Source organism: Dama dama, chromosome 10, assembly GCF_033118175.1.
Source record: "Dama dama isolate Ldn47 chromosome 10, ASM3311817v1, whole genome shotgun sequence".
Classification (NCBI taxonomy): domain Eukaryota; kingdom Metazoa; phylum Chordata; class Mammalia; order Artiodactyla; family Cervidae; genus Dama; species Dama dama.
This window is the reverse complement of record NC_083690.1, coordinates 21,761,393-21,886,473: the sequence shown is the minus strand read 5'-3', so window position 1 is coordinate 21,886,473 and position 125,081 is coordinate 21,761,393. Positions and strand designations below refer to the sequence as shown.

General features: G+C 43.2%; 2 protein-coding genes, 1 non-coding gene and 1 pseudogene across 4 annotated transcripts; 1 reads left to right on the top strand and 3 right to left on the bottom strand.

Moving 5' to 3' along the window:
• Window positions 1–26,415: 26,415 nt before the first annotated feature.
• USP31 (ubiquitin specific peptidase 31) lies at window positions 26,416–106,170 on the top strand. Of its 2 annotated transcripts, XM_061153003.1 has the most exons (17): window positions 26,416–27,039; window positions 63,893–64,030; window positions 65,298–65,386; window positions 65,482–65,574; window positions 66,246–66,381; window positions 68,630–68,774; window positions 74,193–74,373; window positions 77,459–77,570; window positions 78,175–78,269; window positions 79,651–79,728; window positions 80,311–80,440; window positions 86,315–86,434; window positions 88,878–89,103; window positions 90,297–90,359; window positions 93,967–94,125; window positions 95,652–95,804; window positions 97,895–106,170. In XM_061153003.1, the coding sequence occupies exons 1-17, from the start codon at window positions 26,416–26,418 to the stop codon at window positions 99,460–99,462; spliced, it is 4,110 nt and encodes a 1,369-aa protein (XP_061008986.1). In that variant the 3' UTR covers window positions 99,463–106,170. The 2 variants fall into 2 exon arrangements, with proteins under 2 accessions (XP_061008986.1, XP_061008987.1); XM_061153004.1 differs by lacking the exon at window positions 90,297–90,359.
• Window positions 74,383–86,299, bottom strand: LOC133063927 (T-complex protein 1 subunit zeta-like; annotated as a pseudogene).
• LOC133064077 (small nucleolar RNA SNORA22) lies at window positions 82,736–82,867 on the bottom strand. Its single transcript, XR_009694556.1, has one exon. It is a non-coding gene; the product is annotated as a small nucleolar RNA SNORA22 (small nucleolar RNA).
• An 11,520-nt stretch (window positions 106,171–117,690) lies between the features above and the next one.
• LOC133064042 (cytochrome c oxidase assembly protein COX14) lies at window positions 117,691–118,092 on the bottom strand. The gene has a single exon (XM_061153984.1). It carries the CDS (start codon window positions 118,082–118,084, stop codon window positions 117,911–117,913), a length of 174 nt encoding a protein of 57 aa, XP_061009967.1. The 5' UTR covers window positions 118,085–118,092; the 3' UTR covers window positions 117,691–117,910.
• Window positions 118,093–125,081: the final 6,989 nt, after the last annotated feature.

Below are 125,081 nucleotides of genomic sequence, written 5' to 3'. Positions count from 1 at the left end.
AGGCCACTTAGGAAAAGATGCATTTAGATAAGACTCCCCTGCTTCCTTGATGCCTGCTTCCCTGGTGGTTCAGATGGCAAAGGATCTGCCTACAATGCAGGAGACCCAGGTCCAGTCCCTGGGTTGGGAAGATCCCCTGGGGAAGGGAATGGCAACACACTCCAGTGTTTTTGCCTGGAGAATTCCATGGACAAATGATCCTGGTTGGACCACAGTCCATGGAGTCTCAAAGAGTCGGACACGACTGAACGACGAACAGTACTGCTACACTGTCCCCTGGGCTTCTCCACTGGCTCAGTGGGTAAAAGAATCTGCCTGCAATGCAGGAGATGCAGGAGACACTGGTTCAGCCCTGGGTCGGGAAGATCCCCTGGAGGAGGGCATGGCAACCCACCCCAGTATTCTTGCCTGGAGAATCCCAAGGAAAGAGGAGCCTGGTGGGTTCCAGTCCATAGGGTCACATAGAATTGGAATGACTGAGTCAGCTGAGCATGCATGCACACACACTGTCCCCTAAATGCACAGATTTTATAGATTTGCTTGCCCAAAGCACTGGTATAGTGGTCATCTGTTTCTTCTGTTTTTTAATCAACATTTATTTCCTCTTATTCTGGGGACATCCTGAATTTGGAGAATAACTCAGCCTTCTTTCCTAATACTTGAACTGTGGTTCAAGCTGGGTTGATCCCACCTCCGGCTCTGGGCCTGGCCAATCAGCTTATCTTACCATTCAGGTCACGGTGTTCTGTTCAGGAGTGGGCATGGGCCCCAGTTCAATCCAGTGAGAGTCAGGCCCACCCAGGATGTTTTCTGAAAGACTGAAAAGGAGAACCTTCTTTACTGTTGGAGCTAGTAGCAGAAAGGATTGTGTAATCTAAGAAGTGCTGGGAAAATCACAGGAGACCTGGAAGCAATGCCAAAATAAAAGGAGAGCTAAGAGATGGAAAGGGTTCTAGCCCTGATGATAACATATGAGTCTCCGGACCCGGCACTGCCCAAAGCTGGGTCTACCTCCTGAATTTTTCAGTCATGTCAGTTAATACATTGGTTATTTTGCTTAAGATATTTTGAGTTCAGTTTCCATCACCAGAAATCAAAGGAGTTTCGACCAACAATCTACTTGGTTAGGGTGATGCCATCTTCTGCTCCTTAAAGTAAGTGTATTCCATATCCAGTCCCAGATGCAGGATCTACAAACTTTCTGGGGAACATTATTTTTATGTCAAATGACTCCAGTGAGGGCCATCTTCCACAACTTGAGCTTATGAAAAGTGGTAGCATAATAGACAATCAGGGCTTCCCGGTGGCTCAGACAGTAAAGAATCCACATACAGTGTGGAAGACCTGGTCAATCTCTGGGTTGTGAAGATCCCTTGGAGGAGGGCATGGCAACCCACTCCAGTATTCTTGCCTGGAGAATCCCCATGGACAGAGGAGCCTGGTGGGTTACAGTCCATGAGGTTGCAAAGAGTTGGGACACGACTGAGTGACTAAGTTGGGACACGTGCGCGCGCACACACACACACACACACACACACACACACACACTAGACAATCATTCTTATTTCTTAATCCAACCCTAGCTTCCAGTAACCTGAACACTGTTTCTGCACATTGACTTACCTTGGGCCAATAGCATTACTTTTTGTAATAGTAAAGAAATGCAAATCTGGTTACATTAATTTTCTTTTTTTTTTTCATTTATTTTTATCAGTTAGAGGCTAATTACTTTACAATATTGTAGTGGTTTTTGCCATACATTGACATGAATCAACCATGGATTTACATGTGTTCCCCATCCTGATCCCCCCCTCCCACCTCCCTCCCCATCCCATCCCTCTGGGTCTTCCCAGTGCACCAGCCCCGAGCACTTGTCTCATGCATCCAACCTGGACTGGTGATCTGTTTCACACTTGATAATATACATGTTTCAACGCTGTTCTCTCAGATCATCCCACCCTCGCCTTCTCCCATAGAGTCCAAAAGTCTGTTCTATACATCTGTGTCTCTTTTTCTGTCTTGCATATAGGGTTATTGTTACCATCTTTCTAAATTCCATATATATGTGTGAGTATACTGTATTAGTCTTTATCTTTCTGGCTTACTTCACTCTGTATAATGGGCTCCAGTTTCATCCATCTCATTAGAACTGATTCAAATGAATTCTTTTTAATGGCTGAGTAATATTCCATGGTGTATATGTACCACAGCTTTCTTATCCATTCGTCTGCTGATGGGCATCTAGGTTGCTTCCATGTCCTGGCTATTATAAACAGTGCTGCGATGAACATTGGGGTGCACGTGTCTCTTTCAGATCTGGTTTCCTCAGTGTGTATGCCCAGAAGTGGGATTGCTGGGTCATATGGCAGTTCTATTTCCAGTTTTTTCAGGAATCTCCACACTGTTCTCCATAGTGGCTGTACTAGTTTGCATTCCCACCAGCAGTGTAAGAGGGTTCCCTTTTCTCCACACCCTCTCCAGCATTTATTGCTTGTAGACTTTTGGATAGCAGCCATCCTGACTGGCGTGTAATGGTACCTCTGGTTACATTAATTTTCCCCGACATTTTTTTTCTCCAAGGGACATAAATGCTTCTAACAAACGTTAGCATCATTTTCTAGTACAAGAAACATATTTTGTTAATCTGATTCTTTAAGGCTCAAGAGACATGCTTATGAGGGGACTTATTGAAAGCACTTACAAGACAACTATTTCAGGAGAGCTCTTGATGGAATCTATTTCTCCTGCCTGCTTGGAATCCATTCCACTTTCTACTGGCAACAGAGCCTATATTTTACTTTGGGAAATCATCTTCCCCTAGCTTACAGCCATATGATTCTGCTAGGAGCCCCCCACTTCAACACCAACCACAGCAATCTTCTCTTTGGCCAACATTTGTTCAGGAAGGGTATGCTTCCTGAGCCGGCTGGTAAAAACCTTCCCCTAAAAAGAATTTAATCAACATTTTGCTAACAGGTGAAAAGTCTTCCCAACTTCCAAGCTATGTCAGAAGGGTTTTCACTGCCCTGTATCCAACTTACTTGGCCTTCGTGAATTCCACATTTTATCATACACCACCTAAAATATTTTAGTCCACTTCTAGCACTTATTTGTAATCTAAGTAGAACTCTGTATTTTGAAAGTATCTGAAACAAACAACTCTGAACAAGTTTAGTTTTAAGATGGAACAAATCATCCCATATACTGAGGAATTTGGTTTTAGCTTAGCATAAGCCTGGATTCAAAAGATGTCACACACACGAAAAGATGTCACCAGGACCTGTTTTTTCCTACAATTAAGTCTCGGCTCTACTTTCTCAGTGTTCATGCCATTTTCTGTCCAGTTTGATCATAAGAAGATTGCATTAGCTCCAGTCTCTAATGTACATAACTGAGTCCAGCAAGACTTGTGGCTCCAGCATAGTTTGTAGAATTAGTTCTGAATTGTCCTTGTTGTTCCATTGCTCAGTCATGCCTGACTCTTTGTGACCCTATGGACTGCATCATGCCAGACTTCCCTGTCCATCACCATCTCCCAGAGTTTGTTCAAACTTATGGCCATTGAGTCAGTGATGCCATCCAATCATCTTATCCTCTTTCATCCCATTCTCCTCCTGCCTTCAATCTTTCCCATTATCAGGGTCTTTTCCAATCAGTTGGTTCTTCTCATCAGGTGGCCAAAGTATTGGAGTTTCAGCTTCAGTATCAGTCCTTCCAATGAATATTCAGGGTTGATTTCCTTTAGGATTGACTAAGAAACTCTTTTCAGTCCAAGGGACTCTCAAGAGTCTTCTCCAACACCACAGTTCAAAAGCATCAATTCTTTGGTGCTCAGCCTTTTTATGGTTCAACTCTCACAGCCAAACATGACTACTGAATTGTCCTTGTTATGCTTTATTACCTTGCTTGAAGCATGTCCCAACCTCTACCTGAAAGCTGAGATTAGAATAGAGAATGCGTTGATAGGCTTAGGCTTGGATCACATGCTTAGGTTTGGAATCATCTTTACCCAAAACACATGGTTTGAGAGTGAGACAGTGGTTGTTTTCCCAAAAGCAACATTCAGGTAAATTCTGGGTTTCAAAACAGCTAATCTTCCATAATTTCCCCAATTTTCCCTTTTTTTGGCACTTGCTCTTGATTATTGTCTCAGGGAAACACTGTCTTCTCTGTTGTATCAGTTGATCTAAAATTTACTTCTGCTTTCTGAAAGTTTTTGTAATGCAGAGTCTGCAAAGATTCTTGTATTTAGAGGATCAAGGTTTGGAGACTCAAGAAGCCAGTCATGAGAAATACCAGGAGATCTTAAATCTTCTGGAGAGTTAGAGGAGAATCTAAAGTGATTTAGAAGGATTGGTTAAACTGGTACTAGGGCTTAGTCCTCAGTAGCACAGGATTGGCAAAGTGTGGGAACTCAGTGGTAATCAGTAAGTGTGCTCCCAACTTTGGCTCTTTCCAGGTTTCCTGTGGCTCTAGAATAGTGTTCCTTGGTACTTGTGGATGTTACGTTTATGTTACAAGGGTGGGATCAAGACTCTTTAATAATGCATGCTCATTAACCCAGTTTGGGAAACCTATTCTCTTTGATCATGGAGGAGTAGAGGACAGGATCCTTAAGTCTACTCATGCAAGTTTCATAATGATTTTTCAGATGCTTTTTCTCTTGCAGCAAGCTGGCTTTAGATGATCAGCACCATGGACAGCACCTATGGGTGCAGTTATGGGTTCTCCCTGGATGCAGGAGGTCTCTTATGATATGTTCCTCTCCCCCAAAATGCCACTTGCAGCTTTGAGATGGATACTGCAAGAAGGAAGAAATAGTGAAAGTGACCTCTTCCAGCCAACACATGACTGATAAGAGATGTCGCAGTCAGATTACCTTTAGAACTAAAAACGTAAAGTTTTTCTTGATATTTGCAGTTGAAGTTACGAAGTCATCACAAACACTGAATTAGCAAATACTGAACCATTACTCTTAGGAGAAACTGAGAGCTAAGTTCCTGTGAGCCTCTGGTCACAATGTATTCATCAACTGATCAATACATAAATTTAAAAAATGTGTGTTTCTGTTTTAAAATATCTTATTTAACATATATTGTTGGGCCTTCTCTGGTGGTCCAGTGGTTGAGAATCTGCTTTCCAAGGCAGTGTACATGGATTCTATCCCTGGTTGGGGAACTAAGATCCAACATTCAGTGGGGCAAGTAAGCCTGCACGCTACAGCTAGAGAGTCTGCAGGCCAAAACTACTGAGCCTGTGTACGCTGGAGCCCACACATCGCGATGAAGAGCCCATGTGCAGCAACTAAGATCTGACACAGCCCAAGTAAATAAATAAATATATAAAATGTTATATATATATGTATATATATATATAGTTGGTTCATCAGCATTGATGAACACTGTTCATCTATGGCATATGCTTCATGCATGAACAAAGCTTATCTAACACACATATTTTCTTTGAAAGCACATCACAACCTTCTTGTGCATAGGAGCACAGGACAGCACATCAGCAGTACACTTGAAGGCCAATTTAAACTGCAAAATCACTAACAAAATGCACAAAAGTGTGAAAAAAAATGGCACTAAATAGGCTCCTGAAACAGTAGTTGTTTATATCATGGGTGCTCAAAGGCAGAGAAGATGGACATCCCAGCTCAAGAAAAGAGACAATCCCCCCTCCTCTTTCTTGTCCTTCTGTTTGGGTCCTCAGCAGATTAAATGATGCCTGCCTACCCTGCTGAGGATGGTCTTTACTCAGGCTACTGCTTCAAATGCTAATATCTCAGAAAGCTTCACAGAAGCCCTCAGAAATCATGTTTTAGCAGGTGTGTGGGTGTCCCTTAGCCCAGTCAAGTTGATACATAAAATTAACCATCTCAGGATACAAAAGGTACTCAAAAGTTATAGAAACCAGATCCCATATGGCTGTCTGTGATTTAGTTTGCTCTTCCTTTTCTGTCTTAGGGTGGAAAGTTAGATTACTGATTTGATGTTTGTGTGTGTGTGCACTCAATCATGTCTGACTCTATGTGACCCCATGGGCTGTTAGTCACCAGGTTCTTCTGTCCATGGAATTTTCCAGGCAAGAATACTGGGGTTGGTTGACATTTCCTCCTCCAGGGGATCTTCCCGACCCAGGGATTGAGCCCACCTCTCTTGCATCTCCTGCATTGGCAGGAGGATTCTTCACCACTGCACCATCTGGGAAGCCCTTAAATTGATCTCTTTTTTTTTTTTAAATATAGGTGTTTAAGGCTATAAATTTTCCTCTAAGAACTACTTCATCTACATCCCGTAATTTTTGATATGTTGTGTCTTCATTTTCACTCATCAAAGTACTTTCTAATTTTCCTTGTGGTTTCTTCTTGATCATTAGTTATTTAGAAGTGTCTTGTTGGGACTTCCTAATGGTGCAGTGGCTAAGACTCTGTGCTTCCAGTGCAGGGAGCCTGGTTTCAATTTCTAGTCAGGGAACTAGATACCACAGGCTGCAACTAAGAGTTCCCATGCCACAACTAAAGATTCCACATATTGCAACTAAGACCCGGCACAGCCAAATAGAAGAAAAAAAATTTTTAAGTGTCTTGTTTAATTTCCACATTTCATTTTCCACAATTCATGTGTGAATTTCCAACATTTCTTTCTGTTACTGATTTCTAATTTCACTCAATTGTGGTCGGAGAACATACAATATATGATTTCAATCCTTTTAAATACATTGAGGTCAGCTTTACAGCCTCCCATGTAGTCTAACCTGGATCCCTATATGATTTTGTGCCCCTAAACCCGTTACCATACTAACCTCATATCCTGCTACTTTCCAGTCATTCACTCACTTCCAAACTGCCCTCATTGTCACTATTTCTCAAACAACCCAGACACACACACACACACACACACACACACACACACACACACACACATATATATCTCAAAGCCTTTGCATTTGAGCTCCCCTCTGCCTAAAATGTCTGTCTTCCTAATTTTTCCTAGCTCACTGTTTCACCACTTCCAGAGCTTTTCTCAAAATTCACCTTTCCAGAAAATCTTTCATGACTAGTCTATTTAAATCAGGTTTGTTTCTCCTAATTGAATTCTAGATACCTAATAGAAGCTTTCAGATTTTGTTTTACGAAACTCTAGACCATGAGGTTAATAATGGCCCCTTGGAGTTGCACAGGGCACAACTGATTAAGATTTCATTCAGCTCTGAGTTTTAGAAGAACTGATTAACAGTGACTTAAAAAACTGAGTCTAGAAAATCCAACCAAAGCAGTGCTCAGATGGAAATGTATAGCTCTAAGCAAGTATTTTAAAAGAATACTTCTTGGCAAGGGTGCAGACAAACTGTATCTCTCATCATTGCTGGTGGCAATGTAAACTGGTACTCTGGAAAACAGTTTGGCAGTTCCTTATAAAACCAAATGTGCATTTACCATAAAGCTTAGCAATCACATTCTTGGGCATTTTCCACAGAGAAATGAAAGCTTATGTCCCAGACAAATATCTTAATGGGAATATTCATTACAGCTCTATTTGTAAGAGTCAAAAACTGGGACTAGCTCAAAAGTTCTTCAATAAGTAAATGGTTAAACGAAGTGATACATCCATACAGTGGAATACCACTCAGTAATTAAAGAGTGAATGTTGGCAAATGTAACAACATGGGTGGATGTCAAGGGCATGATGTTTAATGCACAAATATAATTTCAAAAGATCATACATTAGAGGATCCCATTTATATAGCGTTCTCAATTGACAAAACTATGGAAATGGAGGACAGACTGATGGTGGCTAAGAAGCAGGGACGGGGGTAAGAGAGGGTGAGTGGGGATATAGATGGGCAGCAGGAGCAAATTTCTCTGTGGTGCTAGACCAGTTCTGTATCTTTATTGTAGCGTGGTCACTTAAGTCTGTCCATGGGACTGAACTGCACAGAATTCCCTCCTCTCACATATACAAATGAGCACATTTGAAGCTCATTGAAAACCAAATGAGGTTTGTGGTTATTCAACGATGTTGTACTAATGTCAGTTTGCCGGTTTTGATATTGCACTTTAGTTTTATAAGACATCATCATAGGTAGAAGCTGACCGAAGGGTTCAAGGAACTCTATGTACTAGTTTTACAACTCCATGTGAGTCTTGTACTATTATTTCTTTTAGAAAATATAAATATATTTATTTATTTGGCTGTGTTGGGTCTTAGTTGCGGCTCATGGAATTGTCAATCTTCGTGTCAGCACATGAGATCTTTAGTTGCAACATGGGGATCTAGTTCCCTGACCAGGGATCAAACCTCACTGCCTTCACTGGGGGTACGGAGTCTTAGCCACCGGATCACCAGGGAAGTCCCTTGTATTATTATTTCAAAGTAAAAAGTTCAAAAAAATTTGAAAATCAACACTCTAAGCTACCATCTCAAGAAGTTAGAATAAGAACTGCAAAGTAAAACCCAAAGAAAGTAGAAGGAAAGAATGATAAAGAGCAGGTAACAATAAGTAATATGAATAAGCTAATTATAGAAAGTTGTATCATTACTCTGTTAGTATAAAGCCTCATTCTTCAAAGTGATTTTGGTAATTCTAGGTTTTTGCATGTTCTTATAAAATTCAGAATTAGCTTGTCAAATTCTATGAAGAAATCTTGTTGTGATTTTCATAGGGAAAGTGTTGAATCTATAGACCAATTTTATGAGAATTGACAATACAATATTGAGTCTTCTAACTGTGAATTTGGTATATCCTTTTGTTTATTTGGATTTTCTTAATTTCTTTCAACTGTATTTTGTAGTTTTTAGTGTAGAGGTCTTATGTTTCTTGTCTGATTTATTCCCAGATATTTGGTGAGTTTTGTCATAAGTGATTTCATTTTAAATTTCATTTTCTGCTTGTGTTACCAGTACCCAGGAGTTCATACAACTTCTCAAGGGTGTCAAGGTCCAGTCTTCTGTTTTCTTTGACTCCATCATCTTTAGGATCTCAGGGTTGAAAGATGACCTCTTCATCTCTTGGTCTGGAATATACTTTCCTGGGCAGAAGAAGTAAGTGACAATGTGGCAGGGAGAGCACCTAGACTGGGAGAGAAAATTTTTCCAAGAAATCTCTACAGAGATGTTAGGCATTAGAACTCTGTCTGGCTACTTTCTGGAGGTGAAAATGGAAATTTTAAACTAGGTTCATAGCTACCCCCAACAAAAATCAGAGTTTTATTGTTATATCATAAAGGGAGGGCTTCCCTGGTTACTTAGTGGTTAAAAAAAAAAAATCTGCCTGCTGATGTGGATTCAATCCCTGATCCAGGAAGATCCCACTTGCCATGGAGCAACTAAGCCGTTGCACCATAACTAGTAAGCCTGTGCTCTAGAGCCCATGAGTTGCAACTACCGAAGGCCCACACCCTAGAGCCCGTGTTCTGCAACAAGAGAAGACACCACAGTGAGAAGCCTGTGCACCACAGCTAGAGGGTAGCCGCTGCTCAAGGCAACCAGAGAAAGCCCACACACAGCAATGGAGATCCAGGATAGCCAAAATAAATAAATAAATAAAAAATTTAAAGGAGAAAAACTCATAAGGGGAGAATAGATATTAGGTAGTCAACTAGCGCTGACAACCATATATTTAACATCTTCATGCTAAATCACTGTGTATTCTTACCAGCCTCTCAATATGGCTTAAGGGACAGTCCTTTTTTTAAAAAAAATTTTTATTGGTGTATAGTTGCTTTACAGTGTTTGTGAGTTTCTGCCGAACAGTGAAGTATGTCAGTTATCCGTATACATATATTCACACTTTTTAGGATTTCCTTCTAAGGGACAGTTTAACTCAGTGTTTTGTGTTATTTGACTTATGTAAATATTACTCCATACTGACCTGTAATTTTATCCCTTCTGAACTAGCCCCTCAAACCCCAAACTCCTTAAAGGATATCAGCAAAGCATTTTTAAAGACCAGGTGAGGGAGGGATGTCCCAGAATCTGTGATCAGCTCATGCACAATTCTCTGATTGGTTAATGGTGGGATGATGTCACTGGGTGATGTCACAGGGGTGAATATTATCAGTCCTTAGGCTTCAGGAGGCTACGTGCTCATGGTTATCAAGAAATTAACATCTTCTATTTGGTGGGGGTTTCCACCTCTGTAAAACAATTCAGGAAATTGGCATCTGATATTAATACTATTATCTAGCTACTTCAGAAAGGAGCTAAAGCAGAGAATATGGGGGAAGGGTTTGTCTCAAGAAGGCCCCACAGAGTCTTGCTTGGTAACAATTCAACTTCCCAGGAGATTTCTGTAACTTTATCTTCCAACACTTATGTTCAGTTTTAAAATTATTCCATCAAAACTTTAACTCCCCAAAGTAATTTATACTCTAATTTTTAAAAAAAAATCATGTTATTGTTTCATAGATGCAATATATTTGCTTATCTCTTTGAGTATGTTAAGTACAATTTAAACATTTTTTCTTTAGCTCTCTGCTCTGTCTCAATTTCCTCCAAAGGAAGGAAAATATCCTACTTATGTGTCTGATGATCGTGAATTATTTATCTTTTTAAAAAATGTTGTGGTGGCATGTGGAATCCTCCTGGACCAAGGATCAAACCTGCATCCCCTGCATTGGCAGACAGATTCTTATTCACTGTACCACTAGGGAAGTCCCTGAGCTATTTACCTTTAACAGTGAGGTATTAAAAAGTTGTGGATGTGAGGTGTGACTTTTCAACTCAGAGGGCTTCCATGTTCAGTAGGAATCTACTAGCCCTTTGTGTTGGACTCCCAAATTTCACTGCGTGCAGAGCTTTTTCAGAGCCCTTCTTCTCTAGAAAAGAATGCCAATTTCCTGCTGATGGTCCTCTGTACCAGTCTGGGACCAAGGGTGGGTTGGGTTAGGGATGGTTTCACAGTTTTTAGGTGGCCGTCTCTTACGTGGTTCCCTCCTTCTCAGAAGAGTTCCTCTTTCCCGCCCTGTACTGGGCCTTGTTTCTCTGAATTTGGAATCTCTCTTGTTTAATGTCTTTGTCAAATATACTTCATGCTGAAAGCTGGAGCTAGAAGTGTCTTTGCTTTGACTGTGTGTGATAAGTGAGGGTTCCTAAGGATCTAAATACACAGACTCTCAAACAGGCTCTCTGGTTTTAAGCCCCATGTGAAAGTCACTCAGTCGTGTCCAACTCTTTGTGATCCCATGGAACAGACCATGGCATTCTCCAGACCAGAATACTGGAGTGGGTTGACGTTCCCTTCTCCAGAGGATCTTCCCAACCCAGGGACTGAACCCAGGTCTTCCACATTGCAGGCGGATTTTTTTACCAGCTGAGCTACCAGGGACGTCCTTAAGCCCCATGCTTTATCCCATCTTTTGCTATGTCTGATGCCTCTCATTCTAACTCTATTAGTTTGCTAGGGCTTGTATAATAAATTATCCCAGGCTGGAGGGCTTCAACAACAGATGTTTATTTTCTCACATTTCTGGAGGCTGGAAGTCCAGGATCAAGGTGTTGGCAGGGTTGGTTTCCTCTGAGGTCTCTCTCCTTGGCTTGTAGGTGGCTGTCTCCTCCCTGTGTCTTCACGTGGTCTTCCCTTTGTGTGTCTGTGTCCTAATCTCTTCTTACAAAGATATCAGGTGTATTGGACTAGGGCTCACCCTAAAGACCTCGTTCTCACTTAATTACCTCTTTAAAGATCCTATCTCTAAGTACAGTCACATTCTGAAGTCCTGGGGTTAGGACTTAGGAAGTGAGGGGAGGGGCAGGACGCAATTCAACCCATAACACTGAGCTTGTAGAATTGTAGAATCTCTAAGATTCTACAGTTTCATTTGCTTATTGTTTTCTTCCTCTCTTTAATGTATATGTGTTCAGTTGTGTCTGACTCTTAGTGACCCCATGGACTGTCATCCGCCAGGCTCTTCTGTTCATGGGATTTTCCAGGCAAGAATACTGGAGTGGGTTGCTATTTCCTCCTCCAGGGGATCTTCCTGACCCAGGGATTAAAGCCAGGTCTCCTATATTGCAGGCGGATTCTTTACCACCCGAGATACCAGGGAAGCCCAGAAGTGTGTGTGCGTGAAGTCACTTCAGTTGTGTCTGACTCTTTGTGACCCTATGGACTATAGTCTGCTAGGCTCCTCTGTTCATGGGATTCTCCAGGCAAGAATACTGGAGTAGGTTGCCAAGCCCTTCTTCAGGGGATCTTCCGGACCCAGGGATTGAACCTGCATCTCTCCTGTCTCTCCCATTTCCTGCATTGGCAGGTGAGTTCTTTACCACTTGAAAAAGGAGATGGCAACCCACTCCAGTATTCTTGCCTGGAAAATCCCATTGATGGAGAAACCTGGTAGGCTACAATCTATGGGGTTGCAAAGAGTCGGACACGACTGAGTGACTTCACTTCCACTTCTTTACCACTAGCTCCACAGTATTTCTCAGTTCTGCTAATAGCTTTACCTGATTTACAGCTTTTGAAACAGCCTGACATCTCTCTGCTGGGTTATCTGTTAGTAATTTGACAGCACCACCTCTCTTTTATGGTTTCCTTTGCACCACAGGGAAGAAACCTAGAATGACATTTCCAAGAATCTCTTTCTTACTATTTGCTCACGAGAGGTACCAACAAAGAATTCAGAAGATAAAAGAGAAATTGCTATCCTCTGTCAACAATTATGGGCAGATGGGTGAGCAGACAGTAAACATGAGGTTCTCAGTATCTTCCTGGTGGAGACAATAAATCATTCCTCTTAATATTATGGGTAGCTGAGTAGACCGCAGGTCCTCCCAGAGCTACTGAGCAGGGCTGGGAAGAGGGTGAAGTGGGCAAGGCAGGATTGTGTAAATGCAGGACCAGATGTTTTCTGCTAAAATTTTTTTAATGAAAAAAAAGTAAATAAAAAAAAATTCTGTTGTGAAATTTTGACATTTTATTCATGATGGATTTTTTTTCTTGCATTGTTTGGCTTTTTAAAAAATATGGTAATAAAATATTCTTCATTTTGATAAATGAATTGTGATGGTTAATTTTAAGTGTCAAGTTGACTGGGCTAAGAGCTGCCCAGGTAGCTGGTAAAACATGATTTCTGGGTGTGCCTGTAAGGATTAGCATTTGAATCAGTAGACTGAGTAAAGATCCACCTTATCAGGGCAGTTGGGCATCACCTGCTCCATCAAGAACCTGACTGGAACAAAAAGGCAGAGGAAGGGTAACCTGGATCTTTTTTAGGTTGAGCCAGGCTCTTCACTGTTTCCTGCCCTTGGACATCAGCATCCTGTTTCTCAGGCCTTCAGATTTAGACTGGGAGCTAAACCATTGGCCCCTGAGATTCTCCAGCCTCTGGACTCAGACTGAATCATGCCACCAACTTTCCTGGTTCTCTGGCTCACAGACAGCAGATTGCAGGACTTTTCAGCCTCCGCAAACATGTCAGGCAAATGCTACAATAAATCTCCTTATATACATATATCTCTTCTGTTGGTTCTGTTTCTCTGGAGATCCCCCCATACATGAGAGTTTTGGTACCCTCTTAAATTTGGTGCCCAAGGTGACTGTCTCACTAGTTTCACCCTATGCCCAGCCCTGCCCTCGGGATGCACAGAGCTGTCAGATTGCCCCAGAGATTCACTCACTCTTGTGCCAAGGGGTGAGACTGATGGCAATGGCTTGCGTGTCCTGTGTTCCCCAGCCTTGCATTGGTGGGGTAAGCGCTACATTTCCACTTCCCAATCAAAACACTCAGAGTGGCTTCTGTCCTTCTGATGGGACTTTGATTTACAGTCTATCACTGACTGTATGCTCTTGTTTTTTTTTTCTAGTTAGAGTATAATTGCATTACAATATTATGTTAGTTTCTGCTGTACAGCAAAGTGAATAAGCTATATGTTTACATATCTTAACATATCTTAACCTCTCTTTTGTAGGTTTATATCTTTTTTATTTTTTTATTCCCTCTCTCTCCCCTCACCTCCCTCCACACACACACACACAGACGCACACGCACATATCCTACTTATTGGTTATGATTCTCTAGTATCCTGACTAATACAAAGAAAGCATTGCTTGATAGCAACATGACTTATCTCTGAGTGGTGTTAACCTTCATCACTTGGTTTAGGAAGTGTCTGCCTGGTCTCTCCATCACAAATTTACTATTTCCCCCTTCCCACATTTTGTTCTTTGGAAGCAAGTCATTAAGTCTAGCCCACACTCAAGAAGTAAACGTGCTTAAAAAGAAAACCTCATATCATTGCAGCAAGTAGAAAATTAGTGTTGCCACAAACAGAAAGTGAATGTAAAAACGAACAGAGGAAAACAAAACAATGTAATTGACATCTATCTAGACAAGTGTTCAGTTATCCAATCATAACAAATCACCCCACAACTTAAGGATTAAAACCACACTATTTTGCTTGTGAATCTGTAGTCTGGGCAGGGCTTGGCAGGTAAGACTTGTCTTTGTTCCATGTGCATCACTGGGGTGGATGGACAGAAGGGTGGGGGACCCTTTTCTGAGGGTTCACTTACGTGGCTGGCAAATTGGTGCTGGTTGCCAGCTGGAGTTCAGCCAAGGCCCAGGGCTCAGGGTCTCAGGCGTGATCACTTTCCCTGTGACCTTGCCAGTATGGCTTGGGCTTCCTCACAGCATGGTAGCTGGGTTCCCAGGGTGAGCATTCTGAGAGAGAGAGAGACAAGTGGAAGGTATACAGCTTTTATGATATGGCCTCAGAGTCACATAGTTTCACTGCTGAATTCTGTTAGTCAAGGCAGTCACAAAAGTCACCAAGTTCCAAAAGAGGGGGGAGGACGTAGATTCTACCCTTGATGGGGAATAGCAAGGTTCTGAAAGAGCATTTGGAACAAGAATCACAACTACCCGAATTGTGCTGCCTGCTGAAGGCTCTGAACCTGTTTTAAAAGGGAGAGAAAGAAAGAGATTAGAAAATGGTGGAGGGGTTTACAAAATGTACTAATACCACATGGAGACTTTTCCTTTCAAAAGGAAATGAATGACAGGAACATACTTTGCTTATCATGTATTTCTGAGTCAGTAGAGCTACCTTGAACTTGCATTTCCTTGACACATGAAGACTTTTCATGTCTTTATGTCATTACACATGTGACCATGACCTTTTTTAATTAATAAAGATGTGTTTGAGTCTAGTTACAATGATTTAAAATTCACTGTCGAAAACCATAATTGTGTTTGTTGTTGTTGTTCAGTCGCTGAGTCGTGTCAGACTCTTCGCAACCCCATGGACTGCAGCACGCCAGGCTCCCCTGCCTCTCACTATCTCCTGGAGTTTGCTCAAACTCATGTCCATTGAGTCGATGATGCCATGCAACCATCTCATCCTCTTTCACCCCCTTCTCCTCCTGCCCTCAATCTTTCCCAGCATCACAGTCTTTTCTAATGAATTGACTCTTCACCTGGGTGACCAAAGCTAGAGCTTCAGCTTCAGCATCAGTCCTTCCAATGAAGATTCAGGGTTGATTTCCTTTAGGATGGACTGGTTTGATCTCCTTGCAGTCCAAGGGACTCTCTAGCGTCTTCTGCAGCATGACAATTCAAAAGCATCAGTTCTTTGGGGCTCAGCCTTCTTCATGGTCCAGTTCTCACATCCATACATGATTATTGGAAAAACCATCACTTTGACTCTACAGACCTTTGCTGACAAAATGATGTCTCTGCTTTTTCATACACTTTCTAGGCTTGTCACAGTTTTCCTTTCAAGGAGCAAGCATCTTTTGATTTCATGGCTGCAGTCACCGCCTGCAGTGATTTTGGAGCCCAAGAAAATAAAATCTGCCACTGTTTCCATTTTTTCCCCCATTTATTTGCCATGAAGTGATGGGACTGGATGCTGTGATCTTAGTTTTTTGAATGTTGACTTTTAAGTCAGCTTTTTAACTCTCCTCTTTCACCTTCATCAAGAGGCTTTTCATTCCTCCTTACTTTCTGCCATTAGGGTGGTATCATCTGTATATCTGAGGTTATTGATATTTCTCCTGTCAATCTTGATTCCAGCTTGTGCTTCAACCAGCCTGGCATTTCCCATGGTGTACTCTGCATATAAGTTAAATAAGCAGAGTGACGATATACAATCTTGACGTACTCCTTTCCCAATTTTGAAGCAGTCCATTGTTCCATGTCTGGTTCTAACTGTTGCTTCTGACCTGCATGCACGTTTCTCAGGACGCAGGTAAGGTGGCCTGGTATTCCCATCTCTTTAAGATTTTTCCACAGTTTGTTGTGATCCACACAGTCAAAGGCTTTAACATAGTCAATGAAGCAGAAGTAGATGTTGTTCTAGAATTCCCTGGCTTTTTCTATGACCCAGCAGATGTTGGCAATTTGACCCCAGGTTCCTCTGTCTTTTCTAAATCCAACTTGTACATTTGGAAGTTCTCAGTTCATGTACTATTTATTGCATTCTATCTTGAAGGATTTCTGAGCATTACCTAGCTAGCGCATCAAATGAACACAATTGCATGGTAGTCTGAATATTCTTTGGCATTGCCCTTCTTTGGGATTGAAATGAGAACTGAACTTTTCCAGTCTTGTGGACATTGCTGAATTTTCCAGATTTGCTAACATATTGAGTGCAGCACTTTAAGAGCATCGTCTTTTAGGATTTTAAATAGCTCAGCAGGAATTCCATCACTTCCACTAGCTTTGTTCATAGCAAGGCACCAATCTAATACTTCACTCTGTATGACAATTTCTATATCTATCTGTGTCTCTGCAAATGGCATTAGTTCATTCCTTTTTATGGCTAAGTAATATTCCACTATATATTTATATATACACACACACATATATATATACACATCACATATCACATATATACCACAGTTTCTTTATCCATTTCTCTGTCAATAGACATTTAGGTTACTTCCATGTCCTGGCTATTGTAAATACTGCTGCAATGAACAATCAGGATGAATGCAACCTTCAAATTATGATTTTTCTCCAGATACATGTTTAGGAATGGGATTGCCGGGTCATATGGTAGCTCTATTTTTAGTTTTTTAAGGAACCTGCATACTGTTCTCCATAGTGAGTGTACCAATTTACATTCTCACCAACAGTAGGAATCCTTTTCACCACACCCTCCTCAGCATTTTTTCTGTGACCTGTTTGGCTTCCCAATTTCATTCACTACAGTTTGAATTCCTAAAGCATAGGAGCCATGTGTTGCTTGTAATTGTAGGTTTTTGGCCATTTTTATCTCTGCTTGTAACACCCCATTTTCACCCTATATTTCCTATCTGTCCAATTCCTATTCATCCTTAAAAGCCCAGGTTGTGGGACTTCCCTGTCAGTCCAGTGGTTATGGCTCCATGCTACCAATGCAGGGGTTGCAGGTTGAATCCCTCATTGGATAACTAAGACCCCACAGGCTGTGGGCGTAACAACAACAACAAAAACAACAACAAACAACCCAGATTGACTAACACTTTCTATTGCAGTGTTTACTTTCTCCTCCCGATTGAATTATTAACTTCCTCTCTGACCTTTCACAGGATTTCATTGGTACGTCCATGACAATGTCCAGGTGTTATAGTATAATTTATTGGATGGTATGTCAGTCTTTAAAGGCAGGGAATAAGTAAAATTATCTTTGCTTTAAGCCAGTTCCCCAGAACCAGACCAGGGATGAGAACTCACTTGTAAGGTTTTTGAGGAAGGGCTCTTACAAGAAACTCATAAGGTATGAGGGGATCAGGTCATGGAAAAGGAAGACATTGAGCAAAGATGGGATTTGGAGCATGGTCTTGGAAAGGGTGGGCTTCCGTGGTGGCTCAGTGGTAAAGAGTCCACCTACCAATGCAGGAGATGCAGGTTGGATCCCTGAGTTGGGAAGATCTCCCGGAGGAGGAAATGACAACCCACTCCAGTATTGTGGCCTGGGTCAGCCAAATGGACAGAGGAGCCTTGTGTTCTACAGACAATGGAGTTGCAAAAGTGTCAGAATTAGTGACCAAAAAAACAATCCTGCAGGGAACTGTGGATGTAAGTTATGTCTCGGGAGTTGTGATGATGAAGGCAGAAAAGCTGGCTTCCATTCTCCTGCACTCAACAGTCACTGGCTAAGGGCCATCCCAGCTCTAGGCACTTCCTCTCTCTATACATGCAGATGGGGCAGTGACAGTAACCGAAGGCAGAGGTCAGAAGTGTCCCAGGTGCAGCCATTCGGACCAGAGCCCACAGCTGGGGGACTGGCACACAGAAAGGGCCAAAGGACCCCATGCATCTTGCTGGGGCACTAATAGTGCCTGCCACAATCCTGGAGCTTAGTAAAAGTCCGGACAAAGAAGGACTGTGGGCAGTGGAGGCCGTTGCCACACACCAGTGATAAGAGTCACAAATGGAGGTTCCATTGTTCTGAGTCAAGAAAAAAAAAAAAGACTCTTAAGATAATCCTTGTAAGACTATGCTAGGAAATTGGAAAACATGTGTGATTTTCTAGCAAAATAAAATGACTAAAATTAATTATTCAAGAGAAGAAAATTTAGACAGACCAATATTTTTGTTGAAGTATAGTTGATTTACAATGCTATGTTAATTACCACTGTACAGCCAGTCATTCGGTTATATGGATATATACATTCTTTTCAAAATATTCATTTTCAAATGGTTTATTATAGATATTGAATATAGTTCTGTGTGCTTTACAGTATGATCTTGTTGTTTATCCATTCTATATATAAAAGCTTACATCTGCTAATTTCAATATCTCACTTCATCCTTCCCCAACCCCCTCACACTTAGCAACCATCAGTCTGTTCTCAATGTCTGCGATTCTGTTTCTGTTTAATAGATAGGTTTATTTGTATCATATTTTAGATTCCACTTATAAGTGATATCATACGGTATTTGTCTTTCTCTTTCTGCTTACTTCCCTTCATATGATAATATCTGGCTGCCTCCATGTTCCTGCAAATGGCATTGTTTTGTTCTTTTTTATGGGTGAGTCTATATGCATCACATCTTCTTTATCCATTCATCTACACAGGCCAATATTAATGGATGGAAACTATGAACTATTTCAAAGAACTCTCCGCCCTACTAGATCCAGAGAGTCAATAGGAGAATTCTTAAGACCTTTGAAAACAAACACATCATTTAAATTGTTTCAGAGCCTAAGGAAAGTAAAGATGCTTCACGGTTTTTTTTCGTTTTTCTTTTTTTAAGCCGGTAAAGATGAAACCTGACCAGGATGGTCCGCACACACACATATACAGACTGCAGGCTGGCTTTCTTACAAAAATAGATGTAAAATTCTACGTAAAATAGTAGCAAATAGATAAAGCAAGATATTTAATGCTGTCGGCAAGACACACCGTGAGTAGGTTACAGTGGACATCTGTCACTTTTGCTGCCTAGCTTTGAGTAGTCCTCCTTTTGGAGGAAATCTCTAGATGAACAAGAGGCAGCTCTTTATCCCACTATGGAAGTTGTGGAAAGATATGGTCCTCTTCCTAATTCACAGCAGCTAGTAATCAGACCTAGGATTTAACTCAATCAAATGATGCTTTCACTTCAGGCTTGGAATTTTCAAGATATGATAGCAAAAGTTCAAGACAGTCAGAAATTATTCAGGATTATTTGTATCTGGTATAGCAGAACCAGGGTTTCCCAGGTGGCTCAGAGGGTAAAGAATCCACCTGTCAATTCAGGAGATGCGAGAGACGCAGTTTCAATCCCTGGGTCGGGAAGATCCCCCGGAGGAGGGCATGGAAACCCACTCCAATATTCTTGCCTGGGAATTCCCATGGACAGGGGAGACTAGCGGGCTACAGCCCATGGAGTCGCAGTGTCTGACCCAACTGAGCCCACATGCCCACAGCAGAACCAAGGGTCCAGAAATGTAGCTGCCACTGTCCAACGGTGGTGCAAGCTTTGGCGGCAGCAGTGTGTTCAGCCTCACCAGTGGTGCCAACAATGATGTGTAAGATGTTTAAGGCAGCATTTTCTGCTGCAGGGTCCTACGTACTGTTTTCCTTGGTTTCCCAGGTTTGATTCTGAAGCTCTTCCGATAGTTCTGTGAGCAGCTTGATATCCATCCTTCCAATAAACTCCCTTTCTTTTTGAGTGAGTGAGTGAAAGTAGTTCAGTTGTGTCCAACTCTTTGTGACCCCATGGATCATACAGTTCTCCAGGCCAGAATACTGGAGTAGTTAGCCTTTCCCTTCTCCAGGGGATCTTCCCAACCCAGGGATTGAACCCAGGTCTCCTGCATTGCAGGCTGATTCTTTACCAGCTGAGCCACCAGGAAGGCCCAAGAATACTGGAGTGGGTAGCCTATCCCTTCTCCAGTGGATCTTCCTGACCCAGGAATTGAACTGGGGTCTCCTGCATTGCAGGCAGATTCTTTACCAGCTGAGCTACCAGGGAAGCCCCTTTTTTTTTAAGTTAGCTGAAAGTAGTTTGTGCTGTTTGCTACCAAGAACTTTTGATGGGTATACCGGTCAAAGGAAAAAACAGCACATGCTCATTTCTGTTGATGCCCAGAGACATTTGATAAGCTTCAAGACCCATTTCTGATAATAACTTTTTCTGAAGTAGAAATAAATGGATACCACTTTAATGCAATAAATAATATATATCTCAAACCAAAAGCAAGCATCATAAGTAATGGTGAAGCATAATGTCAGGAACAATGCAGGCTTTCCCACTCTCATTGCTATTACTTAACAGAGTTCTAATAGGGCAATTAGACAAGAGAAAGGAAAAGATGAGGTACAAGTATTTTAAAGGAAGAGGCCAGGTTATTATTTCATGCACTGATATGAATTCCTGAAAAGCCCAAGAGTTGAAAATTATCAGAGACAACTAAAGTACATCCAGGTGGATGGTTACAAAAATAATTTTTCCCTACAGATAAAAAGCAGAAAATTTAATGGCACAAAAATATCCTATTCATAATAGCAACAAACAGGAACAAACTTTTTAATGTTATGTAAACCTATGGAAGGAAACTAGTACTCTTGAGAGCCTTTGTCTAACTTTTAAAAGATATATTTTATTCTCAGGAAAGATGATAAATATTATGATGATGTCAATTTCCCTCTAAATTAATCTATATAAATTAACCTCCCAAACAATTAAATTCACCTGAGAGAATAAGTGAACAAACAATAAAATACTAGAAGATATTACTCTACCAAATATTTCAATACATTCTGTATCTATATTATCATGGAATATAAAGACACCTCAACAAGAAGAGAATTTTAAAAATTTAAATGCACTGGGTCTCTGTTGTGGTATGTGAGAATTTTTTTTTTAGTTGCAGCATGCAAATTCTTAGTGTGGCATGTGAGAGCTAGTTCCCTGACTGGGAATTGAACCTGCATTGGGAGCATGGAGGCCTAGCCACTGGACCACTAAGGATGTCCTGAGAAGAGAATTTTTTTTAAAACTCTACATGTATGTGGAGTTTGACATGTGATAAAAAGTGAAATTTTAAAGCAGTGGGAAAAGGTTAGATCATAAAAAAAAAAGTGGTGCTGGGACGACTGGCTAGCCATGTGGGTGGGAGAAAAGGCAAGATCCTTACCTCATTTCTTATACAAAAATAAATTCCAGATGGAGCCAACATTAAAAGTAAGAAAAAGGAAAAAAATAGAAACCATAACAGTATTAAATGAAAACACAGATGAGTAATCTTTTGATCTTAGTGTTCCTAAGCATGTAAAAAAATTAGAAATCTTTATAGAAAAAACTGATCAATCTGACTTAGATAAAGTAATTTAAATTCACTATTTGATATAAAAACACTGCAAAGATGGTGAAAGATAAATAACCAAATGAAACTGCATAGACTAAGGAATAACTCATATACAAAGGGCTTTCATTAATGACTATTTATAAAAGGAAAACACCAAAGGAAAAGTAGGCAAAAAATGCATCCAGGTAAATCACAGCAGCAAAAATACAAATTGCTGATAAAAAGGCACAACTACTCATTTTGGGGCTGCAAACAACGGAAGCTGACAATGGTTAGTTTCAGCAAGGAAGAAATTTATACGAAGCCTATCAGCTTAGCTTACACAATCAACAGAACTGGAGAAACAGGCTTGGGCAGAAATGCAGGGAGGCAGATACCAGTAAGAACTTGCCACTAGAGCAGTCAGTTGGACACTCACCACCACCATTCCAGGCACTGCCGTCACCAGATCTTTTGTAGACTATAGAGCCGCTGCTGCTGCTGCTAAGTCACTTCAGTCGTGTCCGACTCTGTGCAACCCCATAGACGGCAGCCCACCAGGCTCCGCCATCCCTGGGATTCTCCAGGCAAGAACACTCGAGTGGGTTGCCATTTCCATCTCCAATGCATGAAAGTGAAAAGTGAAAGTGAAGTCACTCAGTCGTGTCCGTCTCTTCGAGACACCATGGACTGCAGCCTACCAGGCTCCTCCGTCCATGGGATTTTCCAGGCAAGAGTACTGGAGTGGGTTGCCACTGCCTTCTCCAAAGGAGGTTCTCTGGTTCCCTAATTTCTTCAAAGCACATGATAGCCACGGGATTCCAAGTGGTTGGCTCAGACAAGCAAGGAAAACCGAAAGGAGAGCCCAGGCAATGGTGTCACATTTTGCCCAAAAATGCGGCATAAAGAAGAGGGACAGGGTGGTAAACTTCCTCTAGTCTTTGACTACTCTCAGTTTTATACATTGAAAAAAGAACTCTTGTTAGTACTTACTGTCTGCTAGGCATGCATGGCAGTAAAGGAAGGAATGATGCTCTGGAAAGCAACTCTCAGGATAGTCACGTGGACAAATTTCATTGGTGGAGAAGGCCAACGGTTGTTTGCAGCAATCCATTCTGGACCAATTCCAGAGCTGTCTTGGGTATGAATTCTCCAGCTCTGTTTAAAGTAATTCAATGTCTCAGTTCAGGTTCCCCTTAGATCACAGCCTGAGACAAAGACCTGGGTGCAAATAGTCTGTTTGGGAGCTGATCCCGGAAGCAGGACTGTGGGATTAGGAAGAGTGAGACGGGGAAGTAAACAAATTCAGAAAAGGGTGCCTTACTGAACCAGTTAATATGGAGGACAATTGGGCTCAGTCTTGCTGGAGACTCTGAAGAACTCTGTTGGGTGCACCCCACAGCTGCCCATTCAAAGGATGGGAGGCTGGGGAGTTTTCCCACCAGCAGGTAGTTCGCACCGGTTGAAGGTTGCCTCTGCTCAGGGGAAGAAGGCTTATTAATTCAACTCCACCTTGAGAGTTCCCTGGCTTTAGGGAGAACTCTCAAGCAGACAAACAAACAAACAGCAGGTGTCTGAAGTGTGGTGGGGGTGTGTGTGCATGTGCTGTCACATGGCAATGACTTACACAGTTTATAGCTGTGGCTGAAATTAGACCTGGGCTTAGGGCAAAAGATGTGAGGGATGAAAAGCTGTTGCTGTGCTCAATTTCATTCTAAAGCAGTTTATTCATTCAACCAAACATTTATTAGAACCATGGTCAGTGCTGGGTATCTGTGGTCAGTAAAACAGAGCTAGTCTCTGCCTTAAAAGCTGACAGTCGTTTGCAAATTTTGAGCAAGTGTGATTCATGCTATGGACGTGAGTTCAAAATGGCTTTAAAATGAAATAAAGCAGCAGCATAGGGAAGCAAACCTAACTTCCAAGTTAGATTGAAATCTACAGAGGTCACAGCACCAAGACCACTCCCATATACTAGAAACAAGCAAGCAAGCAAACAAACCTTCAACATAATGGCCGAATATTGTGATACAATGTTGTCAAACTGCTTGAAATTCCACCAAAAGCTACTCCCCCTCCTCTTTTTTGGTCCCTCCCTGCTTCTCAATTTCATATTTGAAAAAATTCAAACATGTCTGCAAGGTTTGAGGGCTATAGTGACTGCTTTCTTCCTGATGTCCAGATGAGCTCAAGATGCAGTGGGAATGGAGGTGATCTGGGGACTAGTGCAAAGAACCCACTGAGTGTCACCATAAGAGTCCGGCTTAATACTAGTGGGAGGTCAGAGGCGAAAGCCATTTACTCCAAAACATGGTGTAAGGTGGGATTTAGGTTTTAAGAAGGGGACAGGCTCTCCTTTTCTTGATTTCTCCCTTCTGCAGTAACCAGGACTCAGGCGAAGAGTTAGCAAAGAGGAGAATCTAGAGAGGTCACAAACCAGTGAACTGGGCAGCACAAAGATGTACTTTTTCTTTGGCATTGTTTTTTTCCTTTTTATTTTTAAGTCAAAAAACAATCTACATAGAAAATGGATAAGACACATGGAAACATTTCACCCAGGATGGCAAATAAGCAACTGAAAAGATATTCAGCAGTACCAGCCAGTAGGAAAATGACATAACACTTTACACACCTATTACAACAGTTAAAATGAAAAACAGTGACAGTATCAAATGCTGGCAAGGATGTGGAAAAACTTGTTCTCATATATTGCTGGTGTGCAGGTAAAATGGTATAGTCACTCTGGGAAAAAAGCTAAACATACACTTATTATGTGATCCAGAAAATGCATTCCTGGATATTATCCCAGAGAAATGAAAACAAGTGTTCACACAAAAACCTGTGTATGATTATTCATAGTACGATTATTCAGTTCAGTTCAGTCCCTCAGTCATGTCTGACTCTTTGCAACCCCAAGAACTGCAACATGCCAGGCTTCCCTGTCCATCAGCAACTTCCGGAGCTTGCTGAAACCCATGTCCATCAAGTCAGTGATGCCATCCAACCATCTCATCCTCTGTCATCCCTGTCACCTCCTGCCTTCAATATTTCCCAGCATCAGGGTCTTTTCCAGTGAGTCAGTTCTTCCCATCAGGTGGCCAAAGGATTGGAATTTCAGCTTCAGCATCAGTCCTTTCAATGAATGCTTAGGACAGATTTCCTTTAGGATTGACTGGTTTGAGTTCCTTGCTGTCCAAGGGACTCTCAAGAGTCTTCTCCAACACCACAATTCTAAAGCATCAATTCTTTGGGGCTCTTTCTTTATAGTCCAACTCTCATCCATATATGAGTACTAGAAAAATCATAGCTTTGACTAGATGGTACTTTGTTGACAAAGTAATGGCTCTTTTTTTTTTAAATTTTAAAAACAGACTTTTCACCTTCCTTTAAAGAACCATATGATCTGAGCCCTCATCTCTGCATGGAAACAATTGGTTGGAGCTGATGGGCAGTCACCCCTTTAGAAGGATGTTGACTTGCAATTTGCCAGTGTCCCCACCATTTCTTAAATTCTCTCCAACACTGAGTTAAGTCACTTAAAGTAGTAATGATCAGTATGATGATTGAAACGCCAAAATTCTTTACTCACTGATGTGCCCTTCTGATATTTCTGTGTCTGTGACCTTGTGTTTAGAGGTCAAGTCTAGGGGCTTTGGAACATACTTGGGTTTGAAATGGGTTAAGACTCTACCAAACTCAACGGGGACAACAGAGGATGAGATGGTTGGATGGCAACACCATCCAATCAACGGACATGAATTTGAGCAACTTCGGGAGATAGTGAAGGACAGGGAAGTCTGGCCCCTGTTGCAGCCCATGGGGGTCACATAGACACGATTTACTGACTGAACAACAACAATCTCAAAGCAACTGAATGGAAGGTTGAAGGAGCTACGGCACTGCTTAGCACAATGCTGGTAACAGCAGCTACTCTCAGCATCCTCTAATAAGAGAGCAGGAAGAAACCCTGTTAGCGTCACACTTCGTACTCCCAGTGTCTAGCACGGTGCCTGGCATATAGAGCTCAAAGGGGTCTGAGAAGAAAGGTAAGTGGCGCCTGAAGACACGCCTGCCGAAAGGTGTCAGGCTCTGCGATGGCGTTCGAGGGGCACGCAGACGGTCGGGGTCCCTCGGGAGCCGGGCGGGGCTGGCTTGCCCAGGATCTGTCAGGACCACGTCCATCAGCTCTTCCACGGATCTAATTAAGAAGCGGCATTCTCATTCATGCACTTTCCCAAGGCCTTCACCATCACAGCAGCCAAGACCGAGACCCGCCCCGGGGGTCCACCACCCTGCGCGAGCCGAGCGCTCCCCGGCGGCGCCTGGACCTTGCCCACACTAGACATGGCTTCTCTCGGGCTTCACGCAGCACGACCGCGCCCGGAGCCGCCAGTCATCGCGTTTGACTGAGGAGGCAGCTCCGATCCCGCAGTCAACATGGCGGCCGCGGCGGCTTCAGCGCAGGGCGGGCAGCGCTGGAGGCGGGTCACGTGAGCGACCCAGCTGGGCGGATCTCGCGCGCACTCGCCCGCCCCGCCGGCCGAGGCTGGCTCGCTGGGTAGCTGGCTCGCTCGGCGGCGCTCTGAGGTGTGTGGGGCGTCTAGCCCCCCGGCCCGGTGAGGCGCGGCGCGGCGGGATGCGGCGGCGGCCGTGGCGGGGCCGCGGGCCGGGAGGGCGGGCGCGGTGATGAGCGTCGGCGGCCACCGCCATGTCCCAGGTAACGGCGCCCGGGCCCGGGCCGCCGGCGGCGGCGGCGGGCGGGAAGGAGAAGCGCTCCTTCAGCAAGCGGCTGTTCCGGAGCGGCCGCGCGGGCGGCAGCGGCGGCGCCGGGGGCCCCGGGCCGGCCGCGCCCTCCTCGCCCTCGTCGGCGCGCTCGGTGGGCAGCTTCATGAGCCGCGTCCTCAAGACGCTGTCCACGCTCTCGCACCTTAGCTCCGAGGGCGCCGCCCCAGACCGCGGCGGCCTCCGCAGCTGCTTCCCGCCCGGGCCGGCCGCCGCGCCCACGCCGCCACCGCCGTGCCCGCCGCCGCCCGCCTCGCCCGCTCCGCCCGCCTGCGCCGCGGAGCCGGTGCCCGGGGTGGCGGGGCTCCGGAACCACGGCAACACGTGCTTCATGAACGCCACGCTGCAGTGTCTCAGCAACACGGAGCTCTTCGCCGAGTACCTGGCGCTCGGCCAGTACCGGGCGGGGCGGCCCGAGCCCTCGCCTGACCCCGAGCAGCCCGCGGGCCGCGGCGCGCAGGGCCAGGGCGAGGTCACCGAGCAGCTGGCCCACCTGGTGCGGGCCCTCTGGACCTTGGAGTACACTCCGCAGCACAGCCGCGACTTCAAGGTGAGCCCTTGAGCAGCCGCCTGCCCAGGGCTTCCTTCCCCGCTTCCGTCGCGGCCCGAAGGACTGATGCTCTGGGTGCCTAAAGAGAGGGGAGTGGGCGCCGAGTCCGGGCATATGGTGCAGATTGCAAGGAGAGTCGTTCCCTCATTGATCGCGCGTTAAGGGCTTGCTGCGTGCGGTGGGCACAGGGGAAGGATGGAACAATGGGCAAGACCGTCCGCTTTCCTGGAACTTACATTCTTGGGGATGGGAGTGTTGAGCTTGGGTTCAGATCCTTGTTTTGCCACTTAACAAGCGGTGTGACCTCGGGCAGGTTTCTCAGCCTCTGTGCCAGTTTTCTGCTTTGGTACCTACTTCATAGGTGGTCGTGAGCTGCTTACAAGTTGATATGTTGGGTTGTGAGCTGCTTACAAGTTGATATGTTGGGTTGTGAGCTGCTTACAAGTTGGTATGTTGGGTTGAACCCTATGAAGTTACCCTTTGTTGACCGTTCTGTCTTACAGATTGGCAGTTTTATAGGGTTCAGCCTGGTACCTAAAGTGTTTCCATTGTGTGTAGTACTATGAGTGTTTGCTGCCATTATTATTTGTATTATTAAAAACTTTAATAAGTTAACGAGGTAATGTCAGGTAGTGGTTTGAAGGAGGTACAAGCTGGCGATGTGACTCATGTGCTGGCGGGGTACATTACATGGGAAGGGGAAAGGATTAGGGCGACTTCTAGGAGGAAGTGACTTTCTGAGACTTGAGTAACTACAGGGAGAGCCCTCCTTGAGGAGCTCTGGGGAGAGCGGTTCCCAGGAGTAAGGAAAGTGCGGACGCCCTGAGGTGGAAAGAACTTGGTGCACTTGATCCACAGGGTAGCTCTGGGATGGGCGCATTCTTTCTGTAAAGGGCTGCATAGCAAATGTTTTAGGGTCTGCTGGTCAAAATGCAAACTCGGGGATAGAATGTAGTTACTTATATAACAACAGAAAATACATTTCTACTCCTTTTTTTTTTTTTACTGCCTAAAATAAAAATGTGATAATTGAATACAGTATTTTGTGATACAGCTCTACCAAGGAGAAGAATGGGACTTTTTTTTTTCCCCCCCGGAGAGGACAATGATTAGCTTAATTGGAGTTCAAAATTAATGTTCCCTGCCATCAAATTGATTGCAAGTATTCATCTCTACAAACTATTCTTCGCTGGTGGGCTGTACAGAAACAGGCAGTGGGCTCGATGTGGCCCTTGGATCCTTGTTGTGGGTGTGTGAGAGGCGAGCAGAGTGAGTGGAGGGCTGGGGCCAGATGGTGTAGGATCATTTAGACTGTAATAGGAAATGGGCTCTTATTCTAATCAAAAGGGAAAGATGATTTGGGATTGTTGGGATGATTTGGGATTCAGGTGGGAAGTGGATATAAATAGAAGGAAAGCATACAGTAAGAAAGTTAATTCCTTTTCTGTTGTCTCTCTTTTTTGATTATGCCGAAGAGAAAGTCTCAGCTTTGTTATAGCATGTCTTTAACAGTTCTTGCTCACTCCCCCATCATTTTTTTTTTTTTAATAGCAGAGAGAACAAGCTTCCAGTTTAGAGACTTGAGTAGGCAACAGTAGCTAGAATTTAATATGTTTTCATTGGATTTGTTTCTACATTTGTCTTCTATTTATGGCAGATGGTACTGGCTTTCCGTTGGTGCTATGAAGTGTCTTTCTAAAATACATCTATTTAAGCAAATGGTTTGATTAAAATATAAAGGGTCAGCTATCTAAGGAATCAGTCTTGGTTGAGGACCTACTTTCTTGCTTTGGAACAACACTCTCTTCTTTTAATACATTTTACTTACATTTTATTTATGTTGCTCTACCCTGTTTTTCTTAAAAAGAAAAAAGTGGTCGCTATTTGATCTTGGAAATTTGAATGGAAATAGTTGACAGGGATAGGAACTGGAAAAAAAAAAAAAAAGAGATTCATGTCAGAGATCTCAAAATAAGAGAGTAGGAGAGAATGCCAGCCCACCAGCTACTATCAGTCTTTTTGCATGTGCCTTAAAGTAGCCACAGCAGTTGCCAGCTTTGCAAGGTCACGCCCAGTGTTTTAAATTTGGTTTTCTATTCCAAAATGTGAAAATCAATTTCTACAGCGTTTTTGTATGTGAACATTTTCATTGCTTTTTAAGAGGTTGTGTTCACTTTTTTATCCATTAAAAAGCTGTCACAGAAATGGGTCAATAATTCTAGAAAAGTATGCTTTGGCAAAGTTGAACAGATTCTTAGAGGCCCTGTTTTTAAAAAATGTAATCTTCTGAACCCTTAGTAGATTTCACTTTGCCTTCGTTCATTCCGTCTTTTGCAGGTTTGTTCAGTGAGGAATGCATTTGGCCTGGAAGGAGCGAACCCTGGTGAGGGTTCCTTAAGCATTGTGCTCTGCTTAGTTGCCCAGTCCTGTTTGATTCTTTGCTGCCCCATGGACTGTCACCCTCCAGGCTTCCTTGTCCATCAGCAACTCCTGGAGCTTGCACAAACTCGTGTCCATGGGGATTCTCCAGATAAGAATACCGGAGTGGGTTGCCATGCCCATGTCTAGGGCATCTTCCCAACCCAGGGATCGAACCCAGGTCTCCTGCATTGCAGGCGGATTCTTGACCATCTGAGTCTCCAGGCAAGCCCAAGACTACTAGAGTGGGTATCCTATCCCTTCACAAGGGGATCTTCCCGACCTACAAATCGAACCAGGGTCTCCTGCACTGCCGGTGGATTCTTTACCAGTTGAGCTACCAGGGAAGCCCTTGCCTTATGCAATAAAATTGTTGAATTAGCTCATCTGTGAGAAGTCTAGAAATAGGTGGTTCTCAGGTGGTGCAGTGAGTTTCTGGGCCTACTTAGAACCCAGACCATTTCTGTGTTTCCATTCTGTTATTCTTAGCTATTACTGGCTGTTTTTCCATGTTAGTCACCTCAGGGCATTCTACCCAGGCAAGGCAGGAAGTCATTAGGGAAATGAAAGTTCCTCCAGAAGCCCCCTCCACAGGCCTCTGCTGACATCTCATTAACTAGAATCCTGTTGTTGGACTGCCCCTGGCTGCCATGGAGGCAGGAAGGTGGAATGTGATTTTCTTGCCTTAATAGAAGAGATAGTAAAGGAGGGGGTTGCCTCATAGGAGGCCCACCGAAGTGCCTCGCCTGCCTTGTGCTAGGCACGCTCACTTGGGGAAGACACTGCGCCTGTGAAAACAATGCTGAACGGGAAGCCAGTGGATGGTAACATACTGGTCACCATACCCCCTGCACCTGTTGGTGGCAGACAGTGATATTCTCAAGCTCACATTCAGAATCCTGCTGAATTCTGGGCTCCAGGCAGCCACTGCCAGTTGGCAGAGGAGATAAAAAACAATTTATCACCTTAGAGTAATTTGCCTTGCGATCTCAAAAGAAAAAAAAAAATGCTTAGTATGTCTTTGAATGTATTTTCATTGACTTACGACTTCTAGTTACTAACAATTTTGTTTGTAAGATTTTCAATTAGGAGTCTTAACTACATTGATTTCAGCCTTAGGAGCTTGCCAGGAAAAAGATTTTTGGTTTTGGGTAAGCTGGATGGTTGTTAAGGTTGGATTTTCATTTTCTAGAATGAAAGAAGTTGAGTGGTTCAATCTTGGTAAGCTTTAAGACATTTCTCTAGCAGCCACTTACATCTTTTTCTCTTTTTGCGCAGACAGTTTTCTCCTGCTCTTAGAATAGTGGTTCTCAGCCAGGGCACTTCTGCCTCCCCTGTCCCCCCAGTCCTGGGGACATTTGATGTCTGGAGACCCATACTTGGGTGTCACAGCGGGGGTTGGGCTGCTGCTGGCAGCTAATGGGGTGATTCCAGGTTTGGGGCTGTCATACTACGTGGGTTCCCCAGGTCGCTCAGTGGTAAAGAATCCGCCTGCCAGTGCAGGAGACACGAGAGACACAGGTTCAATCCACGGATCAGAAGGAGCCTCTGGAGTAGGAACCAGCAACCACTCCTGTATTCTTGCTTGAAAAATTCTGTGGATAGAGGAGTCTGGCGGGCTACAGTCCATGGGATGGCAAAAAGTTAGACATGACTGAGCACACACACGCTCATCATTCAACAGGCAGGACAGTATCCCTCAAAAAGGATTATCCAACCCCAAATGTTAATAGTGCTGAGGTTAAGAAACTGTTGGAGGAGTGTTTTGAATTTCCCTAGTGCAAGTTTTCCTTCCTTTCCCAGCCTTTGATGTTGTCTTGACTTTTTCTTCCCTGTTTGCTGCAGCTCTAGAGTAAAAGTTAGACTTTACCGGCAGGATCCTTGGATCACTGTCTTATTAGTAAAACTGTGAGGGTAAGTAAATCATTTTGAAACTTGAGTGCTCAGTGTTCTAAGAGAAAATAAGTGTATTGTCTTGACTTTCATAGGATGCTCACTTGGGTGTTCCAGGTTTGTACACATGCTCTCTGATTTCTAGTACTCACTGCCCTTTTGCAGTAAGTGAAAGGCGGATGGTCATCTTTCAAGTAACAAAGATAGGTTTTATAGCAGCAGTTTTCAAACTGTGCTTCCAGAGAACAACTGGAACAGAGTGATCTACTGATAAAAGAACTATGGGGACTCCTTCCAAATCTGCTGTAAAACAAAAAGTAATTGATGAATTGAATTTTCTCTCCTACATTTTTTCCCTTGAACTTTGGTGCCTGGTGGTGCTTATTTATTAGTGAGAGTTCTTGGGTTACAAAGGGGGTATATGTGTATAAATGGTTACAAAGGGAGTATATGTGTATAAATGAGTGGTGGCAGACAAGCTAGCAGTCAGGCTTCCACTGGCTCAGATTCACAACTTACTTTGTCATGGACTTATACTGGGGAGCTCTGATTTTATGCTACAGTCCCATGGTGAAAGTTTTCCTGGTTTGTATGAAGCCGTTTAGTACCTTGACATCTCACAGTGGTTCCTAAGAAGTAATCTGACTTCAGGGTGTCCCTCAAATTGATTTGAAAAGTAGGAAACAAAATGAAATTGTGTTGATCACCTTCCGATTTATGACAGTATTAAATAGAAGGACTGTCTCTTCCTGGTCTGTTTCCTTGTCTGTCAAACGTGGTCACTTCTGTTTATGAGTTCCAAACCTTTCAAGGAGAAAGGCAGTGAGAATGTCATCAAATTGTAGACTTGGAAGAAGACTGGGGTGAGGTGTGAGTGATCCTCAGCCTTTCTGGGTGAGGAAACTGAGGTTCACCTGCTGGCTAGAGGCTGAGGGAGGGTTCTGACTGCGTGTTTGTCACCAGCCCCCCGATGCCAGTGCACACACGGAGCTCTGGTTCTGTGGTCTCCTTATCAGCATGGCCACTGAAACAACAGGTCTCAACGGAAAATGTATCAACAGGCCGGGTGGACGTGCTGACACATGTAGCATTTTTCCCCTCTCAGTTTGCAGTGCCAAATCACAGTGAAAATGATTTGGTCAGCTGCAGCTAGCTTCATGCACGTGCTGTTGCTCCTGAGGCTTAGGTACTGCTGGAAGTCTTCTTTAAAAAATCGTCCTTTCAGACCTTTTAAATGCGTATAACAGACACGTCTTCTGCATTGATGGGCTCGTACTCCCCATAGAGTCCTGCAGCTTGCTTTCCTCTATGTCCCTATCCTGGACTTGAAATTATATCACAGTTAGCATAGCTTTCATTGTTTTTTGTTAATAACATCCAGGTCCTTGTCATTCTTTTTAACAGTTGTATAGATGCCCTGGTGGCTCAGATGGTAAAAAAATCTGCCTGCAGTGCGGGAGACCCGAGTTCAAGCCCTGGGTCAGGAAGATCCCCTGGAGGGGGGCATGGCAATCCATTCCAGTATTCTTGCCTGGAGAATTCCACGGACAGGAGCCTGGCCTGCTACAGTCCATGGGGTTGAAAAGAGCCGGACATGACTTCGTGGCTGGCACACACAATAGGCACACACCACTCATGGTGTTTTGGTTGTATAGTTTTTAACCAGTCTAGCCAATCCTTCACCATGTATCTAGTCTCCTTTTCTAAGGAGTAGGTCTTGGCTATGGTGTTGCTGAGTCAGAGGGAACGTAAGTTTACACTGTTGATGGGCCTCTCCAGACTGCCCAGCCAGAGCCTGTGTAGGACAAGACTCTGACCCATCCACGCTGCATGCTAGGGCCTCGCCCCTGACGTAGGCTTCCTCTTACAAGTGGCTGCCCTATTCATCAGTTTTCAAACTTGTTTTCTTTCACTGGGTCAGGCTTGTTCCTCTAGGTGTGCCTCTTCTCCACACTTCTGCAGCATGTGGCTCTCTGTCCAGTACATGCCCAGCTGGTGTGTGCAGCTTCATGAGAAAGTGCAAGAAAAGCATAAAGAAGACTAGTTGGGGAACAGAGATACACAGGGCCATTGTGGATTCGTGTGTTTGCTGACTTATACCACTTTTACTGAGCAGTTATTGTGTACAAAGGGACTGGTTTAGGGGAGGGGTTGGAATAGAGGATTAAGTGTGAGGATTCTGGGACAGAGATCTAGCTATCAGAGAACTTACCAGTATTACAGGGAAATTTTTAAAAAACTGTATTGACTGGTAAAGTTCGGGGCCGGGGGGGTGGTGGTTCAGAGAATGGTGAAATTGTGATGAGCACAAGTGTAAGTAGAAGACTCATTCATTCATTGTTGGCCGTTAAGCTTCTACAAAGGTATGAATTTATGGAGCTCCTAACTCCATATCACATGCTGCGCTAGTCATTGGGTACGTGTGTATGTTCAGTTGTGTCTGACTCTTTGCGACTCCATAGCCAGGCTCCTCTGTCCATGGGATTATCCAGGCAAGAATACTGGTGTGGGTTGCCGTTTCTTTCTTCAGGGGATCTTCCTGACCCAGTGATGGAACCCTCGTATCCTGCATTAACAGGCAGATTCTTTACCACTGAGCCACCTGGGAGGCCCCGGTCATTGGGTATATAGGGGTAAACCAGACAGCATGGTGATGTAAAAAATAGTGCCGGATCCCACGGTCCATTCCTTCCTGAAACTTTTATTGTTACAGGGGAGGCAGATGTATTTGTCAACACACACTGGTAAATGTGAAATTTAAAATTTATTAGAGGACTTCCCTGGTGGTTCAGTGGTTAAGAGTCCACCTGTCAATGCAGAGGGTACAGGTTCGATCCCTATTCCAGGAAGATCCCACATGCAGCGGAGCAACTGTGCCTTTGCGGCATGACTGTTGAGTCTTTGCTCTGGAGCCTGGGAGCCGCAGGTCCAGAAGCCTTGTGCTCTAGAGCCTCTGCAATGGGAGAGGCAGCCCAGTCACTCTAGGGAGTGACCCCTGCGCACTGCAGCTAGAGAGAGCTCTCACGCAGCAGCATGGACCAAGCACAACCAAAAATAAATACAAAAATAAGATAATTAGAGTGAAGAAGAAAAAGCTAAGGTGTATGAGAGAGAATAATGACCAGGTAGAGAGATTAAAATGTATTCAAAAAGCTCTGCAGGGGCAGGGCTGGGGTACCTTTGAAAGTCTTGACAGGACTTCTTCATGGCTTAGAGAGCTCAGTGGGGCATCTGATAGATGAAGCTGGAAAAGGGGGCTGGGTGTGCAGAGGTGGGGCCTATAGGACCCCCTTGTAGGGCAAGATGAAGGGATTAGATTTGATCCTAAGAGCAGTGGGGAGCTATTGCAGATTTTAAGCAGAGTTCTGGCATGATCTTGAAGCATGAAGTGATCACGTTCTGAGTCTGAATAGCGAACACAGACTGGGAGCAGGGAGGCCAGTTAGGAGGCTTTGCAAAGGTAAAGCTACCTACAGGTGGTGCACAGGATGGAGAAGCAGATGGATTTGAGGTAGACTTGGCAGGACTTGCTTAAGGATTGATTCCAGGGAAGGCCCTGAGGCAGAGGGGAGCAGTCAGAGTAAGTCCCCGGTGTTTTGAGCAGCGGGGTGATTACTTGTCCTGTGCAGTTGCTTGAGGAGCAGCAGCATTGGAGTCCAGTTTCAGATGTGTTAGATGGAACACTCGAGAGGTGTCTAGTTGGCAGGTAGATAAGGGAGTCTGGCGTTCAGAAGATCGGAACTGGCTAAAGTTAAAGATTTGGGACTCATTGGTCTACAGGTGATATTTAAAACTGTGGGAAGTAGCTTAGAAATGGGATTTGAGGATAAATAAGGCTTGGGCCGTTAAAGGAGAGAGAGATGCCATTTCAGACTGTTGGGGAATAATCTGAGTAAAGGCACAGCGTCTGGGGTCAGGAGGCCCTGGGCTCTCTGCTGGGGCGTCTGGGATTTGGAGCGGTTTTTCCAACCTTGGCCCTGTTGACATACCTGGCATTATTGGCTGGGTGAGTCTTTGTTGTGGGGTCTGTCCTGGTGGTGTAGGACGCTGAGCAGCGCTCCTGTCCTCTCCCTGCTAGGTGCGGGTGGTACTCTCCTGCCCCCACCCCAGTCATGACAATCTAAACTGTCTCCAGACTTTGTCAGATGTCCCCTGGGGGGCAAAATTGCTCCTGGTTGAGAACCACAGATTTGGTGAGAAGGGGAGTTAAATTTAGATGGCTGAGGAGGTGAAAGGGGACAGATTAGGTGTGGCCGTGAAAGCCTGCCACAACTATTTAGCCTTGAGGCAGTAGTCAGCAGTGGTTTAGTGGAGGCTGCTTGAGCTGGGCAGACTCTGGTTTGATGAAAAAAGATGTTTCAGAAAAATGGGTCTGATGGTGAGCAAAAACGAATCCGATGGAGGAGAAAGTAAGGGTTTGGAAAGGGCGGTCACAGGAGCGACATGAGGAGGAGGAGGAAAGGGTGACTCCAGAGACATGTTGGAGGATGTCGTGCCATCATTAAGGAGACTCCACTAGGGCTTCCCTGGTGGCTCAAACAGTAAAGAATCCACCTGCAATGCAGGAGACCCGGGTTTGATCCCTGGGTCCAAAAGATCCCCTGGAGAAGGGACTGGCTGCCCTCTCCAGTATTCTTGCCTAGAGAATTCCATGGACAGAGGAGCCTGGCGGGCTCCAGTTCTTGGGAACGCAGAGTCTGACACGACTGAGCGATTAACAGCAGCTAAGAGATGGAGAGGTAAAGGCAACAGCAGGGTCAGCCATGGGTGATGGAGACAGTAAATAAGGGGAGAGCTGACTGAGATGGAGCAGTCCACAAAGGGGCACTGAGGGCAGAGAAGATCATGGCTGTAATTTGAACATGTGGGATCAGGAGTTATGGGATATCTAAGAAGGAATCTTAATAGCTTGAGTTCAGCTGCATAGAGGTGATAACCAAAGCCAGGAGCATTGAGTGTGTAGTCAGAAGCCCACGGCCAGCCCCTTGGGGGAAACTGAAAATAAAGGGATAGGAGGAGGGGAGGACTTGTTGGACTCGTTCAAGGGGCAGAGAGATAGGCAGAAAACCAAGAAAGCTGAGTCATGAAGCTTGTCTTATTTTGGTTGACTTCCTGCTCTTAGCCCTGAATACAGTGTGGAGCTGCAGAAACATCAGTTTATATCCATTAAGAGTCAAATTCAGGTTGAAGAATTGTGGACATAATTCATTAAGTCTACAGATTTATTGAGCACATTGCTTGTGCTGGTCCCGTGTTGGGAGGCACCAGGCTGTATGAAGATGAGTGAGATGGTCCATGCCCGTAAGGAATTCTGGGTCTAGAAGGGAAGGCAGGGGTAAAGAATCAATTGCAGTAGGGTAGGGTGTAGCTCGGAGAAGGCAATGGCAACCCACTCCAGTACTCTTGCCTGGAAAATCCCATGGACGGAGGAGCCTGGTAGGCTGCAGTCCTTGGGGTCTTGAAGAGTCGGACACGACTGAGCGACTTCACTTTCACTTTTCACTTTCACGCATTGGAGAAGGAAATGGCAACCCACTCGAGTGTTCTTGCCTGGAGAATCCCAGGGACGGCGGAGCCTGGTGGGCTGCCGTCTATGGGGTCGCACAGAGTCAGACACGACTGAAGCGACTTAGCAGCAGCAGCAGGAGGTAGCTCAGACGGTAAAGCGTCTGCCTACAATGCGGGAGACCCAGGTTCGATCCCTGGGTCGGGTAGATCCCCTGGAGAAGGAAATGGCAACCCACTCCAGTATTCTTGCCTGGAAAATCCCATGGACTGAGGTTCCTGGTAGGATACAGTCCATGGAGTCACAAAGAGTCGGACACGACTGAGTGACTTCACTTCACTTTCACTAGGATGAGTGCTGTTAGAGGTGTGTACAGAAGTGCCCTGCAAACCTAAAGGGGGAATGGGAGAGTGGTGGGGGACTGGAGACATGCCCCCCTGGGCTGAGTCTGGAAGGATTTGGCAGGAATCCTCTCGGTGGATAAAGGGAGAGGTGGGAAAGGCCTGTCCATCATGTTCACAGGCTTAGGGCCTCAAACAACTTGGTTTATTCAGAAAATTTCAAGTTCAAGGTCTAGTGTGGTTGGAGCAGAAGGGTAGCTGTGGTGGATGGGGTGGAGAGCAGGTCACTGAGTAATGCTTTGGGCAAGGTTAGATCTCTGACCTTGATCTAGTTTGGTTCTCTACACATTCCTAGGGACAGAGCTTGAACTTCAACTCAGGGCGGTGTGATGGTAACATTCATGTTCTCACTCTGCTGAACACATTGCCTTGAAGTGCCGTCAGTTTACAGTTTTGTATTTGTCCGCATATATGGTACACATTTTACGTAGTTGCTATTATTCTGGCCAAGCTGCTTTGGATTAATGGTTTTTTTTCAGGCAACCTATAAAACTTTTTGCCGTGTTTCTAAATTATAATCATTATACTGTTTAATGTTTAATGGTACATACATTATCATACTGCTAAGTGATAATTCAATCATCCAGTCCTCTTTTATTGGGCAATTTGCCCCGTGAAAGTGAAAGTCGCTCAGCCGTGTCTGACTCTGCGACCCCCTTTTTGAGAAACTGTAAAGCTGTTTCCCACAGTGACCACACCTTTGTACATTCCCACTAGCAAAGCATGAGGGTTCCAATTTCTCCACATCCTTGTGAACACTTGTTGTTTTCCATTCTTTTCAAATAGTAACAATGTTAGCATGTGTGAAGTGTTAACTCATTGTGGTTTTGATTTGCATTTCTCTGATGACTAATGATCATTAGTCATTAATGACTTAACTATTGACTTAGATTATCTTATCAAGTGCTTATTGGCATTTGTAGATCTTCTTTGGAGAAATGTCTATCCAAGGACTTTCCTCACTTTTGAACTGGATTTTGTTGTTGTTGAGTTGTAGGAGTTCTTTATATATTATGCATGTTAATCCCTCATGATATATGACTAGCAAGTATTTTCTCTCCTTCTGTGGGTTGTTTCACTCTCTTAATAACTGTACAAAGTTTTTAATTGTGATGAAGTCCAATTCATCTTTGTTTTTTCTTTTGTTGCCTTTGCTTTTGGCATCATATCTGAGTAATCATTGCCAAATTTAATGTCATGAAGTTTTCCCTCTGTTTTCTACTAAAAATTGGATATTTTAGCTCTTATATTTAGATCTTTGATGCTTTTGAATTAACCTTTGTATATGGTGTAAGTTTCTTTTGTATGTGAGTATTTAGTTTTCCCAGCACCACTGTGGGAAAGACTACTGTTTTTTGTTGAATGGTCTTGGTGCCCTTGTTAAAAATCAGTTTATATATGAGGGTTTATTTCTGGGCTCTATTCTGTCCCATTGGTCTGTATGTCTGTCTTTGTTTCCTGTCAGTGTTTCAGCACACTTGTTTACTGTAGCTGTGTAGTAGGTTTTGAAATCAGAGGTTTGAGTCCTTCAGATTTGTTCTTCTTTTTCGAGATTGTTTTGGCTTTGGAGTCCCTGAAGATTCCATGTGAACTTCAGAATAGGTTTTTATTTTTGCAGAAAATGGCAGTGGGATTGTTATAGGGATTGCACTGAAGTCTGTAGGTTGCTTTGTGTAGAATCAATATTGCAACACTATTCTTTCAATCCATGAACTGGAGTGTCTTTTATAAATGTGTTGTCTTTAATTTTTGTCACTTAAGTTTCATAGGTTTCAATGTATAAGTTTTTCACTTCCTTGGTTAAATTTATTCCTAATTATTTTATCCTTTTTGATGTTGTTATATACTTGAAACTATTTTCATAGTTTCCTTTTTGGATTGTTCATTGCTAGTATATAGAAATGGGACTGATTTTTTTTTGTATGTTGATATTATATCCTGCACTTTGCTGAATTCATCTATTAGCTGTCTCAATTTTCTGTGAATCCTCAGGTTTTCTACATACAAGATCATTTTTTTTTTTCAAACAAAATTTTGTATCATGCTCTCCAGTTAGGATACGTTTTACCTTTTTTTTTTTTTAAATAAAGCTTAGTTGATTTACAATGTTGTGTTAGTTTCTGGTGTACAACAAAGTGGTTGTTACATATGTATATTCTTTTTCATATTCTTTTCCATTATAGTTTACTACAAGATATTGAACATAGTTCTCTGTGCTATACAGTAGGATCTTGTAACTGCTAATCCCAAGCTCTTCATTTATTCCCCCTCCCCCTTCCACTTTCTTGCCTAATTGTTCTGGCTAGAAATTCCTATATTCTGTTTCATAGAGGTGGTGAAAATGGGCATCCTTGTCTTGTTTCTTCATCTTAGGGGAAAGCTTTCAGTATTTCACAATTGAGTGTGATGTTAGCTGTGCACTTTTCAGATACTGCTTTTATCACATTAAGTTTTCTTTGTCATGGTAGAGTGTTGAATTTTGTCATGTGCTTTCTCTGAGTCAATTGAGATGATTGTGTGGTAGTTTTCTTTTATTCTATTGATGTGGCATATTGAAGTGGCATATTGAGGTGAAGTGAAGTTGCTCAGAGTGTCCACCTCTTTGCGATCCCATGGACTATAGTGTCCATGGAATTCTCTAGGCCGAATATTGGAGTGGGTAGCCTTTCCCTTCTCCACGGGATCTTCCCAACCCAGGGGTTGAACCCAGGTCTCCCGCGTTGCAGGCAGATTCTTTACTAGCTGAGACATAATGAAAGCCCAAGAATACTGGAGTGGGTAGCCTATCCCTTCTCCAGAGGATCTTCCTGACCCATAATCGAACCAGGGTCTCCTGCATTGCAGGTGGATTCTTTACCAACTGAGCTATTGATGTGGCATATTACACTGATTTTCGTATGTTGAACTCCCCCTCATTCCAGAAATATATCCTACTTTATGGTCATGGTGTCCCTTGGGATTTTGAAGGTTCTTTTCTTTTTGGAAACTTTATAATAGCTCTTTATAGAATAATGTAGATGTGTGTAAGGCAACACCTTCATAAGCCTTGAGACATTTGATATAGATACTTCTCTCAGTCTACGGCTCTTTTAGTTTTGTTACTTTTGTGTATTACAGAAGGTTTTACTGTTTTTGAACCCATCCCTTTTCCTTATTGTTTTTGTTACCATATAGCTGAAAAGTTACGCTTTCATACAGGATAGTTTTTCTATTTTATTTTTTGTTAGTTTTTCCCGTTATGTTCTAAAATATTTCTCTTTCCAGTAGTTTGGAGTTTGGTTTAGTTTAGTGCATGTGAAATGTGGGGATTTATTTTAAGGTTTGGGATTTCCCATCTGTATAGTGAGTCGCTGAGAACCTGTGTTTCAGCCATGGCTGTACCACTTACTAGCCGAGGGACCTTGAGCACTTAACTCGGCTTAGTTTTCTCATTTGTAAAACGTGGATGAGAATATATCTACCTCATTTTTTCTTTTTCTTTAAACAAGAGAAAAACTTGGCCGAGGGCCTGACATATCATCAGTGCTAGTGAGTGTTAACTGGTATTGTTACCCCAACCTCATTATCACCGTGCTTATTTATGGAAGTCTCCATATTTAGAGTTTTATGGTCTGTTTTTGAATTTTGTATTCTGTTTCATCAGTACTTTTATTGGTTCCACATGGCATTGTTGCCTCGTGTTCTTTTCAATCTATTCTCTTTTTCCTCCCACTGTGAAACATTTATTTTTGTTCTGCAATAATAGACATGATTAAGACCAGTGCAGAGAACTACTGAGTTTATTGGGTAAGAAGTGTTATCTTGCTCTTCTTTACAAGTTCTCTGGAAAGAGTTTTGAATCATTTTTGTCAGGTTTCAGAAACTGATCCTGTGTGAATTTTAAGGCTAAATATCTACATTAATTTGGGAAAAATAACCGTCTTTGCTGAATGTCTGCCTGTCACTGATAAAATCCACAACTTTAAACAAAACAAACTAATAATAATGTTACAGTAAGAAAACCTGGCTGACTGATAACTGAGGGAGAAATTGAAATAGTTATTAAAAGAACTGCCTGTTCCTCCAGAAGATAACAGAATTGGATGAATTTAGTCATACATTCTTCCAAGGATCAGATAATCCTCGTATTACATAACTGTCAAAAGGGTAGAAAAATTTCCTCTCAGAGGCAAGAGGATTCCGTTTCCTAAACCTGTTCACGTCTGTCTCCTCCACGCCACTGCGAGACCCTCTAGGGCAGCGAGTCTGTCTGTTGGAGGTGCTTGGTTAATCTGAACTGAAGGTGCCCCAGCAAGGAAGCACAGCTTGCAGACCCGCCTCCGTTGTAAACATTGATGTGCCGGTGATGGGCCCCTTCTGTTGTACACAGATGGGCCAGACCTCCCTGAGGACTATGAATTGACACTGAGGCTTTAAGCCTTGAGAGAGGAGGGGAGACATTGGAGAAGGGAGTGGTATGCCTCATTATACAGAATTTTTTGAACAAGTTGTCTGAAAATGGAATGAACTGCCTCACCTCAGTGTATTTTTATCATTGGACAAGTTTCATCAGAGTCCTGGGTGGCCTTGTAAGGGAGAGTTCCACACCCCATAATAGACTGGGCTGCATTCAGTTTATTTCTTATTCCTTGTCTCCTGCTCCTTCCCTCTAACTTTTGAACATATTTAAAAAATGCATTTAAAGCAGAGTTGACAGTGTTTGGCAGCTTAACATGAAGGGTAGTGAGATAAAGAGATGAAGATAATTTGGATGTTTTGAAACAGGGTGCCTTAGGATGGCGCTTTTCAAGACTGAAAGCACAGAATGGAAAATAATTCTGCAGCTGGCTGGGTAAGTTCAGTTTTAGACAGCTCACGTAGTATGTGAGCATAGGAGCCCTAGGAAAACTTGTGTGGTGGTGTTTTTATGTTTGTTGAACGTCTCTCATCTATCGGACTCTCTGTGACCCCGTGGACTATATATATAGCCCACCAGGCTCCTCCATCCATGGGATTCTCCAGACAGGAATACTGGAGTGGGGTTGCCATGTCCTTCTCCAGGGGATCTTCCCCACCCAGGGATCAAACCTGGGTCTCCCGCATTGCAGGCAGACGCTTTACCCTCTGAGCCAACAGGGAGGGAAGCGCCATCTATCGGGCAGGGACTATAAAATGAATCACCTTAAGTTTTCAGTGACCCATGTAGAAAGGCGCTGATCTGGTCTGAAGTGGAAACCTCTCTGAAATGGATACAGATGTAATAATGCAGATGCTTGTCCAGAGCTAGTTGTTTTCTATCTTCCTTTGTGGGGTGTGAAGTTTTGAGGTCGACTCTGCCACTTTTGTTTTGTTATTGGTGTGTGGTTTGGTGGATTCTTCCTGTTGCCATCTATACGCTTGTCACAGTGAGGGGCTCTAAATGGGGCAGTGTTCTCTGTTTGTGCAGTTCTGCACAGCTGTTTCCTATAGTGGAGACTGGAAAACAATGACCTCATGATTTCCACAAAAAAACCTTTTATATATAGTCATGGAAAAGAAATCATTCAAAACCGAGTAATTTAAAGTTCTGTCCTCTGTAGCTTTTTCCCTCAAAGTTATTCTTGTTTGTTCTGCTAATTAGTCGTTCATTGGCTGTTCCTCAAATGACCTTTTATGTTTCCCAAACAGAATGTTTGCAGTGGAGCACATCCCGGGGTATCTTGTTTTTTGTTTGATTGTGATCTTTCTTTGTTTGGAAACCATTGTTTTATGCCACGAACTGTGGCAGTTCCTAGAGGAACTGGCCAGTCACCCAACATCTGTTGCTTCTTCCCTCCAGTTGTTGAGCTTGGATGGTAGCAAACACTGTGTCCACAAACAAACAGTTCACGCTTCAGAAGACTGCATAGGACCGGTCAGAAAATGCCTTTGTTGCTTCTACTGTTAGGAACCTTTGTGAGCTCCTTACCAGTTTAGTAAATTCTTTTTTTCTTTCTTTTTTAAATTCTCTCTCTCTCTCTTTTTTTTTTTTTTTTTTGGTTTTGGTTTTGTAAATTCTTCGACTTTAAGAGCAAGGCAGAGCTGTCTGGTTCTCAGGAATTTAAGAAACGATAATAATCATAATCATGGAAATACCATTTGTGTGGAGCCATATTATTTACAAGGTACCTTCATATACAACTTTTTTTTTTTTTTTTTGGCCACACCACCTGGCATATGAAATCTTAGTTTCCCCTGCATTGAGAATGTGATGTGTTAACCACTGGGCCGCCAGGGAAGTCCCTGCTCCTTTCCTTTTGAAAAATCTGTGAACCTATGAATTTTGAATTCAGTCAGAAGCCTGGTATGGCTGAGATCTTGGGGTGGTCACTGAGCCTCAGTTTCCTGATTTTCCTTTTCATTGCCATGTGATAATATCAGCCTCACAGATTGTGTGTTTAACCACTGAACTGGCAGGGAAGTCCCTACAGTTTTTTCATTTAATCTTCGTGACAGCCCTGGGAAAGGAGCATTGCTATTCCATTTAAAAAATGAGGATACAGGGCTTCAGTGCTAGTAAGTAGCAGAGCCATGACTCAGGCCTTGGGTGGTTTTTATGAAGTTAAAGGAGAAGATGTAAAGTAAGTATTGTAAGTATTCCAGAAATAGAAGGTGCTCATTCCAAGTCTATGGACACCCAAATTACCCTTTCCCATTTCTAAATTCTGTCCTATGGACAGTTTTTCTTGCTGCCAGATTAATCTTAAAGGTTATCTTGAATTACATTATTTCTGTTTTCAAAAGTTGCCTTTAGTTTTTCTTTTGTATACAAAATGTGTAGGTTTCTTTTCCAGGAAAAAGGCATACCAGGCCCATAAAAAACTATCACTCAGTAGACATACAGTCATGTTAATTTGCTCTAAATGTTTCTAATGCTTACTTTGAGTTCTGTACTTATCTCATCTTGGGCTGGTGAAACAATTTCACAGTGTGAATTCACAGTGTGGTCTGTGGGCCACACTTTGAAGAGCACTGCTGAGCAGCTTCTCATGGTCTGATTTTGTTTATTCCTTTAGTTCCAGTGAGAATATTTTTCTGTCTGTGCTTTTCCTGTAAAATGGTAGTTAGATCTAGAGGCTTAATGAGATTGAGGGTTGAGTTTTTTTTAAGCCCTCTTGTTTTTTTCTGTAAAGCCAGTTTCTGAAAAGTGCTGTCAGCTTCATCAGGAAGTCCGTCCTGTCTGGTTGTGCCACTCTCCATTTTAGCAGCCGTTGGTGGTTAGTCCTTGATGCATTAGTTCATCAGGGGTTGGAAAGTGGCGGTTGTAATTTTAACACGTCTCCTCACTTACTAGCTGGAATACTTCTGTAGAGACTCTTGCCCTTGTCAGTGGTTTGGTTACCGCAAAGTAAATTTGGAGAAGAAAGACAAGATAAATATTTGGTGGGTCCCCCCCCCCCCCATTTTATAGTTTTCAAAATAATTACTTGATTTCCAAATATAGTTAGTGAGTTTTTTGTTGTAACTATATGAACTTACAGATTTAGATGCATGTTTGAAAGGTGTATATAGTCAAAGCTATGGTTTTTCCAGTAGTCATGTACAGATGTGAGAGTTGGACCATAAAGAAAGCTGAGTGCCAGAAAAATTGATGCTTTTGAACTCTGGCATTGGAGGCTCTTGAGAGTCTCTTGGGCAGCAAGGAGATCAAACCAGTCAGTCCTAAAGGAGATCAGGCCTGAATATTCACTGGAAGGACTGATGCTGAAACTGAAGCTCCAATACTTCGGCCATCTGATGCTAAGGGCTGACTCATTGGAAGAGACTCTGAGGCTGGGAGAGACTGAAGGCAGGAGGAGAAGGGGATGACAGAGGATAAGATGGTTGGGTGTCATCACTGACTCGATGGACATGAGTTTGAGCAAGCTCCAGGAGTTGTGGATGGATAGGGAAGCTGGCATGCTGCAGACCATGGGGTCACAAAGAGTTGGACACAACTGAGCAACTGAACTGGACTGAGTCAGTTATTAGCCTTATTATGCCCAACTTGTCCTATTTTTGACCATTGGGATAAGTTGGCTACCAAGTCCTTTTGGCACTATACTAGTAGTCTGTGATGTCAACACAAAATGCAGGAAGTTAAGATTTTCCAGGCTTATCTTATATGTTTCCTGCTCCAGATGTGGAATCAGTCATTTCTTTAAGGAGACTTAGTTACTTTTGGTAGCAGATGGTTCTGAGAGGCCACAGTCGAGGCCATAGGGGTGTACCTGGTTTCCTGGGTCTCAGTAGACGGAGTGAGGAAACATGTGATTTATAAGTCAAGAATTCATATTGATAATTTCATTTAGGAATTCAGGGTTTTTATTTAACCTCATTGATCTTACATCTATATTTCTCCTATGCTGACAATCCTATTCTTAACACTAGTGTAAATTCTTGTTTACATTATCTCAAAATGCATTTTATAGTCTCATCACAGTAATCTCAATATTAGCACCAACAGGATGAATATTTAAAAGTTTAAGATTAATTTTTGTCTCTAGGATATGTCCTACTAGGACTGTGCAGTCATGTTTTTGTTTTAAAGTCTCTTGGAATAGTTCTCAAGTGTGACTTAGTCACCAGTGTGATATATACATTCATTTGTTCTTTCTGCTTTTGGTTTTGAGGAATTGTTTTTTAGAATTTAGTTTTGTTGTGTAATTATATAAAAAATAAAATTCATTTGCCTGAAGTCAGATATACAAAACAAGATCTGTTCAAAGAACTCTAGTTTCTGATTACTGTATTCTATTCCCTTTCTCTGTAAATTTTATGATTTATTCTTTCATTGTTTTAGTAGAAGCAAATATGTGTGTTCATAATCTCTCTCTGACTTAAATAAATGTTAACACACATACATACATGATTTTCTTTATCTTGTTTTTTTCTTGCAGGTAACATGGGTGCTTAGCAGTTGCCCTGCATAGCGGGTTATTTTGTGTATTCTTTTGTAACAGTGTAAAGTGGATATACATTTTTTATTTTTTCTGTTTTGTGGATGAAGAAACAGGCATTTCTCCAGACCTTCATTCTCGAATTCTTGTTATTCCCATAGTGTCGGGTGCTGTCCTTTATGTGCATATTCATGAGTGAGTGAATGAGCAGGGAACTCACTTTTGTTTTGGTTTTTTTGGGGGGGAACTCACTTTTGTATCTCCTCTGCTTTGAGCAATGATGGGAGCAGAGGACTGTTTTTAAACTGTAGGAAAGGAAATTCAGCCTTTTCTTTGAGGTCGATAGCTCTCTATAGCTGGATAAGAACACATTGTAGAAAGAACCTTTTTCCTGATCAGAGGTGGTCCCAGCAATTATAATGATACATTTACTTGAAATATTCTTTAATGTTACCCTAAAATAAGAGTTCTTTTTTGACAGTGCAGTGACAGCTTGGTAAATCTCCCTCATTTTAGAGTCTTTCATGAAAGTTAAAATAAAATAGGATAGCTAAAGAAAACGCCTTTAAAAGCAACAGCTCATGGGAAATAGCTACTAGTTAATGATTTCAGGATTTTAATAGTGACAGGAAGGAAGGAGGGTAGCCTCATTTCCCTGTTGGCAGGAGAGAACGAGGAGCATTGGCAGCTTTTTATCTCATATCCAGCAGGAGGAAGGGTTAGCTGAGTTAGAGACCTGTTGGTTGCTGCCCTTTGAGCCTTTATTGTGACGTCACGCAGCTGGTTAGGCTGTAGTTACTGCCCCACCCACTTTCTGATGATGCTGAGGTCTCTCTCAGGCCTCCGTGTCCGAGGTCAGTGCTGGGAGGAGGGTGAGGGCAGCCAGGGTACAGGTCTGCTCCTTTCTTTTTTTTCAGTTTTCCAACCAGGGATCAAACCTGTGCTCCCTGCATTGGAAGCATGAAGTCTTAACCACTGGATTGCCAGGGAAGTCCCTACTCCTTTCCTTTTGAAAAATCCATGAACCCATGAATTTTGAGTTTAGTCAGAATCCTGGTATGGTTGAGATGTTGGGGTAAATCACTGAGCCTCAGCTTCCTTATTTTCCTTTTCGTTGCCATGTGATAGTATCAGCCTCACAGACTGTGGTGTTTAACAACCTTTGGTTCCTTTACACCTGAGTGATGGAAACACTTTAGCAGGAAAACCAACCCAGCTTGTGAAAGCAAGCCTGGAACATGGGAAAGGGAGCTTGGTAGGAAGATGTTGATGCTTTCCAACTGTGATCTGGAGGAGACTTTTGAAAGTCCCTTGGACAGTAAGGAGATCAAATCAGTCAATCCTAAAGGAAATCAACTCTGAACCATTCAGCTAGAATACTTTGGCCACCTGATGTGAAGAGCCAACTCATTATAAAAGACCTGTATGCTGGGAAAGATTGATGGCATGAGGAGAAGGGGATGACAGAGGATGAGATGGTTGGATGGCATCTCTGATTCAGTGGACATGAGTTTGAGCAAACTCCAGGAAATAGTGAAAGACAGGGAAGCCTGGCGTCCTGTAGTCCAGGGGGTTGAAAAGAGTCGGATGCAACTGAGTGACTGAACAATAACACGGAAGAAGTGGAGACTTCTACGAAAGGCCACTATAGTTAAGTGCTGAGGAAAAATAAATGTCTTCCACATGAAATTTTCTCTGGTTCTGGCCTTGTGATTCTGATTGTTTTGAGCTCACCTTTGATGAATGTACACTGACCTCTTAAATTGTAGGTTGTTTTTGAAGGCGTGGTATTTAAATTTCCATTGTAACAATGCTAGATGATTCCCTGATGTATCTGCTGCAGAGGGAATCTCTCACTGTGATATATTCTGGGTCATTTTGTTATCACCCTGTGATCTTTTTTGAATAACAGCAATGACCCATTCATCTGGCTTTTTGAGGGACTAAGTCTTTTATATGTTATTTCCTAGATAATTATTTAAATATCAAGTCTTTAAAAATTTGACTTTTTCCCTGTTTGATAGATGGCTTGATAGCATAGTTTACACACTCACTTTTTTCAGGGAGGGAATCCTGGACATAGTTTACTGTCTCTGGTGATTTAGAGTATTATGAGCTTCATCTGTTGCACTCTTCTTCTGTACTATGGAGGTATCTTTGGGGACACTGGGACTGTGCAGGACTTAATAAATGGTCCTGAATTACTTAGATTGTTTGAATTCTTTCTTCCTCTTTTGGTAATACTCCTTCTTGCTCTCGCCCATCCGTCCTCTGTCACGGCCCTTCCTTAGTTTTTTCTTGCTTTATCCGGTTTTGCTTTATCCTGGGCATCTGTACATCCCCCTTCCTCATTCCTGTATCTTGCAGTTTCTAATCTGCTTCTACTTAACTAACCAGATAAATAGAATGGATTCAAGTAACACTAAATATTCTGCATTAGGGCCTGGGATCTGGCTAAATTAAGAAACTTTAGTATTTCCTTTTTGAAGTTATTTAAAAAAACTTTCTAGTGAAGTGTGGCATACATACAGAAAAATGCATAACATCATTAGTGTACAACTCAATGAATACTAAATCCTAAAGTGATATTGAAGGACAGAAATGGTATGGACCTAACAGAAGCAGAAGACATTAAGAGGTGGCAAGAATACATAGAAGAACTATACAAAAAAGATCTTAATGACTCAGATAACCATGGTGGTGTGATCACTCCCCTAGAGCCACACATCCTGAAGTACGAAGTCAAGTGGGCCTTAGGAAGCATCACTATGAAAAAAGCTAGTGGAGGTGATGAAATTCCAGGTGAACTATTTCAAATCCTAAAAGATGATGCTGTGACGGTGCTGCACTCAATATGCCAGCAAATTAGGAAAACTCAGCAGTGCCCACAGAACTGGAAAATGTCAGTTTTCATTCCAATCCCAAAGAAAGGCAATGCCAAACAATGTTCAAACTACCACACAATTGCCCTCATTTCACACGCTAGCAAAGTCATGCTGAAAGTTCTCCAAGCTAGGCTTTAACAGTATGTGAACCAAGAATTTCCAGATGTTCAAGCTGGATTTAGAAAAAGCAGAGGAACCAGAGATCAAATTGCCAGCATCCATTGGATCATCAAAAAAGCAAAAGAGTTCCAGAAAAACATCTGCTTCATTGACTACGCTAAAGCCTTTGACCATGTGGATCACAACAAACTATGGAAAATTCTTCAAGAGATGGGAATACAAGACCACCTTACCTGCCTCCTGAGAAACCTGTGTGCAGGCCAAGAAGCAGCAGTTAGAACAGGACATGGAACAGCGGACTGGTTCCAGATTGGGAAAGGAGGATGTCAAGGTTGTATATTGTTACCTTGCTTATTTAACTTATATGCAGAGTACATCTTTTGAAATGCCAGGCTGGATGAAGCACAAGCTGGAATCAAGATTGCCTGGAGAAATGTCAATAACCTCAGATATGCAGATGATACCACCCTTATGGCAGAAAGCACAGAGGAACTAAAGAGCCTCTTGATGAAAGTGAAAGAGGAGAATGAAAAAGTTGACTTAAAACTCAGCATACAAAAAATGAAGATCATGGCATCCGGTTCCATCACTTCATGGCAAGTAGATGGCGAAACAGTGAGAGACTTTATTTTCTTGGGCTCCAAAATCACTGCAGATAGTGACTGCAGCCATGAAATTAAAAGACGCTTGCTCCTTGAAAGAAAAGCTATGACCAACCTAGACAGCATATTAAAAAGCAGACACATTACCTTACCGACCAAGGTCCATCTAGTCAAAGCTATGGTTTTTCCAGTAGTCATGTACGGATGTGAGAGTTGGACCATAAGGAAGCTGAGCACAGAAGAATTGATGCTTTTGAACTGTGGTGTTGGAGAAGACTCTTTGAGAGTCCCTTGGACTGCAAGGAGATCAAACCAGTCAATCCTAAAGGGAATCAGTCCTGAATATTCATTGGAAGGACTAACGTCGTGGCTGAAACTCCAATACTTTGGCCACCTGTTGCGAAGAACTGACTCATTTGAAAAGATCCTGATGCTGGGAAAGACTGAAGGCGGGAGGAGAAGGGGACGACAGAGGATGAGATGGTTGGATGGTATCACTGACTGGATGGACATGAGTTTGAGCAAGTTCTGGAAGTTGGTGATGGACAGGGAAGCCTCATGTGCTGCAGTCTATGGGGTCATAAAGAGTCAGACACGACTGAGCGACTGAACTGACTGAACTGAAAGTGATATTATCAACCAGATCAAGAAATGGATTGTCACTAGCTCTCCAGAAGCTCCCTTTTTTGGCCCCTCCTAAAACGTATCCCCTCCCTCTTCCCCAAAGGTAACCACTTTCCTGGCTTCTAACATCATTGATTAGTTTTGCCTGATTTTGAATTTTACTGTAAGTGAAATAAAAATGTTATTTTAAAAGACAGCTTTACTGAGATATAATTTATATACTGTGTACTTGACCCATAAAGTGTATGTAGAATTCAGTGATTTTGAATATTTTCACTGAGTTGTGCATCCAACATCTCAATTTTAGGACATTTTTATTATCCCCAAAGAAACCCCATATCAATTAGCAGTCATTGTTCATTGCCCCCAACTTCCCAGTGCTAAATGTTCACTAATCTACTTCTGGTTTCTGTAGATTTTCCTATTCTGAGCATTTCATAGAAATGGAATCATTCAACACATGGCCCTTGCATTTGACTTCTTTCACCTAACCTGATGTTTTTCAAGGTTATGTTGTACCATGAATCATAACTTCATTACCTATGATGGCTGAAAAATACTCTGTTATATGAATACACTATGTTCTGTTTATGACACTTGTTGATTGACATTTGGATTGTCTCTTCTCTGACTGTTAATGAATAATGAGGCTGTGAACATTCGTCCCATGTGGTGCAGTGGTAAAGAATCCACCTGCCAGTGCAGGAGACACAGGAGACTTGAGTTTGACCCCTGGGCCAGAAAGATCCCCTGAAGTAGGAAATGGCAACCTATTTCAGTATTCTTGCCTGGAGAATCCCATGGACAGAGGAGCCTGGTGGGCTACAGTCCACGGGGTCACAGAGAGTTGGACACAACTGAGCGACTGAGCACACACACACACAAATACTCAACTACAAATTTTTGTGTGGAAATAGTTTTCATTTCTCTTGGATGTATACCTGGGAATAAAATCTCAGGGTCATATGGCAACTCCATGTTTAACTTTTTGAGCAACTACCCAACTGTTTCCACAGCATCTGCACCATTTTACATTTCCGCCATCCCTTGTATGAGGGGTCCAACTTCTCTACATCCTTGTCAACATTTGTTATTGTCTGTCTTCTGTTATAGCTATCTTAGTGGGGGTGAAGTGATATCTCATGTGACTTTTATTTGCAGTAGGGAGTCTTTTGTGTCTGGTTTCTTTTGCCAAAATTCATTATGAATCACATCTCTTCTGGTAAGTGTAATATCTAAAATATTGTAGAAAACTTGGAAAATATGTGACAGTTGAAAAAGGAAAATTGAAAATGTATAAAAGTTGTTTAGCATATTACTTTTTCCCCTTTTTTGTGTGTGTTAACATAATTGAGATCAAACTGTTTAATTTTGCATTGTGTGATTGTCTTTATATTGTATTATATGAGTCATTTTTTTAAAACAACTCTGTAGATGAAGGTTCTAGTACCTGTTTTTGGATAGTTTCTGGTTGCAGCAAACATATTTTTAACATAAATTTTCATTTTAACTTTTTTCTTCAGGATGTTTAGAAGTGAAATTCCTGTCAGAGATTATCTATTTTGAAGGTCCTTAAATCATGTTGTTACTTCATTTTTGGAAGGGTTGTGCCATTAGCAGTGTAAGAATGGTTGTCATACCCCACTTGCAGGAAAGAAATCCTGAAGTTGATGAGTGAGAAAAAGCATTTTATTGTTTTAATTTGCATTTCTTCATTGATAGTGAAGGCCACACAGCTTCATCTGTTCTTTAAAGTGGGAGGACGCCTGTATGAGAGTGGCATTGAGATAATTCAGGGAATTACCCGGTTTGGATTTCACAGACTTCTTTTTGTTTGCTCTCTGTGTCTTCACATACTCTCTGAGTTAGCTTTCATGTTCTACAGGCAGATGAAAAAGTCCTGTACCGACTGTGTGTGCGTGCATGTGTGCTAAGTCGCTTCCGTCATGTCTGACTCTCTGCGACCCCATAGACTATAGCCTGCCAGGCTCCTCTGTCCTTGGGATTCTCCAGGAAAGCATACTGGAGTGGGTTGCCATGCCCTCCTCTAGGGGAATCTTCTTGACCCAGGGATCAACCCTTGTCTCTGGCATCTCCTGCATTGGCAGGTGGGGAAGCCTCCCTGTACTGACTAGCAGTGGCTGAAATTGAGGCATGTCAGACCAGGCCTAGACTGGAAAGGTTCTAGCACTTTCCCCGGGGAAGCACAGAGCCCAGATAAGCTGGAGGTTGCCCCTGTGGTGGTTGTGTGCTGCCTGCTCCCCGACGTGAGGGTTGAAGGAACCCGCGGAGACTGGCCAGATTTGGAGACTACAGCCGTGTTTGGCTTACTAGTCAGCCTGGCTTAGCTGTCAGGCATGCCCAGTGCTGGGTGTGGAGAAGAGTGATATGGCAGGTCTGTGACTTGAAAGCTGCTTTAGCCAGTTAAAATTTATTTGGAGTGCTCTGGGTTTATGGCAATATGAATGTGTAATTCATAGTGAAATTTACTGGGTCTCTGCTTATGAATAACATCTCTTGATTACTAGTAATTGATGTTTTAGTTATCAAAATGCAATCACAGAATATTGCTTCAAAGCAAGATTATTTCCAGAATAATTTGAATCCCTTTATAAAATTGTCTGTTTGGTCACAAACATTTTATATCTGATTATCATCAGATACCAACATATTCAAAATCAAGAGGACGTTTACTTTGCCAGTGAACACACACACACTGATTATAGAAGACGTTTATTTGGCCTTGGAGTAGTTCAGGGCCTCATGCCTCCCCCACTCTTATCTTTCCCACACTATTCCACCTCCAATTATGTGTAGGTCCCTCTGTTGTTGTTCAGTCACTAAGTCACATCCGATGCTCGTGACCCCATGAACCATATAGCATACCAGGTTATAAGAGTTCTGGAATGTTCAAGAATACTTCTCTGTTCATGGGGATTTCCAGGCAGGATACTAGAATGGGTCACCAATTCCTTCTCCAGGGGATCTTCCTGGACCAGGGATCGAACCCACGTCTCCTGCATTGACAGGTGGATTCCTTACCGCTGAGCCACTAGGGAAACCCATAGGTCTCTTTACTTCCACCCCAAAGGGGAGTGACCCTCAGCCGAGGACATCACTGGCCTCTCTAGAGGTGAGCAGGGCCATGTGCTGAGTTCATAAGCCACGCCCCTGTTTGCCCCTTGTCTTCCCACCTCTTCATCAGGAAGCTGAGGCTGCTGCTTTTTTTTTTTTCTCTTCCTAGAGCTGAGCTTTCACCTCCCACCTGGCAAGCCGGGAAGGCCTTAAAAGGCCGCTGGTAGGTGGCTGGAGGCATAAACTCGTTTTTCCCTCTCTCTTTCCCTCATTTTTCTTTGATCCTGGTTGCTTTTCCCCCAATGGTAAGGTCCAAAAGGTTGATTTAGGTTTTGAGTTTATGGTTAATAAGGCAGCAGACTTTGATTTAAAACTCCCAAGATCTGTCTAACAGAGCAAAAAATTCTTAGCATAGTACAGCCTGCCTCTCAGGGATTTGGGGCCAAAACCTCAGCTAGAAGTAAGGTCTGTGTTTGTTTCGTTGTTGTTGGTTTTTTTTTTTGCCAGCCCTTTCTGTGAATGAGATTTGGTTCCTTGGCCAAAATACTAGGGTGTACTATCATAAAATCACCCTATGTACCACTTGGTTATCATTATCAACAAATTCATTTAGAAAATGTGGAAAACAGTGAAATATGTAAAGGAAAAATCATTCCAAACTTGCCCCTTTAAGGTAACGATTATTAATGTTTTGGTGTATCTTTACAAGGATAAAAAGCTAAAAGGTCTTTTAAAAATGTTTTTTCAAAGTTTGAAATCAAATTCATATGTAGTTTTGTATCTTCTTTTCACTTAATTTTTTTGTATTTTCTAAAACTTTCAAACGTTTGTAATGTTCTGTGGTAAGACTATATAGTAACTTCTTGGATATTTAGATGGCTTTTCCAGTTTTTGTTTTGAGTGTGTTTGTTTATTTTTGGTTGTCTTTGTCTTTGTTGCTGAGGGCTTTCTCTAGTTCTGAGCGGGCGCGCGTCTCTAGTTGCAGTGAGCAGGCTTCTCATTGCTTCTCTTACTGTGGAACATGGACTCTAGGGCTTGTGAGCTTCCATAGTTGTCGGCACAGGGGCTCAGGAGTTCTGGCTTGCCTGGTGTAGTTGCCCATGGCATACGGAATCTTCCCAGACCAGAGATCAAACCTGTGTCCTCTGCATTGGCAGATGGGCTCGCCTCCACTCTACCACCAGGGAAGAATTTTAACTGTTGAAGATTATTGCACTTCCCATATGATGACCTTTTAGTCACATCAGGGCTTGGGTATTTCCTTTTTTGATTGTGTTGATAGTTAGCTAAAATTCTCCCTCTTCCTTCTTTTTTTTTTGGTTAAGTTTTTTAAAAAGCTCTATTTTACTACAGTTGGGAAGAATCTTAGATTGTGTAGGAAAATGTTGAGGAGACTAGAAAGAAGACACTTGAGTTTCTTGAGTTAGTTGACTGGGTGCATAAACACATTTTGGTGACCCAAGTTGACTTTGGAGTTGGCTTGGCTTGGCCAGTTAGAGGGTCCTAGGAAGGATCGAAAGACGAGATCAGAATCATCTCCACCAGCAGACCAGCCTGAGCATTATAAGGTGAACGCTCCCCTTTGTATTTGCTATTGACAGACAGATGCAGCTCTCCCGGGGCAGATGGTAGACTCTCTGGTTTGCTTTCTGTAGCAACCGGGGACACTCAGGCAGGGCATATTTCTTCACATGCTGCAAGCTGATCTGCTGACATAGTCCGAATTCCTCCTTACTCTTTGAATAATAACATTTCAATTAGAGAGACTGCATTTTTGTTTCTGGGCCATATCTCAGTCATAGGAAAAAAAATGCTAATTAGAACAAAACAGACACTTTATTAACACAGATTTATTTAAAAGCAAAGAAGCTCCCAGAAGCCTCAGGCTTGGTGCAACTGTAGCTCAGTCTCCAGCACATGTTTTGTGTCTGCATTGAGACTGGCGCTCAGAACGAACCACAAGCCCTACATGATCCTGAGTTGTATAAAGGAAAAAACCATTCATTGAAAAAAATAATTATGGGCAAAAATGTTTCAAGGCCATTTTAATCAGATGAGGGCTTCCCTGGTGGCTCAGCTATTAAGAATCCGCCTGCCATGCGGGAGACCTGGGTTTAGTCTCTGGATTGGGAAGATGTGCTGGAGAAGGGAAAAATTACCCACTCCAGTATTCTGGCCTGGAGAATTCCATGGACTGTATAGTCCATGGGCTTGCAAAGAGGCGGACACAACTGAGCGGCTTTCACTTTCACTTGAATCAGATGAGGTTGGAGAATAATGATAACATTGGACAAGTTACTTCACTTTACTGAGCCCAAGGTTTTTTCTCTGTAAATAATGATGTTAATATTGTACTTAACAGCCTAGGGGATTTCTGGGGATTAACTTTTATAGGAAATAACACTTAAAAAACAATTAGTACAAAGCCTGATACATTAAAGGTACTCTAATATTAACTTGTTATTATTATTCTTTGTGTCACATACTGTATTTGCTAGGTTTCTAGGAAATAATATTGAATAAGACATCCCCAATCAGTCTAGTGATAGAGACAGATATGAGATTATGTATCCTGGTGATTGAATAAAATGTGGTAGTTGATGTAATGCAGTTATGACAAAAGAGCCTCCCGTAAATTTTTAATGTTTTTGGAACTGAAAATTTAGTGGTTTTTTTTTAGCATGGCATGCTTTTTGTCAGTCTTGGCTTCACATTAGAAAATAACATTTGAAAAACGAAACTGTTGATGAACTGGCCCCACCATAGACCTAATTAAGTCAGTATCCCATGGCTGCTGCCACTTACGGTTTTCATTTGTAAAATAAAATTTCCCAGGTGATTCTATTGTACCACCATGGGTCGAGAGCCAGTGCCTTAGATATTTTCTTCTCGTTTTCTTTGGCATTTTCCAGGATTATACTATACCATAGGCTAATTCCTTGCTTTTTTCTTGACTTTTGAAACTTACATGATGACAGGTATTTAGAGTTTAAAAATGCTTTTGTGAAAAAAAAAAATGCTTTTGTGATTTCATGAAAGCCTCACAATGATAAATTTTAAAAAGTATTATCATCCCCATTTTGCAGAAAAGATAGCCAAGGCTCAGAAAAACTACACGTTAAGTAACAGTTGGGCTTAAACCCAGGTATTCAGAATCCAGTCTTTCTGTTTCTACTGCATTTCTACCAGAACTATTCAACCAGTGTTTAAATACTTGGAGGTCTTCTCTTGTTGCTGTGTTTTCTGCTGATACAGCTTTATGACCTGTTGAAAAATCTTGCTCATTGTTCATCTAGCTGAACCACTTGTGGTCTATTTCTTTTATTCTGGCTCTAATGCTGTTGACCATACTTCCACCCTTAGCTATAATTTCTTGAAATGCACTAGCCATTTCTTAGTCCTTCTATTACAACTTTTTCTTTTATAAAGAGCCTCTTGATGGAAGTGAAAGAGGAGAGTGAAAAAGTTGGCTTAAAGCTCAACATTCAGAAAACTAAGATCATGGCATCTGGTCCCATCGACTTCATGGCTAAGAGATGGGGAAATAGTGGCTGACTTTATTTTTCTGGGCTCCAAAATCACTGCGGATGGTGATTGCAGCCATGAAATTAAAAGACGCTTACTGCTTGGAAGGAAAGTTATGACCAACCTGGACAGCATATTGAAAAGCAGAGACATTACTTTGTCAACAAAGGTCTGTCTAGTCAAGGCTATGGTTTTTCTAGTGGCCGTGTATGGATGTGAGAGTTGGACTGTAAAGAAAAACTGAGTGCAGAAGAACTGATGCTTTTGAACTGTGGTGTTGGAGAAGACTCTTGAGAGTCCCTTGGACTGCAAGGAGATCCACCCAGTCCATCCTAAAGGAAGTCAGTCCTGAATATTCATTGGAAGGACTGATGTTGAAGCTGAAACTCCAGTACTTTGGCCACCTGATGTGAAGAGTTGACTCATTTGAAAAGACCCTGATGCTGGGAAAGGTTGAGGGCAGGAGGAGAAGGGGACGACAGAGGATGAGATGGTTGGATGGCATCACTGACTCAATGGACATGAGTTTGGGTGGACTGTGGGAGTTGGTGCTGGACAGGGAGGCCTGGCATGACACGGTTCACGGGGTTGCAAAGAGTCAGACACGACTGAGTGACTGAACTGAACTGATGCCCTTTCCTATTTTTATTTCATCAGTGAGACCCTGCCACCAAGTTGTTCTGGTATTATATTAATTTAGTATTGAAAACTAGTAACTATAAATATCCCTTGCTGTCCAAATCTGTTTTAGTTTCTAAATTTGGAACTTGAGAACTTGGACATAGGGGACACCTGTGCTTGAGCTACCCTTTGTTTGGCTCTCAGTCCGGAAGGATCAAGGAGCTCTGTACCAGAACAACTCACTCTTCCTTGTGGCCAAACGTGAACACATGAACAGTGGTGTGTGGCAGTCTCTATAGTTCTCCCTGAATTGTCTTTCCATCCTAGAAGGAAGCACCTTTCCTGTTGCCTTCTTCCTCTTGTCTTGTTCCTCTCCCCCTAGGGTCCCAGCTCCGTCTTTCGGAGGAAGGAGAGGGAGCAGAGAACTTGGGGAATGGGAGTGGAGGGCATTCAGGCGTAGGGACCATGGAAGCCGTAGAGTCTCTTTCCAAGGGCGGTAGTTGCCACGGCTGGCTTAGTCCTGAGGGCCTCTCTGCCTCGTTTGTGCTGTTGTGTGAATAGACTTTCCCACCACAGGTGGGAATACAAGGAGGAAGGGCTGGATGAAGGTCACAGAGAGCCCTGTTGAGGGTGGCTGTGTCCTGTACCTTGGCATGGAATTCTGTTTTACACTTTCTCTGTCACTGTTTTATGGGTCGTATCTGCTTTTAGGGTTTTCATCGATTTGTACCAATTGCATCCCCTATGTTTTTAGTTAATTATTCTTCATCAGCTTAAGTGTTCAGGAGGTCAGATATAAGAGATGAAACTTTTCTCAGGACAAGTGCTTATCATTCTGTTCTTTCCAGCATAGCCCAGAAACCAAGTTTCAGTTTTAGAACTTTCTCTTAAAATGTAAATATATTGTCCTCCCAGGTTCTTCTGTTCTTTTCCAGAATCACTGAAAGTAAATTCTACATTCCTTCTGGCATAGAACCAAGGAAAGTGAGTGGTGATTTGGTTTGATGAGTTTTGGCAAGCTACCTTTTCTCCAAAAGAGTAAGCCAGCTCCTGATCGTTCATGTCAGATATTGCCACATCCATTCCCCATGGAAGGAAATCACCAATAGCCATTGCTTTGTCATCTTTTTGGAGTCAGGTAAAGGATGTCTTGAACCAGTTACTGTCTTTTCTCTGGAGCCCAGGATTCTGCTGCTTTGGGCTCTATGGAATGAAAGAACCTCATGTCTAATTTTTTTTTTTTTAAACTCCAGTTAGATAGACTTCATTCTTCTTCTTTTCTGGGCCATGCTTCCAACTCTTTTTTTTTTTTCTCCCCCTTTAAGGGAGAAAAAACATTCTCTGTAGTTTTTGACCTTAAGGTTTTATTTGAAGGTTGAAGAGAAATTTTAAGAGGCTTGAAGCCCCTAAAAATGTGTTTTGACTTTTACTCAGTGTTTAGTAACTAGATGTTAGGGATCATCTTGAATGAAAAATTGGAGTGATGGTTAGATTTATTTATAGTAGTATTGAAAGTATTTAAAGCAGCAGTTTCCAGTTTAATGTTTTTACAAATCAGCCTCATACCCAGACTCTGCAAGGTAGACACAGATGTGTAAGGTTAATTTTAAGAAGGTTCATGCTCTGTCATAGAAGTGACAAATTTATATGATTTCTCAGATGGTAGAAATATTTACAGATGACATGTTCTAGTGATAATCAGCTTTTAAAAAACCTGCAAAACTAGAGAAGGATTAATTTTACAACATCAAATAAACTAAGATTTAATTAGGAAAAAAAAATGATAAAAGGCAAACCAAAAGAGTGTCCGATGAGGCCCCAAAGAAAAACCAAATCACTTGCTGGTATTCTAGGGGCAGAGTTTGGGTAAAGCTGTGAGATGCCAGGGTCTCTATGATGTTCCAGCTCAACTGCTTCATTGTGTGACCACCAATCAGGTTCAGTGAGTTCCCCGAGATAACCAGCAGTGTGGGGCAGAGCCATGCTGGAGCCCAGGCTTCTTGACTCCTATTATGTTTCTTCTTCTGTAACACACATTAAAGGATGGTTACTAGATTATTCTGTGTTTTGGTTTGTCTGGGGAAGAAGTGAAATGGTCCCAGTAGTCCCTTGGGTCTCTGCAGTGCGAAGAAGTCACCACTGTGAAGGGGGGAGAGGAGCTTTTGTGTTGTGTTTGTTCAGTGAGGTTTCCTGTAACATCTCCTTTAATTTGAGAGGCAGTGGTTTGGGATGGGCTTGGCCCTAGAGCGGTTTTGGCTGTAGTTACAGAGGGCTGTGGAAGTCCTGTTGCTTGTCCAGTCGTGCCCAACAAGAATCTTGCTGAGCAGCTTCAGCATAGCACCTTTTATGTGCGATTGGAGGAGAAATGCTGGATGAGTTGAAGTGATAATGGCAGGAAGCGTAAATCAAGTTTCATGCAACCTTGATAAAGAATTGAATGTTGTCCCCACCCTGAGTTTGATGGACACTGCATAAAATATGTTTTGTCACATAGAGAATCATTTTATTTCAGCTACTTTGTTTCTTAGGACGCATATGCTGAGAACTACCCCTCCTCTACTTTGGAAGTAAATAAAGGAGAGGTTCTTGAGCAGAAGCTGGTTATGCTTCCAGCATTTTGTGTGCCTCATCTGTATGCCAGGAGGCTTGTCTTTATCCCTGCTGAACCTAAAAGTTCCTCTTGGCAGTTGGCCTCTGCTTCCTCTACAGAACAAAAACAACGTTCCCTGCCGTCCTGTCTACAACCTCTCTGAATCCATAACTATCCTTACCTCCTCTGCTTCTTTCCCCGCTCCTGCTTAAGGCGGTCCCTTGCCTCTTTTCTGAATCCTGCCTTCTCCCCTTACTGGAGGACCTTTCTTCTAGCATGTCCTTTCTGTTAGCTTCTTCCCTCACCACTGAAGTCCCTCTGTCCTGTGAGTGCCGCCTCTGCAGGATTAGAGCATCTTGCCTCCTTCCTTTTGTAACGAAGCTTCTGGGCTACGAAGAGTGGTATTCTTGATACCGTTCAGTTGCCTTACCTTTTCTTCTCCTTCACCCCCTCTGGTCTGTGTCACTGAAGTGGAGCAGGAGTCAGTCTCTTAATTTGCTCTTCTGAAGTGTCCACCTCCATGCCTGTCCTACTTGACCTTGCTGTGGCGCTTTGAGCCAGCGTTTCCGTCTCCTTTAAGGTTTCTTCTCCTTCAGCTTGTGTGGTGCCACTCTCTTCGGGCTGCTCCCTCTGATCGTCTTCTTGGGCTTCTTTTCTGGGACTTGTCCATTCTATAAGATTTGGTCCCAGCTGCCCACCTTTTCTCATTAAATGTTCCCTGGGTTATTTCCTCCATGCTCGTAGGATAGGGTGTCTTCCCTGTGGCTCAGATGGTAAAGAACACACCTGCAACATGGGAGACCCAGGTTCGATCCCTGGGTTAGGAAGATCCCCCTGGAGAAGAGAATAGCAGCCCGCTCCAGTACTCTTGCCTGGAGAATCCCATGGATAGAGGAGCCTGGTGGGCTACAGTTCATGGCGTCACAAAGAGTCGGACACAACTGAGTGACTGACACTTTCACAGGATAGGTGTATGTGCTCTGATTGAACTTGCCAGTTCAGATCTTTTCCCTGAGCACCAGGCCTCTCTCACTTGGGATCCTGTGAGTCCCTCATACTTTTACCTGTTCAAAGTTCTGCAGTCCCCCATCTCTTCCTCTGTTCCCAATTCTTTATCCACCGAAGTCAGAAACTAAGAACCTTGGTGTTACCCAGATTTTTTCTGTATATCACTCAGTATAGCGTCATCACTCATCGGTTTCTCTCCCAGCCTGAATCAACTGCAGGTTCACCTGCTAGTGCTGCTGATTTCTTTTCTTTCTTTCTTTTTTTTTTTTACTGATTCATTTTTCTTTGCTAGGAGGTCTTTTTCTTCTGTGGGTCACATTCTTCCACTGTCTATCACAATGGCTCTAGTTTTGATTTTCCTAAATGAGAAAATAATTTTTGGCCACAAACCAGACCATTTCAAAATGGAGTTTAGATGTCAAGTATATGAAATGGGGGGACTGAGGAAAATGAAGACTGAGAAGGAAGGAATTAGATTCGGTGATTGGGTGGTGTCAGACCTCTGGGTGAGTTCTGTAGTGCAGTGGTCTCTTTACCCACACCCACTCCCCCTTTTTTACACCTGCTTCTGAGGCGGTGTCCGCATGGTATCCTTCAGGTCACTCAAATTCTTGTTTGTTACCAGGGTCCTTCCTCTTCCTTGTTCACGTTATTCAGTTAGTGAGTTTTACCAATGCCACTTCCATATTTTCTCTCATTTGTGTCCCTTAACTTTTTTCCTCCTTAAATTTGAATTTTGTAAATCATCTTTTTGTTACTTACATTGAATTTGATCATCAGTTTGTGATGGTTCTTCTCCCATTTAAAGATTTATCCCTTTTCATCTTTGTTACCATTATCTTAATTGGAAAATACAGTGGACAGTTGTTAGTTCTTTGGCTTACTTTGTCATTCAACTTGTAACACTGATGATCACACTCTCCTTAGCTGTTTGCTCTTGACTCTTGGGACTTCATCATCTTGATTTTCTTGCCACATCTTTGATGGCCTTTTCTTGGTCATCTTTAAGGTCCTCCTAAATAGAGCAGTCCTCTGGATTCTGTCCTCTGGTGGATGGATCTCTCATGATCTTGTCTGGACAGTGCTAGTCATACTCATGATTTCAAGGACCACTCATCCCTTCACCCCAAAATCCTTGTCCTGAGCACAGACTCTTTGATTGAGTGCAAGACCTGTTTTTTTCAGTTGCTTACCAGGTATGTCCATTTGGAGGGTCTACAGAACTTCAGATATAGTGGATTCTAATAGGAGCGCATCACTCTCTTTTCCAGACTTCTTCCTTTTTTTTTTTTAATCTTGTCTTGATGAAGGGAACCAGCAGTGGCCCGTCATCCAGATAAAGACACATGAATGACGCTAATGCCTTCTTCCTCACTTTCCACATTCGTTAGATCATGTTCATGTGTGTGCTAAGTCGCTTCAGTCATGTCCAACTCTTTGTGACCCTGTGGACTATAGATCTCCAGGCTTCTCTGTCCATGAGGATTCTCCAGGCAAGAATCCTGGAGTGGGTTGCTATGCTCTCCTCCAGGGGATCTTCCTGACCCAGGGATCAAAGCCCATGACTCGTGTCTCCTGCATTGGCAGGTGGGTTCTTTACCACTTGCACCACCTGGGAAACCCTCATTAGGTCACAAATCTTATCAATTCTGCTGCCCCAGTTTTGAAATCTCTCTCAAATTCGCCCTCACACACTTAGCTTAGACCCTATTCTCATCTCATCGTTTCATTTGTCTCCGAACTGTGCTTCTTTTGTGCAGTTGTCTCCCCTTCTTTCTTCCTGCTTTCAAATCCATTACTGATAGCTCAAATTTGAGTGCTTATTATATGTCACTTATATGTGAAATGTTTTGTATGCATTTACACTTAACCATCACGCTAAACATTTTTTATCCTTTTTACTTTGGAGCAGAGTAGGCCAGGCCTCACCAATAGTAAGCAGCAGGGCAGAGATTTGAATTCAGGCTATATGCTTCAGAGCCTGTGATCTTAATTTTAATTCATCGCTTCACCTGCAGCCTTTCACTGGCTGCTTCTCTTTGCAAAGACTAGAATCTTTGGAAGCAAGTCACTGTCTCAGTCCATATTCAGGGTGGTAGGGTTGGGGTTGTGGGGGTTAAGGTCCAGCTCCTGGAGGAGAGATTCTTGACACATTATTTAGAATTCTTCTTTAGGGAGATTTGTCTCTTCCTACTTATTTACTCACTCAGTCATTTACTTTATGTGGACTTATTTTATACTTTGGCTTATCATCCAACACTGTAATACTTACTTTTACCAATTCTCATTTTTTCTTTTACTTTTTAAAAAATTGAAGTTCTAATTGGCATTTAACATATTAGTTGCAGGTTAACACAATGATTTGGTAATTGTAACAGTTCTTATATTTAAGATGTTCAAGTGATTACCAGGTTTTTTTTTTCTATTAGTGAATTAGAAGTGAATTTTTTTTCTATTAGAAGTCTTGGCATGCTGTTTTGATGGTTTCCTTTAGATCCATATTCCTAAAAGTAGGATTGTCGGGTTGGTGCATTTAAAAGTTTTTGGTGCACGGGTGGGGCTTTCATGAGCATCTGGTTTCACACTTGCTGTCTTCCCAGGAAGTACTCACTAACTCCCTTGAGATCTTGCATTCCTCTTTGGGATTATGGATGGTTTATCTTTAAAGCCAGAAACTGACTATTCATGCTGATTTATCTCCCCGTGTAGAGTATTGTGTCAAAGAATGCACTGCAGTATCGGGGAAATTCCCAGCACGATGCCCAGGAGTTTCTGCTGTGGCTTTTGGACCGGGTTCACGAAGACCTCAATCATGCTGTGAAGCAGGGTGGCCAGCCTCCTCTGAAGGTAAGGGCATGCCCCTAGGGCAGTCAGGGAGTGCTGAGCTGAATGGAGGAAGGAGTGAGAGTAGATTCTTCCAAACCTCCTCTGAGTAGTTGTTGCAGTTTGCAGTTAGTTAATACTCTGAAGTTGACTAAGTGAGTTTCGTGCCTACTTAGAGGCTGTCTCCCCCTGGGCTGCCGCCACCACTGTGCTGGCAGTTGTCAGGAACAAGAGTCGCTGTCTCCAAGGAGGTTACACTCACGAGAGGGGACGCATGTGCCTGTGTACCTTTAGACTGACATTAGACCCAGTAAACTGTCTTTAAAGCAAAAATTTGCCTTCTATTCCAATGAGACATAGTCTGTAGATCACTGGAATGTGATCTACACACAATCAAAGAGGAAATGTATGGATGTCTCTGCTGTTAGGATTAGATTTGAGTGTAGGAACTGAACCCTTAGAATATTCTTACTGAAAATCAGTGATTCATTATCAGTTATTTTTTTATGTAGTCTTAATATGACAGACAAAGTGATTTATGTAATGGAAATAAAGTGTTGTTCTCCTCTCATAGCTTTAAAATATTTTGATAATTCTATTCTGTACCTCAAATTTTAAATTTCTAGTTTTGGTAAGCTGTTAAATTATTCTGATTCAAGGTCCTTTGTCCCTGAACATTCTGTACTGTCATATGACTGTACGCTTGTGGCTGACTCTCCCTCCAGATTGAGACATACTCAAGATCAGGTGCTGTGTCTTACCTCTCTTTGTGTCTTTATGCCTTTTGCAGCGCTCTCTGCACGTGGTACCCGATGCTCAGTAACTAACTGTGGTGGGGGGACAGCGGGGATGAAAAGGTTAGGTAAAATGTGAGTAGAATGATTAGGCCCAAGTAGGCAGCAGAGCTAATAGATGCTAGAGAGTAAATTCCCTTTAGGCAGGAATTGGTACTTTTGGATGGTTGAGATTATTCCCTGGAAGAGGTTGGAGGGAGCCTATTGAGAGCCGGAGAAGGACTGCAGCGCTCGGGAAGGACTGCCCAAGGGCCTGGGCGGTGTGGAGAGACGGACAGGCACTGTGTCTAGGAGAGCCGGTGAGGCCATGAGTCCATGTGACCCACGTCCTGGCAGCTGTGTTCTGGTTCCTTTAGCAGATGCCTTTCCCCGAAACATCTGGGTCTGATGCGGATCTGGTAAAGGAGGTCTGGGACATTTGTGACATCTTTAGGCTCATCGTCAGTCAAGACCTGGCACTTCTAGTTTGTGAAGTTGTACTTTATTTTTTTTTTTAGCCACCATCAGAAACTGATATGATGCCTGAGGGACCATCTTTTCCTGTCTGTAGCACTTTTGTACAAGAACTTTTTCAAGCCCAATACAGGTATGAGCAAATTAAATTTCCGTTATGTTGTCTGCTTATATTTATATAGTTCTAGGTGATCTTAATGTGAGTGTCTTACATTCTTATTTTTGAAGATCTTCTTTGACGTGTCCTCATTGTCAGAAGCAGAGCAACACTTTTGATCCTTTCCTCTGCATTTCTTTGCCAATTCCTCTACCCCACACAAGGTAAGAACAGAGTTAATAAAACTAAAACTGTGTTCCTATATGCTCCTTTTCTTCTGTAGGTTCCTCTACTGGGGCTTCTTACATATTTAGACAAGTAATAGGATTACTGATAAATTGAATACAGGCATAAGGCCTTACAGAAATTTATAAATGCCAGTCTGAGCCTGTAGCGTTGGCAGGTACATGGGGCGGGCAAGTCTTTTTTGGTTGGTCTGGTTGTATTCTGTTCAGCTGGTCGTCCACCTGTAGTATGGGAGCTGGAGAAGGTTGTCGAGTGCCTGCTAGAGCCTCTAGAGACCTTGCATTACACTTTTAAATTAGCTATTTTATTTGAACTATTCCTCAAAATTTCTCAGAGTTACACTGTTTCAAAGAAAACACGAGCACGGGACCAAGTACTGGTGCTCTGTGTGTTTGTTTTATAAATACCGCCCTTTCCAAAGCGTTCTTTGGTGCTCTCACCGGAGTCCGTGAGCACATGTCCATCTCCTCTGCCATCTTGAGCTAGTCCTCTCGAAAGACTTACTGATTATTGCCTGATAGTTCTGCATAGGTCCAAATGAAGGTGTGCGTTTGCTTCCGTGTTGTTGACTTCATGTCAGAGTTGTTTTGCTCATTCATTTTAGTTGAAGTGAGTGACTAATGAGAAGATCTGACTTTGATCTGCACAGGCCCCTCTATGTCACCGTAGTGTATCAGGGGAAGTGCTCTCACTGCATGCGGGTTGGCGTGGCTGTGCCTCTGTCTGGGACTGTCGCCAGACTTCGGGAAGCAGTGTCCGTGGAAACAAAGATCCCCACTGATCAGGTAATAAGCTTGCTAAGACCAATGACACATGAGCCACAAAAATGTTGCTTTCTCTTCTTCTGGATTTTTTTTTTTAACAGTTCTCAGTCAAACATGGTTGGATAGAAATTTAAAATTAGTTGCTTTTACTGTTAAAGGAAAGATAAAAACATCAAGATCCAAAGGAGAAAAATATACATAAAAACTTTTCATGCTTCATTTAATTGTGTGTATATATATTTAAAAGGAAAAGCTGTGACTTTACACCAAGACCTTCTTTCAGCTTTGTTTATAGGTATAATTAATTAAACCACCACCACCTTAAATCATTCTGTGGATGCTCATGTGGGCCACAGGAAGAGCATCCTGTGGTATTTGAAGGTCAGGGAGGCTTAGAAAACCCAACCAGTTGTTCTTGTAAATTCCTTCCCATTATGGTGAAAACAATGAGCATATTGCTAGTACTGTACATACAGGGGCTCAGTGTGGTTTATTTTCTGATTAGAGTGTTTTACCTTGTTTAGATGAGAGAAAGGAAAGTTGTAACCCCCTCGACCCCCCCACCTTTCTTTTTTGGGTAAATATTTGATACACAGTTGTATTGACCCAGAATAATTTTGGCCTGTTTGTGACTTGACATACTTTTACACACCTCTTCTACTCAATTCACTGTTAAATTTACCAAGTAAAGATGATTCAGTGTCTGAATGACTTATCCCTAGATAACTGCTAAATGCTGCTATGTAATCATGTAAATAATGAAGGTGTTTTGTACTTTGACCTCCTGTGACCTCATCTGGGAAGTATTGCAGTAAAACAAATACCACCAGCAGTGTTGCCCTGATGCAGCAAGTATTTCATATTTTCATAGGCCAAGTACTTGCAGATTGATGAAATGTTCATGATTTTCCTTACTTTGCTCATTCATTCTTTGTTTTTTTGTAAATTCAAGATGAGGGGAAAGGTAGAGAGAGGGAGGCTTCGGTGTGTGTCTGAGGCTAATCTGGTTGTGTCTTTAAAGCCTCCAGTGCTGTTTGGCTCTTTTTGCATTAAGTGAGTGATATAATTACGGGTTTGTTTTTTACCTCAGTTTGCTGGAGAAAGTGACGTATACTTACATGTTCACCTGCAGGAAGACAATGTGTTCATTAAATCATTAGAAGAAAAATGTGAGAGGACTGTTATTCTTGGATTGTTTGTGGACTGTGCCACCAAGCCCCTTTCACCTCATTGACTCATAGTATATTTGTGATAGTAGAGGGGACCTTAGGAGCCCAGTCCAACCTCCTCATCTGAAGGAGGCCCAGAGAAACTATGTGACTTGTTCAGGGTCATGGGGCTGGTTGGTGGCAGGCCGGAACTGGAACCTCTTCAGGGTCCAGTACTTTTTCACTGGACGGTGCTGCTGAGCATGTAATGAGGTCTCTACATGTCTCCATTGTCTTTTTCCCCATCTTTTATTTTTCTTTCTTTATAAAGTAGTCAACCATTTCAGAAACTTAATAAAAGTTAGTAAAAGTGAAAGTACCTTGTATCTAAGTATCTTAGAACTAAGGCTTATTAACTTTAATACTATGTTGTATGCTCATTTATATTTTGTCTTGTGCATATACTTTATTTACTATTTTATGAAAATGGAACTGTGTACTCATACTTTTCTTTTCTGACTTTTAATATTTACTTAGGAGATCTTTCCATGTTAGTGCAAATATATGTAGCTTACTCTTCGCAAGACCTTTATAATTCCAGTAGAACTATAGTATAGTTAACTAGTTTCTATTGTTGGGCATTTGAGTCAGTTTACTTTTTTTTCCAGTACAGATCTCCATGGTTATTTGACATTTTTTAATCTGAAAAGAAAATTTAATGGTAGAAAATCTCAGAATCAGATGTAGACTCTTACCATTGCTATGAGGCTGGATAGGTGTATAACCTTAGGCAAGTCGCTCCATCTCTCTTTAGTTTCTTCTCCCTGTGAAACAAGGGCTTTAGACTTTGTAAGTGCTGACTGTCTTCACCAAAGCTTAAAGGAACTCTGGATTTAGTGCCCCAGCACTCTGAAATCAGAGGTTGTTGTTATAAACCAGAAAGGATATTGTGCTTCCAAGACTCTCTTATTAAAGGCAGATTCCCCGGGAGTGATGAGGTGTTTCCAAGCCCTCAACTCCCCTGCAGGCCTGCTGATCTGGAGAAGTTCACAGCTGGATTAGGAGATCAATTCTTACTGACTTTCCAGTTACCCAACTATTTGCATTTTTCCCATTTTTAGATTGTGTTAACAGAAATGTACTATGATGGGTTCCATCGTTCCTTTTGTGACACAGACGACCTGGAAACAGTCCATGAAAGTGACTGCATTTTTGCCTTTGAGACTCCAGAAATATTTAGGCCTGAAGGAATTCTCAGTCAAAGAGGTAAATGAGCATCTGTTTCCGTAATACCACCTGGGTTTGCAGGTTTAACAACTGTCTACTCTTTTAGCTTATTGTATGATGGTATAATTTTTTGAAATTGTGGTGAAATACACTTAACGTATCTTTTTATGATGGTATCCATTTTAGGTAACATATTTCCCTGGAAGAAGGTAATCCTTGAAAAGAACTTTGTTCCTGGCCTTAGGTTCTTCAGCTCCTAGGGCTTCTGTTCTTTTTACTCCACTCCAGTGGTTGTCAAGGCATCAGTGTCCCCTGGGAACTGATGAGAAATATAAATTCTTAGGTGCCCCTCCAGACCTACTGAGTGAGAAATTTGGGGGGCAGAGCCCAACAGTCAATTGACAGGTGATTCTGATGCAGGTGAAAGTTTGAGAACTGCTGCTCTGCCCAGTCTTACTGGTTTTTTGCACTGGTAATTTTTAGAACTAAACTCTCCTCTAGCCCCTACTTTTCTTCTGGTTGTGTACCCTGACTTTCTGCGGCCCACTGGAATCTCTGCTTAGAGCCCCGCAGCCATCTCACACTGAGCATTTCTTTCTTGCTCCTGTGTTTCTTCTGTGGAGCATCACTGTCCTCCTTCTCACCCAGGCTTGGCCCAAGCACTTTTCTCGTGGATTTTGACTGAAATTCACAACTGATCAAACACTCTGTTGTTTCCGTCTTCATTCTACTGCTTCTGACACGGTGCAGATCAGTCTCAACTGGGCTTTTCTAGTAATTTCTTTACCCTTGGGCTTTCTCCTGTTCAGTTATTTCTTCACAGTGCTTACCAGGCTTATTCTTACATAGAGTTCTGAGCATGTTACATGCTTATTGATGTCCCAGTGGTTCCCTTTTGTCTGCAGTTAAATCTAAATACCTTGGAAGAATGCCTGGCCCCTTTTGTCTGCGTTTAAATCTAAATACCTTGGATGAATGCCTTGCTTTTTTTCTAGCCTCTCTACTATTAGGTTGGTGCAACAGTAATCACAGTTTTTGCATTGTTGAAATTGGCCATTTGATAAATTGGAATACATTCTAAATAAATGTGGTGTATACTTGATACATCATTTTAATGTGCGTTTCTTGCTTTGTGGTTTTTTTTTTTGCTGTTTATATTCATTTTAGACTATGGAAATGATGTTAGACAAAAAGCAAATTCAAGTGATTTTCTTATTTGAGTTCAAAATGGGTTGTAAAGCAGCGGAGACAATTTGCAACACCAGCAACACATTTGGCCCAGGAACTGCTAACAAATGTACAGTGCAGTAGTGGTGGTTCAAGATGTTTTGCAAAGAGGATGAGAGCCTAGAAGATGAGCCTACTGGTCAGCCATCGGAAGTTGACAATGACGACTGAGAGCCATCATCAAAGCAGATCTTCTTACGACTACATGAGAAGTTGCTGAAGAACTCAGTGTCGACCATTCTGTGGTCATTCAGCATATGAAGCAAATAGGAAAGGTGAAAAAGTGTGATAAGTGGGTACCTCAGGAGCTGACTAGAAATCAAAAATGTCGTTTTGAAGTGTTGTCTTCTCTTATTCTACACAGCAGCAGAGAGCCACTTCTTGATCAGATTGTGACATACGGCGACAAGTGGATTGTAAACGAAGGCTGGTGACGACCAGCCAGCTTGGTGGTTGGACTGAGCAGACACTCCAAAGCACTTCCCAAGGCCAAACTTGCTCCAAAAAAAGGTCACGGTCACTGTTTGGTGGTCTGCTGCCCATCTGAGCCACTTGAGCTTTCTGAATCCCAGCAAAACCATTACATCTGAGAAGTATGCCCAGCAAGTTGATGAAAACAATGCCCGCAGCCAGTATAGGTCAACAGAAAGGACCCAGTTCTTCTCCACAACAACACCTGACCACACTTGGCACAACCAATGCTTCAAAAGTTGAACGAGTTGGTCTATGAACTTTTGCCTCATCCACCATATTCACCTGACCTCTCGCCAACCAGCTACCACCCGACAAGCATCTTGACAGCTGTTTGCAGGGAAAATGCTTCCACAACCAACAGGATGCAGAAAATGCCTTCCGAGAGTTTGTTGAATCCTGAAGCACTGATTTTTATGCTATAGGAATAAACTTATTTCTTGTTGGCAAAAATGTGTTGATTATAATGGTTCTTATTTTGATTAATAAAGGTGTGTTTGAGCCTAGTTATGATGACTTAAAATTCATGCTCCAAACCCTTAATTATGTTTGCACCAACCTAATGTATTCCATCTTCTTTCCCATGTACCCTATTCAGATTTGCTCTTTATTTCTTGAATATGCCACATGCTTTTATACTTTCCCTCCTGTTTGCTCTGCTGAAAATTCATTTCTCCAGGTCTCATTAACACCTACTCTGTCTCCCCTAAGCACACCTTCCAATCTCCTCATCCCACTCATCCTAAGCAGCCACTATTCTGCTTTCTGTCTCTGTAGATTTTTCTAGTCTAGATGTTCATATGAGTGGAACCATATAATATGTGGCCTTTTGTGACTTGTTTCTTTCACTTAGCATAATGTTTCCAGGTTCATCCATTATAGAATGTATCAGTCCTTCAGTTCTTTTTATGGCTGAGTATTATTCTGTTACATGTATATACCACATTTTCTTTATCCATTTGTCTGTTGATGGGCATTTGAACTTCCACCTTTTGTCTATTATGAAATAGTGCTGCTGTGACCATTCATGTGCAAGTATTTGTTTGAATATCTATTTTCAGCTTTTTTGGAGTATATACCTAGAAGTGTAAATGCTGGGTCATATGATAATTCTATGTTTAACTTTCTGAGAAATTGCCAGACTGTTTTTAATAGAAACTGCGTCATTTTTTCATTCCCACCAGCAATATATGAAGGTTACAGTTTCTCCACATTCTTGCCAATAGTTGTTATTTTAGCCATCCTAGTGAGTGTGAAGTGATATGTCATTGTGATTTTTATTTGCATTTTCCTAATGATAAATGATGTTGGTCATCTTTTCATGCAGTTTTAGGCCATTTCTTCTTTAGAGAAATGTCTATTCAAGACCTTTCCCTCCTTTAAACTTGGATTGCTTATCTTTTTGTTTTTGAGTTATGTGTTCTTTATGTTTGCTGGGTACTAGACCCTTGTCAGATATATGATGCAGTTATTTCCTCCCATTCTGTGGGTTATCTTTTCGCTTCCTTGATACTGTCTTTTGATGCATAAAAGTCCTTAATTTTGATGAAGTCTAGTTTATCTTTTCCTTCTTTTGTTGCTTTTGCTTTTGATGTCGTTTCCAAGAATCTGTCACTAAAGTCAAGACCATGAAGATTTATCTGTTTTCTTCTAAGAAAGCTATAAGTTTTAGCTCTTAGATTTAGGTCTTAGATTCTTTTGAAGTTAATCTTTGTGTGTGGTGTGAAGTACCATTCTTTTGCATGTGAATACTCAGTAGTCCCAGTACTGTTTTGTTGAAGGGATTTTTTCTTTCCTCCTTGAATGGCCTTGGTGCCCCTGTTGACAGTTCTTCTCTTGTTCCTCTTTTCCTTCACCTCTACTTCCACAGGTCTCTGGTGCTTTTAGTCTCTGAACCTGGGGTAATTCTGTACTGTGGGTTGGTCAGCTTTCCCCACTGCTTCCTTAGGATTCAGTTTTCTTTCTTTATTTTCAGGCATTTGCTTTTGTTTTTTTCAAAAGTTGTTTTCTAATTTTAATTGCATTATAATAAAAGGCCAGAAGCCTGTCCTCACTCCCCCAACCCCAGACTGGCTGGCTGACTCCTGCTCTTCCGTGTTCCGGCGTGGCTTCTGCTGATCTCTGACACTGGCATGTTGTGTGGAAATGCTGGTTTCTTCTCTGTCCTTCCTACCACACTGTGAAATTCTTTGTAGCTGGGACTCTATTTTGTTTCATCTTTCTGTACCCAGAAAGATGAGTATAATTCCTAATACACGGTCAGAGCCTTTCCCCAAATCCCCCTTCATATCCCAGTTGCTTAGGGTTAACACTATGTTTCTATTTATAAGTGAATTTGGTGAGGTCCATGGTTATATAAGTGCTTTTGTTGGAAGAATATACCACTTAGCGAATATGTGTAAGCCTCTGCTCTTTACAAAGGCCTCATCAGTATTTCGTTGATGCCTGCGAGGCTATTCTTTTCTCCATTTTACAGGGGAGGGAGCTGAGACTTAGAGAGGTTAGGTCAGGGGCCCAGGTCACACAGCTGGTAATGGTGGGCCGAGACTTTGAATGTGGAGCTTGATTTTTGAGCAACTGAGTGTATCCTCTCATCTCATTAGGAATCCTGATCACTTTTAGCAGAACAAGTCTTTCCAGCCTTACCTCTGCTAAGAACCTAGGAAATGAGCCTATTAATTGTCTCAAATTCAGTATTTTCTCATACCAAAGTTTAAAATGGTTATGAAGTGAAACCTCCTGCTCTTTTGTGATTTCTTTATGGTATTTAAGCTTAAAAAGCTTTCTTTCCTCTACTAGCGTGGTGAAGATTCAATTCTTCCTTATTTCTAGTTTCTGTGTTCTCATTTTTAGACTCTAATTAATGTGGAATTTATTTTGGTATTAACTAGATTCAACAGATGCATGGTTAATACCAAAATAAATTTGTTGAATACCTGTTGCTGGGTATTTCACTTATTGCTGGAGTTTTGCTATGAATACTTTTGTGTAAACCAGCTTTTATTTTCTTCTTCTTCTGGTAATACTGTTGTTATTTCTTTGGTGTGGTGGTGATGGAGGGCTTTTCTCCAGTCGCCGTATCATTTCCTTAGGCTATCCTTCCAAAGGATTAAGGAAATGAGCAGTTATTTGGTCAAGCACTTACTGAGCTAAGTGTAAGACCTTGCGCTAGATGCTGAATTCCTTAGTACCTCTGATTGACAGATAGCTCTGCTTTGGGGCATGTTCAAAGACCTGGATTTTAGCCGCCAGCACTGTGCCTGTCAAACATACATTTTTGTTCACTTTATTGTAGATCAGTCCAGTCTAGTTGATTAAAATTCTGTAATGGCTGTGAGTATCTTAGACGCCTGGGTCTAAATCAAAGAAAAGGAGCTGCCTTCGGAATATTGAAGATTGTTCCACATATACTGGTCTTTATTGTTTATTAAAAAAATTTGGTTGCTGGTTGTATGTACTCGCTTTAAGTCTGTCCTGGAGGGTCATCCTTCAGACTTGCCATTCTAAAACCAATATTCATTGGAGTGAATCGTTTTATTTTTCAGTTTTTAAGGTAGGTAAGGCTAGTTTAAATGATATAACGGATGCCAAGAATTTTTTTAAGGCCTGGATGAGTAATCTCAAAGTCGATCATTTGTACCTCATTCAGTTGCAGTGTAAATAACATAATGACAACTTAACTTCTCTGATGGGTATATTTTTTATAATGAAAGAATAAAGACATTTGAAGAGATAAAGTAAGTTTTCATTTTATTTTAGGAATTCACTTAAACAACAACCTAAACCACTTGAAGTTTGGCTTGGATCATTATAGACTGTCTTCTCCTACACAAGCAGCAGCAAAGCAGGGGAAGGCGGACTTGCCGCCCTCACGAGCAGGAAGCGACAAGATCGTTCTGTTGGTGTGTAACCGAGCCTGCACTGGGCAGCAAGGGAGAAGGTGACAAGCAGCTTACTTTCCAATAAGTATTGAGACTTAACAAGTCTAACACTTCCAAATGGTGTACAAAGTAGGGATTAAAAAATCCTTACTCCTGAGTACTGAATTTTTGATTCTCATATTTAGAAAGAGCATCTGTGTAAGTTGACCTGATTTGAGGGGTTGACGCGGGGAGAATATAAAATTAGGATGATAGGATCTGAGTTAGGATGGCTCTCAAGCTCATGTAGTTTTCAGAGGCACATTTCTTATCTGTATTTTCAGCTCAGGATCCTCCTGGAGCTCTAGACTTCTAGACCTGTATCCAGCTACTTTCTTTACAGCTTTAAAAAAAAAAAAAATCTTAACAAAGCTGCCTGGATGGCATGTGCACCTCAGTCTTGTGTTCCAAACTGAACTCATTGTCTTTCCCTGTAAACCTGACCCTCCCATCATTTCCTGACTCGGCAAAGGGCCCCACTGTTCATTCAGCTGTATTTAGTCAGACATTTGGGACTTAGAAATCTCTCTTAAATCTGTTTCCCTCTCTTAAGAATTTATGGGAGTTTTAGACTGTCTTTTAAAGTAACTTTATTACACTAGTAATGTTACTTGAGTAAAAACAACATACGGATGTATTTCAGGGAGGAAGGATACAGTGTTTCTAATATTACAGTAGCATTTATATTAACCTTTTAAAATGTGGCTTTGAAATAAGTTTTTATTTAAGAGTGGTGAATAACATAAATGCAAAATGTGTTGATTTGTATATTTATGATGTTCATTAGCGAGTGTTTAGATTGTGTTGGGAACTGTTCTAAACACTAGGGGTACAGCAGGATCTGTGTTCTCTTGGTGCTTGCAACCTAGTTAGGACAGAGCCACTGAAGACAAGTAAACATTTAATTTCAGACAGTCATTGTTACTTTGAAGATATTAAAATATGCTGTTATGATAGAATGCACTGGTGGGGGTCTGGCAAAGCTACATTAACGAGGAAGGTGAGGGAGGGCCTCCCTCAGGAGGTGGTAGCCGGGCCAAGCCAAGTGAGAAGTTGTGAGCTGTGTGAACCTCTGGGGAAAGGATCGTATGAGGAGGGGGACATCAAGTACAAAGGTGCTGAGGTTATGGCCGAGTAATATTCCATTGTATGCATACACTACATCTTCATCCAGTCCCCTGTCCATGGACATTTCGGTTGCTTCCATTCTTGGCTGTTGTAAATGTGCTGCAGTGAATATTGGGGTGCATGCATCTTTTTGGATTAGGTTTTCTCCAGGTGTTACTGGCTGAAAGGGAAGGGGAGGGATAAAGTGGGAGATCAGGCTTGACATACACATACCACTACCAGTATGTATGTAAAATAGATAGCTGGTAAGGACCTGCTGTACAACACGCTCTACTCTGTAGCCTACGTGGGAAAAGAATCCAGAAACGAGTGGATATATGTGTATGTAAAACTGATTCACTTTGCTATACACCTGAAACTAACACAACACTGTTAATTAACTATACTAGAATAAAAATTTTTTTTTTTTTTTTTAATATTCTGAACCTGGCTGTTTGGTTGCAGCAGCTGGTGGAACAGGCACCCACCCACTGAGCTGTCAGAGTTCTGGAGACTGGAAGTCCAAGACGGGCAGGGTTGGTTTCTCCGGAAGCCTCTTTCCGTGACTTGCAGATGGCCTTTCCTCTGTAGATGAGCATCTAGAATAAAAATTTTTTTTAAAAAGATGCTGAGATTAGAAGGAGCTTGGCATGTTTAAGGACAGAAGGAAAGGTGGCTCATCAGATTTCTATAAAATAAAGAACTTATGGAATCCCTTTCATGATGCTGGTCTCTTAAAAGTAAAGACATCATCACATGAAAAAATATGGCCACTGATTTACACATTATGCTTGTAACGTATTTCACATCACAGTCGTTTTAGGCAGGCAGGCTCACTGTTGAATACTACTGTGAGTAAACTGGTACTTGTTAGGAGCAGGTTTCTTGGTGACATTAGCACCTCTGCTTTGGCCTGAGTCAGGGTTGGTTTGTGTGTTCATTCATTCATTCATTCATTCAGCATCTGTTTTCTCGGCATCGGCTCTTTGGACTAGTAAGATAGTCAGTCATAGTGCCTGCTGTCAGATAACGCAGTCTGGTGGTGGAGGCAGAATAAGCAGGTGGTATGTGTGGTGCAGTAGTGCTTGGTCCACCACGCTCAGGGAGCGCATCCACTGGGTGCCACTGGGTCCTTCTATGGTCGGGTAGGAAATAGCTTAAGAGTGACAAGGCTTTTCCAGGCTGAGAGAACTGGCTGCCTGTTGAGGGTGTGAATTGGATGCATTCAGGGCAACAGCGAGTAGGTCTGAATGGCTGGGGCTTGGGTGAGCGCTAAGGCTAGACCAGTGCTCCCTACTGTGGCTGCATCTTAGAACCACCTGGAGGGCTCTTAAAACAGTCTCAGTGCTCAAACCACAGACCAGGGTGATTACAGCAGAATCTCATGGGCATCACTGTATTTTAAAGCTCCCTTGCTGATATCAGCCTGTATCCATGGCTGAGAACCACAGCTCTGTCTCTCATTCTCTAACACCTGTGAGCTCAGCATGAGCAAGAAAACCTGGCAGGGGCCACATGGCTTCTCTGCTTGACTAGAGCTGACTTTTAGTGTTACTTGCTTGCCAGTGTCTTGCTTGTCAGACCACCAGGATATGGCCGCCTCCCTGCTAGACCTCCCAGCCCTCTCTGTCTATTCCTCTGGCCCCTAACCCCTTACGTGTTTGATCCATGTTATTTGCTAGACTCATGCCCACTCCCACCTGCTTTCCTCACTGTCTCCACTAATTCTGTGATCTTACACCTAATATCATGGTACCATACTTTATTGGAAGCCATTTTGGTGTATAAGTTTTTAAATTTCATTTATAAATCTCAGTTTCTCTTCTGACTCTTTTCATCCACTTTAAGAGTATTAAATTTCCTATTTGCTTTCTTTTGAAAACTGCCCTAAAACTAATTGTATTGTGATTCTATTTAAAAAGATTGTGAAAAAGGAGTTACAGTATTGAAGAAACTATCATACTTTTTAAGGTGATGACAGTTATTTGTGTATGTTAGATTTGGACTACCTTTTGTGCTGCACTTAGAGAAGACAATAGCATGGGACCTTCTGCAGAAGGAAATCTTGGAGAAGATGAAGTACTTCTTGAGGCCCACAGTTTGCATTCAGGTGTGTAAGCCTTCTGATACTCCAGAATAGCACATGTATACCCCATGCAGAAACAGTCACCACAGTGAGATGGGAAGTTCAGACCTTTGACCTTAGGAAAGACTAGACACTGTGCTGGAGTGTTGGGGAGCCCCAGAGAAAGGCTCCTTAGCAGAATATGCATTCAGGTTTTCCAGACTGAGAACTTATTCCTTATTTTATGAAGGGAGCTGGCTCTTGCAAGGTTTTCTGTGAACTGCCGGGTATTCCTTTATGTTTGTCTAATAAAGTTGGGCACATGATCAGCTTTTGTAGAGAGAGAGATTTTGTGGACAAACTATATATTTTCAAAATTCTGGGTACTTTGTTAAGGTATCCATGGAAAACTTAATGTTAAGCTAAAGCAACATGTTACTTGTCTTGCATAACATATTTGATACGTAAATTGCATTTGGGTCAGTCATATTTAAAGTGTGTTATAGTGGCTTGGCAACCTCACGGAATATTGCAGAGAAGCATTTTGTAAACAGTTTGCTTTCCCACTAACCTGGTTGGGAAGTGCCCCTGTGAGCCACGTGCCCTGGAAGAGAAACCGAACCTGATTTGCCTTTGCCATTTGATGCAGGTGTGTCCATTCAGTTTGCGTGTGGTCAGTGTTGTGGGAATAACGTACTTGCTGCCCCAGGAGGAGCAGCCTCTGTGCCACCCGACAGTAGAAAGGTAAAAAAAAAAAAAAAAAAAAAGAATCACCTTCTAGGATTTCATGTATGCCTATGTGTAATTTCTAGTGATGTCTGATGTAATTTCCATATGAGTGGTAGGTTCTTCAGGCTCATTTAGAAAGTAAACCCTTACTTTACTTTTGATTCATATTGGAGTGGGATATGTTTTATGATCATTTTTGGAATCAGGAAAACCTAGAGTACTTATGTTAGGAAACTAAATTGGTCTATGTCTCAGGATGATAGATGAATTACACTTGCATATTCACCAAGATTGAAGTTTTCCAAAGTAGAATTCTAATCATAACAGTTTACTTCTTGAAATCCTTAAATGATAAGCCCAGTTTCTCTACAGTTTCAATCCCGACTGCTTCTTTTCTGTCAGGCCTCATATCTTCTCCCCACTGTCTCAGACCTTCAGCAGCATCAAAGTTCTGAGGGTTGTTTGAACATAACAGCAGGGGTTTACATGCGCCTTCCCATGTGCAGCTTCCTCTGTTGATAATTCCTCCCCTTTGAGCCTCTCTTCACACTGTCCCCTCCCCCATCTGCCCCCAGAATTAGTCTCTCCCCTATGCTACTTCTGTGCTTTCTACACACTTCTGTTCTCTTACAACACTCTACTGTATTGATAAATAATAGACATGTGTCCATAGACACACTACACATATATGGATACAAAAAAAACACTGTATTGCCTCTATTATAATGCCTTTTCCAATAAATGTTGAAGTGCCTGCATTTCAGGATTCCAAAGAATTATACAACATAGTTCTGTTCGAAAGGAATTCACTGTTTGGCTTTAGAAATTAGAGTTAATAGATTAGATAATGATCTAAAACATCACAAAAAGTAAGAAGTATTTGGTAAGTAATATTGACTATTAATGCTGAGTGTTTCAGAAGGTGCCCGAGAGGCCAAGGAGCTCAGAAGCAATAAATGAGGTAAAGCTTGAGGGTCCCTCGCAGGAAGGCACAGGTTACGTTGGTGTGGGTGCAGTCCATGGACCAGGCGTGGTGTATGGAGGGAGGTGCAGAGAGGCAGACTTTGTTCTCAAAGAGATTGTCGTCTGGTCTCTGGTTTGGTGAGAAATTAGACAAAAATTGGAAAGTGATACCCTCTAAGAGTTACATGGATAGCCTTATAGTGTGGTACTAAATTTCTTACCATATCTTTATTTCCATGTTGAATACTTTAAGGATTTTTCAGTCCAGTTGTAATCAAATCATTAAACATGAGGTTATAATGGTCAGAAACCTTTTCTGATGGGGACCAGTGATGAAGGTTTTCAGCAATCACACTGTGATTTCAGATGGTTTGCATATTTAAGTAAAATCATTTATTTAGAAAGTAATATGTGACTCTTCTCTATCCCATAGGGCACTGAAATCTTGTGGACCAGGCGGTACTGCTCATGTGAAGTTAGTAGTAGAATGGGACAAGGAGACAAAAGATTTGTAAGTATTTTCTTACTTAGTGTTTATATAGTCAATTGTCTTGATTGTTATTTTAATAGCATACGTTTGATGTTTCAACTTAGCTGAAACACAAACCTCTCTTTTTTTTAGCTAACTATCCAAGTGTGTTGCTAATCCTTTATTTAAGCAATGTATTATTTCTCGCCTATACATACTGTTGTCTGGATCCCAAAATCTTAGAACATTTGTTTGCTGCTAATGAGACAGAAGCTATGTATTCAAATTATTTTGATTATTATTACAGGCCCATTAACTCTCCCAAGTTAAGCCAAAAGCATGCCCTTTAATACAAAAGGATAAGAATATATGAATTAATCAGCATAGTGTGTGGCCAGTCCTGGAAAAACCAACTCCAAATTTTTTCTTGAAAGTGACTTTTTAGATTGAGAACTTTTCAAGAACATTTTGGATCCTAGAAAAGTTGGATTGCCCCTTTTGCTCTCTTACATATTGATCTTTTCAGTTATGAATTTATAGTCATGTTGTGAAGCCGTTAATTTTATTCCTGTGTCAGTTTTGCAAGACTGTCTCTGATACATGCTTTTCTGCCCCTCATTGCAGCTTGTTTGTAAATACTGAAGATGAGTATATCCCTGATGCAGAAAGTGTCCGGCTGCAGAGGGAGCGTCACCATCAGCCTCAAACTTGCACTTTATCCCAGTGTTTCCAACTCTACACCAAAGAGGAGCGGGTAAGGCAGTGTTTATTGGCTGGTGAGGGTAGTAGGGAGGCACCAGGGTTGGATGACCATGGAGAAGAGCAGATTATGCCCCAGAAGAACCCAAGGATTGGTTGCATTTATGTAGGTTCTGCACACGTGATGTATGTCTTAGTGTTAATCCTTTTAGGACTTTAACAAAAAGCAGTTTAAATTTCTGGAATTTCTGAAAAAAAAAAATGCTCTAGACACCATCTTTGACTAGTTCTTTTTTTTCCTCCTTTTTAATTGTTAATGATTAAGTTATTTGTTTTAACTTAGAGATTAAATTATTTTCCCTTGTAACTAGGTCATTGGTTCTCAACTTTTTGGTAGTGAGAACATAGATGCCAGGACTTACTAAAATTAACTAAAATTGAAAATTCAGTTCCTTAGTTGCATTAGCCGCATTTCAAGGGCTCAGGAGACACTGTGGCTGGTTGCTCCTGTTTTGGACAGTGTAGATATAGATATAAATCTGTACTGTGTAGAACAACCTGGTTTAGACCACTTAGCATGGTGCTTTGCAGGTTGTAGGGATTCGGTAATTAAGATAGTGATTGGGGCCCTTGCCTGTGTGTGTTTTTTCAACAGGAATATTTAATAGCAAGGTAGATAACATATGCTTATCTAACATATTTTTATATAGCTAAGCTAAAGCAAAACATCCTGTTCATTGGATAAATATAGCCTGCTGTATGTGTGTATAATTCAGAGCAGTTTAAAATACACTGTAATTTCAAAACTTCAGAATTTGAATAGGTGCCAGTGTTGTCTCATTTTTTCATACGAGAAAAGAAAATTCCTTTGAAAATCATCTGAGGCTTGGATCAAAATTCCATACCTGTAGTCTTAGGATCACTCTGTAGAGTCTTCATGATTCAGATGATACAAGGGAAGCTTCAATTCAACTTTCCTTTTAGAGGAGACATCCCAGCTCTCATAAACTCATCAACCGGGAGAATGGTGGTGGCAGTTACAGTGCAGGAGTGATGAAGCTGATTCTTTACATAGTGGTCATCTCGTATGCCTTCCATTGGCTCACCTGCGTTCAAGTCCATACCCACAAGCTGATCTGATTCTGAATATTCTGTTTGAAGTTAAACTGGTGTTTCCTGAAGGTCAAAACCCAAGTTCTGAACAGGAACCTTGTGAATAGTGAGCAATTCATTAGCAATACTTGGACTCCCAAGTTGGGCCCTGCCCCTTAGACACTGGACTTGTATACAGTCAAGGCTATCCTTGCCACACCCCCTGCATCAGCACTGGGGGATGACACAGCCATCATCGATACGTTTGTAACAGCCTTCAAGCCATCTTTTATTGCCTCTCTGGTTTGCATGAGTGTGTACTTATTTTGTCCTTTGACCAGTAATGTCACAGATGTTGCATTTCTCAATAAAGGCGAACTTCTCATCTCCCAGTGTGTACTCATGGACAAGTTCAGCATGTCCCAAACAGTCAGAATTCAGGTCATCAAAAGAATTTAGAGCTACCCCACTGTAGGCCAGAGTCAGCTTTTCCACCTTGTTCTTAGCGCTGTGCAGAGCTACTAGCCCTTCTTTTGCAAGAGCATTTAAGGCAAAGGAGTCAGTTCCCTTTTGATTAACAGTAGCACATCCTTTAAGTCACAGTCACACTTTATTTTGTAAAGTTTTATTGCTTTTAAAACTCCATCTTTAGTGAATTTTCTTTCAGCCTTTACTAATTTCTCTCTCTCTCTCCCCTGCACTCTTATTTTAAAAAAGCCAGAATTCACTTCTGTTTTTTTTTGTATTCTAATGGCACATTGCATATAAGGATATATGCATCTTTTGCTTTATTTTTTTCCATGTCAGGATGGCATGTCCCATCATCCAAAACAAGACCTCTGATTAAGCTTATAGTTTCAGATTTATGTTTCATCTCCATGATCTCAACCATGAAGGGGTCACTATGTTTATCTTTTTTGTTAATGACTGAGATAGAATCTACTGCCACTTCTGTTAAAACATCAGCAAGTTTAGCATGAATTTTAGTATGTAGAGATGTTTTGGCCATGTCAGTAAGTGTTTTCCTGTCCATCTCTTTGCGTATTTTGATTCGTTGACAAAGCTAAAGTGCCTTTTCCTTTCCAGTTTTGTAAAAATCCTTCTGTTATTATTCTGAGATGAAAACCATGTATTAAACACGCAGTTAGAAAACTACCGCTTACTTGGAGATCTTTAGTTAGATGTGACTATAGTTCGTGATAAAGCAAATTTATGGAGGGATATTCTGAATCATTCATACGCTTTCATGCAGCTAATATAATGTGCTGACTTTCTCAATACTTTTAAAAGGATAAATAAATAGCCCTTTCAGTGTAGAGGAAAAGAACAGACATTACAGTAGCAGAGTCAGAACCAAGGAACTGAAGCACTCTTGGTGCTCACTGTGCTATAGGCCTGTGTGATTTTTAAGCCTTTTCAGGTTTAGACACCTTGAGAAACCTTGATGAGAGCACTTAGAGTTCATCTGATTTTGAATTGATGTTTAAGATTATAATTCCAACTACTGATTGTTACTACTCATTCTTGCATGTAAGCAATCATGGAATTTCAGAGTTGGAGGGGACTTTAAAGCTTTTTTCTAATGATTGAGTTCTTCTACCTAATTTCACATAGATGATTGTCCAGCTGCTGTTTGTCAAAGACACCATTTCCTCTTTGGATACCTCTGATGGTGACTGATGTTACACTGAAATACGTCCTCAGTTGCTACAACCCACAGGCAAACTCTCAGGTCATTAAGAACAATTGAGAACAGGTCTTCGTTTTCTGCTACTTGTTTATCCTTCAAATGTTTGAAAATAGTTTTCATCTTCTCACTAAGCCTTTTCTCCTCCACTCAGTTAATAGCTAGTTCCTTTACTAGTTTTTCATTCGACATATTTTTCTAATCTCGGGCTTATATAAAACAACTGACATTAAATCTGACTGATGATTATATGCTCTGTGTAGCCCCTTATCCTATTTAGCTTTTGTTTTTGTTTTTGTTTTTTTTTGATTTGGGAGATGTTCAAAGCTTAAAGTTGGGCAGATCTACTAGAGGACAACGAATCGAACAGGGGTCTCCTGCATTGCAGGCAGATTCTTTATCAACTGAGCTATCAGGGAAGCCCAGATGACAACATTGGTATTCTACAAAACATCTCACTGATCTTGTAATCGGGATTTGTTCATTCAGTACCTGTTTGTTGAGTACATACTATATGCTAGGTACTGTGCTTGGCCTGGGGTTATAGCAGGGGCCAAGACAGACAGCATTTTTGCCCTCAGGCTGTTATAGTGTAGTGGGGATAAACAAGTAAATGAAGAAGCAAAGGTCCTCGGGTAGAAGAAAGGTTGGGAAACAGAAATGAGGCCCATGTGGTGGGGCACGGCAGGTGAGAGACTTTGTCCTGGTCATAAAATAACCCTAGCAAGTACTGCAGTGTCCAGCCCTTCTATAGAGGGCTTTCAGTAAATATATCCTGCAATGAATGCGTGAGTGTTCCTTGGGAAGCTTGGTCATTAGGTCCAGAAATAACAGTTCAGATAGGAAAGAGGAAAAGGTCAAACTTAGGCTGCGTGGTGATAATTTTGGGGTCAGGCTGTCTGCAAGCTCAGTGATGGTCAGCAGTGTTGTGCGAGTGTCAGTCCTGTTGGCTGCCTAAGGATGCTTCAGAAACAGTGTCCAGATCTCAGGTGGTGACAGCCCTTCTCTCCTCATCACCTTGGATGTTCACTATTAAGAGACTGACATCCCAGGGCACAGGCAGAGAGTGTGGGTCATGGATGGTGCGTCTGGAAATCCTGGCACGGCTGAATGTGTTTTGACAAAGGAGACCTTAAGTGAAGATCTGATAGGTATTTTCATCCATTTCGTCTTGTGGATGAGGGCTTGGACTTCTTTTCACTAAAAAGCAGAATTAGAGACTGGAAATGGCAGGGAGGGTAATTTCACCTTAATATGAGGAAGAACTCTGTAACAGACTGAAGATGGGGCAGCTGCCTCCTGAGCCAGCGCCTTCCCTGCCAGGCGTTCGCGAGGCCGGCCGTGCCACAGGCACCCAGAGACCCAGCAGCTCTGCGGCAGTTCTTGCCGAACTCAGAGGAATAGAGCATTGTTGGAGAAACTGTCAAAACTACCAGACATTGTCATCATGACATTCTTACTGTATCTTATAAAACAGTGTCTGTTCATGATGTGTTGAAAATGAAAAAAACAAACAGCCTGCTTCTTTACTAGAAGCGCTGGGCTGGGTGGCCACATACTTAGGTGGACAGTTGGCATGTTGCCAAGATGTGGACTCGCCAGATGACAGTGTAGGTCCCTCCCGTCTAACGTTCTCACTCGTTCCATCCACCCAGACCCCTGTCCCTCCCCATCTTTCCTGCACACACACGTGGGTCTTCCTGTCATGAAAAAAAATTCCCTCAGTTCTGCTTCCCTTTCAAGCTGTCATGCCAGTCTTTCTCTTCTTTTCTGCCTAACTTGATCATTAGTGGTTTCAGCGTATTCTCCTTCCTCCCTCCCAGACCTCTCGTCATCTGTCTGACTTGGGTTTCTGACAGCTATCCAGAGCTCTCGGGGCCCCTCCTGGTCTCAGGTCAGTGGTCTTTGCTCAGCCTGTGTTCGCCCTCTCCATGGGATGTGGTTCTGATAAACCAGCCTGCTCTTGCCACTCTCTTCTTGGTCTGCATGAAAGGAATGCTTCTGACCTGCCTGTTTCTGACTGTGCATCCTCAGCTTCCGGTGGTCTCTCAATCTTTGTTTCCCTTAAGAATCTGCATCCCCCCAGGTTCTGCCCTTGGCTTCTCTAACATCTCAGAGGGCATGGCTTTCCATTCGGTTCCCATGGCCTCCCTCACTTCATCAGGTTAATGGTCCCAGATCTGACGCATCTCCTGAAATCCAGAATGAATTTTAAAAACCTCTTTCACCAGACATGTCCTGTTAATACCTCTATGTCTCCTTCGTGAAACCCTTGCCTGCAGAGGGGACACCCAGGGATTTGAGGCCTCAGACTGGTGTTGAGAAAGGTCTTGGTGGTAGCAGGAGGGGGAGGATTGTCTGGAGCAGTTTGATGTTTGGGGAGGAAGAGCAATTACGAGACTGGAGGAAGTAGAGGTCGGAGTGAGTGAGGACTTTGAATTAAGCTGGGTTGAGGGGATGGAGAGGGAAGGAGACAGGTGTGAGGACTGTTAGAGGGGTGTTATCTTGGATGGACATGGAATGGAGGAAGAGGGAAGGATTTGAGGCTTTGGGATGACCCCTGTGTTGTGCTCTTAACAGGTGGTAGTGATATTTGCTGGGGTAGGACATACAGGAGGAAGAGAAAAGGGAACTGTATTGACAGAAAGGCAATGAGTTGAGTTTGGGAGTATGACGAGCTTCTGTGACATTTATCTTTATACAGTATTTATTTACCTCATTGGTCATTCCTTTTTGAGAGAGAGTATTCAGCAATCATTGGAAAAGACCCTGATGATGGGAAAGATTGAAGGCAAAAGAAGAGGGCTGCAGAGGATGAGATGGTTATATAGCATCACTGACTCAATGGACATGAGTTTGCGCAAACTCTGGGAGCTAGTGAAGGACCGGGAACCCTGGCGTGCTGCAGTCCGTGGGGTCTCAGAGTCGGACACAGCTTGGCGAGTGAACAACAACAGCAGCTATTCGGCCAGTGTTTGGGTGCCAACCCTAGCCCTTTGATTGTGTTTTTCCATTGACTCCCGTTAAACGTAGTTTGTGGAGGGAATCAGAGTTGAGCCATGCCTTGGCCCAGAAGTGAGGACGCAAAGCTGTCTCCTGTAGGGGGCCTGTCTTAAGCGGTGCTAACAGCGTCATGCTCCTTATTTCCAGCTCGCCCCTGACGACGCCTGGCGGTGCCCGCACTGTAAGCAGCTGCAGCAGGGCAGCATTACGTTGAGCCTCTGGACTCTGCCTGACGTGCTGATCATACATCTGAAGAGGTTTCGACAGGTAAGATCCTCTGTCCCAGGGAAGAGCGCTGTGACCAGGTGTCTTACGCCCCCTGCGGGCGGGCTGTTGGGGGTGTGCCCGTGTGAGCCCACGATTTTGAATTATTACAGACCCACATTTTCCCCTGTGTTTGGGGCCCTGTTTTGTTCTTTCCCAAAGCAAAGTTCAAGCGTCCTGTGATCCTAACCATTTCAGTTCATACGGCAGATATTTTACTTTGTTCCTGAGGATTTGCTTTAGATTTGTAAATGTTATGCTCAAGTAAGTGTGCTTTGGGATTAAAAAAAAAACTTGAGCTCTTTTCTGGGGGCGAGAAGAATTCTGTTTCCACCTAAATTAATAACGGGTGTTGTCCTGCTTCCAAGGAGCTGTTGTACAGTTGGGGAGATGAGTCATACATGTATACGAAGAAAATCTGCTTTGCATTGTATGGCTTTGTGAGTCAGTTTTCCCAAAAAGGCTGTCTGTTCCTGAGGTTAGAGCTGTCCCGGGTGGCCCCCTTGTAAGGGAGGTAAATGAGAGGTGAACGCTGGAGGAGTCTCTGAGCCTGGCTGCAAGAAGGTGTGGATCTGAAAGATTAGGAGGAGGCCTGCAGCAAGTGAGGGAGGGGCCTGCGTATCGTGCGTGGGCACAGTGGGTGCAGAGCCCAGGGCAGGAGGCTGAGAGCTGAGGCCAGTGTGGCTGGAGGTCCAGGGGGTCGGGGAGAAAGGCATGAGTCAAGTAGAAGAGGCCGGCGGTGGCTGGTCGTCCAGCCCTTGTAGGCAGAGTGGGATTCTGAACCAGTGAGGCAACGTGACCAAAGGTGTGATTTGAAGAGACCGGTCAGGCTGCTGTGTGGAGAACTAGAGGCTACGAGGATGCAGACGGGGAGGTCTGAAGGAGGCCGTTTATCCAGGGCAGGCCCGGCTGATGGCTGGCATTGGAGTTGAGGCAGTGGAGGTGGAGAGACCTGGATAGATCTGGGAGATGTCTAGGACTCGCTGCTGAAGTGACGATGTTGGGGGCGCACACGTGTTTGCCGGGGCGGGGCTTGCACACGGAGGTTTGGAGTCCAGCCTCTGTGCTAGTGAGGAAGAGCATTTGCCTGAGTGTCCCAGCTGCACGCCTCCACTGGGGTCTGTGGGTGGCTGGCCCGTTGGGGGTGTGTCCAGCCCTCTCTCTCTTTCCACACACACAGACTGATGTCCTTTGCTTTCTGTTTCTTTTGAAGACGTATAGTCACCCCTCCAGCGCCCCAGCTCAAAATTGTAGTGTCATCTTTGACTGTTTCTTGTCCCTGACACCTAGACTTGGTTGTTCCTCCCCACTTCCTCCTGTATGTGTCCCCTTCTCCCCGTTCTTGCTGTCATCCCGCCACTTCCAACTTTCCGCTCCTTCCTAGCAGGTTGCAGTTGCAGTGTTTTTTTCTTGGTTTTGTAACCTACACTGCTCTTCCCTCTCGAGCACGTTTTGGGCACTACTCGTGACAGCTTTGATGACATCACCCCCTGCCTCAGAGCCTCAGTGCTTCCCCCTTGACTACGGAGCAGGATCCAGGTTCTTTAGCCTGAGCATGCAGGACTTGCCTGCCTTTCTCTTAGGAACTTTTTTTCCCCTCTTAGAATGGGCATTATCTGTACATGATTCATTTTTTTTAAAGCCCTATAGACACAGGAGGGCTTCCCTTGTGGCTCAGCTGGTAAAGAATCCACCTGCAATGCGGGAGACCTGGGTTCAATCCCTGGGTTGGGAAGATCCCCTGGAGAAGGGAAAGGCTACCCACTCCAGTATTCTGGCCTGGAGAATTCCATGGACTGTGTAGTCCATGAGGTTGCAAAGAATTCGACACGACTGAGCGACTTTCACTATAGATACAGGAAGCATTCAGTACGTATCTATTCAACTGATGGCCAGATTTCCAGATTGCCTAAGGTTGTCAGCTCAGTGAACATAGTGAGCTTTGAGTGTGCTTGCTGGAGGAGGTGGGGCAGGAAGAGGCCCTGATCCGTGAGTTTGGTGCCAGCACCATGCTTCCCCTTGACACATGTTGTTACTCCATTCCTTTTCATGCCTCTGGATCAACCACTGGAAATTGTCGTTTTGCAAGTTAAAAACCTTTATTAGATAAGGACCAGAAGGCTCATTATCCCCTTAGTTAATCGCTGGTTCCATTTTTGGTGATATTAAAACCTGTTCCTCCAGGTATTGGAGGAACAAGTTTGTTAGTCCTGGAAAAGTTCGTTCAGGTTTTTCTATAGTATCTTACGGAAAAACGTGAATGAACTTTTTGGCCAACCCCAGTAGTTAACAGTGTTAAGCTGTTACCTGTGTCTTATGTCTTTGGAAACATCAGATAGGAAACTTAAACCTACTTCAGCTGATAGAGTCTGCCTTTCACGCTGAACTGACCTACCCTCTGCTCGCATGAACTTACCATCAGGACTTGTTTTTCTTCTTGCAACAGGAAGGAGACAAGCGTATGAAACTTCAGAACATGGTCAAGTTCCCTTTGACTGGCCTGGACATGACACCTCACGTGGTTAAGCGAAGCCAGAGCAGCTGGAGCCTGCCATCCCACTGGTCTCCATGGAGACGGCCCTACGGACTCGGGCGGGACCCTGAGGACTACATCTATGACCTGTATGCCGTGTGCAATCATCATGGCACCATGCAAGGGGGGCACTACACAGGTCTGCAGCGCGAGAGGCCGGGCGCCTGTGCTGACGGTCCCCCGACGTGTTGTGCTTGCGACAGGGTGGCTGTGCTTTTAGAACCTTGCTTTCTCTTCCAGCGGGACGTGTGCCGACCACGAGGGCGGCTTTCACCTTCCGGTTCTCTGTCCCCTGGCCTCATCTGGCCAGGCTCTGACCCGAGCGGGGAGTGGTGGCCTGTGCAGAGGGGTGCCTCATCTGGCTCACCCAGGACTTGCCTTGTTGACCTCACCTGAACAGCCCTGTTTAAGGTTCTCTCTGCTTCCTTGAGGGCCTAGCATCTCCCTGATTTGGAGTGGTTGTGGACCATTTTTTTTTAATGGTGTCTTTAAAGTGACTTGTGAGGGTTTTTCTTTTTGCTTTGTGTTCAAATTTATTTTTTTTATTTGTCAAAGCAGTAGCACTCATCATGAAATTTAGAGACTAGAAAGAGACAGAAAGAATAGTGCCATCAACCCATGAGGATATCACTCCAAAATAATCTGTGAGATTATTACTCAGAAAATGGTGGGAATTCCCTGGAGTCCAGTGACTAAGACTTTGCACTTCCACTCTAGGGGGTGAGGGCTCAGTCCCTGGTCAGGGAACTCAGAGCCCACATGCTGTGTGGCACAGCCGAAAACTTTAAAAGAAAAAAAATAGTAATAGTTTTTAGAAACTGTCATAAATAACACACAACAGAATTTTCCTTTTTAACTATTTTTAAGCATATGGTTCAGTGTCATTAAGTTCATTTATATCTTCGTGCAGTCGTGACCACTGTCCATCTCGAGTTTCTTTCATCTTCCCAAATTGAAACTCCGCATCCATTAAGCAGTAACTCCCTGTTGACCCCTCCCCATCCGTGTCTGCCACCCTTCTTTCTCTGAAACTGATTACTCTGGGTACCTCGTGTCAGTGAATCATACAATATGCGTCCTTTTGTGTCTGGCTTTTCACTTGGCGTAATGTATTCAGGATTCACCCATGTTGTACCGTGTGTAACAATTTCCTTCTTTTTTAAGGCTGAATAATATCCCATTGTAAGTAGGTCACATTTTGATAAGTGGTATTTACTTCCAATGTTTTCCTGTAAGTTTCAGCCATTACTTTATACTGTTGTGATTTGTACTGATGTGCTCTGTTCAGGTGAACCTCTGTGGAGCACCTCCTCTGTCTCTTGCTTGCCATAGGCCACAACATATCAGAGACATGTTGGAAACGAAAAACAATCTCAGCCTCTGTCTTCCGAGAATGTAAGCAAGTGGTTGGGACAGCATAGGCACACATAATATGAAAGAGCGGAAGTGTGTATTAGATTCTGTGATTGAAGTGTGGACTGTGGGTAGAACAGGAGCCGGGAGGAGAGAGTGGCCGGAGCACCCCCTTCCTGGAGGGTCAGGGGAAGCTGTGATTAGTAACCTACTACCTACACGTGAAATCCTTCCAGACTAATGGGGCAGATGCTTACTTTTTGTAAACATTATTTTTAATGACTGCAGGATATTCTGATGATGAAACTCAAATGTGATATATAACCATTTCCTATTGTTGAACACATACATTATTTCTGGTTTTTAACTTTGAAGATGATACTGGTGAACATCTTTGTGCATAGTCCCCTTTTCTGTGTATTAATTCTGTATCTCTTTGAGATTGAGTCTCAGAAATGGAGTGATGGGGTTCAGGGCATGCATGCATGCTGGGTAGGCACGTATATTGGGGGCTGGACATCTGTGTGTGGGGGAAACTTGATGTGTGGGTGGCCAGGACTTGGATTTCTGCATCCTTCCCAATCAGCGCGGTTTCTGCGTCCTTCCCACTCAGCCCGTTTGGCAGAAACACTTCTCTGGGACTTTCTTGTGTCCTCAATTCAATGGTTTCTACCCCAGGGTGCTATTGGTTCATAAACGTAGGGGGAGATAGAGGAGGGTTGGCCTGCCGGTTGGTCTTTCAGGCTTTCTGAGACTCTTCCCTGGCAGTTAGCCCCATAACATGGTGAACGAGCCTTGGGTCCCAGAACCCCTCCTTGGCCTTGTGTACGTCCTCTCTTAACTTGCTGTTTCTCCAGGAGGCAAGAGCTTGAGTGTGACTGGACACAACCTTTTGTTCTTAAAACCCATTAAGTTCAAATTCTTTCAATATTTAGATGCTGCAAGCTGCAGTCACTTGTGAAAGGAATGATCCAACTTGGGGTGTATGTCATAGAGTGTATCTCATAGTGGAGCGCTTTGGATGGCTTCTACTTGCCCTCGGAAGCACTTTCTAGGAGAAAAAGGAGATAGAGGATCTACTGAAAAATCTATTAAAGACAAATTTTAATACTAGATTTTGTATCTTACATATTTTATATTTATATTCTGTGGGAACCACTTTGTGTATCTAGTTGGATTTTTCCTCTTGTGGCATTCCTGGTCATATCTCCATTCTTTGATACTAAGTCACAGAGTTATATACTCAGGGATCCTGAGAATTGAAAGGGACTTAGAGGGAAGTTAATTTCACTCATTAGCTGGTGAAGTAACACCTTCTCCAGCATCCCTGGTGGTGTTTGTGTAGCTTCAGCTTTGGTAAAGAGTCTTCCATGCAGAACACTGTTTCTCAGGAAAGTATGGACAAGCATGTTGTGTGGTTTCTAGCTAGAAACTGTTGGGGAAAATAGGACAGTGCTAGCCTATCATGTTGCTCTTTTTATAGAATAGACTGGAGAATGCCTGGAAACCCATAACTACCTTGGAGGCAGTACAATTAGTTACAGGAATGTGGGCTAGAAGCTAGACACATCTTCCTAGCTCTGTGACGTAAGGCAAATAACCCTATTTTAACCTGGAGGCCATGCAAGGGAGCTGAAGGTGTTCATGTCTGCTTCTTGGGGCCTGTTACCTAGGAGTGACTCAGATATATTCTGCATTTATTTCCCCTTTCCCATGCTTAGACCATACCATTGCTTCTCTCATAAGAACATTTAAGTACTTGAGCATTGTTAAGTTAAAAATACCTTATTTCTAAGCTTTCACTTGGGATGTTTAATGTGTTCTTTATTTTGCACTGGTTCTACCTATAGTTACATGGTATATGTATGGCTGACTTGTAATGATTCCAGAGCAGTGCTTCTCAAACCATCTGCGATGAAGAATCTTTTAAAAGATTTCGTAAACCTTATGCAAAAACACAATAAAAATATCAGACTACTAAGAATGTTTTTAAAGGCTTACCCCATTTTGGTGCTTCTCTTGTGGACTGGCCCCAGTCTGTGAAACCCAATTTGCATAGCACTGGTCTAGAAAACAATTTAGAAAATGGTGCTGGGAAGAAAAGCACACAGACTTATCTTATAAATACATCATTAGCCTGTTGACAAGCCCCTGAGAGTTTCCATGCTGTGGCTGAGGACGGAGCATCCCGAGCGGAAGCAGACTGAAGCTCGTACACGGTTGCTCTGCCACCTTCTCTTGGGCACGTTCCTCCTTACGGTTTTCCTCCCACCCCTTCTCCCACTCCCGGACGGCACCCCCTCTCCAGCTGGGCCGTAGTGCAAGCCTGACCATGCCACTGACTAGACAGTTGCTGTTTTACCGCCTCCACTGGCCCTTTCCCCTCTGGTTCCAGTGAGTCCACAGCTGCAGACGACTTCCTGCCCTGCAGTCATAGATTCTTTGCCTGCTCCTCTTTGTCTTACACCTCTCTGGTGTAGCCCTGCCACGCCTGGTCCCTTTCATCTCAGAATCCATACTTACCCAGTGGTTGTGGCCTGTCAAGCCTGTCACTCCTGGTGCTACTCGGGGACCTTATGTGTCCTGCCCCCGGGGCCCTACTGAGTCTGTCCCAGCATTCAGCCAAATATTGTAGCACTCATTTATGTTCACCCCAATAAATGGATCTTTTTAGAAAGTAATGGTACGCATGTAGCTTTCTGGATCAAGCTTATCACACTCCCTGATTGATTCACCGCACATTAAGCTGTGTCTGTCTATTCTTGCTGGTGCTTCAACACTCTTTATTCTTATCTCAGGCTTAGAATTTGATCTGGAGAGAAGGCCGCATGCATTCATGAGCCCCTGTTCTCAATTTGCAGGGGGACTTCCATGAGGCACCGTTTGTGCTGCCTCTGAGGGAGACAGGGTAGGGTGGGGGTTTAAAAACAAGCTCGAAGACTAGATAATTCTGAAACGAACTGGACCCTGTGCTGTACCAGCTGTGTGACCTTGGGCAAGCTAATTAATCATTTTGAGCCTCTGTAAAATGGGAGTGATAATAGAACAAATTTCATGGACTCCAATGAGATATACATAACAAGATATACATAACAAGTTAAACAAATGTTAGCTGCTGTTGTTATTAATATCATTATTTCTAGGTCTCGAAACACTAAAATGCTACAGCATCCTTAAAACAGGGCTTCTCAGTCCTGGCACGTTAGCATGTTTCCTGGTAACTCTTCGTTGTGGGGGCCATCCTGTGCACGGTAGCATGTTTAGCAGCAGCCCTGGTCTCTACCCCCCAGCCATCACTAGTATCCTACCTGCCCCGCCGCCCCCCAAGTTTTGACAATCAAAAATGTCTCCGTTCATTACCAGATGTCCCCTGGGGCAAAATCATCTCTGGTTGAAAGCCACTCGTTTAACTAAATACTCATTTTCTAAGATTAAGTAGAATTTTATCCATTTGGAATAGGTTGCAATTTCTTGAAGCATCTTGCCTGTGTATGATTTGGAATTTGGCTTTTTTTGTTGTTGTTACCCTTTCTCTGCGACCTTAAAAAGTTCTTGAATTATGTGAGGCAGGGAAACGGTGTCTGTGGGTGGAGCGGCGCGGCCAGGGTGGCCACCCCGGTGCTGACGGCTCGTGGGCTCTCTTTGGCAGCGTTCTGCAAGAACTCCGTGGACGGCCTCTGGTACTGCTTCGACGACAGCGACGTGCAGCAGCTATCGGAAGATGAGGTCTGCACGCAGACGGCGTACATCCTCTTCTACCAGAGGCGGACGGCTATACCATCGTGGTCGGCCAACAGCTCGGTGGCGGGTAAGGCCATTCTACTCCAGGGGGGGTTTTTCTGAGAACAGAAGGTGGTACTTGATGACCCAGAGGACTTCTCCAGAAGGTCCCCTGATTCTGCTGGTTGGATCGGGTGAATTGTCACACTGGCATTTAATCTGGGAGGCAGAATGGTTGCAGTCAGGGAAACGGGGCTGGAATGTACGAGCCACTGTGAGCCAGGAGTTCCCATGGAGGTTGGGTGGAGCCCGGCTCAGGGCAGGGTTGTGTATTTACTTGTCGAGTCAGTGAGCGAGGGAGCTGAGAAGGAGCACCACTAGGTGCTCTCAGAGTCAAGGGACCAAGCGATTTGGAAATAGAACCAGACGTGGCTTTGCCACCCTTTGCTTGGCTTATCTTGGAGCATGTCCCATCTAAGCCACCTTATTTGTCATCCGTAACATGAGTGTAATAATACTACCTACCTCATGGGGTCGTTGTGTGCAGCAGATCAGGTAAACTTGCATTAAAGCCTTTTGTGAAGGGTAAAGCACTGTTAGAAATTATTCTTTTTCTTCCAGTAAGATTGGCCTATTCTGTTAGGGGAAGGATTGAAGGTTGTAATAATCTTAGAAGGCTTGGGTTTAGTTTGATGAGATCTAGTCTGTAGTGTTTTAACAAACACAAGAAGCAGTATCCACACTTGATATTGATGCAGCCACACACAATCCAAACGGGGAGAATGCATCTCAATGCCAAGTTGGAGTTGAGAGGATAGGACAGAGGACTGGGACATGGCAGTGTGTGATCAGTTTTTCATCCCTGTGCCCCTCGAAGCTTGTGAGGGGTAAGCTGGAAGCCGCTCAGAGGAAGCAGCGCTGCAGCAGAGAGACCCCTGGGGCCTCATGCCCCACGCAGGGCAGCTCTCAGTCTGTAGCTGCCCTCTCAGTTCACAGAAGGTGGGAACTCCAGGACTCCAGTGCCGGCCCTCCGTGCTTTCCAGAGTCTGAGATGCGCTCGGACCTGACACCCCCTTGAGGTCTCCTCAAGATGCTCATGCTGTTGCACGTTCTCCGTCTCAGGAGTGGTTTCTGTTGTTCTCACTCATATTTAAGGGCCTTCCTGGAACAGACAAGACAGAAGGGCACGTGGCCCTGTGTGTGTGTGTTTGTGGTATATTAATACTGTGGTTTAAATGATTTAAAAATTTCACCAAATAGGCCAGGAAAGTAACAGTACACCGCTGCTTGCTTTCATCTCTCTGGAGGATTACGGCAAGTACTTAGAACAGTGCCTGGGGTGCAGTGCTCGGTAAACATTTGTAGGGTAGATGGAAGGTATGAACAGTTGTGTCTGTTCCATCCTGTTGCCGGCACTTAAGACTTTGCTTTATGAAGTGTCCGTCCCTGTCCTTGGATTTTACGGCTGCAGGCGTGTGTGGGAGCCTGCCCTCTTTTTGCTCCTCACGGGGGGCCTTGGAGCAGGCACGGTGTGGGGTCTGGGGGTTAGCACTGGCCCGGCAGGGAGGGCCCCGGGCTTCCGGCCTGACCTTGGTGCCACTCCGTTTCCTGCAGGCTCCACGAGCTCCTCCTTGTGTGAACACTGGGTGAGCCGGCTCCCAGGGAGCAAGCAAGCCAGCGTGACCTCTGCGGCTTCCTCCAGACGCACTTCCCTGGCCTCGCTGTCCGAGTCCGTGGAGATGACGGGGGAGAGGAGTGAAGACGACGGTGGGTCTGGGTTTCGGTGACAGATTTCCACAATGGCCACTCGTGGACGCGCTCAGGCTCCCTCATTTTGAGGAGCCAAGTCCCAAGAAGGAGGTGGGAGAACATAAAAGGGGGTGACAGTTGCGTGGCTGTGGTCAGCATCGTACGTAACCTTTTATATCACAGGGCCTTTTGCTTTTCCTCTGGGATTCAGGACTTTTTCCTTCCACTTTGTCGTTTTCCACTTTTAAAGTCTAAATGTGGAGGTTAGAGCTTTAACTCTGTACGGTAACGGGTACAGTTTAATCAAACTGCTTTTTAAACTCTTCAGAGTTAGCTGTGAGGGGACTCAGTGAGCTTGTGATTGGCCGAGGGCTTTGCGGGAGGCCGCCTGGGGATGAGCTGCTATGCGGGGCCTGGTGTGGGGGCCCCCAACTTGCTCGGCTTCTCACCTTCCCACCACGCTGTCTCCCTGGAAGGACTTGGGGTGCGTGCTTGGGGAGTACAGAAGCAGCTAGAAGAAGAACCTTTGCCTTTGTGTAAAGCTCTTTGGGGGAATTTTGAAAATAGAGTATACAAGCTTGGAAAAGCTGATAAAAATTGAGCTCTGGTGTTTTTGCCTTCAGCTCCTGCTGGACTAGTGGCAACACAGCCCTCCGCTCCACCCAGGACCCCAGGCGGGGGGGAGGTGGTCAGGCAGCTGGAGTCCTGAGCATTGGGAGGGGGAGAGAGTGCGCCTCAGCCTCTATGGAATACCATGAGCTCGGTGACACCGCCAGCAGGTCTCAGTCTGCAGCCTGCATTTCCATCGCTTCCAGTAAACCACTGCTTGCTAGTGGTGATGGGTAAATCTGAGAACATGAACTGCAGGAAGAAAGCAGGAGTCTGTAGAAGGCCCAACGTGGAGAACTCCGACCCACCTCCAGCTCTGCCCCTTCTTCTGACTGTTGCTTCTTCATTTGTAGCCTTAGAGTCTTGTGCTGTAACCACCAAGCTCCCGGCTGGCGCTCCTGACATTTTATAAAAAACTGACTGAGCCCCTTGGCTTGTTTATTGTCTAGAGGTGGTTTTCGGCACAGCCTTTAAACTTCGAGTTCACTGTTGTTTCAACAGTGAGCCTAGATATGGTTTGCCCCCAGTCTGTTTTAAATGGCAGAGTTGGGGGAATTGGTATCCTAGAGGGTCATCATACAGTTGTGTTGGGTGGTGCCCATGGATCAGGGCCTAGATCTCAGGGTCTCATCCGGATGGAGTTGTTTTAATACCACAGCTCCAGTAGCAAGTGTGTGGAGAATTTCATTTAGGATATTTTCTTTGAAAGTTTAAAGTCACTTACTGCTCTAATTACGAATATTTTTCTTGAAGATTTTAAGGCACTCAGGGTAGAAGCGTATTGTCTCTAGTTCTTTCCACTGATGGCTTTCACAGTCAGCGATCACAGGCCCGCTGCCTGTGATGTTGAGTTGGGGCAAGAGGTTGTGGTTCTGGTGTTGGCTCTACCTCTATTTACCTGTGTGGTCATGGCCACGGACCTTGCTGCTGTGGGCCCCAGTGTCGTTAGTAAGATGAAGAAGCCATAAATGAAGTAGCTCACGTTTATTGAGTAGTATGCAATGTCAGGTGCCTTGCCGGGCACAGGACTTTGAAGATTTTATTTAATTCTCCTAGTAGCTCTGTGAGTTATAAGGGTCAGGAAATTATGGCCCACAGGCCGAATATGGTCCTTGTCTTTATTTGTTAACAAGAAAAGTTTTGTTGGAATACAGCCCGCCTGTGTGTCGCCTGTGGCTGCTTTTGCACTAGGGTGGCAGAGTTGAACAGCTGCCCCACAAAGCCTAAAATATTTACTGTCTTGGCCGTTAGCGGAAAAGTCTGCTGAGCCCTGATGTCGAGCAAGGAGATGGTCTGCTGATCCCCAAGTTAGAACGCCTCTATTTTATAGGTACAGGCTTAGAGAAGTTAAACTCGCATGACGACTCACTGACCCCAGATGCACTGGCTCTGAAGGTCACGCTCCCGTCGTCCCCTGAGGCTGGCCTTCCTTTGGTGTGTAGATGTTACTAGCACGTCTTGTTGGCTTGGCTTAATGGTAATCTCTTTGCTGCTTTCAGGAGGCTTCTCAACTCGTCCGTTTGTGAGAAGTGTCCAGCGCCAGAGCTTGTCATCCAGACCGTCTGTCACCAGCCCCTTGGCCGTCAATGAAAGTTGCATCCGGCCTTCCTGGTCCCTGTCTGCCAAGCTGCAAATGCGCTCCAGTTCCCCTTCCCGCTTCTCAGGGGACTCTCCAATTCACACCTCTGCGTCCACCCTGGAGAAGATCGGGGAGGCCGTGGATGACAAGGTCTCCATCTCCTGCTTCGGTAGCTTGAGGAACCTGTCCAGCAGCCACCAGGACTCGAGCGACAGTCACAGTCGGCGGGAGCACAAGGCTGTGGGTCGGGCCCCTCTGGCCGTCATGGAAGGTGTGTTCAGAGACGAGTCGGACTCCCGCAAGTTGAACTCCAGTGTGGCGGACGCCCAGAGCAGAAGCTCGGCACATGGGGACCACTTGCCCCCCGTCTCTGATCCATTTGATAACAATAACCAGATTGCTTACGTGGACCAGAGTGATTCTGTAGACAGCTCTCCAGTCAAAGAGGTGAAACCCCCAAGCCACCCAGGTTCCCTTGCAAAGAAACCAGAGAGCACAACCAAGAGAGCCCCCAGCACCAGAGGCACTCCTGAGCCAGAGAGAAGCTTGCGCAAGGGGAGACCAGCCTTGGCCAGCCAGGAGTCCTCTCTTTCCAGTACGTCCCCTTCTTCTCCCGTTCCCGTGAAAGTGTCCGGAAAGCCCTCCCGCTCCCGAAGCAAAGCCGATTCTTCCTCCAGGGCCAGCGGACGGCATTCTTCCCCTGCCCCCGCCCCAAAGAAGGAGTCCTCCCCCAAATCCCACGAGTCCGTGTCGTCCCCTTCGCTCCAGAAGCAGAAGTCGGCCTCTTCCCTCGCTTACACTGCTTCCTCCACATCTGCCAAGAAAGCCTCAGGCCCCGCCCCAAGGGGCCCCTTCCCTCCTGGGAAGAGCAGGACTTCAGACAGGAGCTTAAGCCGAGAGGGTTCCAGACACAGCCTGGTTTCCGACAGGGCCAGCGTCACCTCCAGCTCCAAACCCAACTCCCCGCGTGTGAGCCAGGCCAGGGCCGGGGACGGCCGGGCGGACGGCAAGCACGTGCGGAGCTCCTCCATGGCCAGCCTGCGCTCCCCCAGCATGAGTGTGAAGGCCGGTCTGAAGAGGGACAGCAAGTCCGAGGACAAGGGGCTGTCCTTCTTCAAGTCGGCCTTGAGACAGAAGGAGACCCGGCGGTCGACAGATCTGGGCAAGACCACCTTGCTGTCCAAGAAGCCAGGCGGGGGCTCCGTCAAGTCGGTGTGTAAGAGCACAGTGGATGACAAGGCAGAGAAGGGCTCCCAGGTGCCAGGCACCCAGCAGCCAAATGCCAGTGCGGTTGGGAAAGAGCCGCTTGCCTCCAAGGACCCCGCTTCTGCTAAACATTCCCTGCTGTCCGCTCGCAAGTCCAAGACTTCCCAGCTCGATTCCATGGCACCCTCGTCTCCTGGGTGCAGGCAGTCTGCTGAGAAATCCTCCAAAAAGTTACCTTCTAGCATGCAAACCTCTGCACGGCCTTCTCAGAAACCTCAGTGATACTCCTGCAGTCCCAAGTGTTTTATCTGTAAAGATGGTAATTTATTTAGAACCCCTTCCCTCCCACCAAAGCCCTTTATGCTTCTGTTTTGTATTTTTTTGGGGTCACGTGCCTGCCGTGTGTGTGTGTGTGTGTGTGTGTGTGTGTGTGTGTGTGTGTATGTGAGCGCGTGTGTGTGTATGTGGAGAATTCAATTGCAAATTGTTAAAAGCGTCGCCTTATTCTGCCATTGAACCAAATAACAGCCATAGGCAAAGCATTGACACCAAGCTAACTGAAATAATTATAGACGATACCCTGGACGGTCCCTTTAGCAACTGTACATACTTCTTTCTAGAGAACTCAGTGACTCTCATTGGACACTGAAGATTTGAAACCTGTGAAACCAGTTAAGCTATCACTAATGTGCTCTGTAGAAAAATGAATTACTTGACTTGGGTTTTATCTGAGCGGAATTTGTCGTCGACTGTGGATTGTCATCTGGCACCAGGAACTCTTATAAACTGTGACGCTAACAGTGAAACAGACCGAGGGAAGAACTGTCGCTTTCTGCACTTTGGCCCCATCTTACCCGTCTTTGTCAAGGGCGATATTTTAACACTAATGTTTCTCAGGTATATTCTCAGCGAGTGGAGGACGGTTGCGCATCTGTGAAAGGATCAAAGAAGAAGGTGGCCTGTGGGTGGCTCTTATTTCTCCTCCTGCCACAGAGAGAAGTTTTTAGAGGTAGAAATGAAGTCTTTCACCACCTTCCTATCTGCAAAGACGTGCGTTGCCAGAAGCTGTCTTGACCTGTGGGATGTGTCCTAAGAGATGGCAAGTCGGATAGCCAGAAAGCCAGTCACTAGTAGTTAAATTATTTTTTTTTTCCCTTGTAAATTTGCTCACTAAGGTCATTAGGGTTTTGAAATGGACTAGAGAAGATTCCTGGAAAAAAAGAAATGAATTCTAGACTGGATGCATAAATCTGTGCCATTTCCTTCTCTGGTGTTGCTTTTTTTTCTATGTTAGAAATTGAAAGCTCCATGCTGCCCCGAGTACGCACACCCGTGTTTCCTCATCTTGTAACTTGGAGAGGAAAGAAGCTGCCTGATGCCAGCAGCCAGTGATGGTATTTTCGAGCGATGTGTGACAGTGTCACGTGCACACTTGGGTCCTGCCTGTCAGGCCTCGTTGTGATTGTTTTTCAGGAATGCATTTATTTCTTCTTTGTGCTGAAGATTTAATCCCTAACCCAGAAACTCACAAGCAGGATGGAGCCTGTTTCATCTGGCATTGTCAGTGAAAATTTGTGTTTCTTGTTTCGAGTAAAAGGGAACCTCAAGAAATTCACAGATAAGCAAGATATGTATATAGATTATTTCAAGCTTTTAGGAGGTGTTCTGGGATTTTTAGGTTTTTTTTTTTTCCATTTTTTAAAATGTCAAAGATAGTCATGGTTCTGATTCTCTTTGAATAGCATTTGTCACTTTGCTGTGAAATATAGCATGCTAAGTTTATATGCTTTTACATATTAACTTTTTTTTTTTTAAGTCATGGACTCTTCAGGTTCTTCCTGAACACCTTGTACACAGATCCATTTATATAGTCTCCCTTTTCAGTATTGCTGTGTGTGAAGTAACTAGAACATACATTACATGCATAGCTATGAATTCTGAGCTGCCCTGTTTTTCTTTTTTTCCCCTTTCTTTTCTATGAATACCTCTAGGGAACTGCCTCTAGTAGGTTACTTTATTTTGCTGCTAATTGGAGCACTAGCAGGTTAACTTGCAAGTCTGGAGGCCATGTGTGTTGAGGGTAAGCTGGAATTTTAGACCCCTGCGACGTTTAAGACAACACACGGGCCTTGTGAGACTTAATGCTAGTGCTCCGTGAAATCCACTTACTCTGAGCCTCTTGTGCTTGATCCTAACTCTCCCACTCTGCCAGGAGTCTTCATCTCACCGTGCAGGCGTCTGGCTCCCCAGAGCGGCCTCACTCTCCGCTGCCGGGCTGACTGCCTTCCGTCTTGATCTTGTTGCTCCGAGCAGCACATTGACAGCTCCATCAGTATTTAGCCACCGTGAGTTTTCCTGTATCACTTCTATTTCCTTAAAAGATTGCACCAGGGGGTTGTCAATATTTGGAATTGAGTGTTTGTCTAATTAGAACCTCTCATCTTTCTTTAATAGGTAAATCTCATTTGAAATCTTTTTATCTGAAGCTCTGAAACAGTCTTAGAATCATAGTTGGACTACTCATTGTTTTAATAACACTTTTTTGGGGGGTGGGGAATATAAACAGTTAAGCATTAATAGAATGTAATTTTATTTTCCCAGTGGTAAATATTTTTATTCCGGAGTTCTCCAAGAATGGATTTTCTGTTGTGTTTAGTGTCTTTATAATAAAAAAAAAACACCCAAATCTATGAAAACTATTAAAGTTCCATGGGATCTAGAAATAAACTTTGCATATCTATAAACTGTATGTCTATGGAATTTAGTTCCTGTTTCAGATTTAAATGGTAAAAAAATCAGGAAATATTATGGCACTGTCTAGGCATCTTGGTAAGCAATGAAAATTTCATCCTTAATTATTAGGTTGCAACCTAAGCCACAGAAAAAGAATATTTTGCCCAAAAGTTTGGAGATGCTCTTTTTGGTGTGAAGTATCTTACAGAAAAATTATACTTGGTTCAGTTTGGTTCTCTGGTAGAGTTAGGGACTTGGTGTTCTGTTTTCTCTCTTAGTGATGTTTGGCACGATGATGTGTTTTGGGGTTAAAAATCATCTGCTGAAGATGGTAGACCTGGGTTCCTAGTTGACAACCAGGTGGGCCTGATTAGAGCAGTCATATTTCCTGATAGGCACAAAATAATCACCAATAGTAGTGTTGCACCTGTAATGTTTGTTTGCTTTTTAAAACCTTTATTCTTGATTTCTTGTCCTGTGAACATTGAATGCACTGAGTCTTCATCATTCCTTCCGACAGCCCTGCACCTTGCCTTTGTAACCCCTAATGTAATGTGGAAGCACAAAGAAACTTAATCTCGTGACACCTCAAGGCTGTCTCCCACCTTTTTTGTGTATTTTCTCATCCTGAAAGCAGCCTAACTGAAAGTAAGGAATGCTCCACTGGACCAATAGAAATGGGTGTGGGAGTGTTTGTGGTATAGCAAAATACTCTTATTGTCTATGAGGCTGCCCTGACCTCTTCTGTAATCCTTCTTTCATCATTCACTCTGCAAACATTTGTTGAGGGCCTGCTTTGCTTGTAAAGGCAAGCTGAGAGCTTCGGGAGTTTGCTGTAGCTGAGGAGCCCTGGGAGCACAGCTGATGAGTCAGGGGTGCCAGTGACGTCCTAGACGGGGCGACAGTCCTCCCAAGCAGAAAGATCAAGTGGATCCTGGTGATCGGCTGAGGCTTGTGGGCCTCTTGAACAAGTCTGTTCTGTTCTGGAAACCAAAAGTGCCCTTCTTCATCTTTGGAGACATTTACTGTCACATCCTCTGTTTCAGACTGTGCTGTCTCTACTGCTTAGAGGTTGGAAATCCGATCCGAAGTCACTCTTCATTAGAATTTGGTCATCTGCATTTGTGTGAGGTGGATGTGGGGATTTCTGTGGGTGGGTGGGGAGAAAAATGGTCATCCCTCTGAAATAACCTATCATGAAGAAAACAGGACAGAAACAGGTGACAGCCTTTACGAAAAAAGGAACAGTAGAGGTGTGAACAAGGCTCATTTGTGTCAAATAAAGATGTTTTAAAAAGTAGATTGACATCCGACATTAAATTTCGTTCTGACAAATTTCTGAGCAGCTGGAGATGCTGCTTTCCTGTGTAGGTTATAATAATTATTGATGCAAAGATTAGTAGTGTTTCCGGGTTGGATTTCTGAGATAGTATGTAAATCACAAGCACAGCTTCAATAAAAACACATATTCTGTGAGGCGCACTGAACTTTGTATTACTTGGAATTGAGAAGAGCTAAAGTTGCTGACAAACCAGTGCCTATATCATAAACATAAACACAAAAAATAGCTGTGACTGTGCAGGCTGTATGTCTTCAGTTTCTTAAAGAGTAATTTTATTGCTAACTCCATATTTGGGGGGGGATCCCATGCTTTTATTTAAATGAACAGTCAGTCCATACTGCCTTTTGATCAACTCTCAAAGTGTTTTTGCATCTGCACTTTGAGCATGACCAAATCATTTTTTCCCCCCAAGTAATGGAAATAATTTTGCATGGCCTCCATCTAACCCAGAAAGCATGCTCTTACTACCTATGCAAGCAACTAAGAAAAAATGCAGACTACTTACACTCAATGTAAGTTTGAAAAAAAAAAAGACATCTCTTAGATTATGGAGCTCTATTTTTGAATTTGTAATTCTGTAATCAGTATTGAAAAGCATGAATGTGATGTTTTGCTTTGCATGTGTTTCTCTTTGCTGATTTTTTTTTTTTTTTAATCATTGGCAAGATTGTGTGTAAAATAAGTATTTTACAAGCAGGAGTGGAAATGGGTGTGTTGAACACACAGTGGTTTATATACTGTATTTAGCCAGAAGACTTTCCTAAAGTATTTTGTTCTAAAAATAACCTGCCATTTTCTATAGATCTTAATTTTTTATATCTTCTAGGGTTCTATTGTGGTCACAAGGAAAGAATGTGACTCCTAACAGTGCTAACAATTTTCAGACACTTTTGTAGAGACTTAGAGCTGTTCTGGAAAGCTTTGGCGCCTCCCCACCACTGGTCATAATGAGACTGAGAAGTACAGTAGCGTCCACAGCGGGTTAGGTTCTAGAGCTGCTCACAGTCGTCTAAGACTGGTGTTTCCCAGTTGAGGGAGAAGGGAGATCCAGACGTGGGAGGCTCTTTTCAGATCTCACGTATTCTCCTGGATTCCATCAAGCCTCTTGTGAAGAACTTGTCTGAGGTTCGGATACCCAGCGCTCACTAGAATCGTCTGGGGAACTTTTAAAAATGCCTCGGTCCCACTCCTCAGCTTTTGATCTAATTAGTGTAGCGGCAGGTCCCAGGAACTACCATCAATGTATTTAAAGCTCTGAAGTGTTTCTAATTTGCAGAATTGAGAAGCACTGTGATACACCTTCCCTTTGCTGAGAACTATGGCAAGAATCACTGCCGTGTGAGGTACTCACAAATGACTCAGAGTCCTCTGTTGCTTTGGAGAGACAAGGAAAAAAATAAGAGTTACTGATCAACCTCCCGTTTGTAATAAGGGGGGGGGGGCCTTTCTGATGTGAGGAGCTCGGAGCACTGTGTACCTCAGCACTTGCCTGTCTGGTGGGAGCCGGGGGTCTTTAGTTCGCTGGAGCAGTCAGTGTCCCGTGGGGCTTGCCTCCTTCCCACAGCCTCTCCACCAGAGGCCACAGCAGGGCCAGACCCTGGCGGGGAGCAGGGCGGTCACTCTGAGTTAGAAAATGCTAAAGTAAAACCTCCAGTGGCTTTGAAAACACTGTCCCTGATTATGATAGACCATGGTCACCTTGCAATAATTATAGTAGCAAACCCTAGGCTGCTGCCCAGTTTCCTGTTAGGAATATTTAGCTCACTCTCTACTATCCCGGTCGTAGTTTCAGGAATTCTTTTTTCCTTTTTTTAAGTTTAAAAATGAATGTGAAGCATTTTATTTGGGTTTTTTTTTGGGGGGGGGTGTGGGTACCCTCAGTATTTTTTTCATGTAACTAAAAAAATGAATATTGATCCAAAAATTTGGCAGTATGTGTTACCTGTGGAGGCGAATGAAATTTAGTTTTAATCTGTGGTGAGCTGAATGCACTCCAAATATATTCAAAATAAGATGCTGTGCTTCTCAGGTGGTTTCTTCCTGTTAAGCATGATGCTGCCTGCAGAAAAAGAAAACACAATTTACCGGAGTTTTTCAACACTTCAAGGAATAAGTTAGAAGTAAAAACCCAAGTTGGAAATGCTCCTTTAGAAAGGCTGCCCTGAGCAGTGATACCTGTTGTAATGGTGAGAATGCAATATGAAATCCCCTAGGTGCTATTCTAAATGGTGAGGTGTCATTATACCAAATGGGGAGGCAGTTACCGTGTTTCTGGAGCTGAAGTTCTCTTTGTCGGCCTTTCAAATATGCATTTATGTTCCCTTTGGTTTTGCTCACCAACTGTGCCTCTCACCACTGGTTAAAATTGAATTCAAGCCCCATTACAAAAGTAGTTTATTGATTGAACTCTTAAGTTTTTACAGTGGAATTTCTATAGTCGTCTTAAAAGCTGCATGTCATATCACTGTATAACAAAATGCTTTGGTGGTGGTCATGCACCATTCATAGTGATTTGTGTATAATTTTCTTTTTTAGTTGTACAGTAATATGGAAGGCAGGATGTCTTTCCTTGAGGCTGGAAACAAAGTGTATCATACATTTTAAATTATTTTAGAACAAGTGCATGAGATGTGTCACTGACTTCTGTTATTTATTTGTATGTTTTATTATTCAAAGTGTATGCACTTTTAAGAAGCAGAATTTATATTTTTATGTTTAAAATGTTTTATTTCTGGAACAGCAGTTGATTATATAGTATACAGTTGGAATTTAAGAGAAAAGTGGAAAAATGTAATAAAATATAATAAATTTATTACATGATGCCCTCTTCAAGCCATATTCCTCTTTCTCCCTTGCCAACCTTCATATTTTTGGTATTAACTAACATTGGAAATTAAACAGGTACTTGTACTACACTGATGTATACAAAATGCTTTAAAGTTGTAGTATTAAGTGAAAACAAGTTACAGAAGGATACATACATTTTGTAAGTAACATTTTAAAGCAAAAAAAAAAAAAATCACATCCATGCTTATTTAATTTTCATAATGAAAAATAAATGCAGCCATTTTCTTCAAGAGGCAGTTTTTCCTGGGCCGTGGAAGTAGACAAAAATTCACATTTTAACTCAATTCCAGTGGGCTTTCAAACTTTTGTATTATTTCTCTCTTCTACCAAGATTTTATGATGGGAAGCAACAGTGGTATAAAAGGAGCCATCTTTTCTGGACCCTCTTTTGCCCCTGATATCCTCGTTTTCAGCCATCCCGTTGTGATAAAAATTTCCAGGTTTTGCCACCTCTCAGGATGACTCCCTATTGAGGATGTCACATCACTTATGACCACTTGGGGGCACTAGAGATCACCATTATCAAAGGTGTCTTACAAGTCCGTCCTTCAAGTTCTTAGCCTATGTGGGAATGCTTATTCGATATGAGTTGAGGGGCATTATAAGTGGATAGGGGTTTCAGTTTACATAAGTACCACCAGCCATCATTCTTCCTAAGAATTGTTGGATACAGATCACAGGACAGATCTTATTCTCCTACGGCACAGCATTATGGTTTAGGGTTAGGGCCGAGAGGCCGTTCCTAACCAAGGATGAGTGAACCATAAAACCTAAAGTACAGCACCATAAACCTAATTTTAACTGGTAAGATTGTGCTTTAGGTTGTATGAGAGAATGTAACCATGTAGTACACTGATCATTTGAGAGGTGTCTTTATGTCTGAAAATGTTCACGTGTTGTAAAATACATAGATACCGTAGTCATTTTAATAATAAGGCGAGTATTGAAAGATCACTCTCTCCTTAGAATTTGGAAGATGATTTTCAAGTATTTGAATAATCAGTATCTCCCCATATAGGTTTCCCCTCTGTATCTGTCTGCCTGGAAGAAGCAAAGGCCTGATAAATCCCCTCTCCCTGGAGCGTGTATTCCTGTGGGTCCTGTGACTGATTCCAGGTTACTGTCACTCCATAGGGTGTGGCTTGAAGCCACCCTCAGCCCCCAGAATGCCCTTTCTCCTTCCCTGGCACCTCCTGAATTCTCCCACGTCTTGGGTTTTCTTTTTGTGGCTCTGTTCTGTCTGAGACGGGTCATCTGGTAGGTGTGCCCTCTCTGGGCGGGTTGGGTCTGCCTCATTTAGAACCCTCTGCAGCCCAGTCCTGACTGGGTCTGGCCTCGGCCATGTTTCTCACCCCCTCCCCACATTTCCTCACAGAGGCCCAGAGCCCTTCTCTCCCAGACAGGTTTTTGCCTGATGCTGCTTAACCCATCAGCTTGGTACCCCGTTTCTTAGCATGTGCAGTAGGCTGACATTAATTTGACTTGCTCTTTGGGTTTATAACAGCTCAGTTTTTCTTTAAGAAAATGGGAAGACAACGTGAGTGAAACCAGTGTTGCGGTCAGAATCGGGCCTGCCTGCTGCTGGCAGGCTCTCCTGTAGCTTTCCTTGGTTTAGGAAGATTTCACAGAGGCCTGCAGTGTACAGATCCAGTTCCTAGGAGACAGGGGCGTCGTGTCAGAGTCCTCATCTCTCCAGACAGCAGGGAACAGAAGGCACGGGGTGGGCAATGATGCCTTGTCAGTGCCAGCCTCAGGGTTCCAAATCCATAAAAGGGTGTGTTGGGGGAGGTGCCCCTTTAATTGTCTGATTCAAAATTAAAGCCCAAGCTTCCCTGGTGGCTCAGATGGTAGAGTCTGCCTGCACTGCGGGAGACACAGGTTCGATTCCTGGGTTGGGAAGATCCCCTGGAGAAAGAAACGACAAACCACTCCAGTATTCTTGCCTGGAAAATCCCATGGATGGAGGAGCCTGGCAGTCTACGGCCCATGGAGTCCCAAAGGGTCAGACATAACTGAGCGACTTCACTTTCACTTTTCTTTGTTTAGCAACGCCTCCTGTCTGTCTGGAGATAGGACCATTCTCTGAGGAGCTCGCTGTCTAGTTGGGATCAGGTTGGTGGATAGATAATGAAGATTTCAGCGTGTGCTTTCTGCTTTTCCTCCCTCAAGGCACCCCCACATTCCCACCCCACCTCCAGCCACTTCCAGCTGTTGTGCTCGGAAGCCTTTTCTCTTCAGGTGCCCCACGGCTCACTCCCTTATCTCCTAATGTCTTTGATCAGATGTCAGCCTCGCAGCTAGACCTGCCCTGGCCACCTTTTAAAACACTGCAGCCAGCTTCACATTCTCTCCCTCCTCCCCGCTTTGCTTCATGTCACTTAGTACCAACAGTCACTCTCTGGTGACACACAGTCGTGTGTGTGTGCTGGGTCGCTCCAGTCGTGTCCAACTCTGTGGCCCCATGGACTGTAGCCCACCAGGCTCTTCTGTCCACGTGGATTCTCCTGGCAAGAATACTGGAATGGGTTGCCATGCCCTCCTCCAGGGGATCTTCCCCACCCAGGCATTGAACCTGGCATCTCCTGCGTTGGCAGACGGGTTCTTCACCACTAGAGCTATGTGTGGGATACAGTGAGTATACCTAAAATGGTTTGTGTGCTCACAGGAGGGCCGGGCTGTTTGTTCTGTTCTTTTCCCCCCACTTAGGAGAGTGCCAGGCACAAGTAAGTAACTACTAAGTAGTTACTAAGTAAATATTTACCAACTGGATGAGTGGATTTGCTTGGGTAATCCACTTAGCCTTTCTGCATTTGGCTTTCTATCTAGAAGATGAAGAGTGATGGTACTTCATGGAGTTAAATGGAAAGATGCCCTAAGCATTCAGCACAGCGCGTGGCACAGAGAAAGGGCTCAGGGATGGGGAGGCGGGGCTGACCCTGACCTTCACGGGACCTCTACCGAGGAGCGGGCATCAGAGCATAACCTGCGCATCCCAGGCTGGGGAAACTGTTTGCGCTTTCTGGAAATCCCAGGAGTCCTGTCTTCCTGGAATGTAGGACAGGAAGGCGGGAAGCGGTGGATGAAGGGGGAGGGAGGTTGCCAGAGGCTTCATCTGGAAGGACCTGTTATGACCATACACATTTGTCCTGAAGTAAATGAGAATCCAGGAAGAGATTTTAATTTGGAAGAGAGATGAGATCCAGTTTGTGACTTAGCATGGTCACCATGGCAACGATGTGGCACCAGCAAGCCCTGGATAGGAACTTGTTACAGGAATCTGGGTAGAGTCCTGTGGAAGGGCTGACCTAAAACAGTGTTGGGTGAACGGACAGGAGGTGGCCTGCTCGGGCCTCGGGGGCAGGCTGCTAGGTTTGAACCCTGGTACCATGACTTCCTAGCTGGACAGTCTTGGGCAGCTCACTTCTCTGTGCCTCGAATTCTTTACCTGTAGCTGTGGCTAACAGTATCTATATGATGGTAGGGTGGCTTAATTGGTGTTCTTGGTTTATTTACATTTAGTATGATCACTAATGTATTTAGTTTTACCCCATCTGTTTTGTATTTCTTTTTCTCTTCTTTTAGATCAATCAACCATTTTTTAAATTCCAGTTTTTCACTTCTGTTATTCATTCTTTTGCCCTTCTTTCAGTGGTTATCCTTGTGATTTCAGTATGCATTCTTGATTTTTAAGAGTGTAAGAAAAACTAGTAATTTTTACCCCTTCAGGGTTTTGGAACACTTTAACTCCATTTTACCCTTTCTGCCACTTGCTGTTTGCTGTGTATTCAGATTCAATGTGTATTCAGCATATATATGCAGTCAGCCCTCCCTTCTGTGGGTTCTACCCCGTGATTGGTTGACTCCACAGCTGGGGCGACCTGTGAATATGGAGGACTGATAGTACTATGCCATCCTTGGACTTGAGCATCCTCGGATTTTGGTATTCACGAGGTGGGAGTAGGGGTCCTGGAACCAATCTCCCATGATACTGAGGGATGGCTGCACATACAACTTATACAACTAACATTACTATTATTTTATTTTGTCCTATCCTGTTTTTGCATTCATTTATTTTTGGCTGTGCTGGGTCTTTGTTGCTTTCGCGTGGACTTTCCTCCAGTAGCAGGGGGCAGGGGCTGCTCTCTAGCTGCAGGCTCAGTAGTTGCGGCCCGCCGGGCTCCAGAGCACAGGCTTAGCAGCTGTGGCTCACTGGCTCAGCTGCTCCTTGGCCTGTGGGATCTTCCCAGACCAGGGATCGAATCTGTGTTCCTTGCATCGGCAGGTGGATTATCATCCACTGTGCCACCAAGGAAGTCCTAACCGACATGATCATAATTGATATTAGAAGCCAGAATTCACGTAGACTTACCAAGATATTTACTGTCCGTCACTCCTCTTTCCTTCCTGCATTTCAGTGTTCCTTCTGTGGTCAGTTCCCTTCTGCCTGAAGAATTCCTTTCGTGTTTCTTTTTTAAGCCCACGCTAATGATGCATTCTCTTAGTTTTTACGTGATTGGAAATGTCTCTATTTTGCCTTTGCTTTTGAAGGGTATTTTCAGTGGGAATAGAATTCTGTGTTGGAAGTTATTTTCTTTCATTTTCTTTCCATGGTCTTTTGCTTTTTATTATTTCTGTAGATAAGTCAGTTCCTTTGAAGGTGTGTATTTATTTTCTAAATGCTTTGAAGATGCCTCTCTTTGTTTTTCTTCAGTTTCATCATGATGGGCCTGGTGTGGGATTACTGCACTTCATGAATCAGACTTGGGAAAGTTTTCAGCCATTATCTCTTTAAATATTGCTTCTGACCCATTTTTCCATCTGCTTCTAGGGCTCAGTAAATGTCATCACCATCCACCCCAGGTGATCTGTCCAGAAACCAGGGATCCATCCTTTACTCTGCTTTTCCACTGAGACCCTATCTTTACATCTAATCCATCTGCAAGCCCTGTCTAAGCCTTGTTGTTGTTTTCAGTTGCTAAGTCATGTCTGACTCTTTGCAACCCCATGGACTGCAGCACACCAGGCTTCCCTGTCCTTCACCATCTCCCAAAGTTTGCTCAAACTCATGTCCATTGAGTCAGTGATGCCATCCAACCATCTTATCCTCCGTCTCCCCCTTCTCCTGTCCTTAGTCTTTCCTAGCATCAGGGTATTCTCCAGTGAGTTGGCTCTTTGCATCATGCGGCCAGAGTATTGGAACTCCAGCTTCAACATCAGTCCTTCCGATGAATATCCAGAGTTGATTTCCTTTAGGATTAACTGGTTCGATCTCCTTGCTGTCCAAGGGACTCTCAAGAGTCTTCTCCAACACCACAGTTCGAAAGCATCAATTCTTTGGTGCTTAGTCTTCTTTATGGTCCAACTCTCACATCCATACATGACTACTGGAAAAACCTTAGCTTTGACTATGCAGATCTTTGTTGGCAAAGTGATGTCTCTGCTTTTTAACATGCTGTCTAGGTTTGACATAGCTTTTCTTCCAAGGAGCAAGCGTCTTTTGATTTCATGGCTGCAGTCACCGTCTACAGTGATCCCACAATTATGTGCTGAATCTGCCCACCTTTCTTTCCACCAATGACACCTGCTTTCAGGTCACTATAGTCTCCTGACTGAGCTTCTGCATCAGCCTCTTAAATAAATCTGTCCACTTCTCCAATCCTGTCTTATGTCACTCTCCTTCACTGCAGGCATAGAAGCCACCTGAGTGTCTTGACCACAAGGCCTTGGCACTGGCTGTTTCCTCTGCCAGGAATGCTCTTCCCTTGCATGTCCATGTGGCAAGTTCTTTCTCATCCCAAATGGACTCCCATATCCAGAGTCATTGTCACCTGACTCTGCAGTCATTTTTTTTAAATGAATACCTCTATATTCAATTCTTTAATTCTTTGCACTCTTTATTTTATTACCCTGTTGTATTTTCATAGCACATCCCAGTCTCTGATATTCTTACTTGTTTCTTCACTGGCACTAATTTACCATGAGTCTTCCCCACCAGAATGTGGTTTGCCACATTCTGAAATGAACTGAGAGCTGAGTCTTTGCTTTGTTACTTATGTCATTTTGTATGTTTTCAGCTCTAAGGAACAAAATGTACAACCAAATTAGACTCTGCTATTTCAGTGTTATATGCATGCATGCTGAGGTGCAGAGAGAGTGAATAACTTAACCTAACAATCACACCAGTCTAAGTAGTACTTCTTGGATACAGACCTAGGCCCACTACTTCAAAACTTGTCTTTTTTTTTTTTTTAAGTTATTACTCCAATACCCTATACTGTTATTAAATAAGGAAACTTAATAATCAACCTATACATCTGCATTTAGTAATGCAGTTACTAGAAGAGGAATCCTACACTGTATAAAGTCCTCTTGTGCATGGAGTCTCTGAGTAAATTGTTACCACAGCAAATTCCAGAAGTGAGGAAATTGCTACTTTTTGGAAACACAATTTAGAAGAGTGTTCTTGGCTTAATTTTTTGAAACTTAAAACTTAATTTTACACTCATAGAAAACTTGCAAAAATAGCTCAGAGGATTCCCATGTATTCCTCCCTAGCTTCCCCTAACATCAGCATACTATGGAACCATAATACTTATTAAAACTCAAAATTAATATTGGTTTAATATTATCAACTAAACTACAGACTTTATCTTAATTTTACCAATTTTTCCACTAATGTATTTTTTTTTTTTTTTCTGTTCCAGAAACCAATTCCAGACCCCATGTTATGTTAAAGTGACATGTCTCCTCCAAACTGACAGACCTCACTCTTTCACAAGGAGTTTCCCTGATAACTTAGTTGGTGAAGAATCCACCTGCAATGCAGGAGACCCCAGTTCTATTCCTGGGTCAGGATGATCCACTGGAGAAGGGATAGGCTACCCACTCCAGTATTCTGGCCTAGAGAATTCCATGGACTGTATAGTCTATGGGGTCGCAAAGAGTTGGGACGTGACTGAGCGACTTTCACTTTCACTCTTTCACAACCTTAGCAATTTTGAAGAGCATTAACCAGTTATTATATAGCATGTGTCTCAGTTTGGATTTATTTCATGCTTTCTCATGGTCAGATTGAGATTTTGCATTGTTTGGCAAGAATATTCCAAAAGCAACATATCAGAGGGAGAAGGTGACTGATACGTCCTTTTACTGGTGTTGTTAAAACCTTGGCCATTTGGTTAAGGTGATATCTTCTGGGTGTCTCCACTGTAAAGGTGCTGTTTTTCCCTATGGACTTAATAGATGTCTTGGGGAGGTAACGTTAGATCATGCAACTGTCCCATCTCTCCTCCTGTTGCCCACTAATTTCAGCATCCACCAGTGGATTTTGCCTGCAACAATTTTTTTTATTGCAGAGGTATTCTTTTTCTTTTTTGTAAGGAAGTTTTTTTTTTTTTTAACTTTTTTATTTTTTGGCTGTACTGGGTCTTTCCTGCTGTGTGGGCTTTTTTCTGGTTGCAGTGAGCAGGGGCTACTCTCTCGGTGTGGTGCACAGGCTTCTTACTGCGGTGGCTTCTCTTGTTGGGGAGCAAGGCTGTGGGGCGTGCAGGCTTCAGTTGTTGTGGCTCCTGGTCTCTAGAGCACAGGCTCAGTAGTTGTGGCACACAGGTTTAGTTGCTCCATAGCCTGTGGGATCTTCCCAGACCAGGGATGGCACCCGCATCTCCTGCGTTGGCAGGTGGAATCTTTACCACTGAGCTCCCAGCGAGGTCCATGGGGGTATTCTAGTGGTGAAAGAAAGACATGGTAAAAACCTCACTTAATAAGAAGGTCAGAAGCAGGGAAGTGCAGGGCTGGCTCAGTGCCTCAGCCTGGACCAAGGCTTTTCTCTCTGCCATTCTCAGCAGGTCCTCAGATTTGGCCTTCAGTGACGACATCCAGCTGAGAAAGATGGGGCCTTTCTCTACCAGAGTGTCTTGACCAGGGAGGGGAATGTTTCTCAGATCTGCCCCTCACCCCTCACCATTTTCTGAAACCCTCCCCTTGGATCCATTGACCAGGATCTTGGTTACCTGCCCGCGGCCAAGCTACAAGGAAAGCAAAGGAAGTGACTAGCCACCATTTCTAGCCAGTGTTGGGAGGAGGTGTGGGAGGGCGGGCTCCAGCAGAGAAGAAACTTAGGGGAGGTGGTGAGCGCTGTGGAGAGAGCCCTGTGTCGGCCGCGCTGCACTGTCCCCGGTATCTAAGGCAGCGCCCCACACCTGCAGGCACTCGGTCAGTCCTTGTGGAGCCTGTGAGTTCTTTGTCTCACGGCTGGAGACACAATCTGCCATGACCTGGAAGCATTAGAGCTTGGGACGGGGGCCCCAGACAGAAGAGAGTGACATGGGGAGTGGATCAGGGGATTGGGGAATTCAGCATGGCAAGGATGGCGGAATGCCAAGGGGGGCCGGGTGGGAGTCCCCGGCTCAGAGTGCCTTAGCTTCTTCACGCATCGGTCTCCAGCAGGGTCACACACCTCCAGCCCCTCAGTCCCGTCCAGGCAAGCCTGGGGAGAACCTACAAAGGCATTCATGCAAGAAGGCAGAGAAACCTGTCTGCCAGACCCAGTGGCGTCTACTGAGAAGGTTCTTCAGAGGAAAAGGGGTGCTGGGGCGGGGGGTAGCCCTGCTCTGAACATGCAGGAGCCAAGCCCTGGGGACCTCGGACGCAGCCTGGTAGCTTGTTTGGTAAATAATGACATTGTTATAAATATTTAATAAGTCAAGGGACTGCAGCACATGAAAAATGGATGAGGTCCCTGTGTGGGAAAATGCAGGCTTTCTCTCCTCGTCTGCTCTGGGGGAGGCAGTTAGAGGCTGCCGTCTGTTTGGGCTGACACCTGTATTTGTGGTGGGGCTGATGAATGGCCAGAGAAATAGTCGCCATGTTTAGGAAGCATCAATCCATCAAGCTGGAGTTTAGGCTGAGGGAGGAATTCACAGCCATCAATATTTCCGTGTTTATTAAGCAACGCGGGTTTCGGGAGGCAGCAAGCCTCGAGTTGGTCCTGGGAGCAGCGCCTCCAGAAAGGGCACAGTGGCTCCTTGATGAATGACTTTAATAAGAAGCAGCTTAGAAGTACCTTCAAGTAAGAAACTAATAACAATAATTAGATGTTTCTTAATCATTTATTTATTTTATAATTTATGCCTTGCCTGCTTCCAGAAAAAGAATGGAAGTGGCTTGCAATTAAAACACATCTACCCAGGATGGTTCAAATGAAGATAAACATGCGATCAGAAGCCGTATTGAGGGAGTGAATTTTTCTTAATCAACTTGCCTGCTACCCACTGAGAGTGTTGTGTGCCCTCACCTTGCCAGTCACCTTTGGCTCCTCAGTGCCACTGGGATGTGGCAGATGCAAAGTGGAGGCTGCGGGTGTCACGGGACAGGTGGGTGAGGCCGGAGCAGAATGTGACCCGTGGTCTCCGCATCTCAGCCCTGGGCTCCCAGCCACATTTGCATTTCGTTTGTCATCACTCCAAACAAATCTGTGTGTCTGTGGCAGAGTGGCATGAAAAATTAATGCCCCTGTGTCAGAGCTTGTCAGAGGGACAGTGCAGAAAGGGAATAATGGGGGCAACACATGTGGTGCTTTCTACTTAACCACTCTCGTGTTCCCTGACCGCCTACTCCTGACCTGCATGTCTGGGCTAATGGGGTTTCAGCAGCCAGACCCTCCCCACGGGCTGAGGCCTGAGAGCCTGCCTTCACACAATAGTTCAGGCCATGTCTCTGGTCTATGCTGACCCTCCTCCCAGCCCAGCAGAACAGAAGTGACTGTGGTCAGAGCTTGGTGACCGGTTGACCAGTCTTGGCTGAAGCATCCTGGGCTTAGGGAAGGAGGAAGAGGGTGAGCAGAGAGCAGGCTGAGGCAGGCAGAGATGTTCCAGCAAGGCTCTGGTGTGGGAGAAGCTGGGAAACAGGTGGGCAAGGGGCAGAGAGGGGAGTGGGGAAGGCTTAAGTGTCTGTTGCTTCAGAAACTCCATGAGTGGCAGAGTGAAAGTTTCCCTGCACATTTAGACATTCAACAAATGTTTGTTCACTCTGAATCTGAGGTTGGCTTCTTTCTGACCTCAGGTCATGGGGATGGGGGTGGCCGCCTCCTCTCTGCAGCAAGGTGTTGTCTCATGTAGCAGATTAAAATCATGGATTCTGGAGCTTGACCACCTGGGTTCACATCTCAGGTTTACCATTCCCTAAATTTGTGAGTTAAAGTTGCTCAATTGTATCCGACTCTTTGTGATCCCATGGACTATATAGTCCATAGAATTCTTCAGGCCAGAATATTGGAACAGGTAGCCTTTCCCTTCTCCAGAGGATCTTCCCAACCCAGGGATCGAACCCAGGTTTCCCACACTGCAGGCGGATTCTTCACCAGCTGAGCCATAAGGGAAGTCCTAGGTCCCAAATTTGTGGCCCTAGGCAAATTGTTTAATGTATTTTTTTTTAGCGCCTCAATGTCATATGTGTAAAGTACTTAGAAGAACGCCCAGTGCTTGGTGTTAAATGGATTAGCAATTGGATTTCCCTAATCTTCATCCAAGGTGAGTGGATGAGGAAGGTCCCTGGAGCTCAGTGACCTGGCCTTGAGCTGTGTGGGGAAGGTCATGTGGTTGGAGCTTGGAGGAGGGAGTTAGGAGCCTGTTGGCCTGCTGAATGGCCTTGGGAAGATACACATCCTGTTCTGTCCACTTGGCCAATTGATCCAAAGAAATCCCCTTTGCCTCTCTTATCTATCTAGATGAGCGTGAACACAATGTTAGGGTTAATTTAGATGAACTACCCTCATCCAAGCCAGGGCCCAGCCAGGTTCCCTGCTCTGGCCCATAAAACTTCTGTCAACACACAAGCAAGTGCTAAGAGGCATTGAAGAAGTGAATTGATTTCTCTGGGTTAATGATCTCGTTCTCTGCAGTAGATACTGGCAACTGTTCTTCTGCATTAGCCCTTCTTTATGCTACCAGAGGCTGCATCTCGCAGCCTCCCTACAAGTAGGTATGGTCACATGACTAACTTCTGGCTGAAAGAGTGTAAGAAGAAGTGGTATGTACAATGTCCAGATCACATCTTCTTTTTTTTTTTTTTTTTGGCTGCAGTAGGTCTTTGTTGGGGCTTCCCTGATGGCTCAGACAGTAAACTCATAGCTCAATTGGTAAAGAATCCACCTGCAATGCAGAAGACCCTCGGACCCTCGTTCAATTTCTGGGTTGGGAAGATCCACTGGAGAAGGGATAGGCTACCCACTCCAGTATTCTTGGGCTTCCTTTGTGGCTCAGCTGGTAAAGAATCCACCTGCAATGTGGGAGACCTGGGTTCAGTCCCTGGGTGGCACACTCAGAATTCTAGGACAAGGACTGGAAGAGTAGAAAGAGGAGGGAGAAGAAAAAGAAATGAAGAAGCAAAGAATAGGATGTCTCCCTGTCTTTGTCACCTAGTTGATCCATATTAATATCTTCTCAAGTGCCAGAAAAGTTTCCCCTGACTTCTATCCTCCTCCAACATCACTATCAAATGCCTCTTTAGTTCCATGTAACCCTAACACGGCATTTATCACAATTGCAACACACACTCCTTTGTTTTTTTTTTTTGTTTTTTTTTTCAGATATGGCAAAGTATTTTATGTCTATAGGTGTGCCTCACCCTCCCATTCCTGTTTTGATTTGATAGCCTCTCCAAACTGGCTGTACCAGAGAAAACATGGGCATTTTCCAGAGTTCGAAAGCCAGTTAAGGCCCTGGTCCTCTTGACTCAGAAATGATTGCAGATGCAGTCTTTCCACAGCATGCCTCAGGCCTCTCTGCTCAAGGCAAAAAGCCCCCAGTTCTACAGGGCTCCTGAGGTCTTCTGTTCTTCTGCAGCCTGGCGCCGGGAGCTGCGCCGCTGGAAATAGTGGTAGGCTCGGACACTGCAGAGGTAGCCCCCATACACAGTTAGGAGCATCATGGAGGTGGAGAAGGTCTTGTAGCCAATGTCAGCTAGTTGCTTGGCAGTTGGCATGTTGTCCCTTTTCAAAGTCAGTCCCATGAGTTGAACACTGCCTTTGAGCCAGTCCTTGAGGGTGGATCCCAATACTGAGCTGAGGCACAGCTTCCTTTAATCAGAATTCCAAGTGGCTGGATTCTGCCGCTCCCTTCCGTCCGACCGAGGCCTCCAGCCTGCGCGACCTCCCCACACACTCCTTTGGCTCCTGTTTCATCTTCGTGTTTGCTCTCAACTGACTCAGATTCTAGGTCAGTTGTCTAAAGCCTGCCAGGCAGGAGTACATTAGTCCTTGACCCCTGGTCCCACTAGCATTAGGAAGCAATGATCTACAGTCAGGCTCTTTGCCTCTCTTGGGGTCAAAAGATGGAACTGCAGGACCAACTGAAGCCCTCCATTTTCATTATAGATTCCACATGGTTGCCCAGTGTTTGTTGAAGATTTGATCATTCTTTCAACAAATACTTATGAAATGCCTTCTATATGTCAGCCACAGTGTGCTAGACTCTGCTGCTGTTGTTCAGTTGCTAGGTGTGTCTGACTCTTTGCGACCCTGTGGACTGTAGCATGCCAAGTTCCTTTGTCTTCTACTATCTCCCAGAGTTTGCTTAAGTTCATGGCCATTCAGTTGGTGATACTATCTAACCACCTCATCTTCTGTCACCCCCTTCTCCTTTAACCTTCAATCTTTCCCAGCATCAGGGTCTTTTCCAACGAGTTGGCTCTTTGCATCAGGTGGCCAAAGTATTAGAGTTTCAGCTTCAGCATCAGTCCTTTCAATGGATAGTCAAAGTTGGTTTCCTCTAGGATTAACTGGCTTGATCTCCTTGAAGTCCAAGGGGCTTCTCCAGAACCACAATTCAAAAGCATCAATTCTTCAGTGCTCAGCCTTCTTTATTGTCCAACTCTCACATCCATACATGACTACTGGAAAAACCACACCTTTGACTGTATGGACTTTTGTTGACAAAGTGAGGTGTTTCCTTTTTTATATGGTGTCTAGGTTTGTCATAGCTCTTCTTCCAAAAAAACAAGCATCTTTTATTTTAATGGCTGCAGTCATTGTCCATAGTGATTGTGGAGCCCCAGAAAATAAAATCTGTCACTGCTTCCGCTTTTCCCCCTTTTATTTGCCATGAAGTGATGGGACCAGATGCCCCATGATCTTAGTTTTTTGAATGTTGAGTTTTAAGCCAGCTTTTCATTCACCTCTTTCACCTTCATTAAGAGGCTCCTTAGTTCCTCTTCACTTTCTGCCATAAGATGGTGTCATCTGCATGTCTGAGGTTATTGATATTTCCACTGGCAATCTCAGTGCCAGCTTGTGATTCATCCAGCCCAGTGTTTCACATGATGTACTCTGCATATAAATTAAATAAGCAGGGTGACAATATACAGCCTTGACATACTCCTTTCCCAGTTTTGATCCAGTCTATTGTTCCCTGTAAGTTTCTAACTGTTGCTCTTGACTCACATACAGGTTTCCCAGGAGACACATAAGGTGGTCTAGTATTCCCATCTCTTGAAGAATTTTCCGTGGCTTTTGTGATCCACAGACTCAAAGGTATTTGCATAGTCAATGAAGCAGAAGTGGATGTTTTTCTGGAATTCCTTGCTTTCATTATGATCCAATGAATGTTGACAATTTGATCTCTGGTTCTTCTGCCTTTTCTGAACTCAACTTGTACATCTGGAAGTTCTTGGTTCAGATACTGCTGAAGCCGACTTTGAAGGATTTTGAGGATAACCTCACTAGCATGTGAAATGAGAACAATTGTCTGGTAGTTTGAACATTCTTTGGCACTGCCCTTCTTTGGATTGGGATGAAAACTGACATTTTCCAGTCCCGTGGCCACTGCTGAGTTTTCCAAATTTGCTGATATATTGAGTACAGCACTTTACAGGCATCATCTTTTAGGATTTGAAATAGCTCAGCTGGAATTCTATCATCTCTACTGGCTTTGTTTGTAATAATGCATCCTAAGGCCCACTTGACTTCACACTCCAGGATGTCTGGTCCTAGGTGAGTGACCACACCATCATGGTTATCCGAGTCATTAAGACCTTTTTTGTGTAGTTCTTATGTGTAATCTTGCTATCTCTTCTTAATGTCTTCTGCTTCTGTTGGATCTTTACTGTCCTTTATTGTGCCCATCCTTGCATGAAATGTTCCTTTGATACCTCCAATTGTCTTGAGAGATCTCTAGTCTTTCCCATTCTATTGTTTTCCTCCACTTCTTTGCATTGTTCATTGAAGAAGGCTTTCTCTTATTTCTCCTTGATATTCTCTGGAACTCTGCATTTGGTTGGATATATCTTTCTCTCTTGCTTTTTGCTTGTCTTCTTTCCTCAGCTATTTATAAGGCCTTCTTAGACAACCACTTTGCCTTCTTGCATTTCTTTTCTTGGGGATGGTTTTGGCCATTGCCTCCTGTATAATGTTAGGAACCTCTGTCCATAGTTATTCAGGCACTCTATTTACCTATATATATGCATAAATAAAATAAGAGAAGAAGGATTTTCATGGCCTGAAGGTGGTCATATGCCATAAATGAGACGTATATTTATCTCAAGTTTCTGTAACTGAGGTCAATTAGATAAACAAACAGTCTAATGTTGAATTTCCTTTTCCTTTGGTCTCACAATTCATCAATGTGAGGAATTATTAATGAAACTCCCTCAGCTACTGGCATTAAACTATCTTCACCTTATTTCCGAGAAAGCTCTCTAGACACGTGAAAGAATTCATCAGAGTGAGCCATGCTGTGAAGCCATATTGCAGCAGTGAGACTGGGGAGGATACGGCAGTGATGTAAGTAAAAGCAGGCTACTAGGAAAAGGCATTATCAGAGAAGCAAAAGGAATTTTTGGAGCTACAAAACATGATTGAAAAAATAGACTAGCACAATTTAATTGATTAATTAAAAAGCTCTATTTAAGAAGCTCCTCTAGCACTTGGTTAAAAAGGACAAAGAAACAACAGTCCTGAAAGACAAAATAAGATATCAAGCTAGATAGAATGATTCAATAGTTATGTAAAAGGAATTCGAAAAATATATAGTGAAAAGCAGAGGAGAAAAAATAATCGAAGAAAAAATGAAAATTTACTTGACCTGAAAATTTATTTATTTTTTTTGACCTGAATATTTAAATCTTTATGCCAAGAGGGTTTCCTGATTTATCCTCAGAATTAATTGGAAAAAAGTCTGTACATGGATGTATTTTGTGGATTTTTATAAATCCTCAGTGTTAACATATTAAGAGCAGTTCAATAGGTTAAAATGTGATTAAAGAGGAAAGAAAGATGCATTAGATTGTTCCCCTTCAACAGTGAGTATTAGAAGGCAATGACAAAAAGTTTACAGAGTTCTGAGGAAAAATGATTGCGACTCTAGAATTCTATACCCTTCCAAACTATTGTTTGTGCATAAGAATAAAAGACAGATTTTTCAGTTTTTCAAAAACTCAGAAAAGGTATTATCCACATATAGCCATAAGAAATTTACTGGAAGCAGCTCTCCAGCAAAATGAAAAAAATTCAAAGTGAGGAACTGAACAAAAGGAAGACTTGGTATTCAGAAAACAGTGGTTCCAACTTATATACATAATAACACTAAGTGTGAATGAATTAAACAATCTAATCAAAAGGCAGAAATTGTCAGATTGGATTTAAAAGCAAGATATAACTATCTGCTATTCATAGAAGATACACTTTAGACTCAAAGATAGAAGTGGGTTAGAAATAAAATTATGTAAGAGAAATAACATGCAAATAACAACCATAAAAAAGCTGAATGGAAAAAAAAAAAAAGCTGAATGGTTATACTAATACCAGAAAAAAATACTTTTAAACAAACAAAAAAAAGATACTAAAGTAGGGCATTTGATAATGATGAAAGGATTGATATATCAGGAAGATGTGGCAAGTATATATATTCACCTAACAACAGTGCCCCCAAGTACATAAAACAGAAATGGACAACATTGGGAGAAAATAAATAATTCAACAGTAACAGTTGGAGACTTCATTAGCCTATTTTCAGGGACGGGAATGGATATAACTAAATAGAAGATCAACAGGAAATAGAAGACTTCACAAATGAATTAGACTTAACAAATACCTATAAAACACTCCATTCAGCACCAGCAGAATATATATTTGTCTCAAGTTCACAAGTGGGACATTCTCCAAGGTGGGTCATGTAATACACCATGAAACAAGTCACAATAAACTTAATATCATACAAAGACTGTTCTCTATATATAATGGAGTAAAAGCAACAGAAAAAAGTTCTATTTTTCATAAATTCACAAATATGTGGAAATTAGAAACACACTCCACAATAGCCAATGTGTAAAAAAGGAAAAAAATCACAGGGAATTAGAAAACACTTTGAAATGAAAGGAAAAGAAGATACAACATGCCAAAACTTATGGGAAGCAGCTAAAACAGTGAAAAATGAATAGTTGTAAATACCTACATTTAAAAAAGAAATACCTCAAATCAACAACATAACTTTCTACATTAAGAAATGGGGGAAGGGGCTTCCCCGGTGGTCTGGTGATTAAGAATCTGCCTGCCAATGCAGGGTAGGCAAGTTCAACCCCTGGTGTGGGAAAAATCCCACAAGTGCCTAGGCAACTAAACCCATGCCCCCTAACTATTGAGTCTCTACTCTAGAGCTGGGCTGCAACGACTGAAGCCCCCATGCCCTAGAGTTCATACTCCACACCAAGAGAAACCTGAGCACTGCAGCTAGAGAAGAAGCCCATGGGCAGCAAGGAAGACCCAGTGCAGCCAAAAATAAGTAAATAAAAATTAAAAAAAAAAAATGGGGAAAAAGAACACACTAAACCCAAAGAAAGCAGAAGGAAACAATAATGTGTAGAGTAGAAATTAATAAATAAAGCTTAGAAAAACAATAGAGAAAAAACAAAAAGTTGGTACTTTGAATAGGTCAACAAAAGTGGCAAATCTTTAGTTAGACTGATCAAGAAAAAACAGGACTCAAATTATTAAAATCAAGAATGAAAAAGAGGACTTTGTGATTTATAATAAAGAAATACGTACTTGGTCTTCATCAGGTTACTGACAACAGAACTTTTAGAACCTTCGGAATCTCCTAAGTGATGAGAGTGGTAACAATGAAAGGAGTGTCGTGTCTTTTTTAGTCCTAACACTCCCCTTTCAGTCACACCTGAGTTTATGATGATGTGATAACTGGGAAACCTCCTAAGGGTTGGGGAAGGGAAGAACTGGTTGCCAGGGGAACCAGCTACTTGTTTAGAGGGTTGAAACTTTCAATCCCACCCCACAACTTTCTGAGAGGAGTTGGGGCAGGCTGGAAGTTGTGTTAATCACCAGTGGCCAATGATGTAATCAGTCATGCCTACATAAAAATCTTTAAAGTGCAGAGTTTGGAGAGCTTCCCTGTTGGTGAACACAGATTTCTGGCTCTGTGGCTTGCTGGAGAAGGCATGGAAGTCCCTTGCCCCTTCCCACATAGCTTGCCCTGCGCATCTCTTCCATGTGGCCGTCCTGAGTTGTATTCTTTTATAATAAACTGGCAATCTAGTAAATCATTTGCTGAGTTCTGTGAGCCATTCTAGCAAATTATCAGAAGGAGAGGGTGTAATGGAAATCTGTGATTTATAGTCAGTTGGCCAGAAGCACAGGTAACAAGCTGGACTTGCAATTGGCATCTAAAGTGGGGGTGTGTGTGCAGTCCTGGGGTACTGAGTCCTTTGTGGGATATGTGCTAACCCCAGTAGACAGTGTCAGGGCTATTGCACTGTAGGGCATCCAGTTGGTTTCTACAGAAGATTGGAGAATTGCTTGGTGTTGGAAAAACCCTCCACATTTGGGTGTCGGACGTTAAGTATTGAGAAAAGGCATAGAGTAGAGATTTGAGAGAAGAAGCTCTTTTTTTCCTTCTTCTTTTTACAACATAACTATTGACCTTACAGAAATAAAAAGGATTATAAGAGAATACTCTGAACACTGTAGCCAACAAATTAGATAACTTAGACAAAATGGACAAATTTTTAGGAAGATATAAACTACCAAAACTGACTCAGGAAATAGGAGAACATCTGAATAGACTTTCAACAAGTAAAAATATTGAGTTAGTAAAACAAAACAAAATTACCCCTAAAGAAAAGCCTAGAGCCAGAAGGTTTCATTGGTGGATTCTACCAAACATTTAAAGGGCCGATACTAAACTCTTCCAAAAAACTGAAGAGAAGGGAACACTTTGCAACTCATTCTTTGAGACTGGTATTATGCTGATACCCCAATAAGATAAGGCTTTCACAAGAAAAGGAAACTATGGATATGAATGCAAAAATCTGCAACAAAACCTAGTAGGCTGAGTCTAGCAATATATAAAAATGATTATACCCCATGACTAAATGGGATCTGTCCCTGAAATAGGAGGTCCCAAAGTCAATTATTGTAAAAGACCACATGAATAGAATAAAGGACAAAATCACATGATTATCTCAGTAGCTGAGGAAAGGGACTTGACACTATTCAACACTCCTTCATTATAAAAATACTTAACTAGGAATGGAAGCAAACGTCCCAACCTGATAAAGAACATCTATTGAAAACCCACAGCTAACATCATACTAAGTGGAAAAAGACTGAATGTTTCTTCCTAAGACTGGGAACAAGAAGGATATCTGTTCTCATTTTTTTTTTTAAATTTCATTTTGACTTTTAATTGTAATATTCTCTTTAACAGCCAGAGCAGATGTCACCGTTACTGATGTTAGTGTTTCTGTAGGTAGGAGAAGGTGCAAGAACTGAGACTCATAAACATTTCTCCTGAAATTGTCTAACGTTTTGAGGATCTGTTGTGCCAGTTTTGCCCAGAGCACAGAGTGCCCCATTCCTGATCTCCACCCCGAACTTCTTTCAGGGGATGTTGAAGGTCAGCAGCTTCAGTGGTCAGGATTTAATCCTTGTAGAGGTAGGTGACAAGGTCCAGTTTCCAGTCGGCAGGAAATCTGA

What these genes read in the sequence shown, in the direction of transcription:
- USP31 (XM_061153003.1), top strand. Translation starts at nt 26,416, where the DNA reads ATGTCCCAGGTAACGGCGCCCGGGCCCGGGCCGCCGGCGGCGGCGGCG. An exon ending in TGCCACCCGACAGTAGAAAG is followed by an intron (nt 78,270 to 79,650) that starts GTAAAAAAAAAA and finishes TCTATCCCATAG; the next exon opens with GGCACTGAAATCTTGTGGAC. An exon ending in TCTACACCAAAGAGGAGCGG is followed by an intron (nt 80,441 to 86,314) that starts GTAAGGCAGTGT and finishes CCTTATTTCCAG; the next exon opens with CTCGCCCCTGACGACGCCTG.
- LOC133064042 (XM_061153984.1), bottom strand. Translation starts at nt 118,084, where the DNA reads ATGCCAACTGCCAAGCAACTAGCTGACATTGGCTACAAGACCTTCTCC.